Below are 144,179 nucleotides of genomic sequence, written 5' to 3' on the forward strand. Positions count from 1 at the left end.
GGGACCCGAAGCTTCCCGGAGAGTGCTGCCAGCTCTGTGCCTGGTGTGCCTCAGGGGCGCTGTTGTCCCGCTGTTATTTAACATCTATATGCGACCCCTTGCTGCTCAGCTGAAGTCACGGAGCTTTTGGGCTGGAAGTGCCATCAGTAATGCTGATGATACCCAGCTCATTCTGTCGATGGAGGGAGTGAGCAGGCTAGCCGCCCCTGCAGCTCTACAGCATTGTTTGGAAGCGGTTGCTGGTTGGTTGATGCAAGAGCAGGTTAAAAACTGAATCCAGCGAAGGCGGAAGTCCTTTGGCTAGGAATTAGCAGAGGCGCGGGGAGGGTTTCCAGCCGCCCGGTGTGGGAAGAGGTCTCGTGGCACCGGCCCCTCTCAGTTCGCCCAGCCTGGGGTCCACCTGGATTCGTCGTCTCTTTCTATGGAGGGCCAGGTGGCCCATATAACCCAGGTTGCGTTTTTCCATCTTCGCCAGGCCCGGCTGTACCTTCCTCTCCCAGGCGGATCTGGCCACAGTGATTCATGCAGCGGTCACCTCCAGGTTAGACTATTACCTTTCGCTCTACGCGAGCCTACCCTTGGAACTGATCCGAGGAGGTGAAACTGGTCCAGCATGCGCGGCGGCTCGTCTGCTCACGGGTGAGGTGCCTCTAGAGATCACATCACGCCCGTGCTGCACGGAAATCTGCACAGCTCTGAGTTGAATTCCGAATCGTCTTCAAAGGTATTGGTGTTAACCTTTAAGGCCTTACTGGTCCTGGGACCCTCGTGTAGGGACCGTCTGGCCCCCACTATGTCACACGTTGGTATCTGCGGTCGGCAGTGGGCAATCTACTGGAGATCACCACCCCCTCTTTGATGCGGCTGGCCTCCACCAGGGCCAGGGCACTGCGGCCCTGGCCCCTGCCTGGTGGAATACTCTTCCTCCCAGCTGTCCGGGCCCTGCAGGGACCTACAAGAGTTCCATAGAGGCCTGTAAGACTGAGTTATTCCTTGGGCTTTTGGGGAGGCCGGCTGCTGATAAGTGCCCAGTAACATTAACAACTAAAGATCAAGCTGTCCCCCTCTTAGAGGGGAGTTGGGGAGCTAATAGCTGAACGCCATCTGTTTTAATTGTTTCTGAATTAGGAGCGCTGTTTTTAACTGATGAATTTTTAGTATTTTATTTGTTACCCACTTGTTGTATTATGATGTGAACCGCCCTGAGCCCTCTGGGGGAGGGCGGTATAAAAGTGGAATAAATAATAATAATAATAATAATACACTGGCTTGTCAGAATAAGGAAACAAGATAGATAGAAGAAATGGAGAATGTGTAAGACAGAGAGCGAGTGGTCAAGGGTATGTAAAAGTAGGGAGTGGTTCCAAGCAGCAGAACTGCAAAGGCTGATGGGAGGCAGCAAGTCCTTTTTCTCCTCTTATGATTTTTATTTGGTGGAGCAGGAAGGGAAGCCTCCATCTTCAGCACTCCTTTTCCTTTTCATCATAATTGGTATTCAGAATTGATCTTTCAGCAACTGCAATACTTTGTGTAATTATCCCAGCCTCAGGTGAACTGCTAAACTAGAGAGGTTAATGCAGAGTTGTACCCCACACACCATACAGAGGCTGCAAATAATTCTCAAGGCATTATGATAACCAATGTTTACATATCCAATTGAAATAGGGAAGTTCTACCCTATCACAATGAACCCATGCTGTTGTGATATCTCCCACAGCTTCTGCGTGACGGTAAGAAAAGTTAGCAGAAGCTGGGGGACTTGGACCTGACTAATTTAAAAAAATGTATTGCGTAGCTTGGCCCTCAGGTTTTCTGAAATGCCAGCATTATTTTTTATAAATTGTTCACCCTGTTGTTTCATTGATACAAGAGGAAAAGCACACCTCCACAAAGAAAGGGGTTAGAGACTTTCTTTTTTAAAAAAGCTGAGGAATTAGAGCATCTGATGGGCCTGTTATAATGCTATAATAACATTCAATTCCTGATTTTTGCAAAACTCTCTCATGCTGGGAAATGGCCACTGCAGGTAACTGGGGCAGAGAAAATGGCATTTATGTGATCAAGATCAGAAAGATCCAAACTGAAGGGAAATAGTGGCAGTTTTAGTGTGGCTTACTTGGGAAAGCTCAAAGCAAGCAGTGGAAAGCATCTCTATCTCATTTTCACTGATGGAAGGCCCTGCCCTAGTCTTTCAAGTGTTCAGAGCCAAATGGTCCTAAACCTAAATTGAAGAGTACAGCCAGCAAGCCTCTGATCCATAATGGAATATTATTGCTAAACCAGTTTGTGATGGGAATTGAAGACCAAGGCCACTAATTGTCACTGCACAGAAAGAGCGGCTGTGAATCAGCACGACCGCAGTTGCTGCTCAGGATGGGCAGGAAGCTTTAGCCCTTGTAAGGATGGAAGTGGGTTCTTAGCCGAGCCCTGGCAGGGCAGGCAGGCATCACAGCGCTCACCCCACAACGTTATCAGAAAAGAGGCCAGCCAGAACCTATAGAAGGCCGGGCCAGCCTTTGTGCCGGTCATGTGCTTAGGCCGGCCAGCCACTTGCCCGCCCACCTCTCCCATAGAGCTTTGGATTTTGTTAATGCATGCTTCTTTGTCATAGCCATTCTCAGTTTGGCGCTACCCCCTCCCCTGTTGGTAGGGAATGCTACAGCAAGAGGCCAACCGTCCAGCAGAGCACTACATCAGGGGGATGCTCCAGCAAGAGGCTGACCGCCCAGCGGAACACCACAGCAGGGCAAAGCTCCAGTACGAGGCCAACCGCCTGCTGGAGCTCAGGGGCAACATCCCAGAGCAGATCAAAATCCCATGCTGCGCCTCACGCTTCTGATTGTATAATAAAATGGTGGCTATGGCCAAATAATTTACCCTAGCCAAGAGTGCGGTGTGGTTATTGGATCAAAGGGCTCTGACCAAGGGTGGCCCCGCTCTGTGACGGCAACAGAGGCACATTCATCCCTTGTATTAGGAAAAGAGGGACTCATCTTCATAGGATAAGTTAAGCCTAGCTAGTATTCTTTTTTTTTCTCCTCTAGCTAGTTGTGCTACGTGTCTTCCTTTCTCCTCTAGCCAAATCTATCTGTGCTTCCTGCTTAATTTAGACTTGTAGAAAAATAGAGCTTTCTTTTGAAACCAAAGTATTTGATCCCTGGGAAAGATTCCAATCCTACATTAGCCTTGAAAAAGAAATATTCAAGCCCTACATTAGCCCTCAAGGTGCTCAGAAAACACAGGTATTGACAGTCCAGGAAAGAACAGCTCCATCTAACGTTGTTAAGGGGAGAGAAACCAAGAAGGATTAGGGGGCACAAAACTATTAGCTCATCTCCTTAGTCTCATGAGCACTCACCCAACTGAGGTGAGTCCCCAAGACCACATCTTCTAGTATTATACTGGGAAAATACCTTCTTACTGGAATTTCTGTAGTGGTGGTGGTGCTATCCTAATTCTGATCCAGACTGCATTGAAGGAATCCAAGAACTAAATAAAGCTTTCCTCTATGAATTTCAACTTGGCTCAAGAAATGTCTGCAACATTATTTGACATTGCAAAATCCTTTGTAGACAATAGGACAAGGAAATAAATGAGCAAAGTGCACTTTGCCTTGGTGGGAGGGAACACTGTAAAGGTGGATCAGTTTAGTAGATTTTATGGGCATTTCACGTCACTTTTGATTGCATGATTTATATTTTTAATGGAAGTTTCCCATCAAGCAAATCTTTAACTGTGGGCTAGTGCACTGGTACACCTACAGCACCTTTCATCTGAAAAAACAGGAGGTCAGGAAATGTTTGCGCACATGCGCTTGCATATTGCACTCACACATAAACCTGCCTATTGAGGTTTAGGTTTTTCTTTCTCAAAAAAGCCATGTAACAAAAGGAAGGGGTGGGGAGAGACTTCAGCAGACCTTTTCAGAGTGACTTCCTGGCTGCCTGTAAGAACTGTAACTGTTCTCCAAAGGAAAGCATTTCTTTATTCATTTTCAGTGTCCCAAAGATGACAATTAGGATGAACAAAATGATCCTTTAGTTGAACTCTCTGCACAATATATCCCACAGACTGCCTTCTAAACTGAAGAATGGATGTGTTTTAACAAGGAGCTGTAAGCCATTTTCACTCACTGCACCTCTTTGTAACTCTCGCATCCCCACCACCGCCACAAGGAGTTGTGAAGCTATTTACAAGCGAAAGAGTGTTGAAGGAAGGTAGAATTTGCTTCCACTGCCAAATTATGCCAGTGCTTCCACACAGGGAATGTGTCTATCCCATAAGTAATGCGGTGCCGAAGAATGAAATCTACATTTAGAAGTTCATTCAAATGTTCCTGTTCTCTAGATTATTTCTAATAAAATGTTTCAGCAATTGGTAGTAATTCCCTCTTATTTCCCCCAAGCATCAAAAGAAGAAAAATGTCCACAGGCATAACAATAATGTAAGGCTGTTTCTGATTTCGGCCCAGTAAAACACTGTTGGGGAGGGGGGAGCCTTCGCACAGATGCTGCTGCCAAATTGATGCAGCGTCGCTCTCCCTCCAGCCCAAATGGTGTTTTTAAACCTCGCGCCCCAAGCAAAGTTTTTGGAAAACACCGGCTTCCATCCGGTGCTGAGTGAACGGCACTGGATGAAAGCCAACGTATTTCCCATGCTGCTCCTGGACACCTCCTACCGTCACTCTGTGGAGGTCAAGGGACATGCCTCCTGGCCTCTGGCCCCAGAGGTGTCACTCTGGCCATGGGGGGGGGGTGTCCCCTGCCTTCCACAGAGTGACGGAAGGCAGCAGAAGGTAGAAGGCATTCGGGAGCGGTGTAAACCGCCCGGGGGTGCTTCAGCATGAACTATGTTGCTGCACCCCTGCTCAGCTGGCCATGCAGAAATGGCCTAAGAGTGAGTAAACAATTTTTTAAGCTGTTCCCACAATAGCTAGTTTTTAGGAGTGGGCAACTTTTTCTGGCAATTTTGGGGTTCAGCTTTTCGGTCTTTCCCCCCAAAAATATCGAGTTTTTCAAGCCAAACCAAAAAATTACAAGCCTCCCACAGCTGAATACATGGATCATCTGTGCTGACCCCTCTATTCAGCTATGCAGGGCCACCTTCCCACTTGGGAGTAGAGGTGGCTTGCAAGTGGAGGAGAGTTGCCTGTGGAGATCAGGCTCCTGAGATGCTGCAGGCGGCCAATAATTCGCTCTGCTTGCAAAGTTGGAATTGACTTCTCAAGTGGGGAGGCCCCCTACCCACTTATGAAATCAAAACCAGCTTTGCAAGCAGAAAAGAAGGGCTACCTGTGGAACTGGAAATCTTCCAAACCTGTGGGCAGCTAAGAAAGCCAAAAAAAGGCAAAACTATTTGGCTTTTTCAAAGCCAGGCTATTCGGCTGTACCGAATAGCCTTGCTTTTCTGCTCTACCGAATAGCCTGGCTTTTGGGTGGTGGAAGAAACCCCAAAAAGCTGAAATGGCTCTGGGGGGGGGGGGGGGGGGGGGTGGTCACTTGACTTTACTGAATGATCAGCTTTACTAGTTTCACAAAGAAAAGAAGATTTCATATAAATTCAGCACAGCACTGCCACAGACATGGGGAATGGGATTCGTTTTTCCAACATTTACTTTTTCACTGATAGCTATTGATTTTCTTATTTTCTTTCAAAAGAGGAAATTTCTTTAATTTTTCTTTGATTTTTCTTTTTATTGTGCTACATATATACTCCTTTATAAATTCAGCACTTGCAGGTCACAGGGTGCTGCTCTAACTGGACTGTAGGAAGGTTTGGGAAGATGCTGCCTTGTCTCAGAGCAACTGCAGAGCAAAATTCTGATATTTTTCTTTCCCCTTCATTCTTCAGATTTCTCTTTTGTTCAAAAATCAATTGATTCTAAACAGACTCCGAAATTCTGAAGAGGAAATGGATAGTTGGATTTCAGGGAGAACTTGGGTAAAGAAGAATTAACAGAATTTATCTAACTAAACTAAGGCGGATTCCACGTTGGCCAAAAAACAGTGGTGTGGAAATGGTGTGAAAATGGTGTAAACCCTTTTATACCATTTTCACACCACTGTTTTTGGCCCATGCGGAATCTGCCTAACAGAAACTCCTCCAGATCAAAGGACTCAATGTTCAGTGTGTGTGTAGGTGAAAGGGAGAGATCCACAAGTAACTCCCTTAATTATGGTGATACATCTACCTCAATTGTAAGCAGAGGTGTATCAGGGGAAAATGGCACCCAGGGACAACACCTGCTCTGGATGCCCCACCCACCCCCACACCCCACCTGTGCTCAGGGGAGGGGCTTAGGGGTGGCTTGGACAGGCACCGCAGTGGCAGGCCAGCTCCAGGGCCAGCCTACTGCTGTGGCACCCATCTGAGTCCCCCCCAACTCCCTGCAGGCCACCTTCTGTCCTCCCCAGGCCCTAGGGAAGGCAGAAGCCGACCTGCAGGGAGGCAGGAGCAGGGTACCATGGCAGATACCAGATAGGGAGAGGCCTCCTGGTTGTGTGGCTGTGCCCAGCATCATGCACTGGTGTGATCCCCCAGCTGGGGGAGAGGCTTCTCTACCGCCCAACTGGACCCAACCTTGTGCGCCGGCATGATCCCCTGGCAGTGCATGAGGTCCCTCTCTCCCCCGCCAGTGTGCAAGGCTGGGGAATTGCACTGGGCTCAGCCTTGGGTGCCAGTGAACAGCACCTTGGCACGAGGGGAGCCGTGTCCCTATCGGCAGTACGCCACTGATTGTAAGCAGTAACTTTTCTCAAGCAGCCTATTTAACTTGCGTACAACTCTCCACTATTCAACATACCTTGTTGTGGAAAAACTTGTTGTTCCATGGAAAGGTAGAAGAAACTCATGTCGTGTATAAGGGATAGAAATTATTTCTGCTCTTAAGGATGACCAGAGGAGAAATTATTCCTTTCTCATCCAGTCAATCATTCAAAGCAATAAGCGACTATCAACAGTAGCCAATGAATATGAAGACTCAGTTCTACTAAATTCTACAGTAACAGTTAAAAAACAAACATTTATGTGGCTATATCACAGAAATGGGAACAAAAGTATGAGTTTATTGATCTGTCATTGCATTCCGCACTGTCACTGTACAGAGTTCCTGTTTGCAATATTATTAATCATAGAATCACAGAATCATAGAGTTGGAAGAGATCACAATCTCTTTGTGGTTATTAAATCTATTAAATCTAACACCCTGCCATGCAAAAAGACACCATCAAAGCACTCCTCACAGATGGCCATCCAGTCCCTGTTTAAAAGCCTCCAAAGATGGAGACTTCACTACATACTGAGGCAGCGTACTCCACTGAAGCAACCCTTACTGTCAGGATGTTCTTCCTAATGTTTAAGTGGAATCTTTTTTTCTGTACCTTGAATCCATTACTCCTTGTCCTAGACTCTGGAGCTTGCTCTGTCTTCAACATGACATCTCTCCAAAAAGGAGAGGCGTAGAAAGCTAGGTATGTTTAGTCTGGAGAAAAGAATGTTAAGGGGTGACATGACAGCCATATTTAAATATTTGAAGGAATGTCATGTTGAAGATGGAACAAGCTTGTTTTCTGCTGCTCCAGAGACAGGCAGATTCTGCATGGGCCAAAAACAGCAGTGTGAAAACAGTGTGAAAATGGTATAAACCCTTTTACACCATTTTAAACCATTTTACACCACTTTCACACCGCTTTTTTGGCCCATATGGAATCCGCCAAGGACAAAACGTAATGGATTCAAAATAGATGAATAAAGATTCTACCTAAACATTAGGAAGAACTTCCTGACAGTAAGGGCTGTTCGACAGTGGAATACACTGCCTCAAAGTATAGTGGAGTCTCTTTTGTTGGAGGTTTTTAAACAGAGGCTGGATGGCCATCTGTCAGAAGTGCTTTGATTGTGTATTCCTGCATGGCAGGGGATTGGACTTAATGGCCCTTGTGGTTTCTTCCAACTCTATGACTCTGTAATTCTATAATTCCTCTATCCAAGCTTTCTGATTGCTTAACTAATTATTAAATATTCCTGTATTTGTTCAATGCTATTTGAGTAGAACACATGAACTTTTCTTGTGCTAAATCAGATTTTTTGGTGTACCAAAGTCAGTATTGTCTATTCTGCCTGGCAGGAGCTCTCCAAGATCTCATGCAGATGTTTTGTTTACATCACCTATGGTCTGATTCCTTTAAATGGAGATGCCAAAGACTGTTCCTCAGGCATGCAAAGCAGATGCTGAATCACTGAGCTAAGGTACAATCCTATTGATATGGTTGACTGAATGCTGAGCTTGGGTATTTTATACATGGTCAGTTTCTATCTGCTCATACAGAATCAAAGGGCCCTTTCTCTCACTACTCCATATTAATGGTTGCATGCAGATGTGAATAAGAAAAGCCGACACCTTCAGATGGGCAACCATCTGGGAACTCATTGGCCCAGCCCCATTCCAAACACAGTCATAATAAGATCCATGTTGATAAGGATTGTACTTTGTAAATCATTTACACAGATGTAACAGGAACTCAGCAAATAGCCATACAACAGATGGGACTGCCTACTTTTATAGCTGCATCGGCCATGAACTAGGAGATTTTATGATGACATGTTAAAAAAAGTGGAGCTGATCAATGTTGAGGAGAGTCTAAAGACACAGCCAAACCAGTTCTGAAGAATGTCTCATCAATTAAAAAAAAAAAAAGACCAAAGCTTGAAACTTTCCCATTCATTTTCCAAAGCTGGGTTTCCTTCTGTCTTCTATGACCTTTGCTTGAAGACTGATGACACAATCTGTGTGACTTCTGTTGACGTTCACATTATTTTATAATCTAGAAACTCCCGAGAGATAAGATGGGAAATTACCCTAACTAAAGATCACTTCCTTATGAAATGTAAATAGTACAAGTGACCCAGGCCTTCCAAAGATGTAGCAAAAGAATAATACTAATTTCATGGGAGTATTACATCTATCAATCCATGTCTCAATTGTAGACATATAAGAAAAGCCAATTGTGTGGTACCATACAAGTAAAACAAAGAGATATAGGCATGATGAGGAGAGACAGTTTTAATGGCTCTTTTAATTGTTGTCATATGCAATGAATCCCCTTCACTTTTGTGAAGTTTCCCCAGGAGGGGGCTCTTTATTCAAAAAAGGGAAAAGAGGAAAGTGCATACTGAAACTGTCAATTGTCCTAGCTTATAACTCCTCCCGACAACAACCATTTTTCTCACAAATCCTATACACTCATATCTATCTTTGTGCCTTTAAGGGAAGAAATGCCGTTAAGATGTTGTTAACATATGTGTGCCATGAAGTCACAAATGACTTATGGCGGCCCCATAGGGTTTTCAAGACAACAAATGTTCAGACATAGTTTGCTATTGTCTGCCTCTGCATGGGCTGAGAGAGGTCTGAGAGAACTGTGACTGGCCCAAGCAGGCTTCACGTGGAGAAGTGGTGAATCAAACCCAGTTCTCCTGATTAGAGTCAATCGCTCTTAACCACTGTACCACACTGGCTGCTATATAATATAAAGAATTTCCCCATGTTTTCCCTCATCTTGCCACTATAACCTTTTAATTTTGCTCCCAAATGAGTTATGAGTTGATAGAAAAGGCATACATGAATCTGTCCATTTTTAAAGTTATTTCTAAAAGAGTACACATTCATTTCCTGGCCCAAATAGACTTGTGGGGAACTTTGCAGCAGGAAACAGTGAACAGTGTAAGTACCTTTATAGTGCTTCAAAGTCACAGAGCCATTTGAAGGCTTAATTGCTTGAACCTTCAGTGCATTGAGCTAGAGTGCATTGCCCAGGCAATTGTCATTCCAAACCTTCAGGTATTTCCTAACCTAGAGTTTGCAACCCTATCTTCTTCCCACCCTACTTTTATCTGCCCTTCTGTCTTCAACTTTCCCTTCCCACCTTTCCCAGTAGCCTCTACATAGAAAAACTGTTGTCCAATTGTACAGTGCCAGCTACTGGTCCACAACCCACACTTGTTCATCTTTCGACCCTCCTGGTCACCCTCACATCCTCTCCCCTTTTCCTGCTTCATTCTCACCTTCTCAGCCATTCACCAAACTACTTTTTATCTACCTCCCATCTTCAGCTATATTTATTATTCATTTACTTTATACCACACCTTTCTCCACAGCTGGGAACAAAACAGCTTACATTGTTTTCCTCTCCTCCTTTTTATCTATACATTAATCCTATGAGGTAAGTTAGGCTGGAATTATGTAACTGGCCCCAAATCATCAGTGAGCTTCCACAGGAAGATGAGGTTTTGAACATGGGTCTCCTAGTCCCTATTCAGAAGCTCTAGCCATTATACAATGCTTGCTTTCATGAAGTGCGTGCTGTTGAACAGCAGCAAGCATTCAGGCCTAGTTCAGTCAATGCAAGTAAAGTGATATCAAGTCACCCAGAGGTTGCTTCCAAGCCTAGGATTGTGAACCTCCTGGTGGGGTCTGGAGAATTCCCAGAATTACAACTGAACTCCATACAACAGAGATCTGTTCCACTGGAGGAAAGTTTTGGAATGCTATGGTTGCATAGCAACAGCCAATGAGGGAATCTGTTGCTTTTAAGGTTTGTTTAAAAAAAAACCCTAGCTCACATCCTTTTTTCAAGATTTCACTTTTTCTGCAAACCTGGGGCCCATTTCACTGGATTTAAGTATCCAAAGATTTGGACAACTTTGCTATTAGAATATAAGATTAAATACCTAATATAGTAATGATCAACTTCACTGAGTCCTTTGAAGATGCAATTGCTCCTAAACAAAATGATTTTGCAAAAAAAAAGTACCTTGAGCTCTGCTTCAATGTATGCCTATTTTTGATAAACCGTTTGGCAAACAAGAAAGCCCCGCCCTCCTGAGTCAAAGCATATAAGAACTTACACCTATTTTCCTTGTCTCCAAAAAAATAATAAATCCCCAGACGAATATATGCTGCCATGGACCCTCCATTGATTTTAATATTTGTTACAGGAATACTTCCTATCGTCAGTTCAGGTAATATGCTTAAATATTTTAATATATATCTGTTTAGTGGAATCTTTTCCATGGTCAGGCTGGAATGAGATTTAAATGAGTCTGTAATAGTAAGCATAGCATAACTGTTTTAACTGAAGGTGATCAGTCCTATAAGGCATTAGGAAAAATATTACATGTACAATACAGGTTTATTTTAAATCATGACAAGAAATGCACTTTTGAGAGGTTGAAGTCTTCAAACGGCATCAAAACAGAAATAGTTGGCTCCTGACGTTTTCCCATTCCAAATTGCTCCCAAGCTGCTTTTGCTCTTTCCCTCCAGATTTCCAAATATAATGACAACAACCTGAAGAAAGTCTGCTCAGAAATAAGTCCAATTTTATTCAATGGAGCTTACTCCCAAATAAATGATCTTAGGATTTCACTGACAGGTACATTCACATATGATCCTATGAGTGAAAGCAATTGGGCTGATTTGGAATGGGGAAGGAGGAAGGAGTAGATTGGAAAAGGGAAGCCTCTTCATAATATTTTAATAGTATTTACATCTTGGTGTGTATTTTAGCTTGAACTGTTTTAATGATATGTGGGGCGGGGGGCTGGTGTACTTTATTATGTATTTTCAATGTGTTAGCCATTTTAGAGACCTTTGTGTGGCAGAAAGGCATGATATAAATTTAGTAGAATAAATAATAAAATATCCCTTCAGCCTTTATTTATGGAGTTGTCATAAGTTACATCTAGGGGTTGCATATATGTGTATAAATCTTATGGAGTACCCACATGGTGTAGTGGTTAAGGTGTTGGATGAGGACCTGGGAAATTCCAGAGGGGTAGATTGTGTTAGCCAGTTGCATCCAAAGGCTCACAAGAGCTTCAGCTGCCACATACTGCCCCCCCCCCCCCGCACACAGCTTTCCCAGATATATAGATATCAGCTGCTGCATTACTGATAGTATAGTCACTTTTTTTTTCTAGCAAGCAGATGGGGCAAAGTATCTGTATACACAAATATGTCCCTAGATGAAATTTAGCATGGTATGGACACCCAATGTAATGTGAAAAAGCTTTTAAAACTTCTAATACACACCTTATGGAGATACTTTTCAACTAATAATTTTGCTTCATTCTTTGAAAAGAATTGTTAATGTTTGGATTTTGAATGAGATATGATTAATCTCTTGCAAGCTTGTGTTTAGTGACAACATTTTTTGAGAATATCTCTAAGATCTGCACAGAGCTGAAATTATTAATAATAATCACCATCCTTTTTTATTTTTTGGCAACAGCTCCATCGACCACAATTGCATGTACAACACCAGGTAGGTCTATTGCATCCTTACCTTGCCTAAGTGTTGAGTTAGACCCTAGAACTTAATTCTGTTGTAGTTAACAGACTGGAAATGAACTGCTTCACAGAAAACCTGTTTCAGTGCTGTAGTCCAAAAAGTATTGGAGACAATACCAAATGAAGAGCATGTTTAAAGCCAGAAATTTTATGGTGATAGGGCACAAGACTACTTCAGGTAGAGATGTGTTGCTAGGTGCAAAATCCTGAATCTCACTGGATGGGGCCTGATTACGTGTTCAGTGGGATCCAGTGACATCAGAATAGGAACCATTGATGCTTCAATTAATAGCAGTATCACACTCCACCAGGTATGGAACACCATGGTAAACATGTGGCTTTGAAGACAGGCACTCTTAATCAGGGTATAGAAATCAATTATGTACTAAATATAAATGTAGTTCAGCGGTTAGTGCCAAATTATTTATCATCTCCAATTACCAAACAAGCATGTAGAAAGCTTAGGAAAGGCCATCAAGTTTGCAGCCTAGTAGACAACCTTGACATTTCAAAGTGCTGCCATAGAGTTTCTTTTTTCTTTTCAGTTTTCATTTATTAATTCAGTTTGGAAAGGCAAATTTGCAAAAAACAAAACCCAAGATAATAAATTGATTAAATCCATCAGGTGTATCATACAATATTCCATTTTCTTGTCCACCACGTATGGTAAAATGTCGCTTCTTCCTGTTTACATTTCCAGCATAAGGGTGAATTATTTTTATTCATTTTTGATAAAGCTAGTGGGGTTTTATAACTTCTGTAGAACAGCCTTCGATTATTTTCCCATAAATCAGTATTTGGAGTATATTTATAAATGCTTTCCCAGGATTTATTCCATTGTTCTAATTTTATTATCTTTATGATGCTGTGCCCATTTTACATTGTTTTTACTACCTGTTTCTGTTTTCTGCTCTAATAATATATTATATATTTTACTGATTAGTTTGGTGTTGTTCATAGTCATTATTCGGTCAAATTCATTCCATGTTGTTGATATTCCCCAACTTTCCAGATCACTTTTCGTATTATTCTGTATTTGTAGGTAGGTATACCATTGACAGACTTGGCCACCAAATTTCCAATGATTCCTCTAGCTACCTGTCATCACTTCTAGGTTTTTACCAGAAATGATGTCATCATCCCACCCACCATGTCCCCACCCCCAATCCTTCCACCAGTTGCCAGGCTCTGCCTGGTAACCTTGTACTGAGCCCTCATGTTGCAGACTTGTTTGTTAAAGACCAGGTACACAAGACTATTCTTTTCTTCTCCTGTAGTGGGGACAGTCTGGGATCTGACAGAGAACAGAAATACAAGGGATAATATCCCTAGAAGGGTGGGGGGAATAGTGGCAGAGTCTAGTTATTCCTTACTACGTCAGCCTTTTTTCCCACCCAAGATTGTCCCACGTACTGTTTTTTCTTCCTGATGGTAGAGTTATTACATGAAAATCATGTAAGGGGGAGGGGAGGAAAAAGGTGGGACTTCAGAAAGCCCTTAAATGTCCCGTAGGATAAAAGAGAAAAGGAGTTTGGATTTATACCCCGCCTTTCACTCCTTTAAGGAGACTCAGTTCAGTTCAGAGACCTTTATTAGGCATCAGGAGATAAATACAGATAAAAACTGTGTGGTAGTATAATCCGGGTACAATTTGACAAAGTAAAACAACTGCTTGTATTTCATAAAATGCAAACTTCAGGGAAATAATATAATAATTTTTAAAAGACCCAGAGGATTATTTCAGAATATTGAGCAGGAATTTGGCCACCATTTCCAATTGCTTGGGATCCTCATTGTTCAAGAGGTGGTTCAATCTGTAAGGAGACTCAAGGCAGTTTACAAACACCTTTCCTTTCGTCTCCCCACAACAGACACCTTGTGAGATAGGTGGGGCTGTGAGAGTTCAGAATGAACTGTTACTAGGCCAAGTTCATCCATTAGGAATGTAGGGGTGGAGAAACAAATCAAGTTCACCAGATAAAAGTTTGCCGCTCATATGGAAGAGTAGAGAATCAAACCTGTTTCTCCAGATTAGAGTCCACCTGTTCTTAAGCATTGGATGCTCAGTTGTCAAATTAATAGTACTAACCTGTTCTTTTTGTCATGCACAGGACTGTCTCTGAGACTAGCTGACACCTATAACTACTGTGAGGGACGTGTTGAAATTTATTACAAAGGAGCCTGGGGAACTGTTTGTGGCAATGATTGGGATATCAAGGATGCTCAGGTTGTCTGCAGGCAGCTTGGATGTGGGGATGCAGTCGCAGCATTGCCTAGTTCTAGGTTTGGTCCAGGATCAGGCAGAATCCTCCTGGATAAAGTATCATGCGAGGGGGATGAATCTCACCTGTGGGAATGTGAAAACTCAGGATGGGGTACGCATAGCTGCACTCATAATCAAGATGCTGCTGTTCTCTGCAAAGGTATGTTTTATTTTCCATTTTTTCAACTAATTGTTCTACCTTGTATATTGTTTTGCTTGTGGGCAGATGTGGGAAACTACTGACCAATTGATAGTTTATCACCATGTACATGTACCTACATGTTAACCTTGTTTGGGTAATCACTCAGTAACCAGCTTACCACATATTTGGACATTTGCTGCATGGTAAAATTGGAGAATTATTGTTACAGAAATACTATATTGTAATTCTCCCATGTTTTCTTCCCGCACTACTTTAGTAATATTTGGATCACAACAATAACATGTGAATGGTAGATCTTGTGGGAAGTTTTCCATATGGTCCAATTGCCCCATATGATTGCAGTCTTTCAAACATTGTCAGTAACACACAAGATCAAACCACAGAGCACCAGCAATAATACCACTCCCGTAATGGTTGGTGGAATGGTTTTGGAGAATGAGGGCATGGATCCTATGGAAGCATTCTGCAGATGCTGCGGGCGGGTCTGGCGGGAGGCGGCGAGGTTCTGCCAATTTCTCCTCCAACTGAGGACTGACAATTCTTCCTCTTAATTATTATTTCACCATCCTACTGAAACCTTGTTTTAAAGGAAAATAAAGGAAAAAGCCCTCTTGCATAACTAAATGGATTTAAAATGTTATTCACAAAACTAATTTCAAATAAATTATTTCCTGTTTTACAAGCAATTTTCAATTCACGACCATGCTACTATATTCCTAATTGTGCTTTTCTTTTTTTACAGATGAAATTTATAAACCAAGTAAGTATTTCCTTGTCTTCTTTAGACTTTTGTAATGGCACAATTCACCTGTATTGTAATGAAGATGTAGGAAGCAATGCTTATAAAACCAGGTCTTCCTCCTTCATCTGACTGAAGGAAGCAGCTGGGTGCTTCTGAAATGACGTGATGGTGTGTGGTGTTTAGTGCTGCATCCTTGACTGAAATGAATGGGGAAGCCAACATGTACAAGAGTTCTACGTGCTCAGGGAGGTACGTGTGGGAATCTCTGGATCATGGCAAAAGACTGAATCTCTGAGCCACATTAGATATTTTAAAAGTTTTGAAACGTTAAACATTCTACTGGACATATGACATTAGAGACTCGGGAAACACGGTACTTAAAGCAAAACACCTTGATTTGAATCCAGTAGCACCTTAGAGACTAACAGGATTTTCAGAGTATAAGCTTTCAAGAGTCAAAGCTTGATTCATCTGCTATATATACTGCATCCCAACACAACTACCCTCTAAAACAGTACTTAAGACTAACAACACCATTCTAAACAGATTTAGACCCTCCTAATCCTGTTGACTTTGATGGGTTAAGAAGGATGTAACTCTGGCTGATTCCGCACATGCAGAATAATGCACTTTCAAACTGCTTTCAGTGCTCTTTGAAGCTGTGCGGAATAGCAAAATCTACTTGCAAACAGTTCTGAAAGTGGTTTGAAAATGCATTATTTTGCATGTGCGGAAGGGGCCTCAGTTTAGGAATACCCTGAAAAACTATGGCAGAGCATTTGTCTGGGTATGAAACCGGTTACAGTTTCCAGAATTTTGCTATGCAAGTACATTTGCATTTTGAGGATCATCTTTTTGACCAAAGAACTATGACCCCACCCCCTAAAAAACAGGTGATGACAACTTTTAGAAGAAGAAGAATTTGGATTTATATCCCCCCTTTCTCTCCTGCAGGAGACTCAAAGGGGCTTAAAATCTCCTTGCCCTTCCCCGCTCACAACAAACACCCTGTGAGGTAGGTGGGGCTGCGAGAGTTCCGAGAAGCTGTGACTAGCCCAAAGTCACCCAGCTGGCGTGTGTGGGAATGTACAGGCTAATCTGAATTCCCCAGATAAGCCTCCACAGCTCAGGCGGCAGAGCTGGGAATCAAACCTGGTTCCAGATTACATACACGAGCTCTTAACCTCCTACGCCACTGCTGCTCATTACTAATTGATGAAGAGTGTGCACATGGAAGTTGCCTCCTATAGGAAAGGGAAAGAGTGCAGTGTCTGCAGGAGGGGAAGTTCCACTGGTTACTCAGTGGGATGAATATTGCAAATGGCATGTTAGACTCCTGTGCAACAAAAATAAATAAATAGCAGTTGTGGTTTGGGTAAGCTACAGAGCCATGTCAGAGCAGCTTTGGAGTGATTCTAGGGTCCAAATCCATTAAAATTAACTGTGCTGATGGAAAAGGTTCTAAAGGCTGAAGTTCTACCAACTTCTGAGCTTGTATTTTTTATTTTTCAGTTCTTCAGGCATGCTGGCCAGCCATTATTATTTCATGTTGAGTCAGATACTTGGCTGTTCACACTTCCTCAGCACATTGTTTAATTTACTTGTGGTTGGAAAAGAAATTCTTTTGTATTTGCATGATGTTCATTAAATGTTAATCATCTTCTTTTTTTTCAGCTGGAACTGTAGGAGATGGTAAGACACATGATATATGGCTGGTTTTTTTTTAAAGAAACACTGTTCTCATCGTACTTTAGCAAGAAATATGTTTAACAGAAGCAGTTAGTATTTGGAATAAAAAAATTCATTAAGTACATAAGAACATAAGAAAGAGCCTGCTGGATCAGACCAGAGTCCATCAAGTACAGCACTCTGCTACTCGCAATGGCCCATCAGATGCCTTTGGGAGCTCACATGCAGGATGTGAAAGCAAGGGCCTGCTGCTGCTGCTGCTGCTCTCGAGCACCTGGTCTGCTAAGGCATTTGCAATCTCAGATCAAGGAGGATCAAGATTGGTAGCCATAGATTGACTTCTCCATAAATCTGTCAAAGCCCCTTTTAAAGCTGTCCAGGTTAGTGGCCTTCACCACCTCCTGTGGCAGCATATTCCAAACACCATTCACGCGTTGCGTAATTAAGCCATTTGAAAATAACTGAACTGGCAATTCAATTTTTAGTGGCCTCCAATTCTGTTTCTTTTATTGTTGTATTAATTTCAATATATCCTCTCCATAAAGTATGCCATAATTTTAGTTTGGATTTATAATTTTGCAAAACCTTTCCACAGGTCCAGAATTTCCTATAGCAATAGTTAGAACAATAATTCAGTACTACCAAATTAATCATAAAATTTAGTATGTTTGTGAAGTTTTCTAATAAACAGTTTCATACTCCAAAAGGTAAGATATGCATATACTACAAGTTTTTAATGAATCTGCAAATTATATATTGCCTGCAACTACAGTGCATATATTAAGCCCTGTTCACTGAATTATACCTGCTTAGCAAGGAGCCTGAGAACTACATTCAACTGCTAGTTTCAGAAATATAAACACATCCATATCATTTTATTATACTGAACAATAACTCTTCTTTTTAAAAAGTATTTACAACAATTTATAAACATGGCATACGGATATTAAGGGAAATGTATCAATTCATTTTTATCACATCTAAAATGCCTGGTATAGTATTGTCAATATTTCCACTGATGCACAGGTTACAAATTCATGGTTGCAAAGTATAGACATTACAGCAGTCATCAAATTCTTCAAAGTCATTGTAGCTTCACATATAAATCCATATTCTAGAAAATTTCAAATGAGTTGGGATTTCATATTCAATTACAGAATGCTCCTGTGTACATTTGGGGGGGATGTTGAAAATGCCACTATAAGTCTGCTCTGCTAATAACCAGGCCTGTCTGTTTTTTCAAAGTGCTGTCCATGGAACTGGTGAATGGTCCAAACCGCTGTGCTGGAAGTGTCAAAATCACTTATTTTGCAAGCTGGAGAAATGTTGTTTGCAGTGAATTGTGGGACCTGAATGATGCTCAAGTTGTGTGCCGACAACTTGGCTGTGGTGAAGCTCTTGCTGCCTTGGGCGGTGCTGCTTATGGTGAAGGGGAAGGTGGTCCTCTGATGACTAAAGTGAAGTGCTCTGGTGAAGAATCTGACTTACTGTCTTGCCCTTATGAGTATCGTCCTGCCACATGTGGCAAATATAAGGACGCCAGTGTCATATGCTCAGGTGAGTGCTTGGCTTTATCAAATCAGTGCTATGCTTCTGACAGAGCTCTTTCATCTATCAGCCCTTGCCTTCCCCTGTGACACTCATCTTAATTTAGTAAACACAATTATACTAAGTTTGCCAGGGTGGATGATTTTCACTCAAAAAACATATTACAATATGTGTAACAGAATCAAAATTTCATTGATTAACTGTTTTTCAATTTCCCTTTACATTCCTGAAAAGCAGAAAAAGTCCCAGATTGGGTGTCTCCTTTTTCATTCTCTTTACCACATAAAACTTATTCAGAGTTTCACTCTTATGCAGATAAGAATCACATCGTTTTCTCCATATGAAATTCTTTCTATATCTCGTTTTGAGTTAGTTTAGAAATAGATCTGTGAGATTAGATTAAGGAAGTCCCAATGTTGTCTACTCAAAGAAAGAACAAAAATCCTATTTGAGTAAAAATGACACTAAGCCTTACTATACCAATGGGATTTATAACAAAGTTCCAATTGAGGGCAGAACTTGCAGCTGTCAAATAGGAGGCATTGAAAATACTGAACATATACTATTTGAATGCTCATATTATGACGAGATACGTTGGATGCTCCTTCACTATGACCAGGCAAACTCCTTTTTGGCTAAGAAAGAAAAGACTAAAATACTGTTATCAGATACAAATAAACATCTAACGCACACTGTTGCCAAGTTTGCCTGGATAGCTAGTAAAATCAGGAAGGCCCGACAGAGGCCCACCAGCTCTGCCAGCTAATTCTTGTATATTATTAGCTGGACACTCTACTCACTATTTTCTGCTTATGTCCTGAATTTTCTGATGCCTATTATCTGCACTTTGTTATCTGTTTTAATCTGTATTTTTGTAATTTTTTCCAATTTTTGAGATTTTAATTCTTTTGTGCCTTGCTAATCAATGACCGTAAATAAATCGACTGACTGACACTAAGCACAAATATTAGATTTAAGTCCAGTAGCCACTTAGAGAGCAACAAGATTTTCAATGTATAATCTTCTGAGAATCAAAGCTCCTCTGTCAGACACAAGTAGGGAGATCTGAGTCTTTTTATTCCAGTCAGAAGATGGAAAAGCTGTTGTAAAGCTGTTGCTTGTAAATTATTCAAAGATACCAAGGATATCAAAATCAGCTTGACTCGAACTAAGAGAAAATGCTTGGAAGCAGAAAATCAGTATCTGTAATGGAATCCTAGTCCCGGTTGGGGGGGGGGGGGGTATTCTGAACTTCTGAATGAACTCAAGTTTAGCACTCTCCCATTGTAATTTCCCATTCAAGTTTCTTTGTTTGCACTATATTTTTTTGTTCAGATAGGTTTCTACCCACCCTCATTTTAGTCATTCAAACACAAGTCATCACATTGGAAAGACTAGAATACTAATTTCTTGGGGGGGGGGGGGGGGTTCATGTGCATTTGCAGTTCTCACTGAGGACACTACAGAGCCTGTAGAGGACCACCTGAGAACTACTTCTGTCTCAGAAGTGGCTCCTTGGCTGTAACCTTTGTTCCTGATTAGGGTACCACTATCACTCAGTCTGCACTAAACTGGAAAGGAATTACATCTTAGATTATCCACATTTCTAAAAAGTCCTGTAGGTGGCAAGCTTGATAAAACTAGACCAATGGGGCCATATCATTTTGTACTTAATGGAACAAGCTAGTCCATGCAGAAAGAGCAAATGTGCAGGGGATAGTAATTTGCACTTACATTGGTGAAAATATGGGTCTGAATTCCTACTGAGAGGTGATCTTGGTGAAGTCAATAAGGGGATAGTGTAGGAATTAATTAAAAAAATTGCCACAACTTGAATTTATACATTTACTTGAGTAGTGCTATTTCCTTGAAAGCATCCCATTTATTTCAGCAGAATTTATTTCCAGGTAATCATGAACAAAAAAACTTTCCCCATTATGAGAGACTTTTTAAAAGGGGGCGGGCTTTCTTTTTTCCACCATTAAAAGCTTTGGGATGGATGATGTTGGAACTGAAGGGTTTCGTGCCTCAGACTTTGAACAGGAGACTATAGAGTATCAGAGAGATAGACTGGTCAGGACCCTGAACATTCTTCTTTTCTAGTGCTCTGCTGCTATTCCTTTGATGTTAAGATTGCTGCTCTCAGGGAATTCTCCTTCCAGCTAACACCTTTTCTTTCTCTTCTCTATCTTCCTGCCATGAAAAAGCAGAACAGGCTGCCTGAAACTACATCTTAGTTAAACTAGCTTAGAATCTTATCTCTACTTGATCCTGTATAGAATGGAGTCCCTTTCATTACAGGACTCAAATTTGTTTGCTAAAATAAAAAGGCTCTGCATGAACTTTATTTCCTCACCAGCAAGATGTACACCAGGCAGTTCTGTTTCACATGCCTGAAGCACTCTACAAATTTCAAGAAATGCATCTTCATTTTCCTTATTGTCAGAAATTTTTAAAAGATTGGTTTCTGTATGTGATGATAATTATCCTAGTTATCCTAATTATCCTAGTTGATCATATACCGGTAGCATAGCTGGCAGCCAAGCAATTTGTGAAATATTAGTATGTCATTTAAGAAATTTATTTCTGTTCACAGATTCCGGTGTGATGCCACCTGTTTCGGTAAGTAATTTCAGAATGATTATTTAAGACACAGTTCTTTTGTACAGGTTAAGAATTACAGGTAGGTCATGTAGTCACAATTCAGCATCCATCTGGCGGCTGGGGAGAACATGTGAAAGAGCTTCTTTTCTTGGGTAAAGACACCTCACACTATAGGAAGGTTCTACCATTAGCAGAATGATTTCACGGAGTTGAATCCTATAATACTCTTCTGCCAAGTTTTCCTTTAATAAAGACAGATGTTCCCTGTGGACTGAACTATTTCTTCATGGGAGGAATACTTGGAAGAAGGAAGTTATAGCAATAAACTTAGCTAAGAGAATTATGCATCCAAACCAGAGAACTCCAAAATGAACTACCTCTGAAGAGCTAAGTAACAGGTGAGCACTTAACTCCAGGTAGCTTCAGGATACTTATAGTCAACAACTGGTGAAAAACTACTGTCCAGTAGGTGGCACTGTAGGCAACTATTTACAAAATATGACAGGTTCTAAATATTCTCTGTAGTTCCATCACGTCTTTGTTCTTTCCACTTTCCATTAACACCTACGCAATGCCCATGCACCGGCGCGCACCCAGGGTGTCAACACCCACCCCCCCCCCCGCTCTGTTGGAGCTATGCCACTGATTAAGAACAGCGGACTCTAATCTGGAGAGCCAGGTTTGATTCCCCAGTCCTCCACATGAGTGGCAGACTCTTATTTGGTGATTTGGGTTTGTTTTCCCCACTTCCTCACAAGAAGCCTAATGAATGACCTTGGGCTAGTCACAGCTTCCTTTGAACTCTCTCAGCCACTCCTACCTCATAAGTTGTCTGTTGTGGGGAAGAGAGGGGAAGGGAAACTGATTGTAAGCCTTAAGGTTCCTTTCAGAAGGGAAAAGCTGGCTTAAAAACCAACTCTTCTTCTTCATACGGACTTTCCACTGGCTTGTCTACGGACTTTTCATAAGCATCTGGATGGCCACAGTAGGAAAGAAAATGTCTGGAGTAAAAATGGATCTTTAGTCTGATCCAGCAGGACTCTCTGTCATGAACTGTTACATTCAACTATCTGATGCACCAATGAAGATTTTTTTGCTGTTTGCCATTTCTCTCAATAAACAGTATTCAAGCTCACTAAGCATATTCCACAAAGCTGAGAGGAACAATGCAACACTATTATCAGCCCTCTCAAATTCCTCCCCACTTTTTCCATACCAAATATCTCACAATGTCATAGCATGCCCTTGGGATGGCAAACAGTGAAGGAAGATTCCTGTCCTATTAGTCATTATACTGAGTCATGTCAGTGACTGACAGTTTGAACGGAGTCATAGGATTTAAGAAGCAAGCTTCTGACACAGACAAAACATTGTTTCTGCACCTGTGCTATCTACGTGTCATTTAAAGAAGCTCCAATCTAGTAGATGCAAATGGAAATAATTTTTAAAACAGATGGCTGTTTCAACATGATTCTTCGTGTTGTTTTGGTATGTATTAGTTAATCTAGAAAAGCACCAACCTGTTGTCTTTGTAGATACATACTAGAAATGCAATGTTCAGAAGTCTCTTGTGGTAAAAGATAACAAGGACAGAATGTTTGCACGTTACTTTACAGTACACACACAAATCACTCTTGAACACCACTGTTTTCAGTGTATTTGTAGGGTACTGCAGGTGGTACACAATAATAGTAGGCTGGATTTTGTTAGAACACAAATGCAGTCTCTGCAGTTCTGTACACTAACTGGGAAAAGACTATGTTAATAAGTATTGGCTTGTTCATCACATGAATGGCCATTTGTGTTTGAAATGAGTGACCAGCTGAGTATTTGCTGAACTAAAATCAATCCATGTACCGAATATACTCGCATATAAGTCGACTTTTTCAGCACATTTTTTTGTACTGAAAAAGCTCTTGCTGATACCAGCCAGGTTTGGTGATGTTTGGTTCAGGGAGTCCAAAGTTATGGACTCCCAAAAGGGGTGCCCCATCCCCCACTGTTTCCAATGGGAGCTAATAGTAGATGGGGCTACCCTTTTGAGGGTCCATAACTTTGGACTCCCTGAACCAAACTTCACCAAACCTGGCTGGTATCATCAGGAGAGACTTCTAAAGAGACTATGAAATGTTGGTACTGCTAACATAAACATTCCTCCCCTGACCAAAAATCCAGTTTTGAAGGATTTTAACTCTTGTGTTTTAGCTTGGTTGCTGATTGAGCTAAGGTTTTTGTACTTTTAAAATTATTGTTGAGACCATATTGTTTTTGTTGACCCTCTTTTCCACTTACAGAGCTAGTTTACTATTTTTCTTTGAAATAAATATTCAAAAACATTTAACCTACTGATGTTTCAATTAATGTAATCTTATTGGTATCTATTTTTATTTTTGAAATTTACCAGTAGCTGCTGCATTTCCCACCCTCGACTTATATGCGAGTCAATAAGTTTTCCCAGTTTTGTGGTAAAATTAGGTGCCTCGACTTATATGCAGGTTGACTTTTACATGAGTATATACGGTATTTGCATCCAATTATTCCATTATCCTTTGATGCTATACAAATAATGTGAAGGTTGAGTTAATTTAACAAAGCAAAAGCTACCCTGTGACAAAGGAAATCTAAGGTTCAATACCTGCCCATTATTATCGCCTTTCCATAATGCATAAAATTGCACCCTGCAGTAAAGCCCCTAAGGAACAGCATGAAAGGTGCTCCAACAATGGATAAAATTATGGTTTTTAAACTGGTTATACATTTTGCATCTATATTTTAAGAAAGGTAAGTTAGGAAGTTGCATATAACTCAGATAAGATCCTACCAGTTTTTCTGCATGATCTTGCCCAATTTTCTTCCTTACTGCAGCCCATCCCACATGGCTTTTTTCCATGCAGGTCCCAATCTTTTCTCTTTGCCAGCAGAAAAACTAGTAGATTTATATATCATAACTTGTAACTAAACCAAGAATACACTGAAGATTGCTTAATTTTGACCTGGGGGTATGGAGCCATTGAATACATGAGGAAAATGAAAGCTTCAAAAATGAACTTTCACCAGGGAAAACAGAGGAAAAATAGTGTTGGAATCAATTTTAATTACATTAGGAAAATACAGTATTAAAAATAGGGCATTGATTTTGTAAGAAAATATCATTTGAGTTTTGTTTTAGGTAAAAGTCAGTGTTTATTGCCAAATATGTTATTATTTTTCTTATCAAATGCTGTGTTTCCAGAAAAACTATGCTATAGACAATCTGAATAATACAGAATATAATTTAGCGGCAATTTATTATCAGGAGATCTTGGTTCAAAGTAATAACTTTGCACACAGTGGGGAAATCAGAGGTGGACCACTGCAGTGGAAGTAACAGTGGAAGCAGCCAGTAGATAATACATTGTATACATAAAATATATCAGAAGTATCACCTGAAATATTGCATCAGTTTGTTCCTGAACCCTATACAAATTTACTTTGTTGGCCAATACAGCTCCACTTAACACATGGATAATTGGTCAAAAGTCTACTGTTTCCTGTACCAGCACAGAGATAATAAAAACAGTCCACTGTTTGCTCTTAAGAGAAGACATGAAGTCCAGCTCATATTTCTACTTAAGGGTCAATTTCATCAGGTATCACAGTTATCATAACATCTTCGTTGCCCCTACGTACTACCATGCTGAGTGAATTGTCCTTTTTAATAATGTCACTGACATCATTGGCTGAGAGAATTGGTTTTCCATTGATGCTTATAATCACATCATTTTCTTGCAGGCCTCCACTGAAACACAAAGAAAGAAGGATGTTACTCCAAGCAAAAGAATCAGATCCTACCCAAGAACAGAATAGAACAGAACTGCACATTTTGCAAATTATGTGATGAGAATTGTGTGACACTATCTCTATGCTTGCTGTAGAAAACCTGGGAACTTACTGCTATATAAAAATCAGACAAAGGCTGTTCCTTGGTAATTGTGTCTCTTCCTTCTTACTTAGCAAGCTGGGGGTGCATGTCTGGCCAATGTTGTCTTACGGTATCAATTGCCAGGAACAAAATAAGTAGGTCACTGGCACACTGCTAGGACCATGTCAGAACTGCAGAATTCAGAAGTGGGTCACTTTCCCTCTAACATGCCTTCAATTAGCAGTGTCTTATTCAATGCATGGCAAAATAATGTTAAGTATGGATCAGATCCAACAACATGCATGCCCATGCTCTATCCGCTCATCCCCCACTCCCCAGCCTAGCCTTTTGAAAGATACTATCCTTTCAGAACCCACTTTTACTCTCACAAGTGCAATCTGGTATACTTAACACTTGCTCCAGGTTCTTGAAATCTATTGACAGTATTTACTCAAATGTAAGATATTTTTTCTAAGTATGCATCAAAAAAAGACGGGGTAAAATTCACTAGAAGTAACAAGTTATGTCTAGTACTGTGTGTGTGTACGTGTATCTTCCTTTCGGGCAAATATGGTATCACTTAGCGGATGTTTCATATTCTATGAACTTTGAACAACAAAGAAATACACATGCTAGTCATTAATTCTGTATTTCAAAGTACGCTGGGATTCCTTATGCATAAATATTTTGATCCAATTCAAACTTCTTTTGTGGCCTCACCATGAAATACCCACGATCTCGAGCATGTACAGCTTTGATTTCCCCTCCTTCTTGACCCTACAAGCATTCATTTCTGGTTGAAAAATCCAAGCTAGATTTTTCAGTACATGAGCTGAACATGATCTCTATGTTAGCTCTGAGGTGAATGGGGAGGATACAGCATTTAGTCCTCTGTACCATCCTGTCCTGTCTTGCAGACAAACTTTGCCTGTGGGTTATGGAAACACTAGCATAGCTAATGAGATAAGACATTATTCAACCTCTAACCATAATCCATTTATGCAACCACAAAGCAGTCACTAACTTTTCTCATGCAAAGAGAAATGACTTGCACAAGCTCATGTTTCTTTCAAAAGTGACTAGATCTCTACAGGTTATGCATTTTCTACTGGAGTCACTCTAATTGTAATGCGAGACTTTTATGTCACATTCTGCCCACCTCTGATAGGTCACTTCAGAGTCTCTGTAAGAAGTTGCATACTGAAATAATGAATATCACATTCCTTAATGTTTTTTTGAACTTTATTTTCTAAACTTCAGGAAACTTCCAGTTATGATTCTCCAGCAGACATCTTGGCTAATTTTACTGCCACATATAGTCAGAATTACAACATGTAGCAGCAGGCATGTTTTCAATCCTCAATTTCGCCTTGCGCCATCCTTGGTCAGAAAGAACCATACTGTAGCCAATGTTTGAACCAGAATCAGCCTTCTCAAGAGAAACTGTTTATACCACAGCATTCTAGGCAATTTAGGCAGAACAGCTCATAAGAACATAAGAACGTAAGAACAAGCCAGCTGGATCAGACCAAGGTCCATCTAGTCCAGCTCTCTGCTACTCGCAGTGGCTCACCAGGTGCCTTTGGGAGCTCACATGTAGGATGTGAACGCAATGGCCTTCTGCGGCTGTTGCTCCCGATCACCTAGTCTGTTAAGGCATTTGCAATCTCAGATCAAAGAGGATCAAGATTGGTAGCCATAAATCGACTTCTCCTCCATAAATCTGTCCAAGCCCCTTTTAAAGCTATAAAGGTTAGTGGCCATCACCACCTCCTGTGGCAGCATATTCCAAACACCAAAGAAGTAGTTTCCTTTTATTAGTCCTAATTCTTCCCACCCAAGCATTTTCAAATGAATGTCCCCTGGTTCCTGAGTATTGTGAGAAAGAGAGAAAAATTTCTCTCTGTCAACATTTTCTACCCCATGCATAATTTTGTAGACTTCAATCATATCCCCCCCCTCAGCCTTACCTCCTCTCCAAACTTAAAGGAGTCCCAAACGCTTGCAGCCTCTCCCCTCATAGGGAAGGTGCTCCAGTCCCTCAAGCATCCTTGTTGCCCTTCTCTGCACTTTTCTATCTCCCTCAATATCCTTTTGAGATGCGGCGACCAGAGACTGGACATACAAGTACTCCAAGTGCAAGGTTTCGCAGACCACTGCTTTTATATAAGGGCATGACCATCTTTGCAGTTTTATTCTCAATTCCTTTTCTAAGGTTCCCCAGCATAGAGTTTGCCTTTTTCACAGCTGCCATGCATTGAGTTGACATTCCCATGGAAACTACTCAACTAAGACGCCTAAAATCCCTTTCCTGGTCTTTGTGACTGATAGCACTGACCCCTGTAGCGATGTATGTGAAGTTTGGATTTTTTGCCCCTATGTGCATCAATAACTTTACATTTTGCTACATTGAACTTCATTTGCCATTTCTGAGCCCACTCATCTAATTTATCAAGGTCCGCTTTGGAGCTCTTACATAATCCCTTTGTGGTTCTCACCACCCTACATAATTTGGTATCATCTGCAAACTTGGCCACCACGCTACCCACCCCTACTTCCAGGTCATTTATGAATAGGTTAAAGAGCACTGGTCCCAAAACGGATCCTTGGGGGACACCACTCCCGACATCTCTCCATTGTAGAGAACTTCCCATTTACAATTCCACTCTTTGTTTCCCTAAGTTTCTCAACCAGTTTCTTAATCCTATAGGAAGACTTCCCCTCTTATTTCCTTCATTGCTGAGTTTTCTCAACAGTCTCTGGTGAGGAACTTTGTCAAAAGCCTTTTGGAAATCCAAGTAGACAATGTCCACCGGTTCACCCCTGTCCACATGCCTGTTTACACCCTCAAAGAACTCTAGTAAGTTTGTAAGACAGGATTTGCCTCTGCAAAAGCCATGCTGACTCTTTCTCAGCAGGCCTTGCTTTTCTACATGTTTTATAATTTTATCTTTAATGATAGATTCTACTAATTTACCATCAACCATCAGCTCAGTACAGCAGTACTTGTTTTGGGATGATCTGAATCAGTGCAAAATGGCAAGTTTGGCAGCAAAGCATCAAAGGAGAGCTTGTAGTGCTGTGGCTGAAGTCACGCTTTTGGACAGTGATACTAATTGGCTCAGGAGCCACATTCAGCTCTCTGACTCTCTGCCATATGTGGCTCTTCTGGACAACCCACCCACCCCCCGCCTTGCCCTGCAAGGTTCCAGGAAAGTAAGCATGGTCATTGCCTGGTAGTGTTTCTAGTTATTTGATGGTTCCCACCTTGAAACAGCTACTGCTGTAGGAGCCTGGATGATGGGTGATTTGCAAGCTTCCCTACACCACAGGCCTCATATCAGGGATGAAAGCAGAAGGCCCATCCTCCCCAACCAGAGCAAGGTGGCCACATTAGGGTGATGGTACATATTATATTATTAAATGCATTCATTTGGTGGCACAGGCCATACATTAGACATGTGTCCCTTTTGGTTGATGGCAACTGCAAATGTGGCTCTTCTGTGCAAGCTGAGTGAGTACCACTGCCTTAGGTTTTGGAGAGACTTGTGAATTCTTTCCCATTTGCCTTTCAGAAGTCCATGTGTCATTATTTACATTAAATGGATATGTGATGCAGAACTAACGCTGCTTTCAGGATAGCATATGATGAGGATTCACCAGCTCCATCCTATTGCAGGAAGCTTGATGCATGGCGCAGTACATATATGCATGTTGTGTCCTGTGCACTTGCAGGATTCAGTTGCTGTTGGGGATCTTTCCATCTACACTTACATATAACTATGCAAATATAGCCACTAAAAGGATTGCTCCATTTGTTTCCATTTTCTTCTGTGTTCCTGAGACTGGCCAAACAGCAAGTCTTTCTATTAGGAAGCAGGTTTCTTGAAATAATGTGCAAAAGATGGTAATGCTTTACTTAACTCTACTTTAAACAGCTTGATGAAAAGCCTAGTACATGTTTATTCTTCAAATTATCAGTTGTAAGGTTTGCCCTTTAACTTACGCTTCAGCTGGTGTATCTGAAATAACTTCAATAATATAGGCTCCAGAAATCACATCAGGGAAATCACTATTGCGCTCCTTGAGTTCTTTAGCTTTGCTAGGGGAAAAACAAACTTTAGTTTCAGATGACCTTTCTGTCAGAATACTTTGACGTTAAAATAGGGGGGAAACAACCAGAGAATAAATTCAAAGGTCCTTCTTTTCATCTGCAGAAGTTTTATTTTCTTTTGTTTTTTTAAAAAACTTTGTTTACATTTCCAAAGAGATATTTCTGAAAGAAGAATATTTGCTACTCCCATTGAGAAAAAAGTACTGTTTGGGGTGAAAATGCCTTAACAACATGACTGTTTCATATCTATTCTAGAACTTAGAATTTGAAAGTTGATGTCTAATACATAAACATATTTTATTTTTACTGGCAGAATTATATATCACTGAATAGCAGATTACGTTGGAATTACAGTAATCTACAAGAGCAGCTAGCAGTCTATGCAACTACCAAACCATAAAAAGAAGAAGACTGCACATACACATTAAAGTAAGCACTGACACAATGTTAATTTGGATGTTAAACTAGACTGTAAAGGATTGGAGCATTGACCTGGACGGCCTAGGCTAGACCAATCTTGTTAGATCTTGGAAGCTAAGCAAATTCAGCCCCCAAGGTATCTAGATGGGAAGGAAGTCCAGGGTCCCTACATAGAGGCAAACAATGGCAAACCGAAATCCTACAGTGACTGCCATAAATCGGCTGCGACATGGCACTATACATCACCACCAAATGACTGGGATTAGGCCCTTGGAACATCATCCCACTATTCTTGGGTCTTATACTCTGTGAATAACTGCTATCTTATCTTTGTCATTAGTACTGAAAGACAGATTAGTACTGAAAGACAGATTGGTGTACTTACAGGATTAGTGATAGACAGCCATAACAGGAAACCAAGACAAAAAAGGGGTGGAGGGCAAAAGAAGGATCAGATAGATTGTAAGCAAAGGAAAGAACTGGAGAAGGGTGACACCAAACTTCCTGATTTTGGTCTTTTAACCCTGCCTTGCAATCAAGATGTTGTAAGCTCTGTAACAGGCCAGCATCTCCACTAGACATTACTCATCATGTATAGTTAATTATGATTGAAATCTAAGGTTAAGGTGATATAAGTAATGGCAACATGGACAGAACAATCTGAATCCAAATATAACTATGGTGACCTTGGTCAAAATTAAATCATACTCAGAAAAACCTAAATAAAGAATTTAAAGTAACTTAATGAACACCTCACTGGGCTTCAAGTATAAACCATAAGATAGCACACAGAAAAACAACCTGCATGTAGTATACTGTACTACAAATAAATTACAGCTAATGGGGACTCCTCACATGGGCCCCTTTTGCACATGCAGAATAATACACTTTCAATCCACTTTCAATGCTCTTTGCAGCTGGATTTTACTGTGCAGAATAGCAAAATCCGCTTGCAAACAATTGTGAAAGTGGATTGAAAGTGCATTATTCTGCATGTGTGGAAGAGGCCATAGTTGGGAGGAAAATCAAGCCTTAATTATAGGCATATACAAAACCTATTTGGGGAACAGGTTCTTTGCAATCACTTGTTACAGTTAGAGAGCAAGCCTCTTGCAATTTGCAGTGCCTTTACAACTGGGAAAATACCCCCTTGCAATATAAAATAATGAACACCACAGTCCTGTACAGACTTAAATGCTGTCAGCATTGTAATAAGTGCACTGCAAGGAAGCTATTCCCCAAATATGTTTTGTATAATTAAGCCTATAATTAAGATTCTTTTTTTCTCCCAACTTTGTGTGGAGCTGTAATTTAGCTGCAATTTATTTATTTGTATACTACATGCAGGTTGTTTTTCTTGGTTTATAGTTGAAGCCCAGTGAGGCATTTGTTATGTTAACATTACGTTATTTAAGTTTTTCTGACTACGATTTAATTTTGACCAAGGTCACCACCGTTATATTTGTATTTGAAATCTAAAGTTAGGCATCACTATTCTGCTGAAACTAACTATGGCTGCATTCAGACATCATACCCAACTGCGGTTACATTGCAACTGGGTATGAAGGTAGTTTATTGTTATGATCATGTGCTTCTTTCACTCCTCACTCACTCCTATTGCTTGCGAGTTTGATGAAACACTTCCCAGGTTGATCAGTTTCCAATTCACTATGATATCTGAATGCAGATAGTAGCCTTTTGGGAAGAAAAGGTCCCAGAATGTGCCACTGTCAGAGGACAAAGAGATAGCTCACAGTAGAAGTAATTTTTACCTAGGAGTTAAAGACATCATTCGAATGCCAATGTATTTCTTTTTAGTTACAGCTTTTCCTGTTTGAAGAAGGGGAAAGAAGAGTAAATTTAATTTTGACAATCAATTTTCACATGAACAGAACTATTTAAAATGTTTCAGAACATCAGGTGGTAGATATCTGGCCTACTTCAAACTACAAGTGGGTAGCAATATTTGTTCCCCAATGAAAATGCAGTAAGCCACACTGGAGAGAAAGGAAATGTGCTAGTTTGAAATGCACAGGGAGTTGTTTACACAGGAGTGCACTTAGGAACCCTCTCTAAATTTGTTGAGACTAGATGCTACCAGTTCATAATGGGTACGACAAGCTCTTAATCTCCTGATGTGATACAGTACAGTACCTTTAGATTGTCGGTCATGAGACTCAGTAAGGAATTTTTTAATTTTGTCAGATGGTATTGCAAAGGAAATTCCAGCAGTGACTTTCAAAGTATTAATACCAATTACTTCACCATCCTGCAAATAATGTGAAAAAATTCCATAAGTGTGAGTTGTGTAAATAAACAGTGCATTTCCTAAGTTACTTTGGCATACCAGAATAAATGCACATGCAATCTCATGACATATATTGAATGTTACTCAACTGATCATGAAGAAATTCCTCTATAGAAACAAACTTGGCTATATTTTCATTTTCAGGATGCATAGATAAACAGCTTCTTTCACTTGCCCTGAACCAACTTAATAACCACATCTGGGAAAATTATACAATCCATGATGTCTCTGTATGACCTGGCAGCTTCAATGACAGACAGAGAATGACACAATTGGCATCTCTGGTTTGAGGAAACCAAAGTCAGGTCCCAACAACTAAACATCCATAAACTGTATCAACAATAACTATACACGACAACATGATTCCCAGGCAGGACTCCACAATGAAGGTCCACAGCTTGCCTTTAGTAAGCACACTAGCTGACTGCAATCTTTGGAAAGCAGTGAGTTACTTGCTGTTTTCTGAGCCTTTATGGCCATCATAAGGCCTGAGAGATTCCTAGTCCATTCCTAATCCAGAGAAGGGCAGGGAATCTCATGCTGAGCCTAAGAAAGAAGTGAGGCATCTCAAGTAGACTTGCATGTTTCTAGTTTAGGTTCAGTTCTATGCATTTGAACTCCACATCTCTAGTACCTGAAAGGAGAGCTTGGATATTTCTGTCTGAGATCTCAGAGTGCTGTCACCAGATAGGGCAGACTAATGGCCTGAGTCAGTATTTTTTCACTATGAAAAATGCTATGCTCAACTGCTAGATTCATTTCAATTAACACATGAAAACTAAATTTGCAGTACTGAGTTCTAGTAGAATATACCCTCTCATAAGGCTAATAGTTTACAAAACACATTTTAAAATCTGAAGAATGTTACTGCTTGTGGAGAACATGAGCAAATCTATTATATATTACATTCACTCTGAACTGTGCAGACAGCAAATATTTTGACAGTGAACTCCAAGAGACTCATATGATTTAACAATACCAGCATGGAAGAGTGATTAAAAGGACATTGACACCTTTCCTTTCCCCCTACAAACTCTATTAAGGCTGGGGAGATGAAGAGGAAGGGATTAGTAGTCTGTAATATTCAAAACATCAAGTACAACTATTAAAAGAAAACTCTTACCAGGTTCACTAAAGGCCCACCGGAGTTTCCATACTGTAAATTTAAAGACAAATTAGATTTATAATCTTCTAAAATTTTAATACTTCACATCCTGATAATGTCTGCAAAAGGGTTCCACAGCCATTCAGCTATACCAGTTCTTTACAGAGAGGTGACTGTCAGAATCTGGACAGACCAAATCTATTGTGGGTTTTGTAATCTAGAATGTCCTGAACTTTCAACCTTCCTTAAAAGGCCCTTCCGGTGCTGTTAGCAAATAAAACTGATCAGTGCACAGCACTACGAAACAAACGGCAGGCTGTTCTGAACCATCTTATAAGAGGGAGAGCTCTAACATGCTGCCAAGACCTTGGAGAAGAGTGAGAAGACAGTTCAAATAGAGCTCACTAGAGAGGTTGGCCAAAGCAAACCAAACAAAATATCAGAGCAGCCAAAATAAAGCTCTCCAGTGTGGAAGTACTTAAATCAAAAGAATTTTGTTTGGTGACTTTAACAGTTTGCAAAATGGCAAAAACCTCTTACCTATTATTATTTGAGAGAGAAATACACTTCTGCCATAACTTTGATATATGTCTCTCCATATTTGTATGGTTTCTTGCTCAGCCTTTTCCTCCTTTTCTGTTGTCCCCTTGACTATTAACACCATGATTCTTTGATTTCCTGACTTCACTACTGAAGATTATGAAAATATTTCTTTGCCTATAGGCTGTCAACTTTCAAGAAGTTAGTACAATTCTCTCAAAAATTAGACTTTGTAAATTATCTGCTCCTGGAAGTTAATAGCAGGAACATCAGAAAACGATATCTACTCTGGCTCAAAACAAAAAGCAGCTTGTCCTTAAAAAACACGCAAAAAGAAAACAAAATACTCGACAAGAATGTAATGTAATGTAATGTAATCTTGAAAGTTATCCCAATCATATACATGGATGGTAAAGAGTAGCAATACAATCTGTCGATGTAATGCATTTTAGGCTCAAAAGCACAAATTTAAAAGAGCTTTATGAAAAGTGACCTACATTGATAATTGCATCTGTTTGGATGTAGTCCATATCAGAATTTCTAAGTCCAAGCTCTTTGCCTCCTCGTTGGGTAGTGCTAACAATTCCAGTTGTCACTGTATTTTGAAGAGAAAAGGGACTTCCAATTGCAACCACAAATTCCCCAGGACGTAACTCTGAAGAACGTCCAAGAAGCAGAACAGGCAGTTTCCCCTGAAAACAGAGAAAGTTGAAACCATTATTAAGTCAAAGTGCTGCAACTACAAATACACACACCGCTGGGGAACAGTGTTATAGATTATTGTTTTATGTCACCAAAATTAAGAACTTCAGTCCAGTCTTTTAAGATAGGAGACCTTCTACTAGGAGATCACCTCTCACTTAACCTTGTTCTCCATCAGGAAGAGGGGGTGGACGTTCCTATGGATACATCTAAAGAGTATTTACCTACGCTTTTCTGGACATCCCATTTGGCCCTTACCGCCAATGAGCTAATTAATTCTCAGCATCTAGGTAATCTCTTAAGTGCTTTTTATAAGGCAGGTTCGCCTTGTGTGGCAATTGGCAACTTTGAAACATTAATCAAGTATATCACAGACTATCTTGTAAAGTCCGTTAAGCAGAAACCTCCATACAGCACTAGAGGTGCCCCCTGGTTTGACAAAGAGTGCCATGAATTAAACAAACTAATTCGTGCATCTTACCAACAATTCAAGAGATTTAGAAATCCTGTGTCGCGCAATCAGCTAGTTCAATATAAAACTACTCTTCATTCTTTAATGAAAGAGAAACAGGTTCAGTATGCGCAGAATCAGTGGGATCGCTTATATCAAGCTGTAATCTCCAATGACTCAAGACAGTTTTGGGCCTTGACAAACAGACTTGACTCCAATAAAATGAGGGCGTTTTCTTCCATTCTCCCTGAGGTTTGGATAGATCATTTTGTGAAGCTGTTCCAAAAGGAAGAGACCAGTAACATTTATCATCCATCTCCATCATTAGATGATTCCAAATGGCCTCCTGTTACAACTCAGGAAATCATGGATCTAATAACTGAATTGAAACCCCGTAAAGCCTCTGGCCCAGATATAATTTCCCCAGAGATACTGAAGTCGCATATAGAGTGGTGGGCACCCCTTTTGGCCAATCTATTCACCCAAATCAATGACTCAGGCCTCATTCCTAAGCCTTGGCTATCTGCAGTCATTGTACCTATTTATAAAAAGGTGACCCATCGGATCCTGCCAACTTCCACCCATTAGTTTGACATCAGTCATTGGGAAAATATATGCTAAGACACTTCTACCCAAACTACAGGCCTGGACGATTCATCAGAATATCATTGGCCCAGAGCAAATAGGCTTCACGAGGGGGAAATCCACGTTAGACCATGCTATGCTTCTTACGCATTTGGTTAATAAATACTCCAAAAGTCCAAGAAGCAAACTCTATGCTGCCTTCATTGATTTGAAGGCAGCTTTTGACACAGTCTCTAGAGAACGTCTTTGGAATAAATTGGCTATACAAGGAATAGACAATAAACTTCTTTTTCTAATCAGGCAACTTTATACCAACACAAACTGCAGAGTTAAGTGCTCACGTGAAGGTCTCATGACTGATTCTATTTCTACCTTTAAAGGTGTGAGGCAAGGCTGTGTGTTAGCACCAACCCTTTTCAATTTATTTTTGAGTGACCTTCCATCAGCCTTATTGGAAATTAATAACCATGCCCCCTAAATTAGGCCCAAGGCATATTCCAATACTTCTATATGCTGATGATACCATCCTTCTATCTCGCTCAAAAGTTGGACTTAGTCGACTGCTGAATAGATGTGGGCAGTACTGTACAGATAACGGACTAGTCATCAATTATCAAAAGACCAAGATTTTGATCTTTGCCAAACAATACAAAAAACATAACTGGGCGATTAATAAAGTGCCAGTGGAGCAGGTTAACCAATACAAATATCTTGGAATTACATTTTCTTATAACCTCTCCTGGTTACCCCACAAAAAAGCTGCTATTGCAGGTGCTACCATCAGTTATTCTGCCATTGCACGCTTCTTTTATGGAAAGGGCCACTCCCTTGTCCCAGCAGCACTAAAAATCTTTAACTCTAAGATAGAAGCGCAGTTACTTTATGGAGTACCTATCTGGCTCCAAGCAGTTGACGACTCCTTGAATACTGTCCAATCCAAATTTTTCCGTAAAATTATGGGCCTGCCAAATTGTGTACCGTATGCGACCCTCTGTTTAGAACTGGGCCAAAATTCATTAGTTTATAGGGCTTGGTTGAGAGCTTTTAAATTTTGGCTTGGCCTGCATTTCTCGCATGATGAGCACTTTCGCTGATTCACCTACTTTTGTCTGATACTCAGGCTAATCCATGGTTCTCTCTGATCGAAGAAAGATTGAATCACTTGGTATATCTCTCGACTTCGCTTTTCCCGCTATCTAGTTCAGAATCCTACAACTTGTTAAAACAAAAATTGTTGGAAAGCGAATGGATTAATTTATTTAGGGCTGCTATGAAAACTTGTTCACCCTTACATCTTTCAATACCCCTATATCAAAACAGGATGGCTCCCTATTTGTATTTTTGACTAATCCAATGCAGAGAAGAGCCCTCACACTTGCTCGCTTCAATGTTTTCCCCTCCGCTTTATTGCGTGGTAGATTTAACAACTTGGAAATGAGCGAAAGGGTATGCTCTTGTGGTGAACAACAAATTGAAACATTGGCACATCAACTGCTTTGCTGCCCTAAATCTGCTAATATCAGATCAAAATATTCCAACATTCTTTCTAGGATACCTAGTGAAATGGAAGAATCAAGTAGACTTCCTTTTCTTCTGGACAATTCTGACAATGAAACTTGTGAATTGGTTGCACAATTTTTACTGGAGGTGATGCACAATCAATAATTTATATTTTATCTTAAACCTTTGTATTTGTATACCTTTTATCTTAAACCTTTGTATTTGTATACCTTTTATCTCAGGTTTTTTATTGTGTTATGATTATTGTTATGCCAAATAAAGGCTTATTATTATTATAAATACACACACACACACACACACACACTATTAGCAAAGGGATCAAGAGACAGGTTACTTCATTATTCAATATGAGAAAGGTTGGTTTTAACTGCCATAAATTATTTATTTTTATTTATTTTATTTATTTATTAGACTTGATAGACCGCCCAACCCCCGGAGGGTTCTGGGCGGTGTACAATAAACGTAGAAAGCATTTACAATGTAAAATCATAAAATAATATACCAATAAAAACACTAAAATACATTATAGCAGCAGTTCATATATCAATCCAAATACTGATGGCGCTCTGACCAAAGGCCAGGAGGGTCAGCATTGCCCAAAAATAGATGGAATCAGTAACCAGGCAATGCTGGAGATTACAAGCTATTGTGGGGGCTTCAGAGGGGTCAGGCAAACTGCGGCTGGCATTCCCAAAGGCCCAGTGGAATAACTTGTTCTTGCAGGGCCTGCGGAACTCACCAAGGTCCTGCAGAGCCCAGACAGCAGATAGTAGAGCATTCCACCAGGACGGGGCCAGGGCTGTAAAGGCCCTGGCCCGGGTAAAGGCCAGCTGCATCGATGAGGGGCGGGGGACTACCAGGAAATTGGCCTCCGCTGAGCGCAGAGGCCTATTTGGGACATATGGGGTAAATTATAAATAACATTAAGAATACAGAGTATAATAAGAATTATTCTTCCATGAATGTGTTGTTCTAAGAACTGTATATGATATTATCTTTTTCCAATCAATCATTTTGAAGTAAATTAATTTGGTATATTGTAGTCTAAGATATATATCTTATGGTTCCAGCACTGGACTGGTTTCCTAAAATAAAGTAGAAAGGTTAAAAACTGAACAAAATACAAAAGAGATATGTCAAGAAACTAAATAATATCTAGAGTACTTGGGCACAGAGGATATCTAGTCACAGACTCTTCCTAGTAATGTGGCAATCTTACCAAGTGCCATGAGTAAAGCCTAGATACCTAAATTTGCTAAGATGTAAGCAAGAAGAAAGTCTGTCTTTAAGTTTCTTCTGTAGCTTGTATTTTATTAACTGCCCTGTGGAGAGGTCTTGACAGATGAAGCACTGATACAGATCCTACAGCAATTATCCCTGTGTTCAGTTTTGCCACTGAGGTCTTGCACACAAACAACATGGCTATTTCAAAACTAGCTTCATATAAACTAATGATCCCAATTCACATATGCTTGGCAAAACAACCCCTTGCTCTGTGTACCTGCCAAGTGATCCTTGCCGCAATTATCCAACACAGATTTTCAAGCTGCAAGCCTGATCTTTGTGAACCTGTTACCGTTGCTTCTCGGGTAACATTAAGTGATTTCAGCTCAGGCAATGTAGTGAGGCGCAGGAAGCCGGTGTTCTTCGAAAGCAAGTATTTTTATTCGAAAGTGGTGGCTACAGCTCAGGCAAGGGAATCGCGCTCTCATAGCCAAGCGCAGCAACTTTTATACACACAGATCAAAAGAAGGCAAGGGGGCAGGTCCCTTATCTTGCAACAATAAATAAAACATCAACACATAAAAAGAAAGGTACAATTACAACTTTGTGAATGGGACCATGAGATCTCACTGTCAGGCATTTTCCCGCAAGACTTTATGACAGTTGCGGAACAGGGAGCGAAGAGTGTCCATTCATAAAAATGGATGAGGCTGTTAACACACCCAGGCATCTGGTTATCAGATGGCTGCTTCCTTGAGTTATGTCCTGAGGCTCCCGCGCCTCAGTCCCGCAACAAAAGAAAGTTCAAATGGTCCAATGGCGATCTTAGTTCGTTCCTCAACGGTTGGGACCTCTGGGGTGCCGTGACTTGAATTCAATTTGTAATCCAAAAGGGACTTTGTTCTTGCTAAAGAGATCTCCTGGGTGTTGGCCCAAACTGAATTCCAAGATTAACTTCCTTGGGTCTTAATATCAGCTGCTACAAGCTATTGCTTTTAAACATTAGATGCAATCCTAAAGAACTTTCAATAAAAGTTCCAGTAAAAGCACCCACATATATATAAACAAGAATATCCTACACTAACATTAATAAACGTTAAATCAGCTGAAAAACCTAGTTAGGACATAAGCCTAAACACTGGGCAAACAATAAATCCAACACTGAGGGGCTTACATTAAATCTTAAAAGGGATAAAAGCAAGAAGGAAACCATGTGAAACATTAGCACTCTGATATATACACGTCCTTTCCAGGCCTTATGGGGACTTTTGGATAACACTGGTCTCTTTACTTTGGTCCTTAGCCAGTGTAGTTTAGCGATAGGCTTAGGAAAATATTTTTCATATTTTCCTGGCAGTGACAAACCTAGAGTCAACTAGTTAACACTGTTTGCCATCTGTCTATGATGGAAACATTTTAATGTCTTATCCCTTCTTCAAATTATTTCTTACTTATCCTTTCACCCTGTGACCTGAAGGCAAAACAGCACCTATCAACAGAGACTGGACTTGAGAAGATGCTAATGAACCAAACTGTCCTCAACTCGGGGCGTAATGAGGATGGGATAAGGGAGAGCTCTTGTCCTGGGAAAAACTTGCCTCAGGGCACCCTGATTGCTGCCCCCACCACCGCCTCCCCACCACTGCAAAAAAAAGGCTCTGTGGTTGCTTTAAATTTTAATTTGATTTACTTCTAGGAGAGCAGTGCTGTGATTGAGACAAGATTGGGGAAGGGGACAGGCCACAAAAGGTGTTCTTTTCTAGCCTTGTCCCACCCCTGTCTCCTCCCAGCTATTGCTCACCTGGAAGTAAGTTAATCTTAATGTTAAAGTAACCATAAGCATTATTTTTTCGACAGAGGCAGAAGTGGGAGATGGCATGGGTCACTTCCCCCCCCCCCGCCACCCCAATCATTGCCGCTGCCACAGAAGCCTATGGCTGTTTCAAAATTATGCATAATTTACTTCCAAGTGAGGGGTGGCTGGGAACAGACTGGGGGCAGGGACAAAGCCAGGAAAGGAGTGCCCTCCCTGGCAAATCCTTGCCTCCAGTCTCCTCCCAGTTGCCACTTGCCTGGAAGTAAAATAAGCTTAATGTTAAAGCAACCACAGGTTTTTGAGGCAGTGGCAGCAGCATGGGGGGAGGACATGGGGGATGAACATGGGCAACATTTCTCACCTGCGTCCGGCCAGAGCTCTTTCTCCCTTTCTTTCCCCTTGCTCTCCCTCACCCCTTTTTCTCCATCTCCCCCTTTTCCTCTCCTTTCCCTTTCTCTCCCTTTCCTCTTTCTTTCTTCTTTCCCACCTTCTCTCTTCAACTTTTCTTTTCTTTCTCTCTTCCCACCCTTTTTCTCACTCTCCTTCTTGCTCTTTCCCCCCTCTTCTCTCGCTTCCTTCACCCTTTCTCGCTAGATGGAAGATAATACTAAATAGTAATGTGTTAGCACAATATTTTGGGTACGGGTGAACAGTTAAGTTGAAAATGAGCAGTCAGTGTGATTCAGAGACAAAAAGGGGTTAATGCAATCTTGGGGTCTATCAGTAGGGACATAACATCCAGATCAGAAGAGGCTGGGGGAGGCACAGTTTGTGAGCTTGCCCCAGACACCATTCTCTGTAGACATGCCCTGCTCACAACCAGTCAGGTACACAGCCTGTCTATATGGAGTCACTTCACTGACAGCATGTGTGAATGAGCATCACAGAACACAGACCACAAACAGAACTTTCAAATCACTTCACCTAAAACACAATGTTTTCCTGCAACGTATCACATACAAGGGATATAAATGAATATGAATAAGTCACTACAATGCAAGTGCTAACTAAAAAGATAAACAAATGAATCAGTAGCACACAATTCAGTTGCAACTGTAGCTTCCACAAAGAAGAAAGTTTCATGCAAAAAAATAAAAAACAGAAGCTATGGAAACAATCTAGAACAGCGGTTCTCAACCTGGGGGTCGAATGACCCTTTCACAGGGGTCGCCTAAGACTCTCTGCGTTCTCCATCTGTAAAATGGATAAATGTTAGGGTTGGGAGTCACCACAACATAAGGAACTGTATTAAAGGGTCGAGACATTAGGAAGGTTGAGAATCACTGGTCTAGAATTTTTTATCAAACAGAATTCATTCAGGGAAACATTCACATAAGAATCACTCAATTGCTGCTGAATAATGAAGCTCTCCATTAAAAATCTTGACTAAATGCCCTTTCATCCAGCTGGGTGTCATTTTTTTCCTGAGATGGGCACAGCATTTTATTCCATCTGCCATTCTTGTGAGGCAGAAGACTCTGAATGGAAACCTCCACAACCAATTAAGATCGCAAGAAGATGCTTTTAGGTGCCTGATGGATAAAATGAATTGCTCCCCCCTCTTTTTTAACATAAAATTTAAAATCAATCACATGGCAGATTATTTGAGTTTACTTCAGGAGCCCAAGCATAGATGGATAATCACTAGGGCTCGTTGTAACTCCTTCCCTTGCTCTATGTTACAAGGAAGATTCCGAAAAATCGACCTGCAAGAGCGGAAATGTCCTCATTGTATCACAGCGATTCAAACCATGGAACATATATTGCTCAACTGCCCCAAATACGAGGGATCTAGGACCAGACTTTTTGCTCTTTGTCCTGTAATCTTTAATGAATACTCTGCTGTGGGGAAGATTACGTTTCTACTTAACAATTCCGCCTCCGAGATTTTAACTTTTGTAGCTAGGTTCCTTATAGAAACTTTGAAATGATTACCTGCGATGGTTCTCATATATGGGATATTTGTTTGGACAATGGTGGCTGTTATATGGATTCTATGCCTAATAAAGGATTATATATATAAATTTTATTCCATCTCCCATTCTTGTGAGGCAGAAGACTCTGAATGGAAACCTCCACAACCAATTAAGATTGCAAGAAGATGCTTTTAGGTGCCTGATGGATAAAATGAATCAGCTAATTAAAGGAAGGAAGGAGACAGAGACCTGTTTTGCCTCTTCCTTGCTATTTTTATAGTAAGTTTGATGGTGTTAAAGACATTCTTAGCATATTCCTTTTATTTTACCCTATATTTTTGTCTTTGAGTATGACCCTGTCTAGCATCAATGCTAGGGGAAAAAACTCTGAGTGAATAAAGAAAGGGTAAAATAGGGTGTTGTGCCAGATGTATGAGCTGTTCGAAGGAAAATAAATGCAAAAAAAAGTTTGTTTGCTTGTTCAGCAGCAGTCATGTCCAACTGCCAGTGCTGCACGCAAACACCATCTGCCAGCAGAGATGCTAGAGAAGTGGTATTTACCCAAACTCCATGCCTTTAGGCACTCACAGCAATCCTTCCTAGGGCTGTGCTCACTGATGCTGTGGAACAAATAAAATGCAATACTAAATAATGTAGATGCATGTAATAGTCTATGAATACAGTATGCATATCTTTCACCAAAGGGCATTCTTCCCTTCACAGATATAAATAACTGTGATTTATATTTCAATCCACATTTAATGGAAACATCCTAAAACATGCTTCTTATTTGAACTCATTATAGAGCTGCCCAGACAGGGGGAAACAAACATTACAGAAGAGACAGGGAAACTGTAGCAACAAGCAAAATATCTACAATAAATGATAAGAGATCCCAGGAAGAGAGGCAGCTTTCATAGCTGTATGTTATTTTTGGCAAGAGAAAGGAGCTATATAATATACTCTTGCTGAGTCATGCAATCAACTGCAGTTGTGCTGAGTCTTCAAGTCTGGGCTAATATTGGTGAAATGTTAGTTCAAAGTCAAAACCGGTATGAGTTGGCTGAGGCTCATCTCTGTGATTCAACATGCCTTCTGGAAAGAGTTAGCCTTTTCTTTGTGGGGTTCAAACAAAATCAGCTGCAAAAATCGCTTTCTCAGCAGATGTTATAAAACATGGCTGTGCAAAGCAAAATGTGTACTGTACTGCAAGTTTCTAGAAGAGACCAGGTTCTGTATTTTTTAAAATTAACCTTAAATCCTCAAATGACTGTATATGAGATATTCATTGGCCAGTTTATTCCTTGATTAATATGGCAATAACTTGTTTGCGCAAGCTAAAGAGCTATTCCCTTTCCTTTTGTGGAAATCCAGCTGAGCTCACAATTTGACCTCAAGTGGACAGATATTGCAGGATCAGGAGCTTACGGTGCTTTCAAACAAGCTTTACAAGTGTTTGGTCTGTAAACTTGTGTGTATGTGCCATAAAGACACAGCTGACTTCTGGTGGCCCATAGGGTTTTCTATGCAAGAAACCTTTAGAGGTAGTCTGCCATTGCCTGCCTCTACATGGGCTGAGAGAGTTCTGGGGGAACTGTAACTGGCCCAGGGTCACCCCAGCAGGCTTCATATGGCAGAGTACGGAATCAAACTTGGTTCTACAGATTAGAATCTGCCACTCCTAACCACTACCTCTTAATGTAAACTTGCCCAAATGATAACTTATATAACCTCACTCTTCAATATTAATAATAATTGGACATTCACATCAATAACAAGAAAGATGAATTAAGTTTCATGTATGAAAAATACACTAAAGAAACCGGGCTGGTTTTGTTTTTCATAAGCTTAAAGAGAATTCAGTTTCAGTATGGAAGGACATGCTCTTATTTCTCTTGTGTTAGTAAGGTAAAATGCAATCACTACTAGCCAGCAGTACATGTCTGTAGGAATGCATTGTTCACTCCTTCATTATTTGTACTACCAGCTATAGCCTGCACAGGAAGACTGGAACACTTGAAATGAGTTTTGTCTTCAATCCACCTCCTCCTTGAAGGGTTGGGGAGGGGAGGGAAGGGGAGGGAAGGGAAGGTTTGATTTACAAAGATAATCTATATTGCCAAAGCTAACAGAAATGACTCATATATGTGGTGATTTGCGCACAATGCCAATACAAAGAACCAATGCCAACCCCCCCCCCCCCCACACACACACACACACACTGTTTGGCCAACGTAACTCTTGAACAAGCAAGGGATGCATAACCATAAACCTGTTTAAAGAGGCAAGAATAGCTCTTGCTGAATCAGGACAAAAATGGTAAGCATTACCATAGGTGATTGATTTTGGTAAATAAGCTGAAGTAAAATGAAAGGACACATCCCATTCCACACAACGATCTGAACAAAAGTGATGGACTAAAATGGACTGATACTACTCAGGCCATCAAAATCCAGGTTTTACAACTTAAGTAGAATTGGTTGACAGCTTATTGCAGGCCAAGTTTACAGAATGGACTGTCTTCTTAATTTAAACAATTAACAGCATAGATGGAAAGCTTAACACTGTCTAAGAGAATCAAGAAAGGTGTTGCAGACTCAATTAACTTCAAGCATTTACCTCTCTACTTCTTGCTGATGAAATTGAATAAGTAGTTTAAGTACTGTCATTACAGTACACAGCTCTAATCAGGATTTGTTTTTCATTTATTTTTACACATCACTTAGAATAGCAGAGGATTAATTTAATAGCTTGTCTATAAGACTTGGCACCCCATAGCCCTGGTCATTGCCACATGACAAAGCTTAGGAGCCCCATTTTTCCCCCTCAGTATTTCCTATGAGCTCTTTTTCCGCCCCTTCTCAAAAACATCAGGACAGGAAAAGGTACAGAAAGGCCTCCTGAAAAATCTGCAGAACTGTCTCAGTGTTTGAACACTACCACATATTCTTCCAACAGTAAAGCCTTACGATTCATGGGGAATGTGATTCCCATTGTAGCCAGAAGGACAGATAATAATTATTTTGTTTTTAATATAGTTTTGATAGATATATAATGTTAGTAGAATTTAGGTTTTATTATGATTTTCTGTAAAGTTTTCCTTCCTGCTGTAAAATGTATTACTCCCTGAAACCATTGTCTAAGTCACAAGCTTGCTGAAACAAAAAGATTAGATTATGCTAAAGGTGGACCCAGAGAAACAAGATGCAGACAGTTAATGAATCAGGCAAACCCCTTTTGCATTTTGACATAGCCCCAAGTAATTGTCACACACACACACAGTAAAAACCCATTAACAGCCAGATACAGGGCGGAAAGTCAAGGTGAATATGCATAAAAGCCAGCAGGCAAACATCTGTGTTATCACAAGGACAACTATCCGGAGGTGTTTCTTCACCAAAGATAAAACCTGGATGTCTTAGAAGAAGAAGCTTAATGGCCCTTGATGGCCCTGTATTATTACTGTATAATTCAATCCATGATGTAACTTCCAAAATTTTACTATAAGAACTTGGTGTTTTTCTGTGTTCAGCGTGCTTTCTGCCAGGCTTGACCTTGCGCCTTGCCTGGTGCTCAGTGTGCATTGTGCCTGTGTGCCAGTGTACCCGAGTTGCAGTTGCTCTAGCAAAGTGCTGTAACAGGGATTGCCTCCAGAGGGAGGGATGAACGTCATGGCAACAAACACACAACTTATTGAAATAAACACAGACACTTTATTTGTGGTAATAAAATTGGCCATAGCCATAGCGTTTATTGGCAGGAAGACAGAAGAGTGTGGCGCAGCATGGGGGTCTGATCTGATAGCTGGGCAGCCAGGCAGGCTGACCCAAAGCAGCTTTCCTCAAAACCCGCTGTTTGAGGAAAATGAACTCACCCTTGAGTTAAAAGGAGGGCAGAAATGAAAGGGCGAATTCCAGACGAGCGGAGGGCCACATTCTGAAAAATCCCCCATTTGCTGAGGGGGGGGGGCGCAAGCTGTCTCAACCCAAGCAGGGCTGCCAGACCCCAGGCCTGCTCCACCCCTTCCCAAAGGGCAAGCAAGCAGGCTCCCCAGGCAAGATCAGTCCCCCATGCGCAAATTGACAGATGGCTATGACAAGGATAAGCAGGAACAAAAGCCTCCGTACCCCTGAAAAGAAAGGGGAGAGGTGGGTGGGACGACCTCGGCGGTGGGCGAAAGAGGGGCCACACGTTTAAATGGGGAAGAGGCGGTCTGGGCGGCTGACGTCAGGGCTCTACGACCTGACGTCACCCACAGCCAATCAACAGGCGAGGCCCCGCTGGCCTCATCACTGAGCGACGGGCCTGCCCCCTCCCAGCCAGAAGAGGCAGGGGAGCATGATGCCGCCCCCCCTCCCCTGGCAGCAAATGGCGGCCGCGGTAAGTCGCAGGCCGCCTCCTTCTCGGTGTTACAGTAAAAAAACCTTTTGAAGAATCTTGTCTGTCGAGCCTCTTTATTTGCTGTCAGGCTGAAATAACTGAGATCACTATTAAAAGTTGCCCAGGCAGTGGGTAACACCATTATTCCCAGCAGATTTGGACTCTTGAGCAAATCTAAGGCTTGCTCAATCTGGGAAAGTAGGAGATCACAGAATAGGCTGTCAGGAGATGCTCCAGACCAAGATTCATCCAACTTGGATCAGTCCTAGGATCTGGATAGCACACAATACAGATTGTCAGATTTCAAAAAATATCAACTTTGAGGTTTTCCATTTTTTAAAAGTGCATTCTGGAGCATATTTCCGCTAGAGGAACTTAAGACACTTCTGGTACATCTTACTGTGCACTGGTATGAACCAAACTGAAGTCTCTACTCCTTTGTTTTGTGTAAAATGTTGCCAAGTTGCAGATATCTGAGGCAAGAGATGTCCAGAGGTGATATGCCTTTGCCTATCTCTGTGTAGCAACCCTGGACTTCCTTGGTGGTCTCCTATCTAGTACTAACCAGAGCTGACCCTGCTAATCTTCCAAGATCTGACAAGATCAGGCTAGCCTGAGCTATCCAGGTTAGGGCATGCCTTTAAGAAATACCAGTTAAAATTCAGTCTCTGTTAAGGGTACATCAGTAAGGGGAAAACATTGACTTTAACATCTGTTTGTTGAACAAGTTGTACATAATCAGTTTGCACGCAGTGGAAATATGTCAGTATTCAGTAAATAAGAAATGTGTCAGTATTTAGACATCTTCTGAGCAAAACTTTGCAGTTTCTTTAAGAAGAATATAGATTTTTCTTCCTACTCTGTTCACAGACTCAGCAGTCAACAAACTGCAAAATATTTAACAGCTGTAACCCTGGGAAATGACTGAACTGAACTTTAGCAGTCTATCAGGATAAATGATGTCAAAACTTAGTCTTTACTATATTAAGACAGGAATGCTATTTTATTTTTTAACAAACTGCCAAAGAAAACAATATACTTCCAAGTTCAATATGTTCACAGGCCTGTGATACATTTACATGGTCTAACAGATTGTGCGAGTGAATGTATCGGGTCCAGGAAAACAATCCCACTTTCCACTATGATCCCAGAGCATGATTCGGCCAATCAAATATTGATTCTATCCTCAAAAATGCAAGGAAAAAATTAATAAACCTAAAATTAAATATACCAGCATCCACTAAAACCAACAGAAATGAGACATCAAATCCATCATCTGATTCTTAAAGAGTCCTAGTTTAAAGTGAAAAGCATATGGAATATGATAAAGAAAGCAAAAAGATTAAATAGAATGGGACAACACACACAGTACAACAGATTCAGATATTAAACAATATTTAACATTTGGAGAGATGCATTTCTATTTCATTGTTCACCTTACAAAAATAGTATCAAGAGAATGATACAATCACAAAAACTGCTCAGTTGGGATCAAATACATAGACAATACTGTGCCTGGTACAGCTGTTTTGAAACAGTAATTGGAATAATCTGAGTTTCTGCTGTGGACAGGATGGATTTTATACAGGGGATTATGTTCCAGCCAACATGGTGTAGTTGATAAGAGTGGTGGACTGTTATCTAATGAATGGGGATTTGTTTCCCGGCTTCTACACACGAAGCCTGTTGGGTGACCTTGGAATAGTCACAGTTCTTCAGAACTCTTTCAGTCCCACCTACCTCATAAAGTATCTGTTGTGGGAAGAGGAAGGGAAAGAAGTTTGTAAGCTGCGTTAAGTCTCCTTATAGGAGAGAAAGGCAGGGTATAAATCCAAACTCTAATACACGATCATTTTAACCGAATATGCCAGAGACTGAACCTGAAACCTTCTGTGTGCAAAGTGGATAAACCACAGATCCTCTCCCAATAAGCCTGGGTAGTACAGCACAAGTACAGATGATCACCCACTGGAGATGAGGGAGACAGAGAGAAAATGGGACCAAAATGTGTGCCCAGCAACAGAACCCGTGCATTAAACCCTGTTGTGTTCAGAGATCACATCTAAGTGAAGCTGCAGATAAATTATTTGCCTCCAACCAAACCCAACTTTGAGTGTTCTTCGTAATAGTACATGAGATTCACAGCAGTCAATATAGAAGATCAATTTTATTTTTGTCCCTCAGCCCAATATTGCTTCAGATTCAATCCAGCACTAGAAAGAACAAACGAACTTTTGCCCTCTTAGTTTCATTCTCGCCTGATGTCTTCCCTTGTGTTTGTCTGATCAGTTCATGTGGTTTTGCTTCCTTTCTGCAGCACTGTGGTTACAATATTTGTGTGGCCAGAGGGGATTTGGCTCTTTTCCCCTGTGTACACAGTCTGTGGAAAGCAGGAAAGCAAACCTTGTGTGTTTATGCATAAGGATGTTAATAGCCAAAAGTTTTGAAAACAAACTGGTTGTCTTTCAGAGGTACCTCTTACAAAACATGTGGAAATGATCTTGAACCTAAAACATATACCAGATCTTAGAAGCTTCTTCTCAGATGTTTACCTTATTGTGGTTTAAGAAATCTAATGGGAGTCAGACTTATTTTTTAAAATGGGCTAACATATAAATGTCTTTTATTCCACATGGTTCAGATGATGGTTTTTCTTTTCATTATTTTTTATAAATTGTGGAACTATTTTCTGAACACATCAGAAGACCTCCCTCAAAGCACATAAAAGTAAAAAAAAATGAATGATGCAGTGGAAAAGGGAAAAGACTGCCAAATAAGAAGGTAGGTAATTAGATTTTATGCCACAGCACCATTTAGGTCTTATTTCACAATATATTAAATCATTTTGCAAACAGCCACATCTATATTACCATTTAAGTTACACCCCTTCCCCCCAAAAAACCTTTCACTTGTTAGCTTTCATTTAGTTCCAAGGTCTGAGTCTGCCAGGTCAGAGTGTAGTGAATTAATTACAAACACTGAGTTGAATCCTACTGTTTCATTCCTTTCCTATTGGTGTATTCTTTTGGCACAAGGCACCACTGATGATCTTAAGTCAAAGTAGAGCACCATGTATCAGTGAAAGGTGTCTCGCAACAAAAGAATAATGCAAAGGATAAGATTCAACCCTATGTGCATTGCTCAAGTGATGTTTGTGTACAAGATTAGCTGTATTTCCCAGTTGAGTACTTTATATTATCTGGACATGTACATCTGTAGACATAACATGAGCATTTAGCAGTGGCATAACTGAGCTAAATGCTGTATCTGTGAAAGGAAATGGATAATGCCTTTTTTGAGCAAAAAAAAAACAAAGCAAGGAAAGCATCAACTTCATACGCACTGGAGAGATACAAATTTTACAACCAGCTCCATCCAGTGATTTCGGATTGGCAATAGTTGAGTCAAACATGGGCAATAACAAATGTTAAAAGGCTGAATGTTATTGTCAACTCTGGAAACTGAAATAAGTATATTGTCTCTGTCTTTCTCTGATCTGTGTAGCCCAGACTAGCCCGCCCTCATCAGATCTCAGAAACTAAGAAGTGTTGGCAAGTATTTGGATGGGAAGTATTTGGATAGGAACCTACAAGGAATACCAGGGTCATGAACGCGGATCAGGCAATGGCAAACCACCTCTGAATGTCTCCTGTCATGAAAACTCCACCAGGGGTTGCCATTAGTCAGGTGTGACTTGATAGCAAAAAAAATTCAGTTTTATTGAATTCCATTACAATCATAGGGTTCAAATGTTTTGATGTAGATGAAATGCAAAGAGTCCAAGTGCAAACACGTCATGTTTTACATAATTAAGACCGAAGGAGCTATAAAAATAAATTATTTACTGAGAATGCTTCAGACAGAGCAGGGATGATCTATACGGCCCTCCAAGGTGAATGCCCTTAGCTATGCACATGGTACTTTTATTCAGCAAGATACAGAAAACAGCCATTTTCTGTTGTGTAATCTTCTATGTGGGAGGTTTGCTCAGTCCTATTTGTTTTGGCCTTCAAGCAGTCATTATGTAATCACAGAATATGCCTTGTATTCATTATGGCTTTATCCAGTTTACTTTTGCTCAAAGGAACAGAAAAGGCTAACTCACATTTTGGAAATACTGGAGCTCTGTCTAACCGGTTACATGTTAGACTTACTGATGGCTGACTCATTGCACATTCTTTGCTGCTTGCAAGACCTTGAAGTGAAATCCTAGCTGACCTGGTTACTTAAGTAAATTAAAAGACATCTTACCCTTTTATATATATATAAAAGCTCTAACAGTTTTCAAATTGCTGCTGCTCACAACAGTTTATTTGCTTCTTTTGGCTACCCAGTCACAAAGCCAGACAGCTTAGTTATTCTAAGTTATTTAAATCCTGAAACATTACTGTTGAGAAACATTACTGTTTCTTGAGATGCTTGAATTCTTTTTGATCTACATTTCTACCACCACTGCCAATCCTTTACCAACGCTCTGTATATCTTGTTTCACTTTTCCACCATGTTGCAATCAAGAATCCAAACACTGGCAGTCTATAGGATACATTCAGTCCTTACAATAAACCACAGTCAATAATCAACAGTTGAATTAAATTCTATCATGATATCCAAATGTAAGCTGCCAAATAAATCATGGTTGGTTGATGAAGACAATGCTGAGATTCTAGCTTCAGTTTCTTGTTATAACTGAATTCAGAAATCCCTGTTTTATCACCACCATTCTCAAGATTCCCAGATACAGAGTCAGTTGCACAGAGCAGCAGAAAAGCCACACTTGCAACATTCTGTTATTGATTACGCTTTCTCGGGACAAAACCTTCCTCCTCCTTCCTTTTCTCCATGCTTCCCATCATCACGAGTGACCAAACAAACTGTATGTACACCTCACCAAACAAACTGTATGTACACCTGCAACATCTCCCAAAGAAATATTTAAAAGGTAGGAAACAGACTTTAGCTTAATTATATGATTTTGTTCTGTTTACCAACTCACACAACAGAAATTGCTCCATACACCGTATATACTGGCGGATAAGTCGAGTTTTTCAGCCCTTTTTTAAGGCTGAAAAATGCCCCCCTTGACTTATACGCGAGTCAGTGATCCCCCCGCGATGCCCCCCACACACACTTACTTTAACAAATGCAGCAGGCTTGAGAAGAGGGCTTGCCTGTGTTCCCTTCCAGGCTGAAATGGCCTGCTGGGGACTACATTTCCCAGGAGACCCTGGGAAATGTAGTTCGCACCAAGTCCAAACAACTTCCTGGAAGGGAACACAGGCAAGCCCTCTTCTTAAGCCTGCTGTGCTTGTTAAAGTAAATGTGGGGGGCGCTGCGGGGGGCACCGCGGGGGACGGGGGTGCTGAGCAGGGAACCCCCCCTGCCCCAGAGAAAAGGCGGCTGCCTTCTCCCTGGGGCAGAGGGGGAATGGTGGCAGTGCCCTGCTCTGTGCCGCTGGCTGCTGCATTTCCCACCCTCAACTTATACACAAGTCAATAAGTTTTCCCAGTTTTTTGTGGTAAAACTAGGTGCCTCAACTTATACTCGGGTCAACTTATACACAAGTATATATGGTAATAAACCCTGTTACAAACTGAAGTAATTTGCAACATACCACCATATCTATTTTTCCATAGACATTCCTCCTCCAAATCACTCTTTATATTCCGAGAACAAGGGACCATGATGGTGATTCTCAATGCTGTTCCAGAATTAGCAACGTACACAATTAAAATGAAGGATTCACACACTAGGGTATACTGCACCTCAATATAATTTACAATCCAGATTTTCCCATCTACATGATGTTCTTATTACTGACAATAGCTGAGTTACACCTCCCTAATTTTTTCCGGTCTGAGCTGCCTAGGACTATTCTGTCTTTTTATCAGAATAACTTCCTAATGGCAAAAAAAAAGTACCAATACACAATGGTGTAATGGCACCAATACTGACAATGCGCGTGTAGTAGTAAATGATGACAATCGGTTTAAAAAATGCAACCACAGCTAACACTTCAGAGGCTGACAACTGGAACAATATTTCGCAACACACTACAAACATGTTATCCTGAAAACAAGCCACAACAGCAGCACAAAGGCCATCCGCATACAACAAACATGGTGTTTTTATTTGACATAAAAGCAAATGGAAGAGGGCAACAAACATGGACCAAAACATGGAAAGAATGGGAAAACAGAAGGAATGCTGACATTGTTGTCTGGAATAACTGCATTTATAAATAATAGTAACTGTGCTATCCTGGCTAATGTGTAACTACCCAAAATGAGTGAGTGACCTAGTTCTAATAATGGACTTATTTCCCAAGCTTTACTTTTATTTCTGTGTGCGTGAGTGTGGGTGTGTGATGAACCTAAGGAGCAGGCAGAGGCAGAAAAGCTAGAATCAAAAGTGTTAATTCCTCACGCAGCCTGTGAGCAACAGCCCAAAAGTAGGTGGTGTTAAGGAGGAGTCAGGGTTCCTGATAAGTTTAGAAGTCGTTCAACTCAGAGTTCCAGAAATAACAGATGAGTTTAGTGTCTTTGGCACTAGTTTTGTGTGGGTTTGGTGCAAAGTGTTGCCAAAAAGGTAACCAGCAGCAAAGATCAGAAGAAAAGAAGGTCTTAGGAGAATTAAGAAGAAGAGAAGAAGAAGAGTTTGGATTTATATCCCTCCTTTCTCTCCTGCAGAAGACTCCAAGGGGCTTACAATCTCCTTGCCCTTCCCCACTCACAACAAACACCCTGTGAGGTAGGTGGGGCTGAGAGGGCTCCGAGAAGCTGTGACTAGCCCAAGGTCACCCAGCTGGCGTGTGTGGGAGTGTACAGGCTAATCTGAATTCCCCAGATAAGCCTCCACAGCTCAGGCGGCAGAGCTGGGAATCAAACCCGGTTCCTCCAGATTAGATACACGAGCTCTTAACCTCCTACGCCACTGCTCCTAAGCCACATAATTAAGGAACATTCTTTGCCCTTGGGAATAACGAGCCACTGCATAATTAATTAAATAATTAAATACATTCTCATCTGATGAAAATCCTAATTCATGCAATTTACCAAGAAAAGCATTAAGGCTTGATGATAAAAATTAATCTTGTCTCTGACTAGGGTGTTCTAGCAAGAATATTTTGGTTCTCCTCTAACTTATAATATTTGAACAGACTGAAATGTTTCTCAATGACAGACGCAATGCAACAGACAGGTTGTGTACTGCAAGGACCTGTGCCTACCAGCAGTTTTTGGAAATTTTTATTTGTTCAATTTATATACCGCCCTCCCCAAGAGGTTCAGTATGTGGGTCATATGGGTTACAGGATCTAGAGCAGAGGTGGTATTCAGCCGGTTCGCACTAACTGGCTAACTGTCTGAATCTCACCATAGCACCATTCGTTGCTGCAAATGAGCACCTGCCTTCAGGATCCCTCTCCCGCAGTGCTGCTGCTCCCCCTGAGCTTGTGATGCTGCTGGCCAAGGGATGCATCAGGACTCGTCCGGGGTACCCAGTGAAGGCACCGAATGGCCTCCCAGTAAGTTTGGGCAGCCAATTCTGCTGAATTGCCTGGCTATGCATACACACACCCTGCCCCCATGGAATAGGGACCCTTTTCTTTTCTCCCTCACCTGGTTTTGTTAAGTCCTGCAAAGAAACCCCAAAGCAGAAGACCTCCCCATATATGGCAGTCACAACAGCCAGGAAAATTGCCACGAACCGCTGTAGTCTTCTTCTGCCTCTCTCTCACTCCCCACTCCCCCGGGCAAGCCACTCTTTGCTTCCACCACCACCCCGCCCCCCTGGGTTTTCCCAATTCTCCAAAGGTGAACTTAACCCATCCACCAGGGATGTGCTGGAGCCCTGACAGCTGGCCAAAATTGAAGGGTGAAATCTCCCTTCATTTGGAGATTGGGTTGCTTCAATTAACGCCCCAGAGGGTGACAGGGCATCCTGCCGCCACCCCCCCCCACCCCCCAATGTGCCAGCCCTGGCCCCAGCCAGCCCCACTTACCATGGCTCCCTGAAGGCCCACTGCCGGCCCAGTGGTTTGTGGCATGGCCCAAACTGTGGCCAGCCACCCCCAGCAGAAAGGGGGGGCAGGGCACATCAACCAGGTAAGTGGGCGGTGAGGGGCGCATGATGGGGAGCGTATGGCAGGGTGTGCTTGAACCAGTGGTTGCTCCATTTGAATCCCACCACTAATCTAGAGGATCTACTTTGTTGCAAAGAGTTCCAGGTTAAATCTCTACTCTTTATAGTTCAAAATAATCAAGAAAAGGTGACGTGAAAGACTTCTCTACCCAAGACCCTGGGGAGATGCTACCAGTCAATGTGAATAGTACTGACTTTGATGGACTAACAGTTTGACTAAAAATAACGTGGTTTTATGTATACCTGTGGAATTGATAAATTAATACTCTCATTATTTTGCTTACAGTTTCTCATACAGGAAACACCCATTCAATGAGCTTTCAAAAGGTCTCAGATTCAATACAGGACTCTTTCAGTAAAAAGATATTCAGCTTTGGTGAGTGGCTGCAGCCAACTAGAAAGTCTACTAAATAGACCAATTAGCCAGTTCATTATGACTGTTTGCTCTGTCATTTTAACTTCGTCCTCCCTTCCTTAGTTTTTCTCTTATGTTATCATTGTCCAAAATTCCTATTCAACATTGTTAGCTAATAGAAAAGCCTCATTTCCCAAGATTTCTTACTAAAATTATCCAGTTGTACTATATCTCCATGACGGTTAGGTCAACAACCATATGGAAACAGCCAGTGGAAATCTCAGTTTAACAGATCTGGTTCTCATTACATTATATTTCCCCACGGAAAAAATGGGTTGGTCAGTAGGAACCAGTTAATGCTACTGGTGCCTACAATTTAATATCTTATTCAACTTCCCATTTTGTTTATGCAAGCAGCTTGCTCTGAGCCAAAAGAACCTTACTTAAAGGAAAATGGTACACACGTGGCTCTAAAAATGTAACTTTTTTAGAAATGTCAGAAGTATGAAATCATATAGAAAATGTTCATGAGTTGGTTTTGTAATTTTTTTACCATAGATAATAGCAAGGTTTTTAAGGTCTGGCCCAATAAGCAGCAGAATAATGTTATCTCTGTCTTTAAAGAGTCTGCCCAAAGAACAAAACCTTTGGTTCTCAAGGGATTCAAAAAGAAGGCTAGGCAAGAAGCAGGCAAAAAGTACTGCTGCGCACTCAGCTCACAGTTCCCTGGATCCAGCCTTTTATGTTAAGGATGTTGAAGTGACAAAACAAAACCTTGTTACATAATGCTAAGGATAGGCTATAAATAAATCTGCTTTTTTCGCTTTGGCCTCAGAGGATGAGGAAGGAATGATGAAATATATACCTCTTCACAATCTGCAACCACTAGAACAAAATACACACTGTAATATTTCCTACATCATATCGTTTTCCTCCTTCCAAAAACAATACATCAAATAATTCAGGAAACAATGCTTAAAAGGAAATAGCTGCACTCAGCCACTGTGTGTATTCATCAGTGCACTTCCTCTGTTAACTGTTGCCAAAACTGCAGCTTGCAGCAGTGACCAGAACAGTCAGCTCAGTGAATTCCCTCCTTTGTTTTCTACATATAACAGGTTTTCACTTCTGCCCCCTTTTCCCCAGTCAAGCATAAACAAGAAAATGGAGATAATTCATGTCAGACCAACAGCAAATACACTCCACAACTTATCCATGTAACCATCTAAAACTTTCTCCAATTATCTGCTCTGTCAACTAATGGATACAGTGGAATGGACATATGGAAACAAAATCATTACATTTTGCCCATACATATAATTTCCTTGTGGTAAAGTTGAAGGGAATCCAATCCTAGAAAGCATGGGAAACAGTAAAAAAAGGATGACTAAATCACCATTTAGTTAACTCATCTGTTAAAACAATTAAAAAGCAAGGGAAAACTATGCACTCTTCAGAAGAAAATTGACAGCATCCTTCTTTAAAATAGTCTGATTGCACTCTAAGCATTGTATGAATAAAATGTGGTGGCTGGTACTTTATTCTTCTATAAATGCGCTTACTTATACATAACACACACTTGTCCCTATCAAGTATGTGGATCACGATAGGTCAAAGTATCCTGTTACACTGTCAGGCCTGGCTTTTGGTGGGGGGAACTGTGTGGAGTTGCTTTCGCTTTTGAGGGCTTGGCTATTTTTCTGTCTGGCTGTGAGTGTCTACTGCTGGGATGGACCTCGAGTCTGGGTTTCTTTTTGCTGTACTGTTCTCATGTGGGGGTGGGGAAGTGGGGGTCATATTATCAATTGCTTGGCGCCTTTTTGCCAGAATCGTCTTCTTCCTTGTTCTCTGAAGTCTGCCAATAAAATCCTTGAACCATTCGAGTATTTATTGGGTTCTGATCCACGGGATTGACATATATTGTACTGTGGGGATCGATCATTGGTCAGGCTGAATGTAATCTCCTAACAGTCAAACTACATGTTCAGAAAATTGCAGAATCCTTCCTGGATTACTTTCTTGAGTCTTACCTCTAGATTAGACTACTATAATGCATTTTCAGTGTGGCTGCCCAAAATATAGTTTGTAAACTTCAGCTAGAGCAAAGGGCAGCAGCCAAGCTTCTGTTTAGTGTCAGCAGGTGTGGTCACTTTATGTCTGATCCAACAACTATTCTAGCTTCCTATTTGTTTCCAGGCCAGGTTAAAGTTGCTGCTGTTGGCTTTCAAAGACCTAAATGGCCTCAGTCAGTCTATCTCAGTGAATGTCACTTCTATACAGTCTTCCCTTCCCATGGGGAGTCCCTGATGAAGAATCCATCTTGCTGGAGGTCAAGCTAGCTCCAGATGTAGCAGGGCTTGCCATACTGTTCTGGAATTCTTTGTCCCAAGTTGTTTCATTGTCTCCATCTCTACAGGTACCCAGTGAAGAAATGTAAACTCTGTGTGTGTGTGCGCGCGCGTGCGCGCGTGCGTGTGTGTGCGCGCGCACATGCGCGCACTTTGTCAAGTCATAGTTTACTTAAGATGACCCAGTACGGTTTTCAAGGCAAGAAACATTTGGAAGTGATTTGCCATTGCCTGCTTTGCTGTTATGACTCCAGTATTCCTTGGAGGCTGCCCATCCAAATACTAACCAGGGCCAACCCTGCTTAGCTTCTGAGATCAGATGAGATCAAGCTACCGAGGGTCTATCTAAGTCAGGTCAGGGCTTTTGATAGCCTTGTTTCAATCTGAGTTTTGACTTAACTTTTATGACCTACTGGATTTATTCTGTCACTTTCAGCTGAGTACCAGAACATATCTTTTAATTATTTAATTGTTGTGACATTTTAGGATTGAATTTTAAGATTTTAATTATATTTGCTGTACATCACAACAAACAGGCATCCCCTTTTGTGATGTTGGTCTAGGGGTGTGAGAAAAACTGGGCTCAGGTCTTTGATAAATCCTGCTAAAGGGGACGAGGGTGGCTGCAACTTTAGAAGTCTGGCAAAAGGTATGTCCAGTATGCCCTGACTTGGATTGCCCTGGCTACCCTGATCTCATCTGATGTTGGAAACTAAGCAGGGTCTGCCCATGTTAATATTTTGATAAGAAATTCATCCAGAGTCACTACACAGAGGCAGGCAATGGCAAACCACCTCAGCTTCTTGCCTTGAAATCCCCAAAGGGGATTGGCTGCACTTTGAAAGCACCTTCCACCACCACAACTCAGAGAAAGGCCACAAGATCTGTATGCAAACAGAGTCATATAGGACCCCATACGTCCCAAACCGGTCTCTGCGTTCGGCAGAGGCCAACTTACTGGTGATCCCTGGCCCCTCAATGATGCGGTTAGCCTCCACCCGGGCCAGAGCCTTTACAGCCCTGGCCCCGGCCTGGTGGAACGCTCTCCCTCCAGCTGTCAGGGCCCTGCGGGACCTTAACGAGTTCCGCAGGGCCTGTAAGACCGAGCTGTTCCGTCGGGCCTTTGGGGAGGCTGGCTGCTGATGGGCCCCTCCCCCCCTAGAACATCAGTGGGTTCTGCCGTCCCCCTTCCCCCTTTTGTTTTTAGGGGACTTGATAGTAGGCGCCATCTTTATGCTGATTTTTAACACTGCTGCGTTTTAATTATCTAAATATTTATTGGATTTTAGCTTGATTTATGTGCCCTATTCTGTTTGTTCACGGCCCTGAGCCCCTCGGGGGAGGGCGGTATAAAAATGCAACCAATAAATAAATAAATAAATAAATAAATAAATAAATAAATAAATAAATAAATAAATAAATAAATAAATAAATAAATAAATATTTGTTTAGTAAAAAGCAACTTTATATACCTGATAACAGTTATATTAAAGATTGCAGTGCTGGCTTAAATCAGGCAATAAACTGAAATCTAAATCAGTTATTTTGCTTTAGAAAAGGACTGTCACTTCCAGAAGGGGGTCACCTATACATTATTTACTCATTCAGATGATACATTCTAAATACGTGTAACTTCTTCTTAAATGTGGGTACGTCTTCTATACTATAAGCAGACACATATGGCCTCTACCAACTAATCTACCAACTATATATGCACTGCTAACATATAAACTATTACATAAACTACCAACATATGTGTGTTTGTGTACACAAACACCCCCCCCCCACACACACACACATATATAAGAGTAAAGCTAGAATCAAAATGCTCTGTGAAGACACCCTTCATATGTTCAGCCAATAAATGTATTCAGCACAACTGCATGAAAATGACTGAGCAGTTACGACAGCCAAGTAGCTCTATGGGTTCTGAAAAATTGGCTCAAGATTTATGTGTCCCCATTTCCTCAAACTCATATGCAATGGAAAATAAAACAGCATTTGTCCCTTCACAGATGCCAAACTATATAGCACAACATGTCCACCTGCAATGTATTAAAGAGAGGTTTTGAAATAGCACAAATACAGTGGCAAAGCAACTAACCACATGAAAACGAGAGAGCACTCTAGGGCATAAACAAACATTATTCTTGCTACATTTCGGAGAAAAAAAAAACATGCCAGAGAATGCAGTCCAAAGAAAGTGAGTTGTATCTTAATTGTACATTTCCCTTCCAAGGCTAAATTAGGACACATCTGCACAGCAACTGTCTGTACTCCCAGGTGGACAATGTAATGGATAAAAAAGAGAAAGATTCTTCCTAGAAAAGATGTGACTCTTCAGATGAAGAAGAGTGAAAACCTGGTTAACTCCCACAAAAGGTTTCACTAGCCATACTGACAGCTATGACTGCAGGGTATTCTTTTAGGGAGTATGCAGCTCCCACAATGTGAAAAGTTCAGCCACACCCTCAGTTCTAACATTTTTTCTTGTCTATGCTCTGCTGTTGTCCTGGATGTACTCTCACAATTAAAATATATTAAAATACATAACAGAAACATACACAGCAATAAGGTGTGATCCGCTCCGCTGACCTGTTCCCCCCCCCCAATATTAACATTTTTCTAAGCAGTTGCCAAGTGTATAGTTCTTTTTGAAATTGGACTTATAAATTTTAAATACAATTTAAAAATACGGAGAGGAATATTGTTTTAGCTAATTTTTCTTAATAAGTGTACTGTATATACTGGCATATAAGACTACTTTTGAACCCTGGGAAATCATCTGTAAAGTGTGGGGTCGTCTTATATGCCAGGTACTCTTATATGGCGAGTATATCCCAAACTCTATATTTTAACTGGAAAAGTGGGGGGGGTCGTCTTATATGCCCAGTCGTCTTATACGCCGGTATATACGGTATATGAATTCTGGAACTCTATCAGAAGGGCCAGCTGTGCCTATCTTTCCCATTCAATTCATTGTCCCCATCCTGACTAGGTGAAAATTATCCAAACAAATGACCTCATCTTCATGTGCATGAAGCAGCTATATTGGAACCCATCATGGTAAAGTGACTTTTATAAAGCTGCTGAAGCAAACATAACTTGCCCATGTTTTAAAAACACAGTATAGTTATGGAATTAACTGACTTTCAGCGCTGACAACTTGTGATTACTCTGATGACCAGTACCACATGGATCTCTTCTGGAAACCAACATGCAGTAGGCCAAAATTACTCTTTACAGCCTTCCATGTCTAGCATATTTATTTAAAAGTTCTCCAGGGTCAGACCTCCTGCCCCCACACTGACCTTCAAGGGCACATAAACTCCAGACCATGCTAATGAACCATCTAGACAGGACCACAGAAGCCCAATGTGGTGTCAAAGGACCAGCTTCCCATGACACTCAGAGACACTGGACCAGTCAGGGGCCAGCCAGCAGCCAACCCCCAAGAGACAACAGCAGAGGCACAACGCAACAAGGGTAACAGAGAGGCAGCATAATCCTGCCACAGGCAATGACCCATTCCTCATCCATTGTGGGAGCCAGGAAGGCTTCTTTGGAAAGGGGGTTAAAAACCAGGCTGCAGTGACCTCCTTTGGCCAGCAGCCCTATAAGGCATCCCAGGAGGTAAAGGCAGAAGAAACAGGATTGTTGAGGTTGAGCAATATAAAAAATATTTGGTAAAATTAGGATTCAGCTTTATTTTATTGAAGTTTATTTTATATGGGGTCCTGAAAAATCCACCCCTCACCCGGGATTCAGCAGCATTTGGGAGTCCCTTTAAACAATCCCCAAATGCCATCAAACCCTGGGGGTGCGGGGGGTGGGAGGGAGGATCCTTTAGTTTCTTTTTCTTTCTTTAATCATTGTTTTAAGGGAGTACAAGCAGCCACTTTAAACGATCCTTGAATGCCGCTGGATCCCAAACAGCAATATTTTGTATTCGGATCAGCTCGCATTTGGGGCCACTGCATCTGGGCTGAAAATGGCCCGAATATGCCCAAATTGGCACTGATTCGGGCATATTCCGCAATTCAGGCTACCCGAATCGCCAACCCTAGAAGCAAACAGGGAGAATTACAGGCAGGAGCAAGTGCTGTTAAAACCTCTATCTTCACTTTTTTTTTTAGGTTTGTCCCCCAGGGCAAGCCCTATTAAAGGAAATTTGGAGGAGGAGACAGCCTCAGACTCCACTGCAATGCCAGAGCCTGAAAGAAATTCAATGCACTTACTTTAAACTATCCATGGTTAATATTTGTTTGCAAGTATTAATATTTTTCTTTAAAATCACATTATGTTAAAATGGTTTTTACAAAGAATATGTAGATATTGGCCACATAGTGAATGTATCAACATTAACTCACCTGAGTATCTATTTTTATTAGGGCTATATCGGCCTTCTCGTCAATATCTTTCATTTTAGCTTCATACGTGACACCATTCTTCAGTTCCACTTTCACTCTGTGCTTATTTGTGACCACATGGGCATTTGTAACTATTAATCCATCTTCAGAAACAATGAAACCTGAGCCACTGGCAACAGAAACTTCCCTCTTTGAAAAAGGCAACCTGAAAAACAGGCAATTTCTATATCAAGAAGAACAGCACTTTCTGAACATCAAAAAAATGACACAAGATAAATGGCTTTGCAATACCATAGGAAATTAGATACTCAGGACCTCTCACAACACATTAAACTAAAAATAATTTTAAAACGCTTAATAAGTAATGTTATTTTTGTGTTGATAACAGCCTCTACATAAATCAGTATTTTCACAGCTAAAAAAAAATCTCCAGGAGAACAATAAAATCTGAATATCTTTACTTGCGAAACAATTCAATGTGAACCACAGCTGGTGCTATCTTCTCTACCACATCTGCAATGAAGTTGTATTTGTGCCGCAAGCTGTTTGGATCTTCCTGGCCTGAGGATTGAAACAAAAAATATTCATCAGAATTCATCAGAAAGACAGCATAAACAGTGTCAAAAGACTTGTATTAAAAACTTGTGACTTATTAAAACTTGCATCAAAACCCCATAAGTTACAAGAGGTCTCTGTATTATAAACACAGGGTTTTGATTTAATAGAACTTAAAATAAAGCCCAGGAGGCCAAAACAATTTTGTTGTTGAGACAGTTTTTAATTACTAGCATTCAGGAAAAGACGCTCAGATGACAAACACTAGCCTCTTCCCGGACTAACATGCCTATCATTGATCCACTACACAGAGCAAGATGCCATTTGGCAGGGCATTTCTACTCCCAAGGCTTAATGTGACTCTTGTTCAGCTGATTTTAAATAAAACAGGCACTGAAATGAAAAGTGCATGTGCACTACAAATATTTCTTGCCAGGAGTCTCTCTAATAATAACATTACTGATCACATTCATTCATCACATTAAACTTTGTTTGTGACAGACACGAACACAGCTTGCTTGCCATGTTTGTATTTCCTCCTCTGTCTCTCCTTGTACAAGGAATGTGACCTAAACCTTCAATTGAGCTCCAATTTGTTGTGGTGATATTTGAATACACAGCACCAGGACAAACTAGAGAGTTTTTTCCCCCACAACACAGGATTTTAGGCAACGGTTTCATCCATACTCAGAATCCCAGATTGTGTAAAGGAAAAAAAACCTTCAGTTTTCCCAAGCACTTATATCTGTACGCACACCAAACAGGATATTAATTCAATATCCTGGTTCTAAAATTAGGATGCTTTCAATTATCCTCCATATCAAGGATAGAGCAGGAAGGCACACACAAACAAACAAACAAGGATAGAGCAGGAAGGCACACACAAACAAACAAGCCATGTCCATATTCAGCCTATTGTAAACAGAGGTTATTATGTTATCCGAATGGGGCTATTAACATAAATGACACAAAGAGAGAAATTCACCATAATAAACTGTTTCCTATTACCATCAGTGATTGAGGCAGAAGGATATTCCTTCCTCATTCTGAAGAATCCTCACCCAGGTACGCAGAAAAGTTCAACACATAATGTATTGTCGCAGGCTTTCATGGCCAGATTCAACTGGTTGTTGTGGGTTTTACACACAGACTTCTCTCTGTGATACACCTCTGAAGATGTCAGCCACAGTTGCAGGTGAAACGTTAGGAACAAGATCTACCAGACCATGGCCACACAGCCTGGAAAACCCACAACAACCAGTTCAACACATAACTCCTACATTGATTTTGCTGACATTTGGAAATTATTTCATTCCTGTATCTTCTACTCTCATCAACTTAGGGTAAAGACCATCTACAATGTGATATGAAGGAATCCCAAGTTAAGCAGAGGCCCTTAATTGCTACTCTAACTTAAAATGTATTTTACAAACACCTAGTTTTACAAACGACTTAATTTTTTGCTATTCCCCATAAAAATGTTGTATCATCCCCTTCAGAACAATTACATTTTATGCCACTTCCCTTCACCCACCCCAAAATTAATCTGGGCTAGCAGCAGGGTTCCCAGATGTCTGCTAAGGGTGGGCAATTGCCTTCTGATTCTTGTAACTGCCCAATCAGATGGTCAGCAGGTGGAAGAAGGTGACTCAAAGGGTGGGATAGCGATTGGAGCACTTCTTCTTCAACACTAGGGTGGGCAGAACTTATGGGACCTTCTCCTAATGGGGTGTCATCTTGTGAAGCAATAATAGCTCTTCTCATCCCCGCCCCCAAGCTTTCTTTCTCGAGTCAACCTTGAGAAGGCAGCCTCTGGCTGAGTCAGACATGACATCATTGAATGCACACCTGATCACCATCCCCTGCACACACACACACACACACCCCAAATCTCATGACTGTCAGGAGGGACCCTACCTAGCAGGGATCTAATGATGCCCATATTACGAAGGACTCTGTAGAATTAGCATCAGACACAGAGAGTGAGAGTGCCATATAGTCTTCTTGCAATGTCTCTTAGTTCATTTAAATTGGATCTGATAAATATCCTTCGTTTGAAGGTATACCTTTGCAGAATCTTTCATTTTTATACCAAAGCTCTCTTTTTTTTTTCCCGTAGATATACTATTAGCTATGCTTTGTAAAGCTTTAATTTCCTGCTGGGGTCTTTAGTAAGACACTATTTGAATTTATACTAGTGATCCCAAACCATATGCAAAAAGTACACAGAAGAGCTATGGTTCAGTAGCAGAGCCAAATGACATGCAATCAGAATGTCCCAGATTTAGTCCTTGATATCTCTGATTAAATGACTTCAGGTAATAAGATGAGAAAAGCCTTTGCCTGCCTGTGACTCAGGAAAACTGCTGCCAGTCACTGTAAAGAATGCTGAGCTAAAGGAATCCCACGGATCCGTCAGTATAAGGCAATTTCATATATTCATAAAAAGGCCATTTTTCTAGAGGGGCACATACTGCAACAAACCCCATAATCCTCCATTGAATAGCATGCTCCAAACAAAGATAAATCGCACTAAAGACCTAAAGGCAGTTATTTTAAAACTTTAAACCATCAAATTCCTCAATTTTGAAACTATTTTGTAACTCATATTTCAGGAAATTAAATATCCTTTCCTTTTCTAGTCTATGAGGTGAATTGAGTATTTTACCCTTGAATTGTCAGTAATTAAATAACCCACAACACTTTAAAAGGGATAGTTGATTTGCTATAATTAAGATATGTGTGGGGGGATATATATCAGTGCACACACTGATATATACAGACACAGTGCAGTCCTTAACAGAGTTACACTCTTTAAAGTCCCATGAACTCTGTGGGTAATTGCACTGTTAGTGACCAAAAATCATATCTATCAACACTTGCTTAATCTCTATGGTGTCACTGGTGTCTGTGGGGTAGCTTTTGCTGAATAGTAGCAAGCAGGCAAGTTTGGGTGAGTCCTGCAAGTCATGTGGTATCAAGTTGCCCAGGCCTGACCCCTATCAGTCCTCCTTCAATGGCCCTGGAAAGGGTCCCTCCCCCTGTTTTTTATTGACAGAAATCAAGGCTTGAAGGTTGGCCATACTACTGTGATCACCTAGCAACAGACACTGAAGGAATTAATGCTTAAAGCCACAATTCTGCTTCTATTATTTTGGAAGGATTTAACCCAGGGGTCCCCAAACTTTTTAAACAGGGGGCCAGTTCACTGTCCCTCAGACTGTTGGAGGGCCGGACTTAAAAAAAACTATGAACAAATTCCTATACACAAATGATTGTAAAATGTTTGATTTCACCTTTCAGCCTTTCTGTCATGGTCTATTTTTAGAACAGTGACCAAAGTATGTCAAGTACAGGGTGGGCTCCAAATATTGTTGGGGAGGCTGTGGAATACCTTCCCCTGTAAAAAAAAAAAAAAAAGGCAGAACTTTCCCAATGAAGCATTCCATCTAACCCAGGATCAGGTATCTTCTTTCCTCCCTAGCAGCCAGCGAGCGATTCACCAGCCTGGCTGATGCCAATGGGAGTGAGGCGGAACAGAAAGCCTGAGAGCAACACATGGAGTAGCTGAGAGGGAAGGGCGGAGCAGGCGTTGCCACATGTAAGGTTTCCAACTCTGGGTCAGAAAATTCATGGAGATTTGAGGGTGCCATCATGTAACTGCAATCAACAGCCGTTGGGGCCGGTTCCTCCTCTCCCTCAAGTCCCCACTGCACATGAATGGAGCCATTGCCGCCATGCCTGGCGGGCCGGATAAATGCCTTCAGGGGGCCACATTTGGCCCCCGGGCCGTAGTTTGGGGACCCCTGATTTAACCCCCCCTTTTTAAATATTTCTGATTTTTCTGCAAATTTGGAGCCTTTTTCTGATTAGTAGAAAGATAAGTCTTATCTGTATATGGCTCCTATCTCCAGATTTAAGTATTCACAGATGTAGAAATACTGAAAATTAGATATATTGACATAGACTGGTTTAAGAACAAACAGGGGTTTAATGAAAAAGCACTGGAAATTTTTGTAATATTTGCTTGTTTACAAATATAGATACTCTGCAGTGTAGCCAATAGACACCTATAAGGAAGTAGCATCACCAGTAATCCTGTGCTCTAAAGACTAATATTTGCACACGTGCACGACACGTCTAAAAGCTGTTCTCCAGCTTCAGCCAAGTTCAACCAAAATTCTTTCTTCTCTGTCTACCTGTCTCTGAGCCCAAATTCAAAACTGCTCAGACTTATTTTTGTCACACAAGCAACACAGGCAGAATACTAAGATTAGACAAAAGATGCCTCACTAAGAAAACATCTATTAGTTCTCATTAATAAAATATCACCCAGTTATTCCTCTGAGCATTAGCAAACACTGTCCATTGCAGTGGCTGATACAGATTATTTTTCCCACCATTTATTCTAATGAAGAGTTTTCTTTTCTAACGAAAGGCACTCTCCGGCCAATTACCCACTATCACTCTGGTGTGCAGTGGGACCAGAAGCATGTTGGGGCAAGAAATCTTCTCCTGGTGCACTTCCTCTTTGCGGCATGCTGAGATAGAAGGGGTGTTAGGGTAAGATTTCTTGTCCTGACCCGAGGGGCAGAGCAACCCCAGGGACATGTGGGGTCAAAATTGCCCCCACATCCTCCTCCCCCAACTCGGCCCCCGAGTCAGTGCGGGGGAGGAGGGGTGTGCCATGAGGGGATTTGGGGGGCCCCCACACCTCCACCGTGCTAATTTGGCTCGTCCAAGTTGGCATGGGGAGGAGGGGATGGCACCCATGGGGGTACAAAATCACTCCCCAAACCCCTCTCCTTTCTCCCTCGACCAGCCCCGGCCACGCCAGGCCTGGCAGAGGCCAAGCACCTCTTGGCCCCGCCAGGCAGCCCGGACCACCGCCAGCTCAGGTAAGTGGAGTTGAGGGGCATAGCTACCACAGGGCATGGGTGCCATTTTGCCCTGGATGCCATTTTGCCCTACTACGCCTCTGCCTAGCTCGCTTCCTCTTGCCTCTCACATGCTTCTCACAAAGTGAGAGCACTTCTGGTGTGACTTTTTGTGCTAGACCAGGGCAAGAGTGGGGAACAGGCTACAGTTGGTAATCCGCCTCAGAAGCAACATTTAGGAACTGAGAGACTATTGAAGAGAGGATGTTTTCTTTCCAATAGTTTGCATACCCAAATTTGCTCCTTGCAACTGCCTTCCCCTCCATGAAGAAAGTAGCTTGGATGACAAATTTAGCTAAACAATATGCAGAAAATGAAAACATAAAGCATCTTTTTTTCATACTACTCTTTCGGTACTCTAATTCTGCATTTGAGACTCTTTTTTGTTACAAATGAATTTTGTGAAAGAATTATATAAATCCATGTGTAGCTAGGTCCGTAATCCAGAAGAATAACAGATTCTCCATTGGTTCAGTCAATCAGAATACTTTTGTTCACAATCACTTTTTCTTTAGAAACAACCAACTTCCTCAGCAGTATCAGTAGAAAGCATTAAATAATGTAAATACTATGTCTGAACTCTGTTAAGGAACTCATAAATGCAAGAAATTTCATTGTTGCATAATTTGATTTTGCAAACATCTTACCTTCCATGCAAACCGAATGCTAACAAGCATCACTTGGGCTTTCAAAGCAAAACTGTTTAAAGCAGTGGAAACAATTAAGAATAAGCCCCAAAGGCTGCCACACATCTTTTAAGTCTCTCCCTGAAAACAAATTACAGAACTTCACAATGCTTAAAGCCATCCTGCAGACATAGCACCATGTTTTATGGAGACACACACCATTGCTCACTATGGAAAAAGTTGTTGCTGAATGCCACTGGCCCTCTTGCTTGTACATCTATGTTTCCATTATGCCATGTTGAAGCAGTCTGACCTTGTTCCTCTGTGCTTCAATACCAATTATCAGTACATATATATAATTAAATAAAATTGCACACACACACACACTTTCCCGAAAACTGTGACCACTCCAAGCTGTTTTCATGTGTATAGTAAAATTCAAGACATATTAAAACAATTAGAATAGAATAGAATAGAATAGAATAGAATAGAATAGAATAGAATAGAATCTTTATTGGCCAAGTGTGATTGGACACACAAGGAATTTGTCTCCGGTGCATATGCTCTCAGTGTACATAAAAGAAAAATACATTTGTCAAGAATCATAAGGTACAACACTTAATGATTGTCATATAGGTCTAGTAAGCAATCAGGAAACAATCAATAGTAACAAAACCATAAAATGTAAAATCATAAAATAAAATGAATTAAAATGAAATGTCAGCACAGGCTATAGTCATACAGTCATAAGTGGGAGGAGATGGGTAATAAGAATGATGAAAAAAGTAGTGCAGTAATTATATAATAAATATATAATAAATAGTTTAACATTATCGAGGAAATTATTTGTTTAACAGAGTGATGGCATTCGGGAAAAAACTGTTCTTATGTCTAGTTGTCTTGGTGTGCAGTGCTCTGTAGCGACGTTATATCAACAAATTCAGAGTAACATAAATATTTATTATCAGGGTCACAATCTCATATTGCTTTTCTACAGGTTCCCTATTCCTGCTGCCACCAATGCCTTTATTCATGTTTTAAATTAAATAATCTCCATTATCACCTTTGCATTGTTTACACAGTGACTTAGAGATGCAGTCTGTCCCTCTGCCTCTTAGGATTGCCTGTTTCATCAATCATCAATGTCAAATGAAGGAAAACTCTGCAGATCTGGGCAAAATCTCATACGTTGTCACACTAACTTATGGGAATTGGTATTAGAGAATAATTAGATGCCTTGTGACAATTCCAGTTTCAAATTACATCTCAGATGGACAAGGGAACAAGGATCCTGAGATGAGGAAACAAACCAAAGGATGTGAACTTTTCTTATTTTTCTTCTTTGCCAAGCTACAAATTACTTTTGAGGATCATCTGAGTTTCAAAAATGGCTTGTCAAATAACCTAAGGATTGCTGAGGTATGACAAACAAAAGTCCAAAATACTACGATCAGGAAATCTCTTTTACTTCTGTCCCACCTAGACCTCAACAGTACAGAGAACTTTAAAGGCAGTAAAGCCATTGAGTCACTGCACACAGAGCATCTTTCCTTTCATGCATAACATCTGAAATTTCACAGTCTGAAGCTGAAGGCATGGAGAAAAACTGTATATTTATGTATGACTTCAGAGCGAAAGTGATGCCAGGGATTTGCTGCACCACTGGAAAGGAAAAACTAATATTGGTAGTCCTGATCTTTTCTCCTATGTGCTTATTTTTTGCATTATGTCACACAGTACTAGTCATAGTTCACATGACACGTAACAAATATCAGATATTGGCTAGAAAGATTATTGTGGTGTATGGGAAATAAGCAGAATTATTTAAATGAAGTAGAAGGTTTTTACCAAGAGTATAATGTTCTGAAAGGAAAGATGATTGAATATATTTCATTATAAAATGCACATATGAGAGATATTAGTGAACAACATTGCAAACCTGTCTTAAAATAACAGAAAATTTTACAAGGAGAAAGCAGATAGAGAAATAAATCCTGCATAGCTACCCCCTAGGGGAGATACTTCATATGGCTGATAGCAAATAATAGGAAATAGACAACTGTCATATTCCCACAGATTCTAAAATATGGAGTTAATGGAGCAATATATTCTCCAAGGGCTCAGTTTGATACTTTTCCTATACACTGATTTTTTTTAAACAGACAGTGCAGTTCTGAGCATTACCTAGTTCACTTGCTTATTAAGTGGGCTATGTTGAGAACCAGTTTGGTTTCTTTTTATCTTTCAGTATTGTGGCTGGGATGGGTCACTGACTCCATTTCCCCAGCTGGAAGGTGGTATAAAGGAGTTGACAGAGGGGAAAGCATAGAGCCATAGAAAGGGGGAACTGCGCCTGGGTTTTGTGTGTGCCCTGCACCCCTGTCCATCCCTGCCACGCTACACCATGCCCCCAGAACGCCCCGCTCTGCCCCTGAACCAGCATGCATCTGGTGCAAGACGCCACGTCCCATGGGCGCTACACCACTGGGAATGGGTCACTCAATGAGAGAGGCAGGGAACCTTCCTCATTCCCTACAGAGAGAAGAGGGTAGCAAGATAAGCCTCTGGATCAGGTGTGGCCCATGACCTATGCCAAAGAACAAGGATGGCTAGCTGTGGCAGTCACCACTGGGGGAGATGGCATTCCCTCAGGGCTGAGGCACGTCTAGGAGCCATTGGAAGGAAATGAGCCAGAAGTCAGGGGGTGGGTCTGGATGCCAGGAAGAGATCCAGAAGTCATCAGGTGTAGTCTAGGGTAGTGGGAAGAAGCCAGAATAGCATGGGAGGAGTGAGGAAAATTCACACCACCACCATGAAACCGTCTGGGGAAACAGAAGATCTGTAAATTTAAAAAGCCCAATAAATGTTGTTACTCGTGAAGGGTGTCTGGTGAGTTCTTTGATGAGGAAGGAGGCATGGAGCCATGTCTCACACCTCCCGGTCCACTGTAGGCTGCATGCCTCCATTCTGTACCTTATCCAGAACATTGTAAACCAACCCAAAAGGATCTTTTTGGTTTTCTATAATGTTAACAGGGAATGGGGCCGTGTTTTCTACAAGCCGATGTGGAATTCTCTTCCCCCACATGCTCAAAGGCTTGAGAGCAACAACAGAGGATGGCAAGATTCCAACTTGGATTTTTGTAAAGTTATGCTTTAAAAAGGCACACAGTTTATTTGTTGCTTAGAAAGGCCTGCAAGTGCAATGCAGTAGAGAAGAACTGCTGATCTACAGGATTAACGAAAGATTTTATACAAAGCCTACTGTTGGGCTTGAATACAATTAACATGTGCAGTATCATCACATATTCTTACTAGCAGATTCTTTTAAAACCATGTAGTAGAATTACTTCTCTCCCTGAGACTGGAAAAAGAGGTATTCATTCACCATGGGCCTCTGTAACTATAACTTCCAGTTAGATACTGAAAACTGTGGAAGAAAGTAGTTCTGTATTACTGCATTAATAACTGTGAAGGTTGTTTGGCATGATGCATAGTGTTAATATGGTTCCACAGGAAAAAATATAGTGCTTTAGGATATAAAATTAGGATATAAAATTAGTTTGCTTAGATGAAATATCATGTGATGAATGTATTTTTTATAATTGAGATTTTTCTGTGGCATTTGAGCTAAGGACTTGTAATACAGTAGAAAATACTTTTCATTTGAGTTTTTGTGGTTATGGTTCTTTGAGGTAGGTACTCACCTACCTCAAACAGAAGCATGGAATAATGAAATACATGCCGTTGTATTTTTCATGCTACATAATGGAAATAATCTGAACTGCTCTAGCCTGTTAATAAAACCAACAGTGCTCAATAATATACAACAATTTGTATACAGCAATCTCTAATAATGCTGAAAAATCATTGCACTATGAAGTAAATGCAATTGATTTACAGCCAGGAATGTCAATGTTGACTTTTCTTTCATTTTAGCCAGCATGGTGTAGTGATTTAGGTGTCACACTCACTAGGACAATGATAGCAAACCTTTTCGAGACTGAGTGCCCAAATTGCAACCCAAAACCCACTTATTTATTGCAAAGTGCCAACACGGCAATTTAACTGAATACTGAGGTTTAAGTTTAGGAAAAAATGGTTGGCTCTGAGGCGTGTGTTACTCAGGAGTAAGCTTGGTGGTAGTTGGCTTTGCTTTGAAGCAACCGTGCAAGTCTTTGAACAGGTGAATCATGACCCTAGGAGGGTTTACTCAGAAGCAAGCCCCATTGCCAGCAACCAAGCTTAGTCCCAGGTAAAGGGTTGTGCTTTAGTTCTTTGCATGAAAATCAGTGGGGTTTAATAGCACTTAACAGGGTTACCTACACTGCTTCCCCAAAACTAGGTCTTAGGTTTAATGCTAATAATCGAGCCCAGCAGCCCAGGTCAGCCTAGATGTGTGTGGGGGGGGGGGGCGACTCTGTTTGCATGTGCCCACAGAGAGGGCTCTGAGTGCCACCTCTGGCACCCGTGCAGTTCGCCACCACTGCACTAGGATCTGGAAACCCCAGGTTCAAATCCCCACTCTACCATGAAAACTTGCAGAGAGACCTGGGGTCAGTGACACACTCTAATCCTTAACCCCAGAAAGTATTTGGATGGAAGACCTCCAAATATTTGATTGGGAAACCAGGGATGTGACACAATGGCAGGCAATAGTGAACCTCCTCGGAACATCTAACCTTGAAAACTCTAGAGTCATCAGAAGTCAGCTGTGACTTGATGGCAGAAACAAAATATCTCCATGCTCTCTCATTTCCATGTACGCTTGTTGGAAGAAAGAAAGCCATGAGTGTTACTTTATTCATGTCCTGTGGACTCAAAGGAAACTATAAATATTTCATATAAATATCTGAAAACAATGCATGTACTTACTCCTAAGCATTTATTACAAGAAGCATTCAGCACATATCCCTTTCCCTATGAACAAAGCTTCTGGTTGTTCATACTTGATTAACATATTATGTTTGCTACTAGAAAAAAAGAAACCATGAATAACTAATAAGTGGTCAGTCCTTTGAAAAATAGAAAAAATATACATCACTTTAATGTTTTAAGTGTGGTTCATGCTCTATTTCAGAGCTTCCCTGCCCATTTGGTATACTTACAGCAAAAGTACACTTAGACTGTATATGAACCATGGCACTGTGCATATTTATTCTGCGCTATAGTTTCATGCAGGACATTATACTGGATAAAAGATACCACTGATGGGATTTGAGTCTTGGATTCATAGTGCCTAGTACTCCCTGGCTAGACAGACTCTCAATTTTTGTTTCCAAAAAATAAAGAATGCAGTCATGATGATACTGGTTCTTTAACTCCTCAGGCAGGAATGACTTGGTTTTAAACAGGAAATCTTCTCCCTGCTAAATTGTAAACCACAGTCAGTGGGGTATGAATCAGTCAACCATTCCTATGACTCTCATAGCTGCTACTCCTGCAAAAACACAACCAGAATGAAAAGAGCAGGACAAAATAGAACATTTTACTGTTTAAAATCAACAAGTCAGTATACTGGTTAGAGAAGACAGTGGAGATTCAAGTGTTCTAGGTCCTATTTTCAGTTTCAATATTCGCGTAAGTGGAATTTAATTACCATTTCTCAAGCCTACTTTTCAAATGGATATAATATTTCACCAAAAAACAGCTGGAGTGAGGTTTAATTAAAAGCTGGCAAACTCCAGACAAAGTTGTCCTTAAAAATTACCAAATATTACCCTTAGGCTGCCAGAAATCTTTATTACATATTACATTAGCTCCATCAAAGCTGTCTGTAACTTACGTCAGTGGAAATGTTTTAGGGGCATTTATTGATTCTCAAAATCAATGAGGGAGAAAGGTTTCTGACGAGACAGGAAAGGAAATAAACGAGCGAGTATAGTGCCAAGAGAAATAAGCAAGAATTGAAAAATACTTACTGGATGCTGAAAAGTGGGAATCTGGGTCTTTTAACATATGAACCCCAGGCATCTACCCAGCCACCTCCATTTAATAGATCTCAGATAGCATATTGCAGAAGACTTTTCTCTGCTTGAGACCATGCTGGTTGTTAGTGACTATCAATACTGAACTAGATGAGCTAGTGGTTTTACTGAGCATGAAGTAGCTTCATCACATATCTAATGTTAAATCTGGATGTGTGAGGCTCAAAAGACACTTAGGCTGTTTCCGCACAGGTGGGAAACAGCGCCCTAGGGATGGTAAAAAATACTGTCCCTGGGATGCTGTTTCCACAGCTGGCGCTGCTGAATTGTAGCAGCACCGTGCTCCCCCCCCCCCCAAGTGGCGTACAGATGCCACTTTTGAAACTCGCTCCGAGTAAGGTTTTTCAAAAGCACCTTTTTGGCCCCTTTTGGCCGGTGCGGTGCAAAGCACATTTTTGGCCCCTTCAGGGTTCCTGTTCACTTACCTCTCCTCCCCGTGCAGCTCTGGACAGATGGAGAGACATGCCCACACTGCTCTTCGACCCCCAGAGGTTGGAGAGCAGCATGGGCATATCCCTCCAGCCGTCCAGAGCTGATCAGGAGAAGAGGTAGGTGAACAGGATGACCCGTGGGCTCTGCGGGTCACAGCAGCCTCGGCGCTGCCTGGACGAGACGTGCGAACGGTCATTATTTATGCAGGTGGACAGTCATTTCTGCCGCTGTGCAGAAATGGCCCTAGAGTTGCAGACTGGAAGGGGAATAAAAAACCTGGGTTAGACTCCTGAAAGAAAAGATGACAGGAGTTTTTAAAACTTCAAAAAAGTTAATGTACTGGAGAAAAAAAACAAGATCACATAACTCTACATTACACTACATCAGGCATCATCTTAAAAGTTGCTTAGCAATCCTACAAGGAAACAAAGCCAGACATAGTGACTGGAATATACTGATGCCAGAAAATAGAGGTGATGGAGGAAATGGAGATGGTGGCAGCAAGGATGGCAAAGCCATCCCTGGGTTAGCCAGGCAGTCAGAATCCTCAGTATCTGGGGAGGCAAAGGCTCAAAAAAATTTGCTCTGTAGCTTGCAAAAATAGCCCCTATCAGCAGTGTGTAATCTGGGGACAGTCAGAGGCTCAACCAGAGTGAAATGCCATGCCAAGACACATTTACTGTTAATTTATCTAACAAAGCCATGTTTCACATTAGTTATTGTTTGTCTTGGCCTGTGTCCTGCTCCATAGGAAATTGAGAAATCTGCACTCCTAGTTATGAAATGCTAGATTCTAATTTCAGAAGAAAAAATGTATCTTAAAATTTAAGTTATTCTAACTAGCATTATTTCTAAAATAGAGCTGTCAATACTAGAAAAAATATTGTATTAAAAAGCTTTAATTCTTTAAAGCTCACCCCCTCTCCCCCCAATTTGTACAGGATGTTTTTTGTCCGGCTCTTCTGACTAAATAGAATGGATAAATAGGTGCATCTGATTGTTTGCTACTATTGGGAATGTCAGAGAAAGAAGATGTACAAAGGAGAAAAAAACACAATAAGATAATAGAAATATGCACAAAGATTTGGGTTTTATTGACATTTTTAACATTTCTCTCTTGGAAACAGGATGTAAGTATTCTGTTAAGACAAAGTGCTAGTGAAAGAGAATGGATGATGTGTGTTAACATTCACTACAGCAGAGAGCCTTGCTTCAGGGACAAAAGGCCAGTTGTCTTCGCAGAAATTCTTAAGTAAAAAAATGTAACTTGCTGAATTAAAAGCTTGAATTGCTGACAGAGTAATGGAAAAGACAGTTTTTGAACTGCAGTAAAGCCATGTTAATTCTGGCAAACAAAAATGAATTCATAGTAGTTTATCACTTAAAGTTGGTTGTTTTGACAACTAGTCACAAATATGCACTAATTTGGATACCTGTCTAAAACCAATCTCATGTCATCCAGCTACCACATTTAAAAATATTTCTAGGCATGTGTTTTTCCTAACTCTGGTTTTACAAGAATTTGGTATAACTAAGCAATTTACTATGAAGGAGGTCACGTGTTTAATCAAAAAAGCTTGTAAAACTGCACCTGTAATAAGTTTTACTTCCACATCCAGTTAAAGAATATGGACTAAGTTCTAACAGGACTTTGTTTAAAACTTTTAGCACCAGATATCTCTAGAATTTATCTACTGAAGTCTGTCTAACAATGCTTAAAACTGACAATATAAATGACATAACTGTAAGCTCTGGTCTTTGAACTAAAAGCAGCAAACCTTCATAGAGTTAATTTTTATTTGAAAAAAGGTAGGCATTCTCTTTATTAGATAAGATGTTAGAAAATGCAAGCATGTGAAAATTAATCAAGCTGTTACTATAAAAACAAGTGCTAAACTTGTCAGAGGTCCTAACATTCCATATTAATATTACCGTTAAGTAATATTTTAAAGCAAACCAAGTTTCAGGTTACTGTATTAAACATGCTTACAAAGATTTGCATATAAACCCAAGTTATACGCATAGTCATACAGAAAACTGAGCTAATTTTCTTGAGACTTTCACCCAAAGAAATCTGATTTACTTATCTCAGTAATAAGTAGGTTTAATGTGGTATACAGTATCTCTATAAGCAGGTTTAATACAGTGACCTGAAACTTGGTTTGCTTTAAAATATTACTTACTATGATATAAATTTTTTTTGCAGAAAAATGATATAAATTTTTTTTGCAGAAAAATATCAGTCATTATCTTTTCTAAAGTAAGACAGGGCCACATTTAACTCTTAATCTCCATTAAAAGGTGATTAATCTTTCCGTAACTGTTTCTCTGAGATGTCAAAGATCAAAATAAACTTTATGCACGAACAGTTGAACCTTGCATGAGCTCGTGGTTAAGTTATAGACAATTTATGGTGATACCACAGAGATATCAAGACAAGAGACGTTTAGATATGTGTAGTGACCCTGGACTTCTCTGGTGATCCCCATCCATTTACTAGCCAGGGCCGACCCTGCTTAGCTTCCAAGATCTGACAATTTTTATCAGTTTTAAGAGTTTCATCAGTTATCCATCAAGGGCTTTAATTCCTTTTGGCTACAGGAGTAAACTTTGCACATTCTTCCTTGATAATATCTCTGGCTTCAACCCATAGTTCTTCCAGCTCATGTTTACATGTAATGCAAATCTGTTCTTTACATGATATTTTAAACTCTTTGAGAATGTTGTTTAGATTGTATTTTGGCACTACAAATGTTCTGGCGCTTTTCTTCAGCTTTAGCCTAATTTTTGATATTGATAATTCATGGTCTGTACCACAGTCAGCTCCTGATCTTGTTTTAGCAAAGAGAATAGAGCTTTTCTGTCTTCTGCTTCCTACTTTGAATTGATTCAATTTCTATATCGGCCACCTGGTGACATCGACATACACAATCGAGTGTTCAGTTGCCTGAAATATATGTGCACAATGAACAAATCGCTATCTTTACAGAAGGTATTCTGCTTCATTCTGTGAGGTATTCTGTGAGGTATTCTGCTTCATTTTGTGCTGCTTGCCCAAATCTGCTTTGTTTCCTATGTCTGGATTCCAATTACCTACGATTATCAGCACATCTTGATGTATGATCAATTTCTTCCTGGACACTTCAATTTCTTTCTCTTCAGCATCTGTAGTTGGAGTGTAAACTCGAATGATGGTTATGTTGATAGGTTTTCCATGAAATCTGATCAATTTTATTTAATCAGATTTTTCATTATCACCCGATTGCTTGTGCTGCATCTTGCCTCACTAGCAGAGCAACTCTGGTTCTTCTGTTCTGTCATTTCCTAACACTTTGTAATTTTCTTAACTGAAAATGTCCTAATCCACTCCAGTTCACTCACTCCTAGCACTGCAATGTTCTAACATTCCATTTCTTGTTTTACAATTCTGACATAACTGTAAGCTCTGAGCTTACTTCTCAAACTCCATGTTCCTATTACCTATGTTGAACAGTTATGGACTTTAATTCAGTTCAATGGGAAATCCATGGAGAGTGGTCAGGGAGTGTCCATCTGGGATAGTGCAGGGCAGTTCACACATTGTTTCTACCCCCTTATCCAAGGGGCTTTTTCCAGTCAAGCCATGCTGTAGTGCTATAGTGCAACTCAGTAAAGAAAGAGATAATGAGGGAAAGAGAAGGTTTGGGCCACAAGTGAGTCCCAAGGCAGTAATTATTGTGCTTGTCCTTTTGTGCAGGTGCAATGGCAGGAGAGAGAAAGTAGCAGCAAACAGCAGAAGAACTAGTGTACATGGATGCAGTTTCTGCCTGTTTCCATTCTACTTCCAGCTGCTGACAGGGTTGGAATGTGGTTTTTGCACCCCTTAAGTAGATGTAGCATGTGCTGTATTTTTTTTTCTTAACCTGTCAGAACTTCTGGACAACCATGTTTATCTTCATTCTTTACAATACTATGAACCTGATCAGCGACATACATGAAGCACCATCTGCAAACAGGGGCATGTTTTACAAACAATCACTTCAATGCTAAAGCACAATAGCCAGTGTGATGCAGTAGTTCAAATAGGATTTCCCAATGTGGCATCAATGGGCTTCATGGTGCCTGCCAGGCATTCTTCAAGCCTCCACTGTACATTTCAGAAAGTGGGCATGGTTATTTGAAGACAGAGCTTGTTACTGGCTGTCTTCATTTAAATGAAAAAGGTTTCCAGGCTGTAGTAACAAACACCACTAGATGAGACGGATGATTGGTAAGCACCCAGGCTTCCTTTGTCAGTATGTGGCTCCATTCCCCATTCTCCTCCTCTTGCATCTTGACTTTTCTCATTTGTTTCTTTTTATTCCCAAATCTTTCTTCCTTCCCTCAGACTTTAATTCATTTCTTTTTATTCCTTTTTGTGAAGGGATAAAGGAACCACTCTGCTAGGCTCCAGCTCTTGTGGCAGTCATTTGGGGTTTCAGATCTGTTTCCTGCAGCAGCCATTTTGGGATGGCATTCACCACTATCTCAAAATTCCAAAGGTGTTCACAGGCTCAAAACTGTAAGGGACCCTTAGGCTACTGTGATAAACTAGGCTCTGAGAGACCCAGGTTCAAACCCCACTCTGGCATGGAAGTTTACTCAGCAATCTTGAGCAAGTCATACTATCTCAGCCTGACCCACCCACAAAGTCATTGTGGGGATAAAAATGGAGGAAAGAAGAACACAAGTCACTTTGGGGCTCTATTGAAGAGAAAGGCAGGATGTTCATAAGGTAAATGGATAAACAAATGATGCTCTGTGGCAGAACACTATATGCAAATGAGCATAAATGTGCAAATGAGATTAAAATGTGGCTACCAGTGCACTAACATGCACAATGCTGGAAGAAAACGCCAACACATATTATATTTTCAACATACAACATGCTGACACATGACCAACAAATCATATTAGTGTACCGCACTCACCTTAATAACCCACACATTCATTCCAACCAACAGAACCTTTAACGCTAAATTCTCAGCTTGTTTCTAACCACCACCACCAATGATCATATCAAGTACTGATGAACTATCAGTTAGCTTCAGGGCATCTGAGACTTTGGAAATTCCAACACATGTCTTTTTTTTTTTAGTTAAAACAAGCCTGTGCTTGATGCAAATATTTTCCAAGGCTTCCAGTTTTTTCAGCAACAGAGCACTATCCTTAACCAATTGGGACAGATGTATTTATCACATTCCAATACTATTTAAAGGAGGATTTTTTCCCCATGGTCTGTGAGAGTTCACAAGCCTTCTTAAATTTCAAAAACCTCTGAAGCAGTTGCTTTAATCTTTCCTTCCAAATTCTGGCTTCAAGTCTTTGATTGCTGATGTCTTGCTGTTTTCAAGCAAGCCATACACAGAAAGGGAGATTTCACATTTTTCCCGATCCCGATTCCTTTTACTGTCAAGTAATCTACACTTCTTACAGCTTCCATTCTTCTTGTTTTAAGTTTATCAACTGGCTGAATTTGCAAATGCAATTCAAAAGGCTTTTCAGTCCTTTCCCACTGTTTGAAAGCTCATTAAAAAACCAAAAAGGTAGTTTTAAATGTGCTTTATCAGTTTTTATGTGTGAAAAACAAAAAAGTGGTGTTAAATCAACAGATTTTTTAATTGACTGGTGGCTATGCAGGATGACTGATTAGCAGCATAGTTTAACGTTCTTGTGATTTTTTCGATTTTTTCTTTTTTACATTTCTAATTTTTAAAATTACAACCCCCAATCAGAAAGAAATTAAAAATGATAAAACTTACTAATAATGGCAGCAAATCTAAGTTAAAAAATTACAAAACTTTCCTGTCGTGAATCACATGATCTAGCATTAGAAGTACAGTTCCTTAGGAATGCTGTAGACTACTCTTAGAGAAAAAATTATCTCTTCCATATTCCCTCTCTAAATTGGTGCATTTTTCTCAGATCAGAAGAGTGTCAAGCCTGCCTCCATCCTAATCATATAAGCAACTATGAATGCTGAAAGCCAGAAACGGCTACAAGTGTCACCTCCTGTTGTGTCTCCAGGATAGTGTTCAGTGCCAGTAAACAGGTTGCAAGTATGTGAAATATCTTAGACACTCCTAAAACTGGAAAATAGTTTTATAGGGGTACCAGAGGAATTAAAATTGCTTCAGGGACCTCAGCCAGACCATGTTATCCCAATGTTATCCCAATTTGTTATCCCAATGCTTGAGCAACCCAGAGCACAAATACATTGGGAAAGTACCACAGTATAATCATTTGTGTTTTATATGCCAGAAACAATTAAAATGTATTAACATGCCTTATTGGGACATCACAGTTTATTTAGTGAAGATTTCCTGATTGGCGGTTACAGTGCTGAGCACAAAGTGATGAAGGAGATGGAAGAAATGGAGGGGTGTGTGAGCTTATGGACTCATCACAAGCAAACTGAGTTTGTCTGCAATGTCTGGATGTAGCCAGTGGTTTAATCTGTGAAGTGACTGATTATTAAATACATGAGGAAAGCTCCAGACTTCTGTCTTGTGTTTCAAAGTTATTTGCACTCTTGAAACATCTGTTTCATGTATTGATGCAATGTTGGCTTTAGGTGTCCTTTAAGTTCTTCCATAATGCTAACTATGTTTGTTTTTATTTGTGGTCTGTTTTTATCTTCATGGAAACAACTGTAAAAGCAGCTCACAACACTAGCAATTTTCCTCTTGATAAATATCTGGATAAGTTCTTGTCTGCCCCAGATTTCTGAGTGGAATTTCCCTTTCTGATTGACTGTTCATAGCTGTAGTACTTTAACTGCCAGAAGCATTCAGCCATACAAAGCAAAATTAAGACTACTAATTTTCCAATCATTTCCTGTTGGAATTTCCTGTGGTTTCTTTATTGCTTTCAAAATGCTTGGTTAATGTTTCTTGTTCTTTCCTCCTCTTCTCTATTTTTTAAAAATAATTTCTTAAATAGGAAATCATTAACAGCCAGTGATGCAGCCTTTTGACACACAAGTCAAAGTAGCTGATTGACTTGACCAACTCATGTGGAAGAATCATGTCATTCTATGGTCAAGTTGGCCCTAAATTTAAAATCAAGACAGGCTGGAGGCGAAGGGTGGGGGGTGGGGGAAGAGTGCTGCTTCTTCCTTTACTTCATATGAGGCAATGGACAGCATCACTTGTATAGAATCACAGAAGCCAGGATTTGTCAGCCCCCAGACAAGGATGCAGATGGGTCTACATGGGGACAAGCTACTCAGACAGAGTTCCATTACTTTCCTCTTTCTGCATTTGTTCCATGCAGGATAGTTGATCAGTGCTAGTGGCAGCTATAATCTGCTTCTGGAATACACTGAGACTGCAGTTCCCACCATCACCATCGGACAACTATGGCCAGAGTGTAGCATACTACTGGACAAAAAAGACATTCCCTGGATAATGCCACATTTCATTTTTGCTGCAGCTGTTCTGCACATGGAGCCTGTTTCTGCCTCCAGGTCACTGTATCTGGATTGTGGCAGTCAGTAACCATACGGCCTAATTATGTTTTGTGTCACCAGTCTGTATTTTTTGCATCTGTAAAGAATTGTGCATCTTTTATATGAGAGCTTCTCAGTATACAACAGAATATCTGCTTCCACATGATGACTGTCTGCAGGAGTACAAAATATGGAAGTCTTCCTCACTGGGCCTTTGTCAAGAGCTTTATTGGCATTCTGAATGCAATTCAAGGTGCTTGTTTTCACATAACATAATTGGATCAAAACATAATAGGATTGGATAGACCTCCTCTGATACTCTTCACAATCTGTAAGAATCTACCCATATAGTTATTCCATAGCAGGTCAAGTTCACATGAAACAGAGTTGCATATGTCTGTATCAGTTGTTCATTGATATTTTCTGTGCAGACACCATGATCTACTGTTCCATTTGTGCCTGAACCCCAATCTGATATTCCAAGACCCTTGGGGGGGGGGGGGGGGCAGTGGCTGCCAGCAAAAGCTACCTCAGGCATCCACTCAAATGGCCAATATAGTCTAAGGATTCACACTGGGAGACAGAGGAAAAGAACGATGAAGATCTCCAAATTGCAGCTGAAGAAACAAGTGTGTAGGACAAAGATTTCTACTCATGACAGTAGCAAGAAGAGAACTAAGGGAAAGGGAATGTGCCTCTTCACGGCACTTGCCAGTTTAAGCGGGAAACCATTCAACTCTCTCCAATGGGGACGGACACCCTCTCTATAGGTCAGAAGCTAAAAAATCATACTGACAGTAAGCCTGAATACAGGCATAGTCCACAAATGGAGATGCATTGAAGACAGAAGATGAACAACAGTTATGTACACAGCCATTCTTAACACTGGAGACCAGCCAAAAGGGAAATAGCAGCATTTGTTGACATACTTGCAGGGTTGCAAAATATCAGTGATGGGATGACTTGAGATCCGCACCTTACAACAGATAGCAAAGCATATGTGCAACTTAGTGTATGGGAAAGGAGGCAGGATGGACGTGTGAGGATAGATCATAACTATTGGCATCTGTCAAGGTTTCTGGAGACATTAATAAGGGCTAGGCTTCCAACGAAGCAAAATTGTTTAATAAGTGCCTGAAACATGTATGACCGTGAACAAGATTCCACAACACAACAGTTTACATTCTCTTGCAGATTCAACCATCATGCAATAAACTGTTTCCTGATATTCTCTAGTAGAAACTACTTTCCCAAATAGTTACAACACAACCTTTGAACCGAGAAATATTTTTAAAATACCATTGCATTTTTCAGCTGGGCACAAGCATGAACGGTTAAAGGTGTACACGTGTTCTTCAGGAGTAAATAATACAGACTAACAACTCCACAAGAGATGCTGCAAGGCTTGCTTGTTTGCCAGGGCTTTTGGGGGAGTTTGAATGGCAGGTAAATGTTAAGGTAGGTAGGAAAATTTGGGATTTGTTATTTTGTTCTGGTTTAAATTGGAAATGTTCTTAACTATATTATGAGAACCACCTGGGAAAGGGGGAAACGAGTGTTTTGATAAATATGAGGGTATTTCATCTTTTGTTGCAGCAAATACTTACAAACCTAAAGTGATAATGCAGAAATATTTGAAAGGCTGCAGCAATATCCATTCTAAAACTATCTGGAGTTTTGTTAATCAGACAAATCTCAAAAGCACCGTAATCTGAATCACTAAAACATGACTAATGTTTTAGAAAATCCAGTCATTTCTAGTTGGCATAGAGCTTCCAACAGTAATTTAAATAAAAACTAGGTCAGGCTGGTCTCGCCCTCAGAGTACTGCAAGGTTGTCCTGATTAGAAGATAGGATTTTAATTCACAGAGCAGCTTAAGGTCTCCTGAAGGACTAGTAATTTAAATACTAGAGCTGTGTAACATCTATACAGACATAGAATCCATTCTTGTAAAAAGAAAAAGCCAGTGTATGCATACATTAAAAATATTATGAAGGAAAAGTTGCACATTATTTTTCTACACGGTTTTTCAGGATCACGTCAATCATGGAATCAACCAAGGCACTACAAAGATGGGTTTCTGAGCAAATGATCTTGTTCCTCTTTTTGACAGCTGACTTTCATATCCATCCCTGAGCTTCTGACAATGAGCTCAGGTTGGCACATACAGGAATCTCCCATTTTATTCTCTCTACAAAGTAGCTTAGGCAGAACAACTTGTCCAAGGATCCCCAGTGAATTTCATGGAAAACTGAGAATTTGAACTCAGTCCTCCACAGTCCAAGGGCAATGCTCTAACAGAGAACATACTGCCTCTCACATCATGTCAATCTTCATTCCTTTTCTAGCTCTGGCTAATATTGTGCTAATTTATATAGTGAGCTTTATCAAGGTTTTATCCAAGGCTTTCACAGCCAGAATCACTGGGGTGTTGTGTGTTTTCCAGGCTGTATGGCCGGGTTCTAGCAGAATTTTCTCCTGAAGTTTCGCCTGCATCTGTGGCTGGCATCTTCAGAGGATATGATGGCCCTTTCTGCACGAGCCAGAATCATCAATTCCAGCCTGGCAAACCATTGTTTGGGCGGGATGCTTCGCACAGGCGGTGCTGCAAATATGATGCAGCGTCGCCCTTTCCCTCCCCAAATGATGTTTTCCAACCTTGCTTGGGGAACGAGGTTTTCAGAATACGCCAGCTTCCACCAGTTGCCGAGTGAATGGCAGTGGGTGGAAGCCGGTGTATTCCCTGCGCCAGCCCCAAACGCCTTCCGGAGCTCTGAGGAGACCAGGGGACATACCTCCTGGTCCCCTCCCTGCAGCCGTCACACTGGCTATGGGGGCGTGTCCCCTGGCCTCCTCGGAGCGACGGATGCCCGGACAAGGTAGGAAGGCGTTTGGGGGGCTGCCCAGCTGTGCAGAGCCTGCTCCACCAGCTGCACAGCCCATGGGGCCATTCGTGCGAACGGCCCCAGGGCTGGCATCGGCATTAGTCATGCCAATGCAGCCAAGCAAATCTGGCCGTGCAGAAACGGCCTGATGGTAGTAAAGCAAGTGGAGTATATATACCTGTGGAATGTCCAGGGTGGGAGAAAGAACCATCAAGGTTGTAATTTTTGTCTACTCTCCAATAAATGTGCCATGCCTGGTGTACGAAGCACAGGTTGTAACATTGCCATTAATAGGACTGTGGGCTTATATAGCATCCATTCAACAACCAATCATTTGTGCAGGTGAAACATTTTCCATGGTGCCACTGACTGCAAAGCACCTAGAAGTAATGAATGCTCTTGACAGAAATCCAGATTAATCTAAACTTCCTTTTACAACTATTTCAAATAATATTTTCACTTTCTGATAGTAATAGAGCAAAGCCATGATACCTGCTTAAAATACTGTAAGCACAACAAAACCAAAATATTTGATGGATGTTCTAACACCACTAACCATTTTTCCTGCATTTGATGATATGATCCCTAAAATTGCAAGTTAACTCTCAAATCCCTGCAGGAAAGAACATGAATTCCCTGAAGTCCTATTACATAAAGAAAGACTTCTGTCGACAGTAAAACAGTTCATCCACTTTAAATAAAATGTTGGTAGAAAACCCATACTTAAAAACAAAAGGGGGGGGGGGCTAGGTCCTATAGTCTTTTATCTCCAGGACATTTCTTCTTAGATCAAGGTACTTCAAAAATATCAACAGTCTATGCATTCCAGACCACATGCTATTTCTAGAATCCCATGTTCTTAACCTTCTCAAGACTGTTTAATGTAACTGCATGAATTACTGGACGGCTCTAATCAGCGCAGTCAGTGAACAGTATGCATTACTCAGAAGTACGTTGTATGGAACTCTATAGGATTCAGAGCACTTCCAGATGGGAAAGCAGCAAGATCCAAACCAAATATCAAAAATTTTCTCTAAAGTAGCATATTTAAAACACAACATGGTAGATAGAAAGAGATAACTGAATCATCCCCACCCAAAATCACGTTTTAAAGCCAAGGGGATTATGGAACCTTGATGAGAGAAAGCAGGTTAACAATGCAATCCTAGTTACTCCAGCCTAAACCCATTGAAATTAATGGGCTTGGAGTAACTCTCCTTTGGACTGGACTGTAAAAGAAGTTAGAGTGAAAACATGCAGATAGGTCCAGTCTCCGACCCACTTTAAACTACACCCCACTCCACCAATTAAATTGCACGCAGGTCTATCAAGTATATTTTATTCCCAGTGATCCTTATGATCATGGTCTTAGCCAAATCCTAGGTAAGTTTACTCAAAAGTGTCACTAAATTCAACAGATTCCCTCACAGATTAAAAAAAAGTGCACAGTATTGCAGTTCTAAGGAAAAATCAAAGACCAAGGACAGAAAACTGGATTCTTACAGTCAGGTTCTTATAAAAGCATTCACCTCTAGCAAAACTTTATCTTTTTAAAAAGGCAACCACAGAAGACTGTAAGAGTATACCAAAAATCTGCAACATTTCTTGAGCTAGAGCCTTTTTTCTTTCCAAGCTGCCTCTTCCAGGTGCTTTGCCATTCACTGTGAAAAACTATATCTATTTGTGTTTTTCCAACATTTGGCAATTCATTCTGAGATGGACAGCAGAGGATGAGCAAAGGAATGACGGAGGGAAGAGCTGCTTCACACCTTCTTTCCATGTATGATTTTTCTCCCAACATCAGAGTGTTCTTCACACCCTCCTCACATCCTCCTGCATCTCAGCTCCTCAAACTATGATTTCACTTTTCTCACTCCAGATTATTCCTTTCCCCCCCCAAAAAAAAACCAGGTGCTTTTTTGTCTACATTGAGCATACACTTTTATTGTCACTGCATACACACCTGCTCCCCTACCCAGCTTCAACCTCAGATTTCGCCCCCAACTTCCCTTCCTTCCCTTTCTTTCCCTTATTTCAAATCATCATTCTTCCCAGTTCAATATGCACCCTCTTGGAAATACAGCACCCTCCAACCTAGACTGTCTCTTCCCATGTCCTTCCCCAAACCAGGCCCATTTTCCCCCTCCTCCCCTTGTCAATCCAGTATTCTGATTAATTCTTTCCTCTTCAGCTGGGCTGTCAAGGTTACAGCCATTATTTACATTTTGGAAAGGGGGTGGGGGAGCCTATATGAACTCACCAAGGTGTTGGAGACCAATCAAATGAAGTGCTGGCCTTGAACCAAGAATGTGGCTTCTTAACAGCAAAGCCCTATGGAGAGTTAATCCAATCTAAACCCATTAAATTCAGTGGATTTGTCTAGAATAATTCAGAATAAGATTGCGCTGTAAACAGCGGTCATCACAGTCCTAATGAAGAGTTCCCTGACTCAACTCCTGTTCACTACTCCCCTAGACCTAACCCGCAGATGGATGCTGAAACAAGCATTTTAATTTACAAATGTCCAAAATTCCAACACAACAGGCCATGTGTGTCCATTTTAGAAAAACGAAAAGCAATGCGGGGGGCGCGGGGCGGGGGGAGAGCTCAGATATTGCCAATGTTGGCCCCCAAACCACTTTCCAGTATTAAGACTGAACCCCGTACTTTGTGATCACCTAAAAGAGTACTTCTGCCCACGTGCAAAGTGCCTTTCAGGAAATTACTCCAGCATGACCCAGGGAAAGGAGCCCCGGGTTCTCTCCATCGAGGAACCTTCAGAAAGAGCGACTGCCCACGTCCTCCCTGCCGGCTCACCTTGCCCGCAGGCGCCCCGCTGGATGGCGATGATGGGCGGCTGCTGCTGGCTCTCCGAGCGCCGGCTGGCAGCCCGCAGCTGGCACACGTTGCCGTAGCTTTTGCCGTCGTTGCCGCACACTGGCTCGTCGTTGGCGCACACGCAACGGCCGCCTCTCGCCCGCTTGCGCACCGTGGCCGAGGCCGGCACGCCGGACGGCACCACGCACAGCAGCCCCTCGGCGCACAGAGGCTCTCCGGCCGCGGAGCCCCCGCAAGCCTCGCCCTCCTGAGCGGCGCAGACCGGGCAGCAGCCGCACGAGTCCAAGGCTGCCGCGCTTCCCCGGCACTCGGCCGGCAGCTCCGGGCACCGCGCGCGGTCGCAGCGCTCCGGGCAAGCGCGCTCTTCGTGGCGGCGCCCCAAGAGGTGAGCCGAGCCGGCCGGCAGACGCAGCAGCCAGCAGAAGCAGCAGCTCAGCGCCAGAGACCACAGGAGCCCCCTCATTCTGTCCTCGGAGGGCGGGAAACGGGCAGCAAAACGCGCGCAGCAGGCAGGCGACTGCAGAGCCACCGACGGGCGAGGAGGGCGCAAGGAGGCTTCTGGTGCGCGCGGGGCGGAGACACGGGAGGCTGCAGCTCCTGCAGAGGATTTGCCGACTGCTGTCCCACCAAGGCGGCGCGGGGGCTCTGGCGAGAAAAGAGCCGCCCAGGAAGGGAGAAGAAGCTGCCGAGGGCCTCGACCTGGCTGCTTAGCGACGCTGAGTGGCGGCGGCGGCGGCGGCTTTATACAACCAGCGGCTCAGCACATCTGGAACGCCGCAGTGTACGAAAAAAACCGCAAGAGCCTAATGCCAGCTTGGGATTCTGGAAACGTGAGGTGTTGCCGAGTGACTGAATGCCAGGAAGCCGTAGTAACCGCTTTGCTCTTAGTAACTGCAAGCTCTCCAGGCCTGGTTAGCACCTGGTGAGGAGGTCGGAGAAGAGAGCGAAGGATTCTAGCCTGGAATGTCACTCTGGATGCAAAGCGCCACGCAAACAGAAAATTGCCGTGACCCCATCGCTCTCCTAGGACTCTTGCTAAGCTGGCTTTCCACTCCTAGGTAGTTTTTAACAGAAGGGAGCATTTAAGAAGGCAGATCTCCATGCTCCAGCCCAAGTGTACAGGCAGTTGATGATTTTGCCCATTGGCAGGTTGGCATCTGCACAGGCTTTGTTCCAATGAGCAACGCTGTTGTGGCAGAACATTAGGGGGATTGGCAGTCTCGTGCACCCGAGGGTTCAAGATGGTAAAGGGTTTTGCAGGCGATAGCCAATGTTTTAATTGACGAACGACCAGTGAAGTGTCTGCAGGATGGAAGTCGCATGCATGCGCCACCTAGCTTCATATAACAGCTGAGCATTCTGCACCAGCTTCTGAATTTGGACGGGAGACCGATGCTCTGTGCACTGAAGTAGTCTAATATTTATGTTTTTGTTAGCCAGTTTGCCACAAAATCAGACAGTTATTTAGGGCCTCTACTAATCACCAGATAGGAATAGATAGAACAGGATATCATCAGCATATTGATAACATCCAACCCAAAAGCTACAAATAATTTGTCCTAAGGGACTTACATAGAGATTGAAAAGCATGGGGAATAGTATAGCACCCTGTGGAACACCATGAGATAGGTCCCACACTAATGACTACTGGTCTCCCACAGCAATCCTTTGAGTTTGATCTGTGAGGAATGATTTGAACCAGTGTAGCATGCATTCCCATATCTACTTCTGCCTTCAAATACCTCAACAAGATGGTGAGATCAACTGTATCAAAATCTGCAGATAATTACAATAAGAGTACCAAGGAAGCGTGGCCTTTGTCTACACTCAGGTTAAGGTTGTCAACCTAAAATGCAGACTGTATCCTGCAGTCCAGCCTAAAGCCAGACTGAAAAAGATCTAGAGCAGATGAGATATTCAAGAATAGTTTGAAGTTGGTCCACTATTACTCTATCAATCACTTTGCTAAGAAAGGACAGGTTAGGCAGCAGGTGATAATTGACTACATAAAATAATCATCCATACAGAAAAATTCAGTAGCAGATGGATAACCATAAATGCTCATGCTTTTAGACACTCAAACGAATCTTTCTGATCCCAGGATACATTCTTACACACAAATTGCACTCCAGTGCATCACTGTGCTACAAAAATCTGGGAGGTACATATCCTGTTATTTCTGCTTTGTGGACAACTTGTATAAACAACAATCTGTTGTCTTAATTACATTCAGATATGCTAATTAATGACACAATACATTAAAGAAATAATGACACAATACTATGGATCTTTGCTACAGAAGCTGATAATTTGTTTGCACAGAAGCATCCCCCCATATAGCCTGAGGGAGGGAAATCATAGATTGAACAATCGACTGTGGCAGAAACATCTAAATGTTAATTATGCATGTTCTTGGAGCCTTATTCTCAAAGGCAGCAACCCAAAAGCCAATCATATAAACACAGTTTACAGCTAGTGGGTGCAGTCTACACCATAGAATATTTCAGCCATCACACTGCAATCAAAGCTGTGTTTACAACTTGAGTTTGATGGAAGTAGTTTTCCAGTAGCTGGCTCATAGGTGACTCAGCCTGCCACACTTCCAAGGCTGGTAAAATAAGTCCCTAACTTGCTTGGGATAAAATGTGGACAACTAGGGTGGCAAACCACCCCATTAACATAGTCTGTCTAGTGAACATCATGATGTGACATCACCCCATCCGTCAGTAATGACCTGGTGCTTGGCGAGGAGGACTATTGTTACCTCTAAAAAGAAACATTTTAGTCTGGCACCTGAGAGTATGGTAAGGGCCAGGCAAACCTCAAGCAGAAGGGCAACATGCCATTGCTGCAAAAGTCTTGTCCGATTGCCACCCACAACACTCTAGAGGCAGGGGCACAAAAAGCAGGGTTCATCGGGACATTATTAATAAGCATAAGACAAGGCTGACATAGTTATGCTTATAGTTTCTTTTGAATGAATTACTAACAGCGATATACTGTACTGGTCTCAGCTTAGGCATAACATATATAGTCCCAAACTCTTATCGGGAAAACTGAAGTGGGGAGGCTGAAGCCACACTGGAAGCAGCAGGACGGTTGTGCTGCCATCTGTGCCACCAGTGCCATACAACTTATCCAATGCCCAGCTGCCACAGCATCCAAATCCAGAAGCTGGTCCCTGTAGCTGCCCACTGCTGTAAATGCCTTCACCAGCATGTAGGCAAGGTGTTCCAGGGCGGAGCTGACCTTAGCTGGCTCCCAAAAGACTTTTAAGCCCAGGAATGCCCCCTTCAGTGGGCAGTGGGTCTTTTCTGCCATCACTGCCATGGAGTAAACTTTAAAATGAGCTTTAGCTCATGACTTGTCAGATTCATATAAGACTCAGATTCTGAGTCTTGTTTTTTCATCACCAACAGCCCCTCAGTAAACCAAAAGGCTTCCTGGACTTCAAACATCTGAGAGGGGGTATCTAGGAGCAATCATGTGAATTGCCCAGATCTTTTCTTCTTTTCAGAGGTCAATCAGGGCATCAGCAGAAGCACCAAGTATGTAACAGCAAAATCCCCACAAGCCATGTTTGGGTTCTCCAGCTCTGGGGTCAGATCATTTTAATACACTACCCACCACTGCATGATTCTAAGCCAATGCAGGAAAAGATCTGTTCACAACGAAGGAACCATCATCAATTCCTCCACCTTAAATCACCTTCATTCTCACAAAGTACCATAACATGAACATAACCTGCTTTAATTATCTTTAACATTTGGAAATATTCGGCCCAACCAAAGATCATATTTGAGATGATACTTGGCTGAGCAGTCAGCATATCCTGTCCTCAATAACAATTTTCCAGTACAGCAAGTCTTGCATTTCTTTCTGGAACAAGAAGTATGAGATCCATGTGTCTGAAGAATACCTTCCTGTGTGCAGCTCTCAAAACATCTGCAGCCCTCACACAGAGATTAATTCAACTAGGCTGCTTGAGTAGGCTGGAATACTTGGTGACAAATAGCTCTACTGGTAGGTGGACACCCTAGCCTATCTTCTCAGGTACATTTAATTTATGTTTTCCTCATAGAATCAGGGACTCAAAGCATCTTACTGATGAAATACTCATAAAAATTAATGTAAATAAAAACACACAAGCTAATTGGCCTTCCTTTAACCTTAAAGCTGATGAGTAAAACAGACATCCTGGGCTGGTACTGGTTGGGCCACTATAGCTCATACAGAGCTAATGTCCTTGAGGCCAAGGGCTCTCTCCAGCTCTTTGCCTAAAGCCTCAAAACCAAGTCGAGGCTTCAGAAACCTGCAGAAAGAGGAAGGGGCACAAGGTGGGCTTTGTTCTTCAGCTGGCTCAGATTTTCTCAATTTCCCTTCTTGCTCAGCACCAAATGAATGTCCGCCAGTAATTAGTCCAGTGGCAACTTAGAATGGCTGACTGGAGCCCTCACATTTGGACATATCAGCATGCCACAAGTGACAAGCTTGGTCGAGATACTTCTGGTGAAAGCAACATCTCTAGCAGGTGGTGCAGCAGTAGAACAAAAAAAATGCTACCTTAATCAAGGACACCTTTCAGAATTAAGGCCTTTTCCACAGGAATGGTTTAAAATGTTTCCAACCACCAAACACTGCTTTTTCCTTGGACTTCCACACACCCTTTCTCCATTTGGTGTCAAACTTTTCCAAGCACCTTTTCCTTCAGATTTTTTTAGTGAACACTTTTACCACAGAAACATTTCTGATCTATCTTCCCTTACCAATGCGGTCATGCTGGTTCGATCTTTCTTTCACGCCGAAAAGCCCGGCAGTTACCCAACCTCCCTTTCGGCACTTGGTCCACCATTTTCCCCATTCCTCACCACACTCCTATTTTTTTTTATCATAGGAAACTATAAATAGTGTTTAGAACCTTCACTTATTTTACTGTGCAAATATTTCAGGACTGACTTATTACCAGACAGTATACCTTAATTCTGAAACAGCCAAATACAAATAAAAGGTATGCACCTTTGATCATTTTAACTGAACACCCACTGTATTGGCATCTGACCATTCCACATCAGTTTTCATCAACTTTATCCACATGTTTATATCTGATGTAGAGATCTGTTTAGAAGATTAATGGTAGCAAAGGATTATAATGGAGAAAGCAGACTTACATAGCTCCATTTATTTTATTCCAGTTTTAGTGTTCCGCAATTTAGACAGGAAAAAATGAGACAATATTTAAACATTATCCATAATTAACATTTACCTGTTGAAGTGTACCATTAACTTGGGTGCTGTGTGGTTTCCGGGCTGTATGGCGTGTTCCTACTTGTGGCCATACAGCCAGGCTCTAACCACACAGCTACCCAGTGATTCAACGGCCGTGAAAATAGCCAATACGACAATACATTTGTACCAAATTAGCGTTTTATCTTTTGAAGTGTACTAAATGTAGTAATCTGTTAGGATTGCTAGGTTTAGTTAATGAATTTATTAACAATTTACGTGACATATTTACAGAAAACAGCAAAGGTTCTACAATAATGTAACATTTTTCATTGATTTTATTTTAAAAAGAGCTAAAGAGATCCTGACAATTTATTAACCACAAATATTTTCCTGTACTACTAAGCTATCTAACTTTGATTTGAAAAGAAATTTGTACGGGTGTTGTTTCCCTCCAATTCATTATGTAAAATCAGTGATACCAGAACAGAATAAAATGAACATGCAATGTAAAAGCTGCACCAGAGCTGGGACATATGAAACTATTCAAAGTATGTTAGTATTAACATTCCAATTCAGCTTCTCTCACAAGTACATATTGGTGAAAAATAAGGTCCCAAATATGTATTGGCTAATTTTAATATGTTAAAATGTATGCTAATAAACTAGACTCAAAACATTCAAGGCATTTATTTTCACATGTAACTGAGAAGTCAAATAAATGCAAATTACAACCATTGCTTGTAAAACTTTTAGCTTATGGTTAGGAAATACAAAGGTGCTCTACAACAAATCAATTTGAAACAAGACATTGTGGCATTGCTACTTCTCTGCCTTTGTGTAAATGCTCTCTCCTTTAAATTTTTAGTTTCAGAACCCCAAAATAATCATCCCATTTCTGCATACTCGATCCTCAAAGAATCACAAGTCCAAGAGGTTTTATTAACATGTTAAATTGATTACATCCATGTTTCTCAATAAATGTAAGCAATATGCTGACTTGCACAGTTGCACTCATGTACCATGAAAATAGGATTTCCACGATCAAATTTTAGAGTACAAATTTTGATCACTTGCAAGCAAAATCATTAACATATCTAAGTGTGGAAGTGCAATGGTACAACCTCATCCAAAGATAAAAAGAGAGGAGACAATGAGATTAAGAAGTGGCTCAGTTCTAGGACTATACTGAAATCATGTGTGTTATGAAACGTGGGAAGAAAAGTAATTGTAAACCCACTTTCCTACATGGCCAACATTCAATTCAGAAACCCAGTGCAAGTGCATGGACAACTTATTGCATGTTTTTAATAGGTGCATACCAACAGCTTTAAAAAACACTTTTAACATGGCACATGTAAATTTGGCGTAAGTCTGGCAATCATGAAAAATGCTTGTATCTCTTGACTGAACCTTCTACAAGCAAAACTAGCAAATGGAGGACAAAGAGTTTGCAAACTTGGGTACAGGACAAACTCCTTCTCCACAGTAAATACCAGGAGGACATCACCTGGGGGCAGTGGGCCGCAGCACCAATGCAGCAATGCCCCACCACCTCCTGAAGGGCTTTTTGGCAACATAAGGAGCAGGGAAAAGCTGTGGACCTCTCCACCACTGACAAGCCCCATAGGGTTGAATGGACATTTGCTACCAAAAGGCAAACATACTTCCAAGGGCCAGTGCGCCACACTACTGGCCTTCAATCCCAGTAAGAAGCCAACTACAGTTGACTCTGCCTCCAGGAACATCCCAGCCTGCCCAGTGCCACGCTGTTGCCCGAGCAGACACCAACGTAGCTCCAACCTCCAGGTTTTGTGGCAGCGGAGCTGTGGGGAAGCCGGTGGAAGGACATTCTGCTCCCACTAGCCCTTTTGGCCCTCCCATTGGAGAGTGCCATTACAGTAAGAAAGTTGGAGAGCAAATGGCAGCATAAAACTGGAAATTAAATTATATTGCTCCTCAATATTTAGCTGCTAAAGTGACCATGTGGTGGGGTGGACCTGGGCAGTTGCAGAAGTTTCAAACCCAACAAAGCTCATTATTGCAGAAACCTTGGAGAATTTAACTGGTTGAATTACTCTCCCATTAATATTTTTGTTATATATGAATGGCACACAGAATGTAGACAATTGCAAGTAATTAAAGGATCTAAAGGAAGTTTCCCTGAAACTCTGGAATGGCATGGACTACAAGGGAAGCACATTTAACCGGGCCCTGAGCCACTGACTTCTTCAAATGAGGTTTTATTATTGGAGCAAAAAAAGAACACAAAAAGTAAACCCTGTGTAACAGGAGTGAAGTCCAAAGAACTTCATCTCCTTCCTCATCTTACCAGGGCATGGGGCTGCCAGATAAGGAATCTTCTACCCACAGCTTTTGCTTCACCCCAGCCGACTGGTGGGAACATAATCTTTAAAAATTGTTTCCTGGTTTTCCCTGAAGTGACCTTGGTCGACTCTGGAAATCAACAGAAACTCGATGGTTTTACCATAGTTTTGGGTGATTCCCAGAGAAGCATCATGTCACATCTGGGTTTCCCCTCAAAAGTGACAACATACCATTACTCCCCCATGTCCTTCCCAGACACGTGCTGCTCGGTAGGCTACCCTACCAGGGTAACAAACTGTTAGCAGGTCCCAGGGCTACAGGCTAACAAAATCTTGCATTTTGTTCACTGATCAGCAAAGGCTGCTTTTCACCACTACTAAGATACAAGTCAGTTCTCAGCAGTTTCAGTGAACTGGGGATACATTTTGTCTTGAGCATTTGCACATCCTTAGCTTTGTAAAGCATTACATACAAATTTTACAGAACTTAAACATGTGACTCACATTAAGCAGCAAATTGTGGAATTTTGGAGAGCTTTGATTAAAGCAAACATTTTTACTATCTAACCACAAAGTAGTACATGCTCATTCTCTTCTAATATCTGATATTGGTTTCTTCAACCTTTTTATTTTTTATCACTGAAACCCCTGAACAACTATCCAGTTAAAAATTATAGTGCACAATTAGTAGCTACCAGTCCATTGGCATCCCTTGGTTACCAAAGTTGCGCTGGACTAAGCTGCTCAAAATTATTTCACCTTAAGGTTCAAAACCATAAAAGCGAGATCCAACATCCATTAGTCCCCAAGAATATCATAAAGAAAGAACCCACAGGCACTTTTAATAAATTTAGTGCACCAAAAGTTACAGGCCACGATTGCATGATTGAACAATTCAGTACCAGATAACACCATTAAACTTTTTTTCCCCAGTCTTCTACTGATCCAACTATTAAATGGGAACAGTTCACAACACACTGGAGGAGGGGGAATAGATCAATCTCACAGGAGAAAAAGAAAACTTAGACAATAGTTTAAACATTGAAGTTCTGGAAATCCTCATATAAAATACTTAAAAGATTTAGTAGTCCAGTTTCCCTTCTCCCTACTTTTAAAAAATCCGTAACACAACTTACTGGTGGTCCATTAATATCCAAATGTGCAAAAGTTACAATTCACCTTTAGGAGTGCATCAAAAATAGGTTTAATATTCAAAATAGCTGTATTACTCTAGGTAATGTTTTCACAGCACCAAATACCTGGAATTCTAAGGGAGCTGAATTCTCTGGGAAAAGGGCAGTGATTCACAGAACAGTTACAAAGGAGGAGTTCCAATTAAGTCAACAGGTTTATTTCAGTGTAAATGATCTTTAGCTCTTTCCTGCTTCGCGCACAATGTTCGTCATATGCGAAGATTTGTGTAAGTTTACATATGTGCATGCAGTTTCTGAAATGGGGCAAAAGTGGTTTTCCTGCTATACAAATCACATAGTGGCTACTTGATCTGTGCAACTTACAGAGGGAAAACATACCTCATTTCAGGCACTGCAATGTTTTCTACATGAATACCATCTCTGTATAGGAATAAATGCCTGGTTAGAAGCACTGCTGGGTTTAGCAAGGTACTACATCAGTCCTATGACTACATATACCCAAATACCTAAAAGGCTTTGCCAGTGTTAATAACCCAGAAAATCAACTCCCTTGTAATTCGCCTAACTTACAGTATAATTAATTCACACCTGTTGACATTTCTTTTATTAGGGCACTAAGATGCTAATCTTAGCTTTGCCAAATTGTAGATGAAGAGCAGCTGGTACCTTGCTGATTGGTAACAGTAATATTATATATTTTGGCCCCTCCCTATTAGAAAATGATTTGTTACCAGGCGGCAGAAAAAGCAAAAGGCCTGCTCTGATAATTAGTACAAGGCAGTATAGGACTATTTAAACATACACAAATTTGAACATATCCAAACATACAGATCTACATGAACAACATTCCAATCTTTGTTCTTTCATCCCATAGTCATCTTTGGCTGGAAGTCTGAGCAAGGAAATTCAAGGGCCAAAACAAATGGATCATTCTCCAAGCTCTTCCTATGACTACACATAACTGACTGGAAGGCTTGCATCATCTAGATCCACTGGGCCAGGATCCTGTTCCTGAGTGCCATTTTTATTTTGAGGTTCCCATAGGCCCCGTACAGTCACTTGGGAAGCTGGGTCTCTTGAAGGGACAGCCTGGATCTGGAAGTTCTCTGGCTCGGCCTTGGTAAAAGATTCGTGAAATCCTCGCTTCTCCAAGACAAAGGGTTTGATGTTAATGGCTGAGACCAAAGTGGGGTTGTGAGTGGCTGCGGAATGTGAGGTGGCAGCTGCTGTTTTTGCAGTCCAGTTGGATTCTGAAGAATTGTTGGAATGCTCCTGTGAAAAGGAGAAGTATACGTCAGACTCAACCAATCACGCATTAATAACTGATTTTCAGATTTTATCTCTGATAGCATACAAAAAATAAGGCGGGAAAAACAAAGCAAAGCATCATCAATAGAAAACAGATGCTTTTCCAAGGCACAGCAGTGTTAAGACTGTGAGCAAGCAGAAAACAGCCTATCTAGGTCTAAACATGGAAACTCTTGAGCGTTAAAAACACAAACAAGCTCTTCTGGTATCAATAATTTTACTAATACAATGCAATTTTAATTAAAACAGTTTTCAAAGACATGTACTTTGTAAACTTTAACAGAAAAGTGCTTCCTGCACTCTCAAAACAGTCTCAAGCAATTCCAAAAATGCATGCAAAAGTGTATTCATATTAAAAAAAGAAGCATTGTAGAATCACTGGTTAGCTGAAGATAACTTAGTTACTTTACTGTGTTCAAGTTTATCATTTTCCTTCTGTACTACTGAATTACAGCATACCATGAAGTACTAATTTTTTAAAAATCCAAATAATTTTGTAGCATATCTTTAATATTTCTACGACTCAAGACACTGAATTTAAATATTGTTTTCTCTCCTTTTGTTAGTATATGTTCAGCTATATCATTATCAGTCACCCAAAAACGAATCAAGGTTTCTTCTACAAAAAGCTGTTTTTACTAAACTGTATTGCATATCATATTATTCAGTTCTATTCTATGTTGTCATACCTTAAAACATTTGCCAAAGAATGTTAACAGCAGCATTTCTGTAGTAAATCGCTTCAGGTGTGTATTGCACACAAATTATAAATTTGCTTGGCACTCACAGAAGAGTACTAACAGCGATAGGCAAACCTATATAACAACAGCCTAGTCATAATCTACCATTTACATTGCCATTGTACTTGTGACGGAACAGCAGGTTCCCTAACAAAAGTAGCACAATCACATAATTTTCCTCTTCTCCTTTTCCCAGCTTGTTGATTTAAAAAATGTTGCCTTATTACTTGTAGTACAAAGGCAGCTCTTCCAGAACATCATCTCAACAATACAAACAGATGTAGGGAAGTATTGGGAGGAGAAGGAGAATTCCTCTAGGCTCCACTGTTTGTAAGGGAATCTGTAAGCAGAGACTGGTTCAGCTGACAATCATTGCAAAGTTCTGCTATCAAGCATCTTCTGGTTAAGTAACATTATTATTGGAAGTGTGCAAAAAGCAAGAGCCATGCTCGTAACTGCTAGTGGTGTACTGGTATTTATAATTTTGGAACAGTTGGAAAGGTCTGACCCTAAACTATGTCAATTTTTTTCTATACAGCTATTCAGCTGGAAAACAGCTTTGCCAGGAATATGATCTCTACAAATAATCAGATACATTTAGGTTAATGCAACACATTGTAAATGTTCTGAAAACAAACTATTCATACTTTCATCTTGAAGAAATAGAAACACATGACCAACACAAAATGCTAATATGTGTTCAAAACCTAAATGCTGAATCTACAATTAAGCTTCTTTTCTAAATTGAATACTACATACAAATGTTTTGATTCTAAAACCAGTGCTGGGGTATCAGTTTCAACATTGTAATCCACACCTACACAATAAATCTATGCTTCCTGCTTGGCCTTACTAGTCAGACTTTACAGTTACTGTTCTACTTTGATCAACATCGATTGCAAGCTAAAACAGCACCTATATTTTAACTAATGAACCCATGCATATCTGTTGTAAAAGCCATGCAAATCAATCGAGGGAGTTTTCTGTACTGCGTGCATCCTTGTGAAAACACATCTAGCTATTAGCTTTGGAGTGGCTTTTACTTAGATTTTTTTTAAAGATGGAAATATGAACTCTCATGCAAATTAGGCCAAGTTTAGTATGTATATCTTTTTTATGACTTGTGCCTATGTACTCAGTAAATTGAGTGCACAGAAATGTGAGCAGAGATTTCAGCAGTGTGGGAATATTTGCCATTCCTAATAGTGGATTTAGCAGATTATGTTTAAAAAAAAAACTTAATTTGCTAATGTGAATGGCTTTAGAAGTTAGTAATTTGATCTTGATCAACGCAATTTCATCAAGGAAAGAAACCATGGGAATGACCTCATCATGTTAGTGTTTATGAATTTTAGCCCTCTGTTAGGAAGGCAAGTTTACATGAGAGCCCACATACATGCTGCATTCACCAGTTCTTGATGTATACCTCTGTATACAAGGATTCGACAGCCTTCTGGCCTGCCGCATCTGGAACACAGTGCAAAGCTAAGATTAGAGTAACCTAAACTTGAGGAGAGGAGGGAAAGAAAGAGAAATAGAGAAAAAGAAATTGCTGGCAATCACTACTCGAATTACCCACCACAATGATTATAAACATACAGAGGAAAATCCTTTCTTGACAGCTTCTCTCTCATCTAGACCACACTGACTCCCAGACAGAGCCTCTACTGTGTGATGGAAATGTAAAGAGATTGGTATACTATCGCTTACAAAAAGTATTCATTTTGGAGCAAGTAGGAGAAATTTTAAAACATTGTCAGTGGGCATTAAATAGAATGAAGTTAACTTCAAATATATCAAGCTGAAAGGAAAGCCATGTTTTATAATATCTGAATTATAGAATGTAACAAGAATAGTAAATATTACAACAGTAACAAAAAATAGTAAATATTGCATTATCTAAAGGCCCATCTCTCCTTATATGCTTGTGTGCACCAATTATAGTCATGCAACTGTCAGCTTCTGTTTCATTTCCTATCTAAAAATTCCTGGTTGGCACAACCAGAACCCCTTCTTCCTTTTCAGCAGCGGATGCCATGCTGGAAGAGGCTCCCTGAGGAGTGTGTCATTCTTTGGCATTTTCAGGAGGTAACTGTAAAGGGCCTGATTGTACTATGGATGTTAATTTAGAATCATTTTGGGTAAAAGGAACAGGTTCAGGGCTAGGCATAAATATTTTAATATATCTAAAAAATATTAAATATCAGAGCTTGGAGTCCAAACCGGATTTTCATTTTAAAAAAATAGACGCTTCTGTCTACAAAATTAACAGATTTGCCACTATAGTTAAGACTCAATTTGGTGATATTTGAATTGTGATTCAAGTAGGTTACAAACCATCAAACCCTAGAACTTGCTGAAGATACATCACCCCCTCCAAAACCTTCATTCAATTTGGACTGCTTCCAGATTGAACATACAGAGACACAAAATACCTCTCAGACAATTTGTACACCAAGCTTTAAATCAAGATGCTGAACATATAAGGTTTAGTAAATCTTGTCATATAATTTGGTAAGTTTCAAAACCAAACAATACTGAACTAGGAAATGATTTTCAAACCTATTAGTTACACTGTCTGAGTATTAAGACAATACAATGCACACAGACAGCACATACACATAAGTTAAGATTAGCACTACAGAATGCAGGATTTTATGCAACCTGTGATGCATGCAGAGACAAGTTGTTATTCCAGATTTGAAAACAGGGCAGAAAGGCAAGTAAACGAAACAGATCTAGTGTGTAAGACTGGATACTGTGACTCAAAGCAATACGTAGTTTCTTTTAAAACATACAGAAGCTGCTGATCTTCCAGGTCCCCGCTGTGCTACGATTGCACCAGAAATTGCTTTAATCCAGCTGTGCATGTCCTCTGGACTATCCGCCTGAATAATGAGAAAGAAAAATCTCATTTGAGTTTCAAGATACACAAATCAAACAAAAGATTAAGCTGGTTATCTGCGATTGGCCTGTTTCCCAAGAACTGAAATGAATACAGAGTTTAGAATGGTTAAGTCAACCTTCAGCAGATAGAACCACTTAGACAAAAACAAACAAAAAGTTTTAAAATGGGAAACAAGGGCTGTTTTTGCAGACTGTTTCTAGTAAATGAGACAAAACAAAAACCACAGGTTTGCTACTATTTTCAGTAAGAGATCTCGTTTAAAAATGGCCTCCAATCCTGAAGTAATGGTCTGATGTTTACTGCAAAATTTGGTTTCTATCCACTTTCTACTGTATGTCAATAATGCAATAAAATGAAAATACAAGAAACTCAACCTATGTTAAAAAAATAACGAAGCCACTCCAACAGTAAAGTAGTCCAGCTCAGAAGCAACAAAATAAAGCCCACTGAGAAAGAGCACAATGATACAATATAAACCATTACCCAGATCACCACACTACAGCAAGACAAAGATGGTATTTCATTACACAATTTGTGGCTTGTACTATATTTAGATGGTCTAAAAGATAGGAAGAGCTGAATGAAAAGCCTGGGGTTTTTTGTTTTTGTTTTTTGTAAGTTTTAGCCTGGCTCCTAAAAGCTTAAAAGAGTAGGCACAAAGCAAGCCTTCGGATAAAGGATATTACACAAATGAGATGCCACTACCAAAAAAATATCTCTAATGAACACTTCTGAGGGAAGAAATCCACCAGCAGGGCTTCAGAAGAACTTGATGGCCAAACAGAATAAAACAGCCCTAAGTTGTTTATAGAGGATTAAAGGCAAATATCAGAACTTCAAATTGTACCTGGAAACAGGTAGCCAAGTGCAGATCTTTTCATGCACAAGTTATATAATCTCTTTAACCAACCCTGACAGCAACACAACTGGCTGCATACCACACTAATTGGAGCTTCTGGATTGTGTTCAGAGTCAGCTCCATATGCATGTGTTAAAGTAGCATAGCTGGATATGATCAGAAGCAGAGGTGTAGCAAGGGGGGAAAGTGCCTGGTGCACTGGTGTGTCCACCACCCCCGCCACGCCACACACCCCACAGGGGCGTGTCCCTGTACAACTCCTTCAATGAGAGGATAACACTATTTCCCGAGAGGTTCTATTGATGCTACACATTTTGAATTAGTAAAATCTTGACTTCGAAAACATTTCACTCATCCCAAACAGAATTTTTTTTTCATGAGTTTATTTTTTCTCCAATGCTCTCCCAAAAATTCCAAGTTTTCCATTGGGTAAAAGGGTTCCTTAAAAATCAGAACACATTTCCCCCCCAGAAGGTTTCCAATTTTTTCTGCACCTAGTCTCAGATCTCAGTTCACCCAATACTACCCCAAAGGATAACATGGTTGAGAGTGTTGAATGCTAACAAGAGACATCCTGGACACTAAACAAGAATGCCCTTCTCGTGTCACTGTCTCAGAGAAGATGGCCAATCAGGGCTCCTTGTTCCGATCACTGGCTCAACTGCATAGCTGCATATTACTTTATTAAAGAGGAATAAAGATGTGCACTTCTTTCGAAAGAAGATAATATTCCATTTTCTTACAAAAAGCAGTATAACAAAATTGATTATTACCTGAACATAAAAGGTTCGAGAAGTTGTTACAATTTCAAATAGATTGTCTCTCATCATTATATCACTGAAAAACATACAAAAGTGTAACAATTTAAACATTTCTTTAAAACCAGCTGTACACCTTTATATCCAATACTCCCCTTCACATTTTCATGTAGAAAACATATAGAAGTTACCTTGAAATAATTTTAATTCACATCTTTGAATTTGTCCACTGATACTATAATAGTAAATTGGATTCAGACAATATTTAGCAATGTCAACAAAATATAAATCGGATACGTATTTTGAATAAAGAAGATATAAGGGTTGGATCCAGTACAGCTTTTCCCCTTCCATAGTAACCCCAAAACCTGAGAGAGAGAGGAATCCTAACTAACAGGATTTAAATAGGCATTCTGGATTGCCATAGAAAGGGGGAAGATGTGCAAGTCACATTCCATGGACAGAAGTCCTTTCACCTGCAGAAACACTGCACTGGATTGAACTCATGGCCTGACTGGCAAATTTCGATCATTCAAATTGCTTAATACTAGTCTTCAATAATCTTCAGAATGAACTAATAAATAGTAATGACTAAAACAAAAGTGTAAAATAAAGCAACTTGGATTTCTTTACTTGAAACTGGAGGATACAGCTAAGCTTATCCTCACCAGCAGGGACTCACAAATTATGCAAGTGAAACAACTTTGTTTAAAAACACATTTCTCACAATGTCACACTGCAAGCTTTCCCAATGTTACATCTATGGGTCCCTTGGAGCATCTATCCTGGTGCCCACATGTTGGAACAGTTGTGACTTTTGCCCAGCAGGGCTTCTGATTGACTCTGACATTCAAAAATCCTTGCTTTGGCAGCAGCTGCAACACAGCACAAGAATCTTCACTAAGTGACTGAAGGCAAGCTGTGTGCATGCAAGAAAATATTTTAAACCGTATGTTCACTTTAAAAGGCATTCTGTTAATTAGAACTTCTGCCTGAAATGTTCAAAAGCTGTTATTAGAGCTATGCATTACCTCACTCCCTGACATTTTGTGGTTGGCTCTGCTTCGTATAGCAGCTATTTTGTGGTCGTGGCCACCACCCTGAGTCCAAATTCCAAAGGTGTCCACAGGTTGAGAAAGGTTGGAAACCTCTATCTTATTGGAATATCTTCATATTAGTACCTAATTTTGCTACAACATGCAAGCTATTTTCATTATTGATATTCCTAATACAGACTTTAGTCAAATACCATAGTTGTATTTTCAAAAGATCCCCCCCCCCTAATTTAAGCAAAGGCCAATCATGCCCAGTTAGGGACACTTTTCTCTTATGATGCCCCACTAATTAGCTCTTGTATCATCTTGCTCAAGTGGAATGGCAGAATAAAATTTTGGGAGGAGGGGTAAGGGGGAAGAGGTCTATATTGCTTTGTTATAATGACAACTGAATTCATTCCAGTGTCCCGCAATCAGACCTCTTTTAAAGACACTTTTGTGTCAAAAGGTTTGATTACTGAGCAATGAAAGAGGGGAGGCACTACCGTACTAAATAATGAGGAGATGTAGCAATGTGAAGGCAATTTTTTCCTTGTTCAAGCCATCTACTGTGTTTTACCTTGTTAGAATTTTGAACCTTTATTTTTGACTCACCTTTGTTTACACTCCTGGACTTTATGGACCTCTTTCAATGGTATAATCCGAAGAGGCTCCTTATCCTGGAAAAAAATAGGCTTTACTAAGTTAATCTTTTTAGCAAGCAAGTAATATCAGGAATTTGAACCCTTGAAATGGGCGTAGGTTGGGACATCTCTATCAGAAAGCCAGGGCTACACAAGTCTTATTCACAAAGACAGATTGTGCAAGCTGGTGAAACGTATACCTGGACTTGAAAGTAGATGAGCTCAAATCAGGAATAAAACAACCCAGATGGCTTCTTTCACATTGTTTCCCAAAATATAAAATACCCTCATAAATTACTGGCAAAACAACTGGAATGAAGAATAATCATTTTTTACAGTTATCTTGTGCTGCTATAGTTCTTGCTACATATATGCTCTGCATAATTTCATACATAATCTTTCAATATACATTTCTTGTCCTATATTTGCTTATACTGGTATACACCAAATTCAGAGACTGGGAGGTACTGCCAAGATTTACTCATTATCAGCCAAAATTAGTAATCTATAAGCACTTGACAAAACACTCTTAGGGAACAGCTGTCAAGCACCAATCAAGGCAAGGGAAGTTCAGAGATGGTTTGCCATTACTTTCATCTGGATAGTGACACTGGTATTCCTTAGTGGTCTTCCCATCCAAATACTAACCAGGGCTGATCCTGCTTAGCTTTCTGATCTCGGGCTAGCCTGGCCCAGGCAGATCAGGGCAAGAGAAGCAAAGTAGGACTGGCAAAATATTGAGTGCTGATTTGTGAAATCAATCCAGATCGTAGATGTTTTACATGCATCACAATCAAACTCATTCCAGCGCACTGTATAAATCCGAGGGGTCATGTGTTCATATTTGACAAAGTTTAAAGTGCTATCCGGGCAATGATTAATTTTGGGTTTTTTTAAATGAGAGGAAACAGTAAATGCATTATATTTGCTAGTTTTGCTTGTTCAATCAAGAGGTACAAGCATTTTTCATGATTGACTTGCGCCAAATTTACATGTGCCATGTTAAAGTATTTTTTAAAGCTGTTGGTATGCATCTATTAAAAACATGCACTAAGTTGTCCATGTACTTGCACTGGGTTTCTGAATTGAATGATGGCCATGTAGGAAAGTGGGTTTACAATTACTTATCTTCCCACATTTCCTTGTGGATCTTGTGCAATTGAGATGCTGGCTCTGGGTCTGGCAGGCTCCCCTCATCCCTCACCCTGGCCACCAGCAGGGACTAGCTTATATCTTCTTTGATTGTATGCTGGGGCCCTTTGGGAGATTTTTAAAAAAATCAGCCAGTGATTGTTTCTGGTATTTTTTCCATATCCCTGACTTTTTTGCTACCTGTTATCAATTCTGGTGTAATGTTGGCTGTGGAAAATTTTTTGCAGAGGCCTCAATATGAGGGTGGAATGTATATTGCCTGTAAGATCAGAAGATCACTTGTGACAAAGTATGTTTATTCATTTTCCGTTCTTTTCAACAGGTAATGATACTACTATTCCCCTTTGCCTTTATGCAGTCTGGATGTTGGTTTCTAGGCCTTATAGCTTGGAAGTGTAAAGTGAAAAAACTAAATAAGAAAGAATTTGAAATAATAGCAGAATGACATTTTGGAACAATGGGACATTGTTTCTCGAAAATCTCTAATTATTCTGAAATGTGCTCATGGAAAAAATGTTTCTTTTTAACAACACACATTAGAAAGGAGGGACAAAAGAAAGGGTGAATGTTAGCAAGCTGGAAAAGAGGAAGGAAAGGAACATTTAAAAGCCAGATTTAATTTCAGACTTTCAAATGGATGTGGTATGAATTAACCACTGGAAAGACTGAAGGCAACTTTCCAGTATGGGACCAAATAAGGTCTAAAAACACAGCTATAAGCAATGTTCTTAGTTCTTTAGCCATTTGGCTGTTATGTCAAATATGTTCAAACAGCACTTGATGGTATAATATTTCTGTAAATCTCTTAAAAGTTATAAATAACTGCTAGAATAAATAAGTGCTAGAATCAAACTTATATGCCGCTCTTCCCCAAAGGGCTCAGAGAGGCTTATGAATCACATATGCAGGTCTTCTTGAAATCTGAAAAAAAATTGAACGTGTTTCATTTGCCTTTTTCATACGCCATCATGTGGTTGTTGAAAGGAAAGCAAAACACCTATTTGTTATGTCGTTCTTCCAAATAAATTTAAACAACCATATTATGCTGCCAAACAAGTTTCTCAAGGCTTCTGCATACTAATAACTGCCCAGAATGTAATACATCAACAAGAATCACTGTGGCACATATAAGTATGACATACATAGTAAGAGGGTAGAAAAGGGATTCAGTTTGAAAAGAGATGGATTATTTTTTTAATGTTTCAGTCTCTCAAAAGCAACACTGTGTTACTAGCAATTGCAATGTGATTTGACTCCATTTCCTTTTCTCTTTTCTGTATGAATAAGTGTCCTGTAATTTGTTCCATCCAATAGGTACAGTTTTAATAAGGCTTATCCATTTGAGAAAGAAAGCTACGAAGAGCATCTTAACTGTCAGCTACTGAAACATCTATTAAGCTTGAAAGTTTTAAAAGACTACATAGAAAAATGCTTGTAGACTATGTAAAAGTGTTATGTAGAAAAACCATGTTTAGTTACCAGTTTGCCTGATGGTTATCAACACTGGCTGTGGTATAGAGAAGAATGGGGGAAGGTGGCTACCCTGCTGCGCTGCTCCAAGTAACCTTTCAAACCTGTGCTCAATTGTTTATGATACTTCATTGGCCAAGTCATCTTTAGGTGGAGCTATATCCAAACCAAAGTCAGTAAGTGGTATAAATATATATCAATAGAAGAAGGTGACAAGGAATCATAATGGATACTTCTGTAAAGTGGGGAAACGATGCTCCAACTCCCATAATTTTAAATCTACACCCTTCTCCCACTATATTTTCCATTATTTCAGCAAAAGCATAAGAAATCTAAGTCACTGAAAAATCAAAACAATTGGGCATAAGCACAACTTCTCAGCATGCATGTTAAGTGCCATTTGCTGAGGGATTGGCAGCGAACATTTGTAATCTGAATGGGGACACTTTTCCAAAGCAATATTTTATATAGCAATACACACCAGTTCAGACTTGAAATAGCCTATTGTATTCTCATCCAGCTGGAAGTATCTTCTTTTCCAGTTCTTCATCTATTGGAAAGGATAACAAAATTTAATTCTGTCGCCCTAAGCACCATAAATGCTTATAATTTTTCCTGGGAGTCTTAGAATCTCTGTACATTTGGATTATACAGTTGCATAGTTCTCAACAAAGAGAGTGTGGAGAAATGCACCCCTATGTGACCATTTGCCTAGGCCCTATGCCCCCCTGGCCCCTAGTTTCGCCAGTGTCTGCCTCCACACCACAAGTAGTGGGTGATAGGGAAACAAAATGCATCAAACAGTTCATCATTCAGATGAGGTTTCAAGTAGCCTAACATGTACCGGCTATCCTGTGAGAAGAAACATTGTTTGCAGAATAAGAGATTTGTTTCTAAGTCTCTGAAAATGTACTCTAGCTTTGTCAAATACAGCAAAAGCTTTGTTGTCCAATACTTATGGGAATGAGGGAGTGGGTCAGATACTCAAGAATATTACTCTGCCCTACCCCCTATTCAGGGGTACCTGCAGCTGGTGTATTTTATCCTACTGGGAACACCTTTCCTCCCCTGAGCCACAGAACCACTCTATGCAGCAGGCAAACAAGTGGGCCACCGGCCAGAAATCCTCTGAAAGAACAGGCTTTCAGCAGCTTGAGGGGTAAGGAGACACCTGAAGATGGTCAACTAGCAACAATAGCTGTCAGAAGCACGGCAATCATGGCATTCATCAAACTGGATGGCTGAAGAGGCAAAAGTAGAATTCATGCGAACCCAGAAGACACAGGGTATAATGGACGAAGAGGGAAAATAATGCTAGGTAAGTACCTGTTCAGGAAGACAGATACCAAAGCTTTTACTGCAATTTGTTACTTAAACATCTACGTTCAAATTGCTTTTGAATTTGAAAACAGACTTGTGGCTCCTATCACTTTCATTCTAACAAGCTTTCACTGATTACAACTTACTTCTTCACACACACACACACACACACAAATGCTATCTCTGATATTTATAAAGAACCCACTCCTTGAACATTTGCACAATGCAACTCAGTTAAAGTTACCAGGGGAAACTTATGAAAGGTGACAAAAGGAAATGTAATATATTCCTAAAGTTCCAGCCCTGAAAATTACTGCTGTAGCATAATGCAGAATATATACCGCATAGATTAAAGTAAATTCTAATAACTTACCACTGCTCCTTGTTTAACACAATAGCCAGCTTTGATCACAGTGTTATCTGGGAGATGCTTAGCAGAATAGTAAGGGTGGCTCTGGGACTGTTTCAAGTAGTTTTTATTACCCTCACCATCATTATCATCTTCTTTCTAGAGCAAAGTAATCAAAATGGTGTAAAGGTACTTCTGACATTTACCAAGTAATTACAAACACCCCCCCCCCCGCCAATTTATATTGTTTTTAATTATTGTGTGTAATTTTCATTCAGATATAGGACTTAGGATATTACTTTAATTGTAATACCACTTTAATCAGAGATGTCAATATGCATTTTATGACTGGAGTTCTGCTTCATGAAAGCTACCACAATTCACAAGAAAACACCTGGAGAAACAGGTGTCCTCAGTGGCAAGAATGGCATGTTTTAACCTCTGCTAGGCTTGTCAGCTGTCCCCCTTTCTGTCTCAGTCAGACCTGACCACAGTGATACATGCCACAGTGATACATGTTCAGATGGGACTACAGCAACTCACTCTACATAGAACTGCCCCTGAGGCTGCTTTGAAAACTTCAGGTTATATAGAATGTGGCTCCAAGGCTGTTGATTAATATATCATGGTCAACCCATACTCCTCTAGTACTTAAACAACTGCTTGATGGTCCCTAGGAACAGGAGAACTGTTCTGGAACTCAAATGGCAGGTCCCAGAATAGAATGACTGTCCCTGTAATTGAAATCAGTGTAAACTACTTCATTCAATTTTGAGATTTGTGATTACAGATGAAAAACAGTGATTTCACTCACAGGGGCCATCAGTCTACCCTTCTATTTGCCATTCCTGTCCATTCCCAGGGGCTGCCATTATATTCTGAGACCTGTCATTCTAGGCTTCAAACACTTCTACTCCCAGTAGATGTCACACCTCTCTGGGACCAGTTGTTCTCATCACAGAACACTTCCGTTACTCACAGGGGCTGTCATTCCATTCTAGAATGGGTCATAAAATCTAATGCTTACATTCTACGTATGAACAAAACATGCACTCACATTCTTACCTATATTGTAACAGAACACAGTATTCACCAGTTTTTGCACTGGTTTACCTTCTAGCTGTACTGGAATTGAGAAGTAACTAGTGAGAACCACTTGATGATTGCTTCAGACATGGACCTCTGAGGCTAGGTTTTAACAATTCATCTCTCAGCCTTAATCTAGGCTTTCTATGTAATTGTGGCCAAGTCACTAGCTAACCCACCTTTCAGAGTTCTCTGGACATTTGTTTATTTCATTTGTACCCTATCTTTCTTCCCAACTGCATCTCAAAGCGGCAAAGGGGTCCAGTTATTCTCACTCACCCAGGGCCTACAAAAACCTGGAATTGACCCTGATTTCATGTTGCAAGAATTATATCAATTGGAGGGGCAACATGCTGTTCTTAGAGCTTCCAAAAGAGAAAGCAAGACATTAAGCTACATCACCTGAGTAGGGGTTATTATCGGAACGCCACCAACAATATCCGTTCTATAAGACATCTGCTTCTTTATGCTCACACCTTCAGCTTGGCGATTTGGATTATCATTCTGAGGCAGTGAATCAGCCTGCTTTGGTACCTGGAAAAGTATATGTTGCAATGAAATAGTATACAGTTATTGTACAAAGCCTTCATAAGAATGGGAGGAAATAAAACTAGTTCAAATTACTGAACTGCATTTTCTAATTCTGACAAGCTGCAAACAAATCAAATAAAAATCCTCTGTAAACCTATAAATTAGCCAAAGGGTTTTAAAGACTGCTATACCCTTCAGCTACTGATTCATATCAGAATGCTTTGAGAATTTTTGGGCTAGGGAGACAAGATTTTCTTTGCAAAAATTGGAGTAGTTTTCATAGTCACTTTTATATGCTTAACAATTTTAACCGAACATGTCCCACTTTCACCAAGAAAAGAAGTTAAATATGTCAATGTTTTCCTGAATTGTTTAGAACTGTTAAAAGACGTGTATTATATTAGCTGACTTACAACATTCTGGCAGTCAGGCTGCTTTTAATGAGTTACATGCTTTTGCCTAAAAATTATCAATTTCTCATCTGAATTACTGAACTTACAAATAAAATACAGCCCTAAAAATGTATTTCATCCTTCCACCTACCAAAATTCCCTACCAAAAAATTCTCAAAGCTTGCATTTAAAACAAAAACAACTTGCATTTAAAACAAAAACAACTTGCATTTAAAAATGCGACTTGCATTTAAAACAAAAACAAACTGATGTCAGGAGTAGATTTTTCTCCATTACATTCTGGTTTCAAGACTGTTGGAGGATCTACTCAAGATCCACTCGTTATTTATGAAGCGCTTAATGCAGCTTCCTCAACTGCCTCCAATACTCACAGCAGCATTTAGGTAGGTAAACTATTTCAGAGGTATTCAGAACACCATGAGGGCTACCAGTAATAACTTCTATACATTGCTCTATATACAACTAACTAGGTTAATTATAGTTTCATATTTGGTTTACACCCATTTCATAGTGCGGAGAAGACCTCATTTTTTTAAAAGTAAGTTTCATATCTTCTCAATCCTGTGGACATGATATCACCCCCTCTGTGCTCTTAAATAAAACACAGATACTCCCAACTGAATGCTTCAGCTTCTTTTTAATTAGTCCTCTCATTTTTAAATTGTTTAGCAAAAAGAAAACTGAACTAAACATTAATTGTATAATTAACACACATGAATTTTTAGAGGTTAAATTTAATTTTACAAGGCTGTTATCAGAATAATTCTTTCAGCTTTTAAAGGTTCATAGTGCGACTTGCATTTAATATGCAGCTGTATCAAAATACCAAGTTTACCCACTACTTCAGATTATCAAGAAAAGCACAAATATGTTTTTTTTAAAAAGGCAGTGCTTCAAGTAAATAATCTATGAGAGGTTTTTAGTGGCCAGGCAAACCTTTTCACCATTCTTCACACCTCCCTGAACTTGCACCAACCAATTATTCATAAAGCTCTACTTCTCCTTTTTTATCACTGCCCTATATTATAATCCAAATAATATGTATTAGATAATACAGCAGAAGCACCCAAACAGTAGAAACAGAACCACTGGTGCTTCTTCTAGCAACCAAACCTTTTTTCACTTGGAAGGCTGTCATATAAAACATAAGTTGCCCGTTTTCAGGTTCCATAGCTTGGCTTACAAGCTACCAATAATTTCTCATCACCCCTGACCTCCTCTTCTGCTCTCCTCCCAGTCCTCTATGAATGCAAGGATTTTGGGGGGCATGGGGGATGGAATTAGCAGATATTTGTTCTGAATTAGACAGAAAGTGTCTCATACTTTTGTGACTGTCTTGCCCCATACATCCCTAATAGACCTCTGCGATCTGCAGGGCAAACCTGCTGGTAGTTCCCTGCCTCTCAATGATGTGGCTGGCCTCTACCCAGACCAGGGCTTTTACGGCCCTGGCCCCTGCCCGGTGAAACACTCTTTTGCCAGCTATTAGGGCCCTGCGGGACCTTGATGAGTTCCACAGGGCCTGTAAAACTGAGTTGTTCCACCGGGCCTTTGGGAAAACTGGCCACGGATTGCCCGCCCCCTCCTGATGCTCCGTACTACATTTATACCATCTCCAGCATTGCCTTCATATCATGTTTCACCATCATGGCACTGCTGGTTCCCTCCCAGCCTTAGGACTGGACGCCATCAATTTAATTCATTTAAATTAATTAATTAACTATCTATTGTGGGTTAATGATGTTGCTGCTGTGATTTTAAGGGATTTTAATGTTTAAATTTGTATTTGATATTTCTGTTGTATTGTGCTTGGATTCGTTGGTGTATACCACCCTGAGCCCCTTGTGGATTGCACGGTCTATAATAATAATAATAATAATAATAATAATAATAATAATAATAATAAAAATCCAGCATATTGATCTTGCTTGCTGTGTGTAACTGTTTTGTATCAATAATAATAATAATAATAATAGATTTCCCAGACTGAGTACAAACAGAGACACAACTCAGTGGCCAAGATGATCCACTGGAATTTATGGAAGAATTACAACATAAGAACAGCTAAGAACTAGTGGGAACATTGTCCAGAGAAAGTAATGGAAAATGAGAAGGTCAAGATCCTGTGGGACTTTCTAATCCAAATGGACAAAGTGTTGAATCACAATATACCAGACATCACCGTGATCGAGGACAAGAAAGTGACCATCATCGACATAGCAGTCCCCGGTGACAGCAGGGTCATTGAAAAAGAACACGAGAAGGTCACTAGATACCGCGATTTGAAAATCAAGCTTCAGCATCCATGGCACAAACCAGCTGAGGTCGTCCCAGTGGTAATCAGCACGCTGGGCGCCACCCCAAAAACACCAGGGAAGCACTTGAAACATCTTTGAATTGACAAAATTAACATGTGTCAAATTCAGAAGGCAGCCCTGCTGGGATCCGCACGAATACTATGCTGATATACAACTTCCTAGGCCTCTGGATGAGGCTCGAATTGTAATGAAGGCCAACAACCAGCTAAAGATCTGGCAGCTGTGAAATCTACAATAATGATAATAATGATGATGATAATGATAATTTATTATTACTGCTACTACTACCACCCCCCTAAGTTTCAGAGTAGGCAGAAACAGCAAAAATCTCTTATATAGCTTCTGTATGATTCAAAGACCATCATGATATGCCTGAATATAAACAAGTTTCAACAAGGGCACCAAAGTGATTTGAAACAGTTGCTGTAACATAAAGGCTTGGATCCACTGGTAATTTCCATGGATGCATGGTATTTCTGTGGAGAATCACTTCTTCACTTTCTTTCTCCTGCTATTCCCCAAATCAATCTCCTTAGCAACCATATCACATATAGATGGAAATCTGTCAGATCTAGGTCTGTATATCTCTAAAATGTAACTCTGCCCAATTAAAAACCTGTAATATTTCTCCAAATGTTTATGGAGAATAGCTCTAGCATCTAAAAACAATTACAATTACTTACTGTGATTTTGGTAGCTTTGTTTAGGACGTTTACCCATTCAACTAAGTCTTGTTGATCATTGGCTTGTAGAAAGTATTTCCTCATTCCTGCATTCATGACTAGTAAAGACAGTAAAAGAACAATGAACAGCATTAGCTAAAATATGATTACGCTTTTTCTTAACTAAGAACTAGCTGTTCATCAATACAGACAGCTTTCAACATTTGTTCTCATCTGAAAATTCATATGCATAAGCATGATACACAGAGCATAAATGTTTTTTTCACTCTCTTGAAGTTATAGTCTTAAAGTTCTAAGGGAAGACTGCAAAGATGGATGGCTCAGTTGTGAAAAATCTGGGATGGGGCTGGAGACAGAACACTGATTATCACTTTTCCAATTTTCTAAGCTCATACGAACCCAAATGCCTGTACTTTAAAAAAAGCTTTGTTGTAAAAATGAAACATACCCACCCACTGGGAGAAAAATTCAGAAATAATGGCCTCATTCTATTCTAGAAACATGAAGTTCTTTGTCCCAGTTCATACAAACGTTTAACAACTGCTATTTATAATTCACAGCAGTCAGCTTCACAGTAGCTGAACTACAACTTACAGCACAATCCAGAACAGAGTTACCCCAGTATAAGCCCACTGACTGAACTGTTAACCAGTGTTTGAACCCTGTGGCAGCAGAAGAGAACACCAGCAACCAAAAAGGTATGCCTATAACATGACAAGAACAAGCAAAGCAAATTTCTTTTGCTTTCACAGAATGTGCCTATGGACAACTATTGCTGTAATCATGCGGATTATTTAGCCAGGATTATAGCATCTCACATTCTATGTAATTTAGCACAGGAAAAGCAAGAATTCAAACAACCCGCTCACAAAAATTGTGCTAAGCAGATGGAAATAAGGGTCTTCTTCTAGACTGGCTAAAGAAAACTTTGTGCCATGTGGTTGCCATCTGTTATGTATGGAAATGTATGGAAAGCTGGTTTGATACATGAAGTACTGATTTTTATTGTGCTCCTGTAACTGATGGCAAATCTCAACATCCCTGACATGAAAACTGATCCACTCATAGTCACGTATTGCATGCTGTCAGGAACCCATAGCCGTAAGAGCTTGCTGTACAACTACAAGCAGTGACTACATGATAAACAGTTGTCTGTAGCTTCCCTCAAATCAGATATGAAATAACTATGGAGTTATTTCAATCGCCACTTGGTGGTTATTTAAGGCTGCTGTGAATATGGTTCAAACATATTCATGGTCTAACCACTATCTTTTTCTACCTTTTTCATAAAAAGCTAGATTTTTTATCTGCTCAAAGTTCAATTTAAACACTGATAACATCATTTGAGAGAAGTGGTTTCAAGGACACAGAGACATTAGTGATTTCTGTAATCAGGACACATTTTTCAACTTCAGGGCACAGAACCATTCACCAACGCATTAAATATCCCAATAGAACAAACATTCACAAGTTATTGCCTTAAAAATCATCAAAGTCAAGCAAGACCTTGGAACTTCATCATTCCGCATACCGTATAAATTCGTGTTTAAAGCCAAATTTTTCAGCCTTTTTTAGGCTGAAAAATGCCCCCCTCGGCTTATACGTGGGTCACCCCCTTCCCCCCGCGCAGAGCCACAGCGCTTACCTATGAGTGGCGAAGCCTCATCCCCCTCACTAACTCACGCTTTCTTTCTTGCAGGCTCAAAGTTTAAGGCATTGTTTCAGGGAAGCTGTTGGGAAGCTGCCTCTCGAGGCAGCTTCCCTGAAACAACGCCTTAAACTTTGATCCTGCAAGAAAGAAAGCGTGAGCAAGTGAGGGGGAGGAGGCATTCTCTGCTTCGCTTTCTCCTGCTTTCAGCCACTTTCCCTCTCCCCAGACCCGTGCGCGCAGCCTCGCCCCTCCTTAAAAAGCCTCCCAAAGGCTTCTGGGGTGCTCCTTTCCTCCAGCTGTGGCTCCTTTGCCAGCTCAGCACCCTGCCTCCTGATGGATCTTTCCCACCCTCGGCTTATACACGAGTCCATAAAATTTCCCAGTTTTTTGAGGTAGAATTGGAGTTGCCTTTCGGCATTATCAAATTAGAGTCAGAGCATGCAGCGAGTATATACAGTACCTCTACATTATTTTACTTAATATACAAAAGAAGCTAAATAACTTCACAGATTACATCACTGCAAAAATATATAACATAGCTAGAAGTTTCAGTACCTTCATGTGCAAAATCCCCATACCCCCCTCCCTCAATGATACTTTAAAATTCTTGAAACCATGGAGATTATTAATTATGGTACTATTGCATACATACAGGATCCATGTCCCTATTTTTAAGAAGCAATCTACCAGAAGTTGCATACAGTTTATCCCTGAAATATCGATCCAGTTCAGAAACTGCAATGAACAATTTGGCTCATTTTTGATATACAGCAATTTTTCAAAGAAAATATAGCAGGTCAGAATCACTCTCTCATAAACAGCCAAAAACTGTTTTGAGGCAGTGAAACGTATTATGCTAATTTAAATTTCAGTTTATGTGTGTATAAACTTAAATCAGCTCCTCAGTTTAAAAAAATGTCCCAGTGGTAGGAGTATCAAATATTTCATCAGCAAAAGGTGTGAATATATTCTTCTTTATATTACACGTAATGTAAACAAACTTGTATTCTAAACAGATATGTCCATTTGTCCCTAATTAAAGAAGCATGAAACATATCCTGGATACAGCTTTTAAAAACAAACACTGATAAGGTGACTATGCAACCTTTAAAAACTTACCGAAGCAGAATTCTGCCTTTGGCCTCAGTTTAGTTGCATCACTAACCTAACAGATATAACAAAAGTTGATGTGTTATAACCTGCAGATTCCTTATAAAATATAAGTTGTGGCTCTGAAAAAGTACAGCATAAAGATTGCCTTCAGTACAACTTGTTTGTTTAGAATAACTTTATATATTATGTTAACCTACAGATCTGTATAAGCAGCAGCAGTAGACCAGGGCATGAGAGAAAGAAAATTTCCTGAAATATTTAAACTGGGAGGAAAGAGAACCACAGGAACTTTACAAACAAACAAAAAGTAAGTCCCCCCCCAAAAAAAATTACTCCCTCTGTTATACTTTTGTCAAATGTCTTCATGTCAGTGGTTGATTAACATGCTGACAGGATGTCATCAGGCTTCAGCGAGTTCCCCAAGACTATTCCTGAGTCCAGACGGACAACTTCCAGGTGGTGGCTGGAGATCTCATGCTATTACAACTGATTTAGGGTGAGATCATTTCACCCAGATAAAAATGGCTCCTCTGGAAGGAAGAACTCTATAGCATTAAACCCCATTGAAGTCTCTTCCTCCCCAAACTTCACTCTTCCCAGCCCCCCTCCCCCCAAAATCTCCAGGTATTTCCTAATCCAGAGTTGGCAACCCTATCTCAGGGAATATATCTGAAGTATTACATTGGCATTTTACTTAGTTTTAAAAACTATTAGCCATTCACTGAAGAAAAGACTGGAGTCTCTTCCAATTTAAAAAGATATTCACAGGGAAACAGAACAAAAATAAAACTTCCCATTGATGGGATTTGGGCCAGTTTAAGGGCATACTAAGTATTTCTCCACACATACTAGTTACTGTTCTACTGGTTAAACAAAGCGTTCCTTAGAAAAACTTAAATAGGACATGTTAGATGAAATGAACACTTGTACAAAACAAAAACATTTCTGGCGTACTCAATGGTGCAGTAATTTCAAAATTCCAGCTCTGTACAATCTTTGAACCTTTATCAACTTCAGAAGCAATAACCACAAAGAAACATTCTTCAATGACAGCATTAAATGATAACACCAAGCTTTAAACGACAATTTCTTTAGACTACTCAAAATACTATAAAAATGTACTGTAAATTTTGAAATACTATTGAATGTCTGAGACATTAAATTAACACGTACCTTTGAAATGTAGGTAAGCTTAATGGCTCCAACAGGAGGAGATCCAGAGGGAAGATTCTGAATTCAAGAACATAGCATTATAATACAGAGTGAATTAAAAAACCATGAGATACCCTTTACATTTGCAAATACTCTAAAAACAATTCATTTAAAATCAAGAATATTTTATAACATTTTTGCATCTATTTTACATCCTTTGGCTGAATTTTTGCAAAATTAAGTTTAGGATTCAAAACAAATGTATATTTATAAGTTAGGCTAATCAATCCACATTTCAAATGGTAACTATCTGAACTACTAAAAATAAATTCTCATCTATACTATGATTCAAGCAGAATATCCAAGTCAAAAAGACAAAATATTCTCAATTTTTCTAATTAAACTTTAACGTAGTGGCCACTTTAGTTAGCAAGAACTTAAATTTTATTATCTCCAAATATGCATTACCTGTGGATTATCCATGTACCATACCAAATTATCTTCTTTTCGGTCCAGTATAAAATATCTCCGCAGAAACTTCCCACTATTCTCATTTTCTTCAATATCTAGAAAACCACAAATGCGATTTTGACGATCCACATAAGGCATTTCTGAACTTGAACATTACACTGCAAAACAAAAGTGACAAATGTTTGCTTTGCTATTATTAAAATTGCTATTATTTATTATCAATTAATAAATACAACTTTCTTTTTTCCAAAAAAGCATGGATTCAAACATAAATATGTATTTCTTTCTTAAAAGTATTACAAATATTTGTGTGCAAAATTTGTATCATTCTTTTATCTCTAGATTTTATAAAAACCCTAAATATGGTATTTCTACTGCTTGTCAAACACTACTATTTATTCATAAGAGCAGCAGAATACATTGCAATATTATTTTTCAAAAACTTGATCAGATATTAAACTTTTCATTTTTTACAGTTGTGTGCTTCAAATACTAGTTGAGATTTAGACATTCTCCAAAACAGCAGGTGTTAACCAGGTATGTCAGCAATATATGCTTTTGAAAGATGCAAGAGTTTTTGGCTGCATTTTGACATCACAAAGTAGAATTTGTTTAAACTGTCACCTTGCACATACTGTGATCTGTTACCAGGCATTCTTAACAGACCAGTTCATTCATAAATCCCAAATTGTCCCCTCCTGCCTCCAAGCAGAAGCCTCACTACAATAATGGCCCACTTGCTACTGGTCATTTGCAATAAACTGCAGGGAAATCCAGCAGAATAGAAGATTAAGGCAACCCTCCTCTTCCTTACATTTCCCAGACCATTTCTACCAGTTTGCCCAATTTATACAAGCCAGCCTCTCTAGCCGCAGTCTCTACTGCTATAAGTAACAAAATGAATCCTGACAGTCAATTATCACATATGGTACTGCTATCATAGCTAATTGCAACTCTAACCAACTTTGTTCCACATAAACCTAAAACTTTTGAAGCAAAGTTTTTTTAAAAAACATACATTAGTCTTAAACAAAGAGATTCAAAAATATTTTCTAATTAGATCTGACAGGATTTCCACCAGGTAGGCAGCTGAAGTCTTGTCAAAATACTTCCAAGGCCAAGTATTTATGACAGCATCTATGGAGGAACCAGAGGAAAAAAAACAAAAAACAAGGTCCTACTCCAACCTTCACAGATGTTATTGTTGTTGTTTTTTGCAAAATGGCTTATGAGTATTTAGTGATTATAGTAATTCCTAGCTGGCTAAGATTATTCATGAGAACAGTTCAGGAAGTATCTGTATTATAAATGAGTTTCATTTGCTCTGAAACATGTCAGCATATGGCCAAATATGACTGACTATGAAGTGGAATGTCACATTCAGTAAATCAGTCTTGATTGGCTGGGACCCCTTAAGGAAGAATAAAACAGAAAAAAATATATTAAAGTCAGACAATAGAAGTGGCTAAAAGATATAAAGATGGGTAAGATGAAGATGGCTTTCAGCAGGAACAAGCAAATTTCCCCAGTTCTGCTCTATTATCATTTCTTATGTCTTAGGCTCCACTCCAATCATCTTCTAAAATATGAAGAATTTTGAAATGTTGATATCTTTTTGCACACACTGCCCCCCCCCCCCCAATAATTTTTTTACAGAAATCCAAATGTCCTCTTTTCTGGGGAAGTCACTTTTGTTCATCCATGCCAATACAATTTTTTTAAAAGCTCTCAAAAGCATGTTTTCCGTTCCAAGAAAACAGACAATTAAATGTTTTATATTCTATTCCTGATGGAGTACTAGTGGATTCAAGCAGAATTTTAAAAATTGATCTTTGATTTTGAAAAACTGAAGACTGTACTGAAACAGACAAAAAAGAAAAAAATATTTTTTAACATTTTAAAAAGAAAAATTCCCCTTCCTTGGAAGTGAAAATAGTTCTGTTTTTGGGTTACTCATTTAATGTTGTCTCATTGAAAGCACTCAAATTGTGACAAGAAAAGAAGGGGGGGTCACCAGAAATTCCAAAAAGTACCAGCTCCATTCTGAAGAAAAAAAATCCAATAACTCTGATGCACAAAAATCATTCCAAAAAGTTAGAAAAACAAAGTTTGGAGAAAACAGCACTGTTGCAATATAGATTGTTGTTTATTAAATCGTGCCATACTAAAGTTATTTACTCAATCAGTAATAAACATTATAAAATAAAATCAGTATTAAAAGACAATTTTTTGTTTTAAATGTAAGTATACTCTCATAGAAATCACCAAGCTTCAAAATAAGGGGGAAATTAAAAATCCCCTAGAAGAGAGAGACATAGATTAGAAAATAGCAAGGTGTGTGGTGCTGAAAAGAGCCATCGCCATACAACCTATAGCAACCCCATATGTTTTTAAGGCAAAAAATGAACACAGGTGGTTCGCTGTTGCCTGCCTCTGCGTAACAACCCTGGACTAAGTACTAACCAGGCAAGCTGTATACTTATGACAAACATTTCAGGAAAGCTAGATGCCCAGTTCTGCGTGAAATGTATTTTTTCTTCAACTATTTGGTGATTATTAATTCTTATTTTTCATCATGTATTTTGAAGGACATGTAGCTGTTATTTTCATAGTGTTGAAATGTAAACTTGGATCTATTCTTACACATACAAAAATGCCAAACTGTTCATATAGCAATAGTTTTTGAACAATCTGGAACATGTAAAGTCTCAGTTAGAGTTGCTCAAGAGCGAAGCAATTTTTGCAGCATCAATAAAAATACTGGTATTATGAGGAGCTATGCAGAGGTACAATTATACTTGGGGGAATAATCCAAAATTGCCTACTTGTGACCAAATGCCTGAAGATGTCACTATAGGTTCAATATACATTTTTATCTTGAACAAAACTTAGCCGCATCCTCATAAGTAGTTTTCTATCCCCTCCTCCCTGAAGTACATGTGTTCATCTTTTATGCTCCAATGCATTACCTGTGGTTAAATTGGTTATGCAAGTTTTCATGCAGCTTCAAGCTGTACTTTAGGAAAGTCAAAACAAACTTTCATAAATGTATTATCGAAGGCTTTCACGGCTGGAATCAACTGGCTGTTGTGGGATTTCTGTGATGTGTAGCCGTGGAAAGAGAGAATGTATCTTACTGTAACATGCCTCTGAAGACGCCAGCCACAGATGCAAACAAAAGTTAGGAACAAAAACTACCAGACCACAGACACACAGCACAAAATACTAACAAACTTTCACAAACATGGCTGGAGCAGTGTATACATTTCAGTGACTATTACACCAAGAAAAAGAGTTGACCGTATACCCTGGGGTTTTTTGCTATAAGGAGTCTCAAAGCAGCTTACAATTACTTTCCCTTTTCCATCCCTCACAATAGGTACCTTGCGAGATAGGTAGGGCTGAAAGAGTTCTGAGAGAACAGAGAGTGTCACTAGTCCAAAGTCACCCATGTGAAGGAGTGGAAAATCAAACCTCGTTCTCCAGGTTAGAGTCCACCACACTTAACCACTATATCACACTGCACCATGCCCATACTGAATAATGTATTACCCTCTCTCTCAAATACACAGAAAATGATGTGTGCATAATCACATAAACAGTAGTAAACAAGTATGTGAGGCTCTCCCCACATTCAGAGGATCATCTTATTGTTCAATATTACTATTTCACCAACTTGCACAGAACTAGACCGTAATTAGAAAGTGAATGTGTTACATTATGACTTCTCACATCCCTACATTACATTAACACACGTTCTGTTTATCAAAACTGTATCCGTTAGGATGATAGCTACAGTAAAGGAGAAATGTCAAACTGCTGAAATAATCAATAATCACACAGCCTGCATATGCTAAGTTTGCTAAGAATTAGGAGAAGAACAATGTTAACATGATCTCATCTTGGAACAGTGTAATTAATCTGTTGCACAAGCTACCATTCTCTCCTTAAAGTTCTGAAGTTGGGAAAACAGCGCAGGTGCATTAGAACCATAACCCTCTTTCCAGATCCAACCTCAAAAGCTCACAGAGCAGAATGTCAATGTGGAGCTACAATCCATAATCAGCTTGGCAAATCTGTGTTCTTTGCTTGCCCAGCCATTAGACAAAATAGCAGAGCAGGGACATGAAAGGTTAAGTGATTCCCAGTATTTTATTTAGTCTCATACTCACCTACCCCAAAGCAGGCCGTTTCAGAATTTCCTGAACTTATTGGCCCTTGCATTCCCACTTTATACAATCCATTTTATCATTCTGAATCCAGAACTGCTTGATATTATATTCAGTTTACCTGTACAGAAGACAGGGTGTGGTTCAGCAATACAATAGTGTGGCATAAAATACCAGTAATCTCCAATGTGGCATCCAACAATGTGTTCTCTGGCATTCATCTTCTCTTATCCCCTGGGCCATTTCCTGACCTCACTTCCTTCTTCCCTGTTAAGTTCCTTCTTTGTCTGCCTTCCACCCATTCATTCTCTTCCCTTTGTCAGCTTTCACATTCGTTCCTTCTATGTTCTTAGTCTTTCCCAAACTACTTCTGCAACAGTTTAAAGGTACACTAAAGTGGTAGGAGGATGGAAAGATTGGTGGCGGGGAGGCAAACTTCTCACAAGTCCAGCAGTAGCCAAAGAAAAGGATAACTAGTGCCTGAGCACACAGCCTGGCTTTCTTAGTCTTTATTAAGAGCATGTTTGCCTGAAATTACTTGGCCACAATAACCTCACAAGCAGCAGAAGGGAAGGAAAGAACATCCTCAATATGGGATGTGCCAACAGATTTTAGAAGAGCTGGAAGAAACCAGGAAAGAGGAAAATAATGGATGATTTATGGTCATCCTGGGAAGTCCATTCCACTCCCTAGATCTGCCAATTCCAGAATACCTCTTTCTCCCACAACTAAAGAGAATATAATCTATTTTGCACAGTCTTTTGGATTTACCAGCATTGGTATAGGATGGATACCTCTTCAGAGTCCCCAATTTTTTCAGATAACTGTTACCCACGACAATTTATTTGACTTGGATAAATATTAATAAGTTAAAATTACTCCATTTCCTGAAAGCTTTCTTTGCCATCTCATAAAAAACAGATATTCAATTTCCTCCTGAATATTGTCATTTAATTGAAAGTTTTAAAAATACATAGGAGGGCCCCGGGGGGGGGTGGGGGGTGGGGTAGCCATTGGCTCCCATGGCAGCCATTACTTTTTATCAAAATTCCAGAAGTGTATGTAGACATGGCCACTATTTTGTTCAAATATGGCCAATATTGTCAGTTAAAGATCATTTTTTTCTGACTGAAAGTCTCCTGTAGGAAACAGAAACTATATTAGTCACTGTCAGTATGCAAGTGTATGTCAACAATATTCAATAGCTTTTATTTGAAACCATAGGGACAGCTCAAACACAGACCTCGTTTTCAATTAAGTGAAACGAACGCAGCAACCACAGCAGACAAAAGTTAGTTTTAAAACGCAGGATATAGGATGCCTATTTCTATGCAGCCAGGAAGAATGTTTGCAACACACACAACTAACCCCAGATTCTGCATGGTGAGGGAGCAGTGATCTTTCACTTCTGCCCTTCTCAGATGAGATTATGTTTCTGTTTTTTTAAAGATATGCTACCACAAAATAAGTGCATTCTTGACTTCACAGAATATATCAAATCAGCAACCTATTAACAATATTTGACTAGATTTTTAACATTAGTATTGCTAAAACCTCAGTAACACAAAACAAAAGAACTGATTGGGAAAGAATTTTACAAGGAAAGAGAGGATGAATTATGTATTGGATGTTATCCTCCACTTCAGGGAATAGGCTAGCTTGGCAGGCTGATAAGCTACAATGTCACATTCTATGACAGTGGTTTCCAATCTTTTTTCACTTGTGTACCCCTTGGCAACCCACTTTCCTAGAACTGTACCCCCATATTAGAAAGCCCATTACATAATTTTTTCACATACCCACAAACACTCTGTGTATACCCCGTGAGTACGTGTAACCCAGAACCACTGTTCTATGATAACTCAGAGCAGCTGAAAGGGGAACAGCCTGAGAAGTCTGGAAACAGCTAGGCAGATGTCTGTATATACCCACGCAAACTATCAGTTTAATAGCATCTAGCTCAGTGGTGGCGAACCTCTGGCACAGGTGCCAGAGGTGGCACTCAGAGCCCTTTCTGTGGGCACGTGTGCACAGAGTTCATCATGTCCCCCCCCCCCCCACATCTAGGCTGGCCTGGGCTGCTGGACTTGATGTATGTGCACCTCAGCGAGAAGGGAGGACTCGGCTGGCAGGCCTGGTGCCTGTGCTCCAGGTGGCTGCTGCCCAGGGAGGCAGAGATGCTAGAGAGGAGCAGAACGGCGCATGTGGGACTCGCAGGAGGCTACAGCAGGCTGGCCCCTGCTTGAGGGGGTTATTCAGGTTAAATTGCCGCGTTGGCACTTTGCGATAAATAAGTAGGTTTTGGGTTGCAATTTGGGCACTCTGTCTCGAAAAGGTTCGCCATCACTGATCTAACTGGATAGTTTATTGCAGATTTGATCACGACTCCCCTCCTCCATATTACTGTGTGTGTTTTTGTAAAACTCAATTCATTTACACACTGCTTTCCTCACCAGTGGGGACACAAAGTAGCTTAAATCATTATCCTCTCCTCCATTTTATCCTCACAACAATCGTGTGAGGTAGCAGGTTAGGCTGAGAATGTGCGAGTGGCCCAAGATCACCTAGCAAGCTTCAATGGCCGAGTGAGAATTCAAGCCTGGGTTCCCCAGATCCTCATTCAGCACTCTAACCGCTATACCAAACAAGAGCTCTGTAACTGGGTTGGAATGTAAAGCTAATTGAAGTTTATATGAGGACAATGCAATATATTCAGTCTCAATACATAAACTGTGTTATTGGGATAAAACAGAAAAAATACTGATGTATTATTTGGTGTACAATGGGTTACTGAATGAGGTACTTCAAATGGTGACACCAGTTCATGAAATACAACAGATAGTTAGGGCACTGTACATGTAATTCTGACTATAAAATTATTTAAAGATGTACCACAGTTAGATGTAACCCAGGCAAAGAGTGAAAATTAAACCACAGAATCTTTCTTTATACCCAATGGCCTGTGTTGGCCTGATTCCAGCTGACAAATCAAAGGTATGACCAATGATGTAACTTTACCAATCATTTGTGTTGCTAACCAAGTGACTTGTCAATTAGATCAAATACTCTGCTGCTACTTAAGGACCAATTAAACAAAGTCCTTACTTCAGCAAAGTGGAATGCATAGGGTCACTCCTAGAGCCCTTGAAACTGCAAGGCTTAACGGACTGCCACGTATCTGTGAAAACCTTCCATCTCTTTATCTCTCTCTCTGAAGTTACAGTTAGCTCAACCTTGGTTGCTCAAAGAAGAAAAACTTCCATGATTTTTGTTGAGGCCTCAGTCTGAACCATGTTTGAATTTTGCAAGAAACTGCTTAGAGGTATCAGTCCCTTAGCAAGAATAAATGAAAACACATACAATTATAATGCAGTCGCAGACAAGTAGATTTTTTAGAGTTATGAGTAGTAATCATTTGGTTCCTGCTTAAAAACCAAAATGCAGCGTCTGTACTGAAGTATTTCAGGAGCTATTCAACTAATCCAGGGGTAGGGAACCTGCGGCTCTCCAGATGTTCAGGAACTACAATTCCCATCAGCCCCTACCAGCATGGCAAATTATGGCCATGCTTGTGACGAAACTTTGATAGAGATTGGATTATCCCTGTTTATCTGGGCTGAACAATCTAAGTAGGCATAAGCAAACTATCCAGTCAGGGTGAGGTTACACCTGGAATAGTACCTCCTTTTGCTACAAGCTGCTAGGATACAAGGCAAAGAGCTACCTAGCTTCCCAGACCAGCCTTGCCTGGCTAGCTGAGGTTTGTTGAAAGTCACAGTAGAACACCCTATTTTTAACACAGAACTTTAAAAAGCTATTTGATTCATGACCAAACATTATTCACAAGAAAAAAAAAGAATCAAAGTGATATAACGTAGTGACACCCTCGCCAAAAACAAGCCGTTGACTAACCCCATTGCCATAGCAAGGAACAAACTATCCGCTATTCATATTGCCTGTGACCCAGGAATGAGGTAGTCATGTTCCTGACACACATAGCAAGCATCAAAATTCTTTCGTGTTTCACACCTACTTGGGGGCAAGAAAGAAACCACCCTCCTTCTAAAGTGACAAACATGCTCCCTTTACCCTCCCACATACTGGGTGGGGAAAGAGCTGCCTTAGAATGTGACTGAATGGCCAAGTTCCTGAATCATTTCAGGAGCCATAAGAAGCCAGCATGCAGAACTGAAGCCCACAGATGCTTTGATGACAACCAGAACAGAAAATCTCAGCTGTGAAGGTGCTATAAGCAATTAACTGTGGAAGGACAGAACAGTTCCACCACAATGGATTCTACCAGCTTCTTCCCATTCAGTACTTTACAGCGCAGGTATACTGGAAAAAATAGGAAAGAGTATGGACCGAGGCTAAAAGTAGCACTACTGAGTCCAGCCCTTTGAAGTAGAAGTACAACTGAGTGAGAAGGCAGCTTCCAATCTACCACTGACACTTTCGCACATGCAGAATAATGCACTTTCAATTCATTTTCAATGCACTTTGCAGCTGGGATTTTTACCATTCTTGAGAATAGCAAATCACTGGAAACATTTATTGTGAAGTGAACTGAAGAGATGCATTATTCTGCGTAATGTCTTGAGAAAGTGCCTAAGCAAGGTAATCTCCTTCCTCTTCTAAGATGTGAGTCCTAGAATTTTCGTAAATAAGCAAATGCATTACTAAGCAGCCCTCACAAAGCAGAGAGGCACCCACAATATTACACCAAGCAATATTTTAGAAATAGCAGTATGTCATTAATTCCAAGAAGGCAAATAAGAAGCTATGTAGGAATAATTGGTGACTTTACCAGTATACACACACTTAAAGCCACAAACTCTGCAGTAATTACTACACATGCTGCTTAAAATTTACATGACATTTAAAAATGCTAAAATTAGCAAAATGTTGGAAGTCTTCCATACAATACAACTGATATTAGTTTTGAGTATTTCTGAAATTCCTGTAACACTGCCTATCTTTCTCATTTTACATATATTTCATATTTACATATTTGAGGTTTTTTAAAATCTATAACACAACAAAATGAAAGAAACATGTACTAATAACCTGCAATGATGGAATCAAAATAGAAAAAAGGTGCCAGAGTCTCTCCACTAGGATAGCTTGATGCTCGTCAAATTTAGTTTTGATTCCATCATTGTACGGAGTTCTAGCTAATCTAGTAAATTGTAACAAGCATAAAAAGAACTTATCCTAGCTGAAGAGACTCTGGCACGCTTTGCTAATATACTTCGGCGCAATAGCAAATAGCAGCAAGCTTTTGAACTGTTACACTCTGTATTCAATCTTATTTTAATCAGAACTTGGTCATGCTATAATTTAGCAGCAGCATCAGATTAGACATCCCAATATGTGTTCACATATTATACTCACATACTACTCAGAAAGCCCACTGATGTTTGCCAGTGTTTATTTGCCCACCTTTTCTTTTCTAAAGAAAAAGCATTGCTACCACAACCAAAGTCACTCTGTGATTGAAAACATACAAACTCTGAACTACTTACGGGAAGAGGAAGGGCAACCGCCTTGACCACTGGGGATGCCTCATAGACTCAAACCCTTATACCATGTACTGGTAAGTAGAGATGTTCCCCATGATTTTTAAAAAAAAGTGCACTTTTGAAAATGTAAAACGCAGGCAGGCGGCGTTTGGCGGGAGAAAGCAATGAATGCTGCAGAATTATCACAAAATCTGAGTGTCAGCGTAATTCCTGGCAGAAACTTCCCCAATTACCAACAGGTAACCCCCATCACATCACACCTAGCATTTAAATTGCCTACCCATTCCACTCTGTCGCCTTCCCACCCCTGAAAAAAATCGAAGCGCAGCTTTTGCAATGCCACTCAGAGCAAACCCTCTTAGCAGAAGATTCCGCGGCATTCACTCCAGCTGAAGTTCCTCCACACCAGGGACGTAGGTATAGATTTTTTTATTGCTATGGGGATGCAGGGGTTAGGGGTCAGGCCACACCCCACACCAGCCCTAGGGGCATGGCCACGCCTCCCAAGCCCGCCCTGGCCTAGTACTTATAAAAGCTTTAGCTCTCCGAGGTCAGGGATGGCTTGAAGGGCCCTCCCCTGCCTGCCTGCCCTCCCCCCTCTGGGCATAGGCATGAGAGGGAAAATGGCCCTGGTGCGATTTTAAAATCTGAGTTTCTTAGCCCCAGACAGCTGCTGTGATGCTGGAATCCACCTCCAAACATCATCATTTTCAATGGTGTTTTAACTAGAAGAAGCCCAAATTCTCCTTTACCAAATCCCACCTTAAAGGGAGAATCTGGGGTCCCCGGTTAAATGCTTTACTTTATTGAGAGTGAATGTGTTTTAAATTGGATATCCCCCACTCTGAAACAGCATCACTTTTCAATGTGGAGTAGTGAGTAGAGCAGGTGCATTCTAAAATCACTGGGAGGAACCCGGGTTTCCCTGCTTCTGCCACTTGAACTGTGAAGACTTATCTGGGGGAGTTCCAGATTATTGTGCATTCCCACACATGCCAGCTGGGTGACCTTGGGCTGAGAATCACAGCTTCTCGTAGCGGAGCTCTCTCAGCCCACCTACCTCACTGGGTGTTGTTTGTTGTGAGGGGAAGGGCAAGGAGATTGTCAGCCCCTTGTGCGAGTCTCCTACAGGAGAGAGCAAGGGGAGGATATAAATCCAAACTCTTCTTCTTCTTGCTTCTTCACAAACTGAGGACCTCCAGATTCTCCCTTTAAATCCATGCAGAAGGGAGGTGGATTTAAAAAGCGAGAATCCTGGAAAAAAATTCGGGGGTGCACCTGCTGTCAGGGGTGTGAAATTATTTGTTAAGCTAGAAACGCACCAAACTTTCAGGGGTATCTTTAAGGAGTCTCTCCTAAATGATACCGCCCGGGTTTGGTGAAGTTTGAGACCTCAAGGGGTCCCAAAGAGTTATGGACCCTCAAAGTGTAGCCCCATCTTCCTCCATTAGCTCCCATTTGGAAGAACCAATGGAGGATGGAGAGCCACCCCCTTTGGGAGTCCATAACACTTTGGACCCCCTGCCAAACCTCACCAAACCCGGGTAGCTATCATCAGGAGAGTCCCCCAAACAATCCCTGAAAGTTTGGTGCTGCTAGTCCAAACAATGCACCCCCTGCAGGCCAAAAACCTAAAAAGCACTAAAATGTTTTTAAAACCCACAAATGGGTGGGCGGAGCTTCGGACATGAATGCGGGGGTTCAAACCCGAGAACCCCCCCCCCTTACCTACGTGCATGCTCCACACCACCACAACCCTTTGGCACTCAGTAAGCGCTTCGGCTCCCCCAGTTACCATCAACCCTGCCAACCCCCATCCCAGAAGAGATCAGAACAAAAACCAACCTCCAGGGTCTGAACAGTGGAAGAGAAACTGACAAGCAGGAGCACGGCGGCAACAGAAACACCCCGACCCACATCGCTGGGAAGACCCACGTCAATCACTTCGCCATTCGCTCCCGCACCCGCAGCGCCTCCGAGGCTCCCTCGCTTACCCTCTCCGCGACCTGCCCCTCCCCGCCACCTTTGCCCCTCCCACGCTTTCTATCACCGCAGCCACTGCCCGACCCTCCTCCGACGCCCGCTCACCTACCCCTCCACCCACAGAACTGCACCCATCTGCTACTCACTCAAGCCCAGGCAGATTCCTGAGAGCAAAGCGGAGCGCCCCGCAGAGCGGCACCAGCCGTGGCGTCCCCCTCCCCAGTGCGCAGCCCCGCCCTCTTTTCCTCTCCAGCGACTGCCTCCCCCTGCTCGGAGGAGAAACTTTATTAGTTGCCTCTGCGAGCTACAGGAACTGCCTTTTGCAGCTGCGCCAAGTTCCCCTACTGTGACTATCAGGGTTAAGGACTACCGATCCCATGAAGGCGTTGCTCGCAAGGAAGCTCGTACGATTGGCCTGTCCTACGAGAACTCTGCAGTCTTAAGCACACCTTTCTTCGTCTCGCGGTTTTTTGAAGCCGTTGCATGCTGGGATTTGTATTTCTTGTTCCCCAACCCTCATCATTAAAGGGTACTTGCTTGAACCTGTAGTAGTGCTACAGGGTTGTTCTCTACGGAACGTGGTGAAAGAGCTATGTCAGGAAGGAATAACATGGAATTACCACACTGGCATGCACGTACATGTGGGGGGGGGGGGTCTCGGGTTTGAACCCCCCCTTCATGTTCGAAGCTCCGCCCCTCCGTTTGTGGGTTTTTAAAACATTTTAGTGCTTTTTTTGGTTTTTGGCCTGCAGGGGGCGCATTGTTTGGGCTAGCAGCACCAAACTTTCAGGGATTGTTTGGGGGACTCTCCTAAAGATACCTGCCAGGTTTGGTGAGGCTTGGTCCAGGGGGTCCAAAGTTATGGACTCCCAAAAGGGGTGCCCCCATCCTCCATTGTTTCCAATGGGAGCTAATAGAAGATGGGGGCTACATTTAGAGGGTCCATAACCTTATAGCCTCTGAACCAAACTTCACCAAACGTGGGATATATTATTAGGAGAGTCTCTTATTGAGACCACCCAGGTTTTATGAAGTTTGGTCCAGGGGGTCCAAAGCTATGGACTCCCAAAGGGAGTGCCCCATCCTTTATTGTTTTCAATGGGAGCAAATAGAAGATGAAGGCTACATCTTTGAGGGTCCATAACTTTGGACATCCTGAACCAAACTTCACCAAACCTGGGATGTACTATTAGGAGAGTCTCTTATTGATACCACCCAGGTTTTGTGAAGTTTGGTCCAGGGAGTCCAAAGCTATGGACTCCCAAAGGGGGTGCCCCTATCCCCATTGTTTCCAATGGGAGCTAATAGGACCCCCTGAACCAAACTTCACCAAACCTGGGTGGTATCATTAGGAGAGACTCCTAAAGATACCCTGAAAGTTTGGTGCTTCTAGTTTAACAATTGCACCCCTGACAGCAGGCACCCCCCCCCCCGCAAATTTCCCCAGATTCTCCTTTTAAATCCACCCCCTTTGGCATGGATTTAAAGGGAGAATCTGAGATCCCTAGTTTAGAAGAAGAAGAAGAGTTTGGATTTATATGCCCCCTGTCTCTTCTGCAGGAGACCCCAAGGGGCTTACAATCTCCTTGCCCTTCCCCCCTCACAACAAACACCCTGGTGAGGGGTGGGTGGGGGCTGAAGAGCTCCGAAGCTGTGACTGGCAAGGTCACCTGGCACACAGCATGTGTGTGGAGTGCACAGCAGGCTAATCTGAATTCTCAGATAAGTCTCCACAGCTCCAAGCCCGAGCAGGGAATCAAACCCGGCTCCTCCAGATTTTTTGAATTTGCACCTGCTCTCTTACCCACTCGCCACATTGAAAGTGATGCTGTTTCAGAAGTGAGAGATATCCAAAACAGCATCACTTTCAATGTTGTTTAACTAGGGACCCCAGATTCTCCTTTAAGGTGGATTTAAAAGGAGAATTTGGGCTCTCTAGTTAAACACCATTGAAAGTGATGCTGCTTGGGTGTGGATTCCAGCATCACAGCAGAAGCTGCCCGAGATTAGGCTGTGACATAAAACTCAGATTTTTTTGCACCAGAGGCTTCCATTTTTCCCTCTATGCCTATGCCCAGAGGGGAGGGGATTGGACAGGAGGGGAGGCAGGGGGGGAGTCTGCCATCCCTGACCTCGGAGAACTGCTTTTATAAGCGCTAGGACAGGGGCGGAGCTTGGGGAGGTGTGGCCATGCCCTAGGGGTGGGTAGGGGTGTGGCCCCACCCCCAACCCCCCACCCCATAAAAAATCTATACCTACGTCCCTGCACACTGGCCTTTCTTGTGCAGAGGATTAGCTCCACATTAATTTTTTTAAGCGTTCTTATAGTTAAACCTTATTAGTCTTTGTTAGGAAAAATTCAGAGACAAGTACAAAATGTCATAGAATAATTGGAGCATAACCGTTTATCTCTTCATGAGGTGTGAATGTTGTTCTTTGCACTTGGATGTCTACAGTGCAATGCTAAAGACAGCTGTGAATCACCCACCAGCTGCGGTTGCCTCTGGGGGGTGGGACAGGTGAAGCCAAGGTGACCACTTCCGCTTAACTGAGGGCGGAAGCGAAGCCCGGGCCATGTTGGGCAAGGGCTGACATCACCAGGTGGGGAGAGCAGATTGACCCTTTAAAGGGGAGGCCCTCCTTTGTTCTGGCCATGTGCTTCGGCCAGCCAGCGATTTGCCCACCCACCTCTCCCTAGGTTTATTCGGTTGTTGTATCTTTTCTGTCATAGCCGTTCAGCGGTGGCATGTAGGTAATGATCTAGGAGAGTGCCGATGAAGCTGGCAAGAAGGCAACCGCCCTGCCGAGATTTCGGCAAATGGGGATCACCTCTTGCCAGGAGCGTCCGCCCGGCAGAGCCCTTCAGCAGAGCGAAGTCCAATACAGGGCATCTGCCCATTGGAGCTTCGCTATGAAGCAGACAGGTCAGATCAAGACCCATGCTACGCCTCACGCTTCTGTTTTTTGGTTGGCTAATAAAATGGCTATGGCCAAAATGTTTATCCCATCAAGTGTCCAGTGTGGTTATTGGAGAGGATTCACCCTGGTGGTTCCCACCCTCAGAAGGCAAACAGAGTTACACACTCCTAATCCGATTAACAACAATGGATTTGAAGGGTGTAACTGGGTTTAGGATTGCACTGTAGAAACACGCATACAAAGATAGGCCTAAAACATATTTAACTATCTGAGATGGGAAGCAGACAGATCAGTCTCCTAGCTGCCTTTTCTAAAACAGCATACACAGGTTGAATAAACTCCCAAGACCTGGAGTTTGGGAGGAGAGGAATGTACAGTTTTGAGTGTCATTTTTAAAAATAATCCGGAGGGGTGGGTGGGAGGAGGATGTGTGGAGACAACTGGGAGGCAGGGGTGGTGATCTTCATTAGGGTTCTCTTGTTTGTTCTTTTTAAAATAAAATGGTCAATTCTAGGGTGGGAAATTTTGAGATATTTTGTGATAGAACCTAGGGAGGGATCTCTGTAGGGACATAATACCAGTAATCATCCTCCAAGGCAGTTATTGCTTCCAGAAGAATTTATTCCCTGTAGTCTGAAAATTGGCAGTAATTCTGGGATAACTCCAGCCGCCCCCACCCCTGGAGGTTGGAAACTGTATGAACACCCCTGCTGGAATGGTTGAATAGGAAGTGATTGGCACTTAATAAGCATGAAAAAAATAAAAATGCTTTAAAATGTTTCTTAAAATAGTAAGGAAGGTTCTGAGTTAAAAAGAAAAGTATTGTACGGAAGAAATGTCACTGGCACTGTTATATGCACGAGCTACTGAGTTGGCAACCTGGTGACTGGAGATTGGGTTGGCAGCTAGTGACTGGAGATCTCATGGGATTACCACTGAACTCCAGGCAACAGAGATCAATTCACCTGGAGAAAATGACCACTTTGGAAAGTCGACTATGGCATTCTACTTCATTAAAGTCCCTCCCCGGACTCCACCCCCAAAACCTCCAGCTATTGGGAACCCTTATTAGCCAACAGGAATCTGTGGTAGGAATATTTTCAAAAGAGCCCCTGCTTAAAAACCTCCAAAGGAGACTCCACCACACTCCAAGGCAGTTTATTCCACTGTTGAACAGTCTTTATTGTCAGGAAGTTCTTTCTAATATTTAGGTCAAACCATTTTTCCTGTACTGTGAATCCCTGACAATGACGTAGGTATAGATTTTTTATGGGGTGGATTCGGAGGCGGGACCATGCCACTCCCCACCCCCGCATGGCCCCGCCTCCCCAAGCCACTCTCCCTGACCTCAGTGCTTATAAAAACAGCTCTCCTAGGCTGGGGACGGCAGACTCCCCTGCCCCACCTGCCCTGCCCCGCACCTGCTGGGCTCCCAACAGGCAGCCCCTTCTGCCCTTGCCTCCAGGCAGAGGCGTAGCTAGGGAAAATGGAGCCCGGTGCAAAATCTGAGTTTTGCAGGGGGGCCCCATGGGCAGCCATTGTGATGCTGGAATCCACCCCCAAACAACATCACTTTCAATGGTGTTTAAACTAGGGAGCCCATATTCTCCTTTTAAATCCACCTTAAAGGGAGAATCTGGGGCCCCCAATTAAAGCAACATTGAAAGTGATGCTGTTTTGGGGTGGATTATCAATTATCCCACATCCTGAAGTATCACTTTCAATGTTTAAACTGGGGACCTCAGATTCTCCCTTTAAATCCATGCCGAAGGGGGTGGATTTAAAAGGAGAATCTGGGGAAATTTGGACGGTGTCTGCTGTCAGGGGTGCAATTGTTAAGCTAACAGCACCAAACTTTCAGGGTATTTTTAGGTTTGATCCAGGTGAAGTTTGATCCAGGGGGTCCAAAGTTATGGACCCTCAAAGGTGTAGTCCCCATCTTCTATTAGCTCCCATTGGAAACAATGGAGGATGGGGGCACCCCTTTGGGAGTCCATAACATTGGACTCCCTGAACTAAACCTCACCAAACCTGGGTAATATCATCAGGAGAGTCTCCCAAAAAAATCCCTGAAACTTTGGTGCTGCTAGCCTAAAAGCTGTGCCCCCTACAGGCCAAAAACTGGAAAAAAACACTTAAAATACAAAAAACACCACAAACGGGAGGTAGAGACATGGACGGGAGACATGGAATGGGGGGGGTTGAACCTGGGAAAAAATCCCCCCCTTACCTACGTCCTTGATCCTTGATGTACAACACTACGACTACTACTACTACTCCTTTCCTAGTTTGTCTGTTTTTATCTGAAATAGGTATACCCCTCAATTATTATATTCCAATAATGAGATTCATCCCACCACGTTTCAGTGATGCCTATTATAACATACTTGCTTTGTCGTGTTAAGAGTTCAAGTTCGTCTTATTTCCCATGTTCTGTGCATTAGTGTAGAGACATTTAACACAATGGTTCATTCTCCCTGGGTTTTTCTCTTCCACTGTTGGGTTCTTGAACTATTTGTTCAGTTCCCTCTATAACCTTCCTACTAGCACTTGATGAACTCCTGCCCTCTTGAATACTGTCTCTCTCACACACATAACTTAGTTTAAAACCCTCCTAATCAGACTTGTGAGCATCCTACAAAAATGTCCCTACCTACAGTTATGAGGTACAACCCATCACTTGCCAGTAGTCCAACTTCATGAAACCACAGACCATGGTCTGTGTGCTTGCCTCAGGCTTCTGAAAGACGGGGCTTCTGGTGAGCCATCTCTATTTAACTGCCATCTAGCTCTTTTGAGAAATCTCATAAATTTCTGAGTGGTGGCAGCAGGTTTTATCACTAAGAACCAATCTTTTGGGATAGGGTAGAAGGTGTGTTAGAGACTTGACTGGGGGCAGACGCTTCAGCCACTAGGTCTCAGTCCCTGAAGCTCAGTGAACCGGGGCTTGGCTAAACTGGCAAGGCTAACCATCATTTTTGCGGGGGAGTTTAGTAGTGGACTTTTTGAAGGAGACCCATAGATCTGTTTCTGTATTATTTAAGACTACTAAAAATAGATCCATCTTGGTCAGTGGTGGGATCCAAACATTTTAATAACAGGTTCCGATGGTGGTGGGATTCAAACAGTGGCACCACCGCACACACGCACCTCCAGTCCCTATTGGGCAGGGAGGTTGCTTTAGTAACACCTTCTTGGCACTCAGAAAACATTAATAACCACTTCTAGAGAAGTGGTGAGAACTGGTTGGATCCCACCTCTGAGGAGCGACAGCAATCTGGATTGTTTCTGTGGGCTCCAGTTGCTGCCTGCGTAGATGCATATGAACGCGGAAACAAGAAAATGGGTTCCTTTATCACAACTGCAACCTGTTATACATTTGCTGTGCAGATGGGGCTCCAGAGGTTATGGCATGTGCTGCTGCCTCTCAGAGATGAGAGAGGGGTAAGAAAAAATGTAAGATTTAGATGTAAATTTCAGATTTTTATATGATGGCAGTTCTGAACATTCAGACACATCAGCTGTGAAACTCATGGTGACTGATAATCATAGTAATAAATTGCAATAATTGTTCTTTCCTCCAGAAATCTACCACTAGCATTTTAAATATCCTAGCATCTGTGATCCTAGATATCAGTAGTACCAGTTATTATAACCAAGCTCTAGAGCTACCAGCTCTCTCTGTCTCTGTTCTTTTCTTTTTTTTTTTGCAATGCTTCTGTGCTACAGATCATATAATGGCACCCTGATCCTAAAGCTTACATGTCTGAGTTGCTAACAAAGTGGTGTTCACTTTTTCTTATCACAGGTGGACTTTTGTAAGTCTGACGGCTCTGCTATGTGTGCATTGCACACATAGGGTTTTATCCAGTCAGATACAACAGCCAATCCCAACATAAAAGGAACTATAATTGATGAAATCCTGTAATATGGTTCAGGTATAAGAGTTTTCCCCATGCTCTATGCCCATGCTTCCCATCTATATCCAGTTCTATACAGCAGCTTCACCTGACAGTATACAGTACACCTGTCATGTGTATGCAACCATGACAACAGTTCCTAATGTAGAGTTCTGAGCTCGTCTCCCTGCATTCTTGCAACACACTGGCATGACTGACTCATCATGATAAATTGAAATAAGACAGCATGAAACTGGATGCAGCAATAGGGGTTGTTACTGTTTCTTCCCCAAATTCTTCTTTGTTGGTGTTGTGAACCAAGGGCCCAGGACTTAAATCTAAACAACAACATTCCAAAAGATCTTGCAGTTACTAAGAGAATGATGCTGTAAGGAAACCATGGCCGATTTTGCACACCAAAATTGCTCCTCTGTTGGCACAGGGAATGTTCCGATGCAATCGGGAGTTTTGCACTGCCCCCGGTGCTGCAGTGTGGCTGCCACATTTTTGCCCTGGAGCTGCCCCACAGCATTGGCTTTGCTCCATGAATTTCCTGAACCGCAAAGGTTTTGAAATGCCTCTTTGTTGCGCCGGAGACTAGCACCGCCGTGCAAAACTCCTCCGTAGCAGAACCAGGGGCAGTTTTCCCGCCTTGCCACTCTGGCCCGCCCCACCAATGGACAGGCACAGAGAATTGGCACCCCCCCCCCCTGCAGTAAAAAAAATGGAGGGAGAAAGCTTGGTTTTTAGAAAGAAGGGAGAAACCTTGGGCAGAAAAGCGGCATGTGCAGGCTGCGCGAATGGGAGGGTGACGATTCTCTCACAAACGCAAGGATTTTAGATTTTAGTCTGGGGGGGAGGGGTGAAGGACGGCAATCCCGTCACACACGGAAGGATTTTAGATGGGGCAGGGTGTCAATTCTCAGCACCTGTTTTTTGTTCAGAGTCATTTAAAACTAAAATAGTGAAAGTGAGTGGGGGGAACGGGGGGGGGAAATTCAGCTATTCGGAACGTGGGAAACAAAGGTTGTCCACACATGCGTGGAAGACATTGCAGAACTGTGCAAATGGAGAAGCACTGGACTCATGAAGAAACATTTGGGGCATAACACGCCAGCCCTGCCTTGAATCCCAAGAAGATCTGGGGAGCAGTGAAGAGTCAACAATGAGGCAAAAATGCCCCGGATCTACCACGGGGCATTTCAATGTGCAAAATCAACCTATAGTATCTATAACTTTTAAAATGTCATATGTCATGTCATAAATGATGCATTTTATGTTGTGAAAGCAGTAAATTAGTTTATAAGACTGAAAGTATTGCATACATTTAAATCCGCCCCTAATTTCCATTGCTATGTGTTCAGAAAAGATGAGAGATTCCATCTTTTATTGGACCAAATGAGGTTTGATGATTTATTCAGTCTCTCTTACATAAACTGATGTAATTAAATTTAACATCAACCAAACTAGTAAAAATAAACATCTATTTTAATACTTCTAAGACTTTCCTTATTTAAAGGCTTAGATATTAATTTAAATATTTAGGAAGCTTTGAGAAACTGAGAATTATATGTACTAATAGTTTTTGATATTGCTGTAGATCTAGTTTTCTGATAACTCATGCTTTGTTTCCTCTAGAATATTTTTGTCCAGAATGAAGTAGTAAAACATTTTTTCTCCTTTCAGCTTAAAGGGGTAAACCAGCCTCTTTAACAGTCAGTGGTTGCATGCAAATCTGACTTTGTTCCAGGAAGAGATTCATGCACTGTACTTCATAATGAAACAAAAGCTGTTATCAAAGATTGGTGATGAATACTGAAGTCAGCTGTGAACAATGCTTTGTAATTACCATGGCAATTTTTCCTACTAAATTCATGAAAGGTCACATAATTGGATGTGGTGTGGGCCCCCTGGCTTTTCATGGATTCAGAGTTACTTGTGTAGTTTAAATGTTTTGCTAATAGTGCTGAACTGTAGCTATCTAAAAGAGTATTATGATTCTTGATCCCAATGTGGGGACAAAGCCTTCACCACAAGGCCTGATTAAATTACCCTTGCACTGGCAGGTTCTGCATTTTATTGCTCATGAAAAGGGAAGAGAAAACTCCCTCACTATGAGGGAGAAAACGGAAACTTTCTCACTCAGTTCACCAAAGCTCATGTGCTTCATTACACCTTCAATTTTGAAGAGCAACTAATTACACGCTTAAAGTGCACATACCTGGGGCTGCTGCTGTTGATGATTTCTGATCCTTTGTCCTCTCCATTTGAGGTAAGTTGTCATTTGACTTGATTTAGAATGCATTTGTGTATGTTCGTGCTTTTTCAGAAAACCACATTATATTTAAATTCCTGAAATGTTTAGTACAGATCCATGTTGGAGATGTGGGGATGGAGCTTGGGGATGACAGGGGCATTATGTTATTATACAGTCTACCTTCCAAAGCATCCATTTTCTCCAGGGAAACTGACCTCTGTAGTCTGGAGACGAGCTGTAATTTCGGGGCATCCCCAGGTCCCACCTGGAGGCTGGCATCACTATCAGAGATTGGCCCAATCCATGTTTGATTCACAACCCTCATGCTGAAGGTTGCTGGACAAAGTTGGTGCCTTCAAATTCTGTAAACATTTCCATAAATAGTATTAGATGTCTGCTTTTAACAAAGGTTCCTATAAACACTTCAGGTTAAAAAGTCTATTGAATGTATATATCATAGGATGAATCTACAGAAAACTACTGTCTACAGAGAGGTTGTTACAGGGTCTTTTGTGATTTTTTTTGTTGGTCTGGTCTGTTGGTGAAAGATTGTTCAAGTGGGAGGTGTTGTGTCCTAAAGCCTCAGGAAGAAATATACATCTGCTTGCCAAATGCAGGAACCCAGGCATAAATATGCTGAGGCTTGTGGTGAATAAGAATTTGCTCTAGTTGAAATGCAGTGTTTTAATTTTGCATTAATTCTGGTTGTAGACTGGGAGGGGTGATCATACCTAAGTGGCAGAGCTCACATAGGCTTGTCATTTGCTCTCTGGGTTGGGAGATATCCCATAGCCAATCGTCATTGGGAAATAGGATTGTATCATTTGCTTGGAAAACTCAGAACTGAAGTAACATCACTGTAGGAATAGATGGAAACTCTGTGGATTTACATTAGAGTTTCTGGCAATTCCTAGAGAGGTATGACAGCACACACCCCTGGTCTCCTGCTGGTTGCCACCTGCTAGCTGTTAAGCTTCACCATGTGATTTGCCTGAAAAGGGCCTAGAGTTCACTTCTCATTGGGTCACTATCCACTCACCATAAGCCGCGGGGTCACCTCTTTAAAAGCCACGGGGGTCCTGGACGCTCCCCACATCTCCGGCGCTCACTGCGCTGCTGCCAGGGATTTACCTCTCTCCCGCCTCCTGGCTGCGCGGCAAATTAGCTCCACTAAAAAGAGCAACTTTTTAAAAAACCCCGCGGAGTGCTGGCGGGTTTATTGTGAACCTACCGGCTGTTTCGCGCTTGGCGGCTGAGGACTTTGCTGTGACCCAGCGCAGCTTCCAGGCAAATCAGAGGGAACAGGGGCGCCATCTTGTTTAAGTAGGGGTGTCCCCGTCTAAAAGTGCGCGTAGTGATGGCGTAGACGTATGCGGCACTGAGTCGAGAGTCAGCGTCTTCCGTGTCAAGCGCTTGTTCAAAGCCGTGCCGAGCAAATGGAAAATGTCGGAGGCCCGAATGAGGAAGTACAAGAGGCGTCGCGTCTGCGAGCTTTGGCTTCTGCTTTCACTTCAAACTTGCTGCTGATGACGTGTCTCCGACAGAAAGCGCCAGCCAACGATTTACTGCTGGCGATCGTCAACGCATGTGCGGCGACGTCTTAATAGAGGGCTGTTAAGCGCCTCTTTGATGGCGATTAGCACTCCAGCGCTTCGTCGCGAACCTATCATAAACAACCTCTTCCCAGCCAATCCACACTGGAGACCCGCTGGCTGGCCGCCACTTTCCGCGCATTAACTCATAGCCAGCGCGCGCCATTCGACGTATCTGGGGTACTCCATTCCCCTGGCATTGCAGCGGAACTCCGCTCCATGCTGCCCAGCGTTATTTCAAGAATTGCCGTGTGGGGAACAAATGTCTCGATGGTCAGGAAACCCGCTGGAGGCGTTTCTAGCGGGAACAGCGTTGCAGTTTAGTGAGGTAAGTGGGTAGTGGCCCATTATTTCCCATTAAAGGCTTCTTATGCTGAGAAACCTTTTCTAAGGTCCTGAAGAACCATGGCCAGTAGTACTAGCTGGATGGGTTGGTTGTCTGAGTTGATATAAGACAGTGTCACCTATTTTAGGTCAATTGTAGCAGCTTATTTACTCTTCCATTGCAGCTACAGAAGCTTAAGTTAGATGAATATGCTAAAAGTCTAAAATAACACCAGTGTACTTCCTTCCCCTTTACTTGTTTTTTTCCATGTACACTTTTTGTTCTTTTGATTTTTTTCTTTTATTCATTTTGTTGTTTTCCTGTTGTTCAGAAATGTTTATTATTCCATACAATTCCGATAGGAAGAGTATACATAGTCACTTATTCACACATGAACAACTATGACCTTCAGCTTAGTAAAATTGTTTGTTTGGGAGGACAGTTGCTATGCCATGCAGGTAAAGGGGCTCCCCAGTCTATTCTTTTCAAACAATGGCACTTCCTTGAGTCATTTGTCAGTTACTTTCTGGATTTGGTCATCCTTTCTACACAGATGAACCATAAACAGAGTCTTCTGGCACTGTCCATTTATTGTGCCATAACTGCAGACTTGTCTCTTATTTCTTCACAGTCTACCTACTATCCACAAAGTTTTGCTTTCATTGTAGGAATAACATTGTTCCCAGCACTGAAAATACATTATTTTGGAACAGAGGTCATGCATTTATCCTCCTGGGAACTACAACAATTGCTTTTTATGTAGAATCAACTTTATGGCCTCTTCTGAATCATAGTTGAGATATAGTTACTGCAGCACCATGACTCCACACACAATAGGGATACTAGGCTAAAGTCTGGCATCCTACAGCAGACTCAGATATGCTAGTGAGTGATGTTATTTTTGTTGAAAAACCAGAAGTTTCTAGGTTTCTAGGACAGAGACGCCTTTCTAGGACAGAGAACAGCAGCAGCAGAGCAGCTCCAAGTTTTCTCAGAGGATTTGTCCATTCTAGACACAACTTCAGTTACTGACCTGGCCACAGAATGGAAACGGCAATGTTAGCCCTCATGGACAATCTCCATAGGCAGCTGGATCAAGCCGGGTGATGGCAGCATTTGATATGGTGGACTAATAATTTGTTCACCACCCTGCCGATATGGGTATGCAGTGGCTACTCTCATTTCTCCAAGGTCAGAGATAGAGGGTAGCACTAGGGGAGAGGATATTATCGCGTCACTCTTCAGTGTGCAGGGACCCTAGAGAGGCAATCCTATCCCCAATGTCATTCAACATCTACATGCACCCTCTCGCCCAGTTGGCCTGAAATTTCAGGCTGGGTTGCTATCAATATACTTATGACAGCCAGCTATACCTGGCTAGATACTACCCCGGATATTTTGATCTGTTGTCTGGAGGCTGTAGTGAAGTAGTTGAGATAGTTGGTTGAATCCATCAAAGATGGAGTTCCTCTGACAGAGGCGACATTGGCCCTTTCTGTACAACCAAAATAAGACATCCTGGGGACATCTTAAAAAAAAACCATCTCCTCATTTTTTGTCTGGACAGAACAAAAATATAAAGCATCAGGGACAGAGCATGTTTTTTCTCCTACCCAGTAAAACTCTCACTTTCATTTTCACTGCCACCTGCGATTGTCTGCCACTTGAATCCTCTGTTTGTTGTGCTAGCCATTTGCTGAACTTACCCTGGGACATTTGCTCTCCATTCATTGCGCCCGGGCTTCTTTTCAATAAAGTGCATGAATCAACTCAGATGTTCCTGCCAATCCTGCCAATATATATTTATTTATTTTCAAGAGCTATCTTTGAAGACATGAACACACAATATGAGAAAGACAGCCTGGCCCCAAAAGCATCAAGTTATCCTTAACCCGAGCCAGAGCCGCCTTGGCTCTGGACCTAGCCTGGTGGAACTCTTTCTCAAGTGAGTTCCAGGCCCTGTGGCACTTGATGCAATGCCACAGGGCCTGCAAGACTGAATTGTTCCACCAGGCCTATGGCTGAAGACAACGATGGTCCCCATCTTGCTGATTTTGCTACTTTAAAAAGGCATCCAAATACATATTACATAGGAACAACAGAGGTGTTAAGTAATTTTGATGATAAAACTTCTTTAAAAATGATGTGATAGCTAAGCAAGGATAAAACTTGGTTGGATCATACTGGAAGTTTACAAAAATTGTGTGTGCTGTATATAGGTGTAAGAGTCTCCTATTAAGGCAAAAGACCACCTGGCAATCCCTCCCATTGCCCACCAGTGCTTCAGAGGTAAGTTGTAGGGGGGAATGCGGGTAAGAAGGAGGTGTGCCGCTGTTGCACTCTGTCAAGATTCTTCTAATTTTTGCTAGCAGCAAGTTTGGCCAGGTGCAGAGTGAGTTTTTTTTATGATTATTGCTTATCTTCAAGGTCATGTTCCTCGTCGTGTTCTGATTAGAACATCTGATGCAGCTAAGAAACTTCCAGTTAGGAGGGGCTGGAAGGGGGCAATTTGCTGCAAGCCTGGCAGGTTTGGTGTAGGCAGCCCCAGGACTGGTTGAAAGGGGTCACCAGACTATGGCCAGGGTTTTTCATAAACAGGCTTAATTGTAACAGTTAATCATTTTACCTCCCACCCATTTATGCTGCCAGAGAGAACTTTGCTTTACACTTTGAAACGTAAGGCCTCAAGGATAACTATGCTGTGTCGGACTTCAGTGAGTATTTAGAGAATTGGCTTTGTATTTTCTGCATACCTGTTATTACCAAGCTGTAATTCTGTTTGATTTTTGACATCTTTCTTATTTTCTCAATAAAGCTCTATTTTGCTTTTTGAATGGTGTGAGTTTCCTGGCCAAACCAAGAAGTGCTTGGTTATGTTACTCACAACAGCAGACCTTTTGCCACTCAGGCATAATGTCATTTCTGGCAAAACCTGTAAGTGATGTCATGATGTTGGGGGTGACACTCTTATTTATTTTGCTAAAAAGTCACGGCTGACTTATGGCAACATGTAGGGTTTTCAAGGCAAGGGATGTTCAGGGATGGTTCGTCATTGCCTGTCTCTACATCACACATCTTGTATTCCTTGGAGGTCTGCCATCCAAATACTTTCCAGGGTCGAGGCTTAGAGCATGTGACTGGCTCAAGGTTGTCCAGCAAGTTTTTATGGCAGAGTGGGGATTCCCACCTGGGGTTCCAAGATCTGCACAGGTATAGATTACTGATGTCAAAATGGAGGATAACTACTGCTGGTTTCAATCCTGGGGACTTTTGCAAATATTGTATAGAAGGAGCGAACTTTGTAAAATTTAAGTCCCCTGTGCAAGAACTGGGTAATTGCTGACTCATGGAGTTATGTCACATCATGACATTTATTAAGCAGGCTATGTTTACAGGGTGGTTTGTCATTGCCTTCACCAGTCATCTACACTGGTTTGTACTATAATTATGTAAATAATATATGTGATTGTATAATGTAGTTTACATTATAGTACATAAATGACATTAGTGGATCTTGTATAAGTCCTAACTGAAATAGTATCCACCGGCAGTTGCTCAAGATTAACA

General features: G+C 41.0%; 3 protein-coding genes across 13 annotated transcripts; 1 reads left to right on the forward strand and 2 right to left on the reverse strand.

The window, feature by feature from the left end:
- Positions 1–10,950: 10,950 nt before the first annotated feature.
- Positions 10,951–19,963, forward strand: LOC125438444 (deleted in malignant brain tumors 1 protein-like). The gene is made up of 7 exons (XM_048506886.1): positions 10,951–11,019; positions 12,291–12,323; positions 14,461–14,772; positions 15,518–15,535; positions 17,192–17,209; positions 18,452–18,763; positions 19,890–19,963. The coding sequence occupies exons 1-7, from the start codon at positions 10,962–10,964 to the stop codon at positions 19,961–19,963; spliced, it is 825 nt and encodes a 274-aa protein (XP_048362843.1). The 5' UTR covers positions 10,951–10,961.
- Positions 19,964–24,437: 4,474 nt separating this feature from the next.
- HTRA1 (HtrA serine peptidase 1) lies at positions 24,438–88,508 on the reverse strand. 2 transcript variants are annotated; one of them, XM_048506570.1, is made up of 9 exons: positions 87,262–88,488; positions 62,015–62,114; positions 61,554–61,758; positions 34,244–34,438; positions 33,225–33,257; positions 31,948–32,062; positions 31,566–31,623; positions 29,266–29,361; positions 24,438–25,136 (listed from the first exon to the last, which is right to left on the reverse strand). In XM_048506570.1, exons 1-9 carry the CDS (start codon positions 87,743–87,745, stop codon positions 24,968–24,970), a joined length of 1,455 nt encoding a protein of 484 aa, XP_048362527.1. In that variant the 5' UTR covers positions 87,746–88,488; the 3' UTR covers positions 24,438–24,967. The 2 variants fall into 2 exon arrangements, with proteins under 2 accessions (XP_048362527.1, XP_048362528.1); XM_048506571.1 differs by lacking the exon at positions 31,566–31,623 and having other exon boundaries at positions 25,065–25,136; positions 87,262–88,508.
- A 4,243-nt stretch (positions 88,509–92,751) lies between these two features.
- PLEKHA1 (pleckstrin homology domain containing A1) lies at positions 92,752–130,038 on the reverse strand. 10 transcript variants are annotated; one of them, XM_048506579.1, is made up of 14 exons: positions 129,767–130,038; positions 122,119–122,236; positions 117,944–118,104; positions 117,497–117,553; positions 116,330–116,375; positions 113,560–113,657; positions 110,017–110,148; positions 108,553–108,687; positions 107,341–107,409; positions 104,209–104,273; positions 102,575–102,638; positions 100,833–100,922; positions 99,431–99,501; positions 92,752–97,258 (listed from the first exon to the last, which is right to left on the reverse strand). In XM_048506579.1, the coding sequence occupies exons 3-14, from the start codon at positions 118,082–118,084 to the stop codon at positions 97,042–97,044; spliced, it is 1,185 nt and encodes a 394-aa protein (XP_048362536.1). In that variant the 5' UTR covers positions 118,085–118,104; positions 122,119–122,236; positions 129,767–130,038; the 3' UTR covers positions 92,752–97,041. The 10 variants fall into 10 exon arrangements, with proteins under 10 accessions (XP_048362536.1, XP_048362537.1, XP_048362530.1 ...); XM_048506580.1 differs by having other exon boundaries at positions 99,461–99,501; positions 129,767–130,037; XM_048506573.1 differs by lacking the exon at positions 99,431–99,501 and having other exon boundaries at positions 122,123–122,236; positions 129,767–130,037.
- Positions 130,039–144,179: the final 14,141 nt, after the last annotated feature.

This window comes from Sphaerodactylus townsendi, linkage group LG08 (genome assembly GCF_021028975.2).
Source record: "Sphaerodactylus townsendi isolate TG3544 linkage group LG08, MPM_Stown_v2.3, whole genome shotgun sequence".
NCBI classification, from domain to species: domain Eukaryota; kingdom Metazoa; phylum Chordata; class Lepidosauria; order Squamata; family Sphaerodactylidae; genus Sphaerodactylus; species Sphaerodactylus townsendi.

Coding starts and splice junctions, on each gene's coding strand:
- LOC125438444 (XM_048506886.1), top strand. CDS start 10,962: ATGGACCCTCCATTGATTTTAATATTTGTTACAGGAATACTTCCTATC. Junction 11,020..12,290: donor ACTTCCTATCGTCAGTTCAG/GTAATATGCTTA, acceptor TTTTGGCAACAG/CTCCATCGACCACAATTGCA. Junction 12,324..14,460: donor AATTGCATGTACAACACCAG/GTAGGTCTATTG, acceptor TGTCATGCACAG/GACTGTCTCTGAGACTAGCT.
- HTRA1 (XM_048506570.1), bottom strand. CDS start 87,745: ATGAGGGGGCTCCTGTGGTCTCTGGCGCTGAGCTGCTGCTTCTGCTGG. Junction 29,362..31,565: donor ATGATGTCTTTAACTCCTAG/GTAAAAATTACT, acceptor TTTTTCCCCTAG/CAAAGCTAAAGAACTCAAGG. Junction 25,137..29,265: donor TCAGATACACCAGCTGAAGC/GTAAGTTAAAGG, acceptor TTTGTGTTTCAG/TGGAGGCCTGCAAGAAAATG.
- PLEKHA1 (XM_048506573.1), bottom strand. CDS start 118,084: ATGCCTTATGTGGATCGTCAAAATCGCATTTGTGGTTTTCTAGATATT. Junction 117,554..117,943: donor GGTACATGGATAATCCACAG/GTAATGCATATT, acceptor TCTTGAATTCAG/AATCTTCCCTCTGGATCTCC. Junction 104,274..107,340: donor GCTATTTCAAGTCTGAACTG/GTGTGTATTGCT, acceptor ATTTTTTTCCAG/GATAAGGAGCCTCTTCGGAT.